The 121,896-nt window shown below is 43.6% G+C and overlaps 3 protein-coding genes across 5 annotated transcripts; 2 read left to right on the forward strand and 1 right to left on the reverse strand.

The window, feature by feature from the left end:
* Positions 1–19,104: 19,104 nt before the first annotated feature.
* On the forward strand, positions 19,105–51,504 carry dnajb12a (DnaJ heat shock protein family (Hsp40) member B12a). Of its 2 annotated transcripts, none has more exons than XM_060853997.1 (9): positions 19,105–19,296; positions 37,964–38,144; positions 40,887–41,032; positions 43,086–43,271; positions 44,797–44,873; positions 47,201–47,313; positions 49,406–49,578; positions 50,326–50,481; positions 51,076–51,504. In XM_060853997.1, exons 1-8 carry the CDS (start codon positions 19,164–19,166, stop codon positions 50,445–50,447), a joined length of 1,131 nt encoding a protein of 376 aa, XP_060709980.1. In that variant the 5' UTR covers positions 19,105–19,163; the 3' UTR covers positions 50,448–50,481; positions 51,076–51,504. The 2 variants fall into 2 exon arrangements, with proteins under 2 accessions (XP_060709980.1, XP_060709981.1); XM_060853998.1 differs by having other exon boundaries at positions 47,204–47,313.
* Positions 51,505–52,801: 1,297 nt separating this feature from the next.
* anapc16 (anaphase promoting complex subunit 16) lies at positions 52,802–61,776 on the reverse strand. Its single transcript, XM_060854238.1, has 3 exons — positions 61,641–61,776; positions 55,143–55,217; positions 52,802–53,135 (listed from the first exon to the last, which is right to left on the reverse strand). The coding sequence occupies exons 1-3, from the start codon at positions 61,765–61,767 to the stop codon at positions 53,020–53,022; spliced, it is 318 nt and encodes a 105-aa protein (XP_060710221.1). The 5' UTR covers positions 61,768–61,776; the 3' UTR covers positions 52,802–53,019.
* Positions 61,777–62,179: 403 nt separating this feature from the next.
* Positions 62,180–121,436, forward strand: ascc1 (activating signal cointegrator 1 complex subunit 1). 2 transcript variants are annotated; one of them, XM_060854229.1, is made up of 10 exons: positions 62,180–62,289; positions 64,489–64,610; positions 71,630–71,729; positions 78,972–79,069; positions 81,931–82,109; positions 86,738–86,874; positions 99,187–99,306; positions 104,064–104,188; positions 110,611–110,690; positions 120,513–121,436. In XM_060854229.1, exons 2-10 carry the CDS (start codon positions 64,499–64,501, stop codon positions 120,627–120,629), a joined length of 1,068 nt encoding a protein of 355 aa, XP_060710212.1. In that variant the 5' UTR covers positions 62,180–62,289; positions 64,489–64,498; the 3' UTR covers positions 120,630–121,436. The 2 variants fall into 2 exon arrangements, with proteins under 2 accessions (XP_060710212.1, XP_060710211.1); XM_060854228.1 differs by lacking the exon at positions 62,180–62,289 and adding an exon at positions 62,296–62,420.
* Positions 121,437–121,896: the final 460 nt, after the last annotated feature.

Consider the following 121,896-nt stretch of genomic DNA (forward strand, 5'->3'; position numbering starts at 1 on the left):
AGGTTATCAACCTGTTTGGCTTCATGAAACATGGCCATGTTCACTGAGGGTGACTTAAACCTGGAGCTCTGACCCAGGGGTACAGGTGCTCCTCACTGTGCCACAGCATTCTCACCCTTACCCACGACGTTAACCTATTGGTTTAAGAGGCGAGGCTGCCCATCAGCAGAACAATGAGCTGCACAGAATGGAAAGCGACTTTAAGAGACAGGGACAAACTGATGCCCAAAACTCAGCAGAGGAATTGGAGATGGAACATTTTTTAAAATTCTATCATGGATGCAGATGGCTAGAATTTATTGTCATCCTTTGAGGGGGTGGTGAGCTGCCTTCTTGAACTGCTGCAATCTACATGCACAATGCCCTTAGGGAGGAAATTCCAGGATTTTGACCTAATGACAGTGAAGGAACAGTGATATATTTCCAAGTCAGGACAGTGAGAAGCTTGGAGGGGAACTTGCAGGGGGGTGGTGTTCCCATGTATCTGCTGCCTATGTCCTTCAAAGTGTTATAGACTCCAGGTTTAAAAACTGCTCAGTCAGTTATCTCGGTGAGTGCATCTTGACAAATGCACAAATACAAGTGTATTTGATGTGTTAATGAGATGTTCTTGATAATGTGCAGAAATTCTCCTTTCAGTCAGAACTTGGTGCTACTGGCAGCTGCTTACTAATTAAGAACCAGATGCTAATTTCTCCTAGAGAGAACAGATTCCTGATATTGTTGAACTCATCAAGGGATAAATAGCATTTACATTTTTTAATGAGAGCCTTCATGCAAGCTGATGATCAAAGAATATTCATGGTGTCTGTGGTTACACATTCCCTTAGCACCAGCAGCATTCAAATGGCATATGTTCAAAACTGCCATGTGCCTGAACTAGATCCCCTCATACAGTTGTGAAGGAAGTCCGTTTGTCCCTTCTCTTTCATTCTCTTTGGAGATGCTGAGAATTCTACGTTTTGCAACCAACACTGAAAATCCAACACGTCAAAATGGCAAAAGTAAACAGCCTCTGAAGATTGATGGGTTGGTGTGGAGGGGGTGAGGGTGGCGTGGGGAGTGTGGGCCTGATGCGAGAACCTCTGTTGGGTTGGCTCTTGTGCCTGGCAGGAGAAGGGTGAGTGTGACTCCACAGCTGGGTCCAGTTGGACTGGGCTGAGGATCAAAACCCACCGCCAGTGAGAAAGATTATCTCAGGATACAAGGGGGCTCTTGATCAGCCAGGCCAGTGATTGGCAGATAAAGTAATTTAGATAAATGTGAGGTGCTGCATTTTGGTAAAACTAACAAGGGCTTAACTTAGACAGTTACTGGTACAGCTGAAAATGTGTGGCTGGAAAAGCGCAGCAGGTCAGGCAGCATCCAAAGAACAGGAAATTCAACGTTTCGGGCATAAGCCCTTCTTCAGGAATTTACTGTTACTGGTAGAGCCCTGGGGAATTTTGTCAAATAGAAAGATCGAGGAGTTTAGGAGCATCATTCCGTGAAAGTGGTGTCATGGAGAAAGGGTGGTGAAAAAGGCACACTTGCCTTCGTTGGTTAGATTATTGGGCACAGGAATTGGAATGTCATGTTGCTGCTGTACAGAATGTTGGTGAGACCTCTTTTGGAATACAGTGTACAGTTCTAGTGACCCTGCTATAGGAAGGATATTATTAAACTGGAAAGGGTACAGAAATGAGTTAAAAGGATGTTACCAGGACTGGACAGTTTGAGTTACAAGCGGCTGAATAGCCTGGTACCTTTTTCATCTGAAGCACAGGAAGTCGAGGGTTAACCTTACAGAGGTTCATAAAATCATCGGGGGGCACAGACAAGGTGAATAGCAAAGATCGTTTCCCTAGAGTGGGGGAGCTCAAAGCTAGAGAAAGATTTAAAAGGGAGAAAAAAACCCAAAAGAACTGTGGATGCTGTAAATCAGAAACAAAAACAGAAATTGATGGAAAAGCTCAACAGATCTGGCCGCGTCTGTGGAGAGAAATCAGAGTTAATCTTTCGGTGACCCTTCCTCAGAAGATTAAAAAGGGACCTGAGGGCCAACATTTACAGCCAAAGGGTGGTGTGTATTATGGAATTAACTGTCAAAGGAAGCAATAGTTAAAAGACACCTGGACAGGTACATGGATAGGAAAGGTTTAGACAGCTATGGGCTAAATGCAGGCAAATGGAACTGGTTTAGTTTGTGAAACCTGGTCTATATGGATGAAGGGTCTGTTTCTGTGCTGTGGTTCTATGACTCCTAACTTGATAATTGGGAGAAAGTGAGGACTGCAGGTGCTGGAGATCAGTTGAAGAGTGCGGGGCTTGAAAAGCACAGCAGGTCAGGCAGCATCCGAGGAGCAGGAGGGTCAACGTTTCAAGCATAAGTTCCTCATCAGGAATGAGGGGGTGGCCCAAAGGGGCTGAGAGATAAATGGGAGGGAGTGGGGCTGGGGGGGGGAGGTAGCTGGGAATGTGATAGGTAGATGAAAGTGGAGGTGAAGGTCAGAGGAGAGGGTGGAGTGGATAGATTGGAAAAACCAGGGACAGGTAGGACAGTTCAAGAGGGCAGTGTTGAGTTGGAGAGTTGGATCTGGGATAAGGTGGGAAGGTGGGGAGGAGGGGAGATGAGGCAACCACATACACTTTGTGGAACGTTTCAGAGACCATCTCTGGGACACACACTAAACAACCCCATTGCCCCGTGGCTGAACACTTTAATTCCCCTCCCACCCCACCAAAGACATGCAATTGCTGGGCCTCCTCCACTACTAAACCCTAACCACCCGATGCCTGGAGGAAGAAGGCCTCATCTTCCACCTTGGGACCCTGCAACCACATGGGATCTATGTGGATTTCACCAGTTTCCTCATTTCCCCTCCCCCCACCTTATGCCTGATCCAACTTTCCAACTGGGCACCACCCTCCTGACCTGTCCTACCTGTCCATCTTCCTTCCCACCTATCCACTCCCCCCTCCCCTGACCTTTGACCTTCATCTACCTATTGCACTCTCAGCTACCTTCCCCAGCTCACCCTCCCTGCCCCGCCTCCATTTATCTCTCAGCCTTCTTGGGCCCTTCATTTCTGATGAAGAGCTTATGCTTGAAACGTTGACTCTCCCGCTCCTCGGATGCTGCCTGACCGGCTGCGCTTTACCAGCACCACACTCTTTGTCTCTACAATGCCCGTTAGGGAAGGAAATCTGCTGTATCTACTCTAACTCCATACTAGACACACAGCAACATGATTGACTCTTAACTGCCCTCTTGCTAGCCTGGCCAGTGATGTGCAAATACCAAACAGTAAACTGAGGAAACAAAAAGCTCTACCTGTTTCTCTCCCACTGTCTTGCATGCAACAGATGCAGGCACGATGGGCTGAATGGCCTCTTTCTGTGATTCTGTAACCAATGAATGAAACGTTTTGAGAAGATTTGTAGCTCAGGTTGAGGTTCTGGATGGAGGTTTGCTCCCTGAGCTGGAAGGTTCATTTCCAGACGTTTCCAGGGTGACGAAACGTCTGGAAATTAACCTTCCAGCTCAGCGAGCAAACCTACATCCTGAAATGTTTAATGCTTTGCAGGGGTCCCAGAGCATGTCAGCAGGGGCTCCTTGACAGACCGTCTGTAAGAAGCTGAAAACCAGAACTGGTTTATGGGGTATCTAGTCCTGATACCACCCTCTCTTTATCCTGACTGCCTGACAATGTACAGAGTATCTTCTGTGTGTTCAGCTTCTTGCTTCACCACAGATTAAAACACACTGTCCGACCCGTCTGGCCCTACTCACAAGTGATTGAAACGATTCATTGTTTTAATCAAATCTCTAACTTGCTTGGTTGTGCCTGAATATATTACTGTAAGGAGTGTTGTGACTCAGAGAATAACTGCAGCTGAGATTCAATTAGATGAGAGAAGACTTCTTTCGAGTGGGAGTTGCTGCTAAACACATAGAGGCTTGCTTCCTGACTCAGATTGAATATATTGGAGAAGAACTGCCAAGGCATCGACTTTAAAAGATCAGCTCTGAAAGTGAAGAAACAGCTGACTTCATCGTACCGTGAATCAATGACCAGAATCCACTTGGAATTTGAACTCAAACATCAAACAGGACACAAGAGAGAAACCTACACAACAACTTCCACATTATTCCTGTTGGGAAGATCTCCGGCCACCAATCCTTGCTGGCATTAGTCGAGGCTGCTGATACCAATGTAGAGATAGATGCCTACACCAGATCTTAGGCAAAATAGAGACTCAATCTTGATCAACAGTACACAGGTTTGTTACGTTTTACTTAATAGCTATGACATTACATCTGGGATACACAACAGTCTCTCAAGAAAGATTAGACTCAAGTTAAGAGAAAGTTCACATTACAGCTGCTAAAAAATACAGTGTTGCCCATTTAAGAATGAGATAAGGAGAAATCTGTTCTTTCAAATGATTGAGTCTTTGGCATTCTCTTCCTCAAAGGATGATGGAAGTAAAATGTTTGATTTTTTATTTTTTTAACACGGAGGTGAAGTGGACCATAGTGTCTGCACCACCATCCAATGTGATCACAGCTTTCCTGCCTTTTCCCTACATCCTGCAGGAGGCTGATCAAGCAAAATACAAACACAATCCCATAACTGTGCCGTAAATGGAGGTCAAGCTGACAGCCAATAATGTGATGAAGGGAAGGTTAGCAAAGTGACAGCCTGAGAAAGAGGAAAGAGAGACTGGAGAAGAAATATTTCTGTAAAGTGCTAAAGCTCGTGAGAGATCACTAGCTTCTTTCTGTTATTGATGATGGGTGACATTTGGAGAATAACAGTGAGACATTGGAACCAAGATAGTATATTTAGACAACTCTTATACACCTTTTTGAAGAACTCTGATTTTAAATAACAAACCATGATATGTATCAAATTTTCAGCAGTGTTTTGTTTGTGATACAAATCTATTCCTTCCATCAATCATTCTGCAGAATAAAACTCTTTTATACTTACCATGGTATTATCATTGCTTACCTCCTTTTCATCATTAACTCATATTTATACAAAACCTCTAATGTAGATAAACATCACACCTCATTGCCCATAAAGACACAGAAAAGACAAAAGGAAAGGAACTGGTAAGAAATTGTAGCTGTGTTGGTCCTCTGCCCTTCAAAGCACAACTCTGATATTTGCGTTAATTTAGTGGAGATGGAGATTTGTGGGATCATATTATGTGTGAGGATAAGTACAGCAAAACACTGAATCTTGATTCTGGAAGTGGATCTGGGTGGGGTGATGCAGTGGTGCCTCATTTACTGGATTACAAGAGAAGATGTGACTACACAAGTAAATCCTTAGTCTGTTCTGGGTTTGAAGGCAGGTCTGACCCACAGAGCTGTGACCTCCACTAGAGGGTGGACAAGGAAGGTAGGTCCTGAATGCAGCACAGGTCGAACGGGGATCAAACTGTGTGCAATTGGCGCTGAGAGTTTTTTTATTTCAAAAATATACTTTATTCATAAAAAAGTATATTTATATGTACACATACTCACAAACTCAGTACAATAGCATATCAAGGAAACAAACAAACATTGGAGTTTGACTCCACCTCTTATTTGAACCAGACTATATTTACATGTATTTAAGGCACCAGGAGTGTCCAATAACTAAACAGACCCCTATTTAACTACAGCAGGAAGACCTCAAGCAATGGTCTTCCCCCCCCCCCCCCCCCCCCCCGTTCCTTGGCAGCAGCTGCTCCAAGCTTTAGTGCATCCCTCACCACGTAGTCCTGGACCTTGGAATTTGCCAGTCTGTGACACTCAGTCAGCGTCAACCCCTTGCCCTGGAAGGCTAACAAGTTCCGGGCAGACCAAAGAGCGTTTTTCACCGAGGTGATGGTCCTCCAGGCATGGCTGACCAGCTGTCCAACCAATGGAGACAACCAGCAGCCCACGTGATTGCGGCAACATACAATTTTACAAAGATGTTGCAGCCCAGAGCTCTGGAATGTGCTGATAGAAGTACCAACTTTCATTCTTGGCCGATGAGGTATCTCTCCCACTTTCACTGTCTGTTACTGGTGTACGGTGAACACATGTTGGTGCTCAACATGTTTGCCTGTGTGTATATATTAGTTGTTCATATGATTAAACGTGTATTCAAACCGTAACTCATGTAGGGGTGAAGAGAGAGATGGTTTGTTTTGATAGTATTGTCTCATTGTGAACATACCCCATGTTTGTCTCAACAGATTGAATAAAAAAATCAAACTGGGTTTATGCCAGATTTTGAATGGTTTCTGCAAAGCAACAAGAGTTCCAACAATTCGGATTCAGCATTGCTTCTAGATCCTTACCCAGGAACCCCGATCCTTCTTTCAAGATCCAACTCCGTGATGACAGATGAGTCAGTATTTATCCCTCAACTAACAGTACATATGAAAGCTTACCTGCCCATAATCACGTGGCTGTTTATGGGATCTTGCTGTATATAAATTGTCTGCTGCACCGCCTGGATTACGACAATGCCTGCATCAGTACTTCATCAGTTGGAAAATGTTTTGCAAATGCTGGATGGTCATGAAAGGTACTATATAAATGCAGGCTTTTTATTAATCATTTTGATATCGGGGCAGCACAGTGGTTCAGTGGTTAGCACTGCTCCCTCACAGCGCCAGGAACCTGGGTTCAATTCTAGCCTCGGGCAAATGTCTGTGTGGAGTTTGCACATTCTGCCAGAGTCTGGGTGGGTTTCCTCTGGGTGCTCCAGTTTCCAAAGATGTGCAGGTTCGGAGATTTGGCCATGCTAAGTTGCCCCATAGTGTTCCAGGATTCGTGGGTTAGGTGCATTAGTCAGGGGAATGGGTCTGGGTGGGTTACTCTTCACAGGGTCGGTGTGGATTGGTTGGGCAATATGACCTGTTTCCACACTGTAGGGATTCTGTGATAACTCACATCCCGGACAGGTTCCTTCTTCATACTTTATGTCAGTGCTCCCTCTGGTGTGATATTTCATGAATAACAACACTTGCAGCAAATATCTTTCTGAATTAGAATTCTCCCTTTGCTCAGTCTCAGTAACGTCCTGCTTCATTAACTACTGCAGAGTGAGAGCCGACATATTCCGCAGGAGGAGTGAGATTGTAAGGTACCACTGTGTTCATTACCATGGGAGTAAAAATTTAGTTCTTCCCATTGAGTTTGTGTTCACTCAAATCCACTTCCCTTTCCCAGTTTTGGGATATTTAATTGGAAAGCCAGCTCAATTGGTACCAGCACCTGCAGGGTTTGCAGTTGTAATCACTTACACCAACCAATAGTGAACTTACACAATAATTGGGCAGTGCACCCAGTTAACTTCAATTCATCCACATCCAGGTATTTTTAAACCCTTCACAAATGTGATACAGGTTTTCATCGAATCCCTACAATATGGGAGCAGGCCATTCAGCTCATTGACTTCACATCATACCCCCAAAAAAGCATCATACCCAGACCCACCCCCCTACCTTATCCCTGTAACCCTGCATTCCCATGGCTAACCCATACATCTCTGGACACTATATTAGCAATTTAGCATGGCCAATCCACCTAACCTGAACATCTTGGTAATGTGGGAGGTAACCAGAGCATCCAGTGGAAACCCGTGTAGACATGGGGAGAATGTGCAAACTCCACACAGACTGGCGTCCAAGGCTGGAATCGAACCGGGGTCCCTGGTACTATTACTGCTCACCAATCTGTAACTTCATTTGTCTGAACGCCTTTTTTGTCGACCGAATATCGTTTATTTGAAGATAGGAGTAGTGTGCACTTTACTCAGACAGTTTGATGCCACACCATGAATTTAGGTTTAAGACACACTGGTTGAAGAGAAGGCAAACTCAAGGATTATCTTCAATCTGAGACCTCAAAGTAATACCATTATTGTACATTAATACTAAATCCTGCTACACATGGTAACCATAGGCTATGATCTTTTAGTTACATCAGTAAGCTCTAAAGAATTTTCCATGTTTTTGTGTCTTCCAGAATGCTCTATCTCCACCCAGACTTTGTTATTTATGTACAATGCTGATAGCTTAAACCATTGCAGTTCATTTGCTGTATTTTGCCACATGATGCTGTTAGGGAGGCAGGTCCAACACAAGTACACCTTTCCTCCATGTTGCTACCCCTCAGTGCTACCTCCCAGTGTTCAACACGACAGTCCTGATTCATCAGCTGAGTGGGGGCAGGAGCCTTCCTCACTCATGTTTGACCTGATGCCATGAAACTTCACGGGCTCTGACGTTTCGCACCAACTGCCCACTGTTAAAAAGAAGGACTTTGTGGGTTCAATCGTTATTTCAGTGCCCAAGTTGATACTGGGTGATCCATCAGTTTTATTCCTGTTTTGTGAGCTGCTTCTCTCTTCCATTTCAGCGAGCAGTTAAGCGTCAACTGCATTGCTTTGTGTCTGGAGTCATATGTAGCAAAACCAGGTGAGATCCACAAGTTCAGCAGAGAGGTAACACCTATTCCAACAAGTCCTGAGGAGCCTATCCCAACAGTCACTGCATCAGAGGTCAGATCAGTTTTCTTTTGTGTGAATCCAAGGAAAGCGATGGGACCAGACGGAGTACCAGGCCGTGCACTCAGAGCATGTGCAGATCAACTGGCAGAGGTCTTCTCAGACATCTTCAACCTCTCCCTGCAGCAGGCCGCTGTCCCTGCCTGTTTCAAGGGGCCAACATCATCCCTGTGCTGAAGAAGGTTCATGCAGCATGTCTCAATGACTATCGACCAGTGGCTCTAACTTCGGTGATCATGAAGTGATTTGAAAGGCTGGTCATGGCATTAATCAACTCCAGCCTCCCCACTGCTCCTGACCCACTCCAATTTGCCTATCGGACCAACAGTTCAATGTCAGATGCCATATCACTTGCCCTTCACTCCTCCCTAGAATACCTTGATACCAAGAACAGCTACATAAGAATGCTACTCATTGACTACAGTTCAGCCTTCAACACTATTATCCCCTTGAGACTGATTACTAAACTTAGTGATCTTGGATTAAGCCACACTCTCTGCAAATGGAGCCTCAGTTTCTTAACCCACAAGCCACAATCAGTGAAGATTGGGGACAATATTTCATTCTCACTAGCACTCAACACTGGAGCCCCCCCACCCCGAGGTGCTCAGCCCCCTACTGTACTCACTGTATACCCATGACTGTGTCACCATATACCAGGCTAATGCCATTTATAAGTTCGCTGATGACACCACCATAGTTGGTCAAATCTCAGATGGCGACGAAACAGACAGCAGACAGGAGGTGGAAGACTTGGAAAAATGGTGCACTCAGAACAACCTAGCTCTCAATGCCGGCAAAACCGGTGAACTCATTATTGACTTTTGGCAGGATGTTATTCATGTCCCCCCTACACATTTACAGCACAGAGGTGCAATGAGTGGGGAGAGTGTCAAGCTCCTGGGAGTGGTCATCAACAACAAGCTTTCTTGGACTCTTCATGTGGATGCACTGGTTACAAAGGCCCAACAACGTCTCTTCTTCCTCAGGCAGCTGAGGAAATTTGGCATGACGGCGAAAACCCTTGTCAACTTTTATGGGTGCGCCATTGAGAGCATTCTGTCTGGATGTATTACTACCTGGTACAGCAACTGTACCATTCAAGATCGGAGACGGTTACAGAGAGTGGTGAACTCAGCCCGGACAATCACAAAGGCCAACCTCCCATCTATAGAATCCATCTACCAGGCCCCGCTGTCAAGGAAAGGTTGCCAGCATTCTCAAAGATCCATCCCACCCTGGCAATGTTTTTCTACAACCTCTACCATCGGGGAGAAGGTACAGAGGCCTGAACACATACACCAGCTGGTTTTGAGATAGTTTCTACCCTACTGTTGTTAGAATACTGAATGGACCCACAAACTTAACATTCGCTTGTACCTGTGTTTTTGTTTTTGCTGTTGTTTACCTATTATTTACTATCTATGCTATTTAATTCTGTGATCTGTCTGTATTGTTCGCAAGACAAAGCTTTTCACTGTGCCTTGGTACATGTGACAATAAATTCAATTCAATTCAATTCCCTTTCCTTAAGAGCATGAGTTTTTACATTTGAAAATGGGCTCACAGTCATTATTAGACATTTAATTCCAAAATTTTTTAAATTGAATTCAAATTCCACCGTGGTAAGATTCAAACCAGGTCCCCAGAGTATTACCTGGGTCTCTGAATTATTAGAGTAAAAAATGAGGTCTGCAGATGCTGGAGATCACAGCTGAAAATGTGTTGCTGGTCAAAGCACAGCAGGCCAGGCAGCATCTCAGGAATAGAGAATTCGACGTTTCGAGCATAAGCCCTTCGAAGGGCTTATGCTCGAAACGTCGAATTCTCTATTCCTGAGATGCTGCCTGGCCTGCTGTGCTTTGACCAGCAACACATTTTCATCTCTGAATTATTAATCCAGCGGCAATCCCACGGTGCCCTTGTTTGTTGTGAACAACTGCCGTAAGGATATGATCCTGCTGTTCTTTCAGATTTCCCAGCCAATAGTTAGCACCACCCAGGATAAAGCAGCCTGCTTGATTGGCACCACATCCAGAAACATCTACCCCGGCCGGCTCAGTAGGAGCAGTGCATACCGTCCACAGGATGCTCTGCAGAAATTCCCCAAAGATCCTCAGACTGCGCTTTCCAAACCACAACCACTTCCATGCAGAAGGACAAGGGCAGAAGATACGTGGGATCAACGCCCCTTGCAAGTTCCTCTCCAAGCCACTCACCTGACTTGGAAATATACCACCGTTCCTTCAGGGTCACTGGATCAAAATCCTGGAACCTCCCCCTCCCTAACGGCATTGTGGGTCAGCTTATAGCAGTGGTTTAAGGAAACTCACCCCCACCTTCCCAAGAGCAACTAGGGACAGGTAATAAATGCTGGTCCAGCCAGCATTACCCATGTCCCATGAGAGAATAAATATTTATATTAAAAAGACTTAAACCACAAAAAATTAAAAACAGATTGTCTGGTCAGGTATCTGTGGGACCTTGCTTTGCATAAATTGACTGCCCTGTGGGATCTGATACCACCAGAGTGACTCTACACTTCCTAAGGACAATGTTGGCTACAAAGAGCTCTTCACGTTGAGGAAGGTGCTGTGGAAATGCAAGTCTTTCCTTAGTCTGACGTTGTGACCCCTTCCACCCTGGAGTCCCAAGTTCAGTTTGTTATTTTCTTCCTTGGTGACAGTGCAGTTTTGCTCTCTTTATCCAAATGAGGTTACACTGGTCCTAGAGGGAGTGCAGTGAAGGGTTCACCAAAACACCGGGTTTGACGTTAGAGGAGATGTTGGGTCAGTTTTCACTGAAAGCGTCAAAGAGTGAGAAGGGATTTTATTGAAACAAATAAAATTCTGACAGGGCTGGATGCTTTTCCTGGCTGATGAGGTGTAGAACAAGGGGTGATGGATTCGGGATATGCGGTAAGCTATTTCAGACTGGGATCAGGAGACATTTCCTCACTCACAGGCTGGTGGACCTGTGGAATTCTCTACCACAAAGGCTGTGGTGGCAAAGTCACTGAACACATTTGAGAAAGAAATAAACTTCTGGACACTAAAGGCTCCAAAGGTATGGGGAGAAATGACATTGAGATCGTGTCTCGAATCGTGTTCGGGATCCTTGAGGGGGAGGGGAACAGCCGCACGTCATGGTCCATATAAGTACTAAAGACATCAGTAGGAAAAGGGATGGGGATTTAAGGCAGAAATTCATGGAGCTAGGGTGGAAGCTTTGAGCTAGAACAAACAGAGTTGTTATCTCTGGTTTGTTGCCCATGCCATGTGCTAGCGAGGCGAGGAACAGGGAGAGAGAGGAGTTGAATGTGTGGCTACAGGAACGGTGCAGGAGGAAGGCTTTCAGATACGTGGATAATTGGGGCTCATTCTGGGTTAGGTGGGATCTCTATAAACAGGATGGTCTACACCTGAACCAGAGGGGTACCGATATTCTAGGGAGGAAATTTGCTAATGCTCTTTGGAAGGGTTCAAACTAATTCAGCAGGGGGATGGGAATCTAAATTGTAGCTCCAGTGTCCAGAAGATTGAGAATAGTGAGCTCAGAAATGAGGTTTCAAGGTCAAAAGAGGGCACCGGCAAGCAGGAAGGTGGTTTGAAGTGTGTCTACTTTAACCCCAGGAGCATCCGCAATAAGGTGGGTGAACTTACAGCATGGGTTGGTACCTGGGATTTCAATGTTGTAGCCATTTCAGAGACGTGGACAGAGCAGGGACCGGAATGTCAGTTGCAGGTTCCGGGGTTTAGATGTTTCAGTAAGAATAGAAAAGATGGTAAACGAGGGGGAGATGTGGCATTGTTAGTCAAGGACAGTATTATGGTAGCAGAAAGGACGTTTGAGGACTCGTCTACTGAGGTAGTATGGGCTGAGGTTAGAAACAGAAAAGGATAGGTCACCCTGTTGGGAGTCGTCTATAGGCCTCCGAACAGTTCCAGAGATGGAGAGAAAATGATAGCATAGATAAGTCTGGATAGGAGCGAGAGTGACAGGATAGTTGTTTTGGGGACTTTAACTTTTCAAGTATTGACTGGAAATATTATATTTCGAATACTTTAGATGGGTCAATTTTTTGTCCAATGTGTGCAGGAGGGTTTCCTGACATAGTATGGAGACAGACCAACAAGGGGCGAGGACATATTAGATTTGGTACTGGGTAATGAACCAGGCCAGGTGTTAGATTTGGGGGTTGGTGAGCACTTTGGGGATAGTGACCACAATTGGGTTATGTTTACTTTAGCGATGGAAAGGGATAGGTGTATACTGCAGGGCAAGAGTTATTGCTGGACGCAAGGCAATTATGATGTGATTAAGCAAGATTTAGGATGCATAGGATGGGGAAGGAATCTACAGTGGACTGGCACAATTGAAATATGGAGTTTATTCAAGGAACAGCTACTGCGCGTACTTGATTAGTATTACCTATCAGACAAAGGAGGAAGTTGTCAAGCAAGGGGACTGTGGTTTACTAAAGAAATCGGATCTCTTGTCAAGAGAAAAAAGAAGGCTTATATTAGGATGAGATGTGAAGGCTCAGATAGGGCAATTGAGAATTACAAGTTAGTCAGGAAAGACCTTAAGAGAGAGTTAAGAAGTGCCAGGAGGGAACATGAGAAGTCATTGGCAGATAGGATCAAGGAAAAGCCTAAAGCTTTCTATTGGTATATCAGGATTAAAAAAATGACTAGAGTAAGATTAGGGCCAATCAATGACAGTAGTGGGAAGTTGTGCGTGGAGTCTGAGGAGATAGGGGAAGCACTAAATGAATATTTTTCATCAGTATTCACACTGGAAAAAGACAATGTTATTGAGGAGAATAGTGAGATACAGGCTGCTAGACTAGATGAGATTGAAGTCCACAAGGAGGAGGTGTTAGCAATTCTGGGAAGTGAGAAAATAGGTAAATTCCCTGGGCCTGATGGGATTTATCCTAGAATTCTCTGGGAAGCCAGGGAGGAGATTGCCAAGCCTTTGGCTTTGATCTGTATGTCATCATTGTCTACAGGGATAGTGCCAGAAGACTGGAGGATAGCAAATGTTGTCTCCTTGTTCAAGAAGAGGAGGAGAGACAACCCTGGTAATTATAGACCAGTGAGCCTTACTTCGGTTGTTGGAAAAGGTTATAAGAGATAAGATTTGTAATCATCTAGAAAAGAATAATTTGATTAGGGATAGCAGAGCTGGGCTGAGAGGAGGCAAATGAAATTTAATGTGGAAAAATGTGAGGTGATTCACTTTGGAAGGAGTAACAGGAATGTCGAGTATTGGGCTAATGCTAAGGTAGTGCAGGTGAGCAGAGAGATCTCGGCGTCCATGTACATAGATCCCTGAAAGTTGCCACCCAGGTTGATAGGCTGTTAACAAGGGATACGGTGTGTGAGCTTTTACTGGTAGAGGGATTGGGTTTCAGAGCCATGAGGTCATGCTGCAGCTGGACAAAACTCTGGTGCGGCCGCACATAGCGTATTGCATAGAGTTCTGGTCACTGCATTATAGGAAGGATGTGAAAGCTTTAGAGAGGGTTCAGAGGAGATTTACCAGGATGCTGCCTGGTATGGAGGGAAGGTATTATGAGGAAAGGCTGAGGGACATGAGGATGTTTTTGTTAGAGAGAAGATTGAGAGGTGACTTAATTAAGACATATAAGACAATCAGAGGGTTAAATAGGGTGGACAGTGAGAACCTTTTTCCTCGGATGGTGATGGCTAGCATGAGGGGACATAGCTTTAAATTGAGAGATGATAGAAGTAGGACAGATGTCAAAGGTAATTTCATTACTCAGTGAGTAGTAGGGGAGTGGAACACACTGCCTGCAACAGTAGTAAACTCGCTAACTTTAAGGGCATTTAAAAGGTCATTGGATAAATGTATGGATGACAATGGAATCATGTAGGTTAGATGAGCTTCAGATTGGTTCCACAGGTTGGCCTGTACTGTACTGTAATTGTTCTATAAAGGATCAGCCATGAGCATATTGAATGGTGGACCAGACTTGATGGACTGAATGGCCTATTTCTGCCCTGATTTCTATTAATTTTGCTTTAGATTAGATTACTTACAGTGTGGAAACAGGCCCTTCGGCCCAACAAGTCCACACCGACCTGCCGAAGCGCAACTCACCCAGACCCATTCCCCTACATTTATCCCTTCACCTAACCCTACGGGCAATTTCCCATGGCCAGTTCACCAAACCTGCACATTATTTTTGGACTGTGGGAGGAAACCCACGCAGACACGGGGAGAATGTGCAAACTCCACACGGTCAGTCACCTGAGGCGGGAATTGAACCCGGGTCTCTGGTGCTGTGAGGCAGCAGTGCTAACCACTGTGCCACAGTGCCGCCTGTGGCATGCCTGTTAAATCCTTCCTGGCACTGTCACTCAGATCTGATGACTGTTACAACAGAGAATATGATAACAGCTGAATGGTGTAAGTACATTTGGATTTGACCCACTTCCCTGCACAGCAAAATGTCTACAGTGCCCAAGGGCAAGATGAACAAAACTGTGGTAACACTGTAACATCAAATAGAAACATCTTTAATTCCCACTCTCTCATTACATTCTTGATCATCCCTGAGCGTTTGCCTGTCTCACTTACACAATTTGTGATATCTTTCCTTTTGCATTCCAACTATTCTCATCTCCACTAGCCACATTCTCAATCCGGAACACTCACCGATTCTGATGGGGTCCATCTTTTAACAGGCTCAAGTTCTCCTTCAATCTATAAGACCATAAAATACAGGAGCGGAATTAGGCCAGTCGGCCCATCGAGTCTGCTCTACTTTTGATTGTGGCTGATATGTTTCTCAGCCCCAGTCTCCTGCCTTCTTCTCATAACCCTCGATCCTCTTACCAGTCAAGAATCTATCTCTGTCTTAAAGACTCACAATGACTTGGGCTCCACAGCCTTCTGTGGAATTCATTTCGCAGATTCATCACCCTCCGGCTGAAGAAATTTCTCCTCATCTCAGCTCTAAAGGCTCTTCCCTTCACTCTAAGGCTGTGTCCTAGTCTCTCCTATTGGTGGAAACATCTTCTCCATGTCCACCCTATCCAGGCCTCTCAGTATTCTGTAAGTTTCAATCAGATCCTCCCCTCATCCTTCTAAACACCATTGAGTTCAGACCCAGGGTCCTCAATCACTCCTCATATGACAAGCCCTCCATTCCCAGGATCATTCTTATCAATGTCCTAAGGATCCCCTTCCAAAGCCTTCCATAGATACAGGGCCCCAAAATGCTCACAATATCTGTTGCATCTTCCTCTCTCTGTATTTATCTCTGCAATTTTGAATTTTTGTGGGTTTTATTTCCTTGTTGGGCTTTTATTCTGTTGTTCGTTGGTTGTGCTGGATGCACCTGAGAAAAATGAAACGTGGGATTTGAGTCCTAGACAGGCGCAATGTTGAGGGAGTGAGTGTTGAACTGTCAGAGATACTGCTCCACAAACCATGTGTTACACAACTCCTGTCTGTGTGGTCGTAAAGGCAAAACACTACAGCTGCTGGGAATCTTGGAGAATTTTGCATACTGTCTAAAAGCTCGAACATTTGTGATAACTTTGGGAACTACAGAAGCTTGATTTCCAGAATAGGTCCCCAGTGAGGTGTAATGAATCGTTACACTTCATACTAATCCAGTGTAAGTGAGTAGCTTTGAAAGTTGCTCCATAATTAAAATTTTACATTTTTGCTTCATATTTTGCTCTATGTTTTCCCAAGCATTTAATGGAAAGCATTGCATTGAATGCCAGCAAAACATTAAAACAAAATAAGGAGCAGATTAGCGGTGTAATTAATTAAGTTCTATGAAAAAAATTGAGGAGCTATGATTGCAAATTATGCCATTAATGCAGCCTTAATTAGTTCTGTATCATAATTAGACTGCCATTCTGCTACCTTGTAACCAAGTATACTCATCAAATGGTAATTATATGACAGAATCTTAGAATTGAATAATTGATACGGCTGAAAAAAATGGTTATTTGTCCCAATACTGTTTTTTTTAAATCAGTTGCAATTCTCTCCTACCCCTAATAGGGATATCCCTAAATGGGTGACACAGTGGCTAGCACTGCTGCCTCACAGCGCCAGAGGCCCGGGTTCAATTCCCGCCTCAAGCGACTGACTGTGTGGAGTTCTCCCCGTGTCTGCGTGGGTTTCCTCCGGGTGCTCCGGTTTCCTCCCACAGTCCAAAGATGTGCAGGTTAGGTGAATTGGCCATGGTAAATTGCCCGTAGTGTTAGGTGAAGGGGTATGGGTGGGTTGCACCTAGGTGGGTCAGTGTGGACTCGTTGGGCCGAAGGGCCTGTTTCCACACTGTAGGTAATCTAATTGAAAGCTGTGCAAATCTTTTTCCCCTTTGGTACAAACAGCTATAAAGTTTCAAGTATACGATTCATATTTATTCCTGCTGCCTTTGGTAGATTTACACATTAATGAGATTAGAATTAAAGAGTTAATAAGACACTGGGTTTGAAATTACACAGGCTACTATGGGAAATCAGGATGTCAGCAAATTTATCATTCCCATGGCTATTATTTAATTAGCAACAGATGTGCAACACTGTTCAATCAAATTACATCTTACCAAAGTGCCAACAAAACAACTGTACTAAGATGTTACCTTCTACATCTTCACAATAACCCTAAGCACATCATAGCCAAGGATATATTTCTAGAGGTGTGTTCAGTTTCTGTATCATGTGATAATTAATCTGCCAACAGCAAGGTCCCACAAATAACAATAAATTCCTTGTATCAATAATAGCTCAGTGGATAGCAATCTTCTAAGACAGAAATTTGCAGGTTCAAGCCATTCACTGGGACTTTGGTATGAAAAAAATCAAAGCTAATACTTCAGCTTGTTAATGATGGAGGTCTTCTGTTTCGGAGGGAGCAGTCCTTGCTATTAAACTGAAATTGTGTGGCTGTCTTTTCCGGAGAAGACAGAGATGAATTTTCCCCTCGGAGGGCTGTGCTAGTTTGGAAGTCTCTGCCTCAGAAGGAGGTTGAGGCTGTGACATTGAATGTTTTTAAAGCAGAGGTGCAGATTCAAATTATTCAGGAGAATCAAGACTTATTGGGAAGAGAATGTGGAAATCAAAACACAATCAGATCAGCCATGATTTTATTGAATGGCAGAGCAAGCTCAAGGGACGGAATAATCTACCTAAGTTTCTATTTTGTATGTTTGTTCAAGAGACATCCCTGGTGTACCAGATTGCATTTATCCCTCAGTCAACAACACAAACATAATTTCATCACTGAGTCTTGATGGGACTTTGATGTGCATAAATTGGGTTTCCTCCAATACAATAGTTAACTATACTTTGAAAATATTGGTTGTGAGGGGCTTTGAAACACATAGATATCACGACAAGCGACACAAATATGTATGTCTTTACTTTAGAGTCAAAGAGATGTATAGCACAGAAACAGATCCTTCAGTCCAACTCATCTATATAATAGAGAATCCCTACAGTGTGGAAGAAGGCCATTCAGCCCAATGAGTCCAACAGACATCCCATTCAGATTCATCCCCATACCATATTCCCATATCCCTTGGCTAACACACCTACACATCCCTGAACACTACAGGCAATTTAGTATGTCCAATCTACCTAACTTGCACACATTGGACAGTGGGAGGAAACCGGACCACCCAGCAGAAACCCACGCAGACACAGGGAGAAAGTGCAAACTTCACACAGTCACACAACGGTACAATCGAACACCGGTCCCTGGCACCGTGAGGCAACAGTGCTCAACACTGTGCCGCACCAGATATCCTAAATTAATCCAGTCCCATTTGGCACATAACCCTTAAAGCTTTCCTATTTATAAACCCATCCAGATGCCTGTAATTGTATCAGCCTCCAGCCTCTAGCAGCTCATTCCATGCACGCACCACCCTCTGTGAGAAAGTTGCACCTTCAGTCCCATTTTTCCCTCTCACCTTAAACCAATGCCCTTTACTTGTGAACTTCCCAACCTTGAGAAAAAGACCTATTTATCCTATCTGTGTCCCTCATGATTTTATAAACCTCTATAAGGTCATCCTCAGCCTCTGACACTCCAGTGAAAACAGCCCTAGTCTATTCAGCTTCTGTCTGCAGCTCAGATCACTCCACCCCAGTAGGGCTGCCAGAATTGAATGCAACATTTCTTGGAAGTTGCTATTCCTTCCTATAGAAAAATGGCCTCGTAAAGGCTTCACTGTCACAAATGAGCATGCTTCTTTACCTACAGTAAGATGGCGACACTACTGGGTTTGGACAGTGAGTTTGCGCTATCTCGTGGTAAATTGTCGTGATGTTTCTGTCGCAAGTAGACATGCGTCAACCTACAGTAAAATGGCGTCGCAAAGCGTCACAATCACAACTGAGTATGCGCCGCCTATACAACCGCCGAATCGTTTCGCAACGCGTTCGGTTGTTTTCGTCACAGATGATGACGTTCCCGAAACCGGACCGCCCACGGCACTCGGGTGTTTCCGTCACAGATTATGACGTACAGCGGCTCACCCGATCGCCCTCGGCTGTTTCCGACCTCCAATGTGACGACACCAAGAGAACACCGGCAGTGGCCGTTCAACCCCAAAGCCCCGAAATGGAAGGAAACAGAGATGAGGCGGAACGCTGTACGGAAATCGGTTTGAACGCGCTCAAACATGGCAACAGGGAAGAGGCGCTCAAGTTCTTACGGAAGGCTCAGAAGTTGTACCCGTCGGAGAAAGTGAAAAGTGAGTATGGCGGCGTTGCCGCTGTGTTGAGTTAAACTGCGGCCTGGCTGAAGGCTGGGGTGACGTACTACGCATGTGCGGGTCTCCGAAAGGGGCAATGGGAGTTGTAGTTCACTGAACCGTAGAGCGCCTTTCTGAGGCCACCTGTTGGAACTACAACCCCCGTGGTGCCAATCGGCTTGGCTCCCATAAGCTCACCTCCCAGCATAAGGCCATCTCCTCAGTGTAGACACTGGTAAAGGCTTGTGATGAATTTAGGCCGAAGAGGCAGAGGAATGAATGTACTTTGTAACCACGTAGAAACGAAGGAGCCCCTGACAAACTCCAGCTTTGACAAGTGTCACTGAATCGATCATCAATTTCAGATTGAAAGCCTACCTGTCACATTCAAAAATAAGCCTAAAATTTCCCTGTTTTGTTGGTCTGGCCTAATAATGGTCAATCTTCTCAGCTCTCTCAAGATTAATACGTTAGGTTTTAACATCGACATGGGGTACAGAGAATACACACGGGCCTTTCAGAGACTCCTCACAAGTAATAATTTCATGGGATTTTTACACAGCACTCTGTTATTAGTGTGTGTTTTGTCATTAATCACTTATACTAATTCCATTTTTCAGCACTTGACCTGTGGCCATGTATGCTGTGCTGTTTCACATATTCATCTCACACTTCTTAAATATCTTGATGATTCCTGCCTCTACTCTTTTAGGCAGTGAATTCCAAATACCAGTGCTGTGTGGTGAAACATTGTATTTCAAATCACTTGTAAACTTCCTGATCCTTATGTTAAAACTGATTATTGAAGCCTTTACTTAAAGGAAAGGTTTCTCCCTACCTGTGTCTCTGGATGTGATATGTTTGAACACCCTTATCAGGTTCCACTCTCAGTTAGATCTGCTTTCTCTGCTCTAAGGATATTTGCATGAGGTTCTGGATTACTAATGTTTTGACATTACCTCTTCATCATTGTGGCGTAACAAAATGAAATTCCAAAGTTTCTCTTGTCTGTATTACTAGCAGAAAGCGAGGACTGCAGAAGCTGGAGATCAGAGTCAAAACGTGTGGCACTGGAAAAGCACAGCTGGTGGTTTCAAGCATGAGCTGACCATTCCTGATGAAGAGCTTATGCTCAAAACGTCGACTCTCCTGCTCCTCGGATGCTGCCTGACCGGCTATGCTTTTCCAGCACCGCACTTTTCGACTCGTCTGGATTACCTCTTGCCCAATGTAGGGAAGATGTTTCCATTGGTAGGAAAGACCAGGACCTGAGGGCACAGCCTTAGAGTAATGGGAAGACATTTTATACCAGAGATAAGGAGAAACTTCTTCAGCCAGATTGGTGAATCTATGAAATTCATTGCTATAGAAGGCTATGGAGGCCAGGTCATTGAGTATATTTAAGGCGAAGATAGGTTCTTGAGTATCAAGGGTTACGGGGAGAAAGTGGGAGAATGGCATTGGGCAACATCAGCCATGATTGATGGGCTGAATGGCCTGATTTCTGCTCCTATGCCTTATGGTCTAAGGTAGGTTATTGCGGTAAGGATTAATTAGAATGGTCCCTTGACCCAACAAGTCCACACAAACCTTCCAAAGAGTAACCCACCCAGACCCATTCCCCTACCCCTGACTAATGTACCCTAATGCAATGGGCAATTTAGCATGGCCAATTCATCTTTGGATTGTGGGAGGAAAGCCATGCAGACACAGGAAGAATGTGCAAACTCCACATTCGCCCGAGGCAGAAATTGAACCTGACTCCCTGGCGCTGTGAGGCAGCAGTGCTAAGTACTGAGCCACTATGCTGCCCAGGTTGAAGGTATTGAATAGTGGAAGCTTAAATCTCACAGAATAGAGAGGTGAGGTATTTGAAATGTAAAGATTTTTTTTTCACAGGACTTGACTGAGGTAGATTATAGGAGCACTTTACTCCAAAACTCAGGTCACAGTCTCGGAATGAAGGGTCAGGCATTAATGATGCAGAAGAAAAAATTTCTTCACTCAACAATTTGTGAATCTTTGAAATTCTGTACCTCAGAGAACTATAGCTGTTCAGTCTTGCAGATATTCAAGACAAGAGTTTAAGATTTTTAAACATTAAGAGAATAAAAACAATACTGAGTTAGTGCGAGAACATAGTTTTTTTTGTTATTTGGTCATAGGATGTGGATGCTGGCAAGGACAGTAATAATCATGCTTGAGAAGGTGGTGGTGAGCTCCCTTTGGAACCATAGCAATGCTTAGGATGTAGGTACATACATCCTTGACTTGATTTTGACCGAACAACATTGAAGGGATGTTTATGTATTTCTAAATCAGAATGGTAAGTTAGTACCTTGGAGGGGAATCCTAGGTCATGGTGTTCCCATACGTCAGTTCCCTCCTCCTTTCCAGATGATGAATGTAACATGTTTGGAAAGTGCTGCCAAAGGGGCTTTTGCTGTGGTGTGTGTATTTTATAGATGGCACACATAGTTTCCATTGTGTCTATCTGGTAGAAGGAGAGAATATTTAAGGAGGTGGATGGTTTGGATGGTGTTGAACTCCTTCAAAGTTAAAAATCACAAAAGTCAGTCCTTTATTCATGTGAATCAAAACCATAGGTTCTTCTCTCATTAAATCAAAAGCCATGAAGGAGTTCATGATGTGAAGGGACTGGGGTGGACAAAGTTAAAACCACACAACACCAGGTTATAGTCCAACAGGTTTATTTGGAAGCAATAGCTTTTGGAGCGCTGCTCCTTCATCAGGTGGTTGTGGGACAGGATCCTGCTCCATTAGTTACCTGATGAAGGAGCAGCGCTTCGAAAGCTAGTGCTTCCAAATAAACCTTCTGGACTATAACCTGGTGTTGTGTGGTTTTAACTTTGTCCACCCCAGACTCTTCACATCATGAACTCCTTCATGGCTTTTGATTTAATGAGACAAGAACCTATGGTTTTGAAGGCAGTATATTCGCATGAATAAAGGGCTGACTAACTAATAGAAGATGGAGAGTTGGGATAAAGGGGGCAGTTTCAGAATAGCAGCCTGTAACAAGTAGAGTGCCACAGGGATGAGTGCTGGGGTCATAAATATTTACAATACATATTAATAACTTAGATAAAGGAAGTGAATGTACTAATGACAGGTTTACGGATGACACAAAAATAGGTGGGAAGGCAGGTGCTGCTGAGGGATGTAAATGGGTGAAGTTTAGATTAGATTAGATTACTTACAGTGTGGAAACAGGCCCTTCGGCCCAACAAGTCCACACCGACCCGCCGAAGCGCAACCCACCCATACCCCTACATTTACCCCTTACCTAACACTACGGGCAATTTAGCATGGCCAATTCACCTGACCTGCACATCTTTGGACTGTGGGAGGAAACCGGAGCACCCGGAGGAAACCCACGCAGACACGGGGAGAACGTGCAAACTCCACACAGTCAGTCGCCTGAGTCGGGAACAAACTTGGCAGTTTGGGAATAATGTGGGAAAAGTGCAAAGTTATGCACTTTGGAAAGAAGATTACAGGAACTGAATATTATTTAAGGCTGCAGAGGGTTGATCCAGTCATTGGCAGATTTCCTTATGATGAGAGGGTGGGTATGTTGGGCCAGTACTCACTGGAGTTCAGAAGAACGAGAGGCAACCTTATTGAAATAAAGAAGGTTATTAGTGGGCTTGACAGGATTAATGAAGAGAGGTTGTTCCCACTCTTAGGAGAGACTAGGACCAAAGAGTTTAATCTCAAAGTAAGGAGTTGTCCATTTAAGACTGAGAAGGAAAAGAATTTCTTAGACAGTAGTGAATTTACCCTCTGCTCATAGACTCTCTCCCAAGGGGAACAACTTCTGTACATCTACCTTAGCAAGCCCGCCAATGTAATTGATTAATTATCCCAGAGAGGCCCGATTCAGGGTGATATCTAACAACTAACAACACAGATCCAGAAACTATATTTGTGCGATTTGAGATTCCATGCTAGTGAAAAATAATCACCTACAAAGAAAGCCTTTGCGAATTGGAAAAATAGTGTGGCATGGTGGCTCAGTAGTTAGCACTGCTGCCTCACATTGCCAGGGACCCGGGTTCGATTCCAACACCAGGCGACTGTGTTGAGTTTGCATGTTCTCCTCGTGTCTGCGTGTGTTTCTTCCAGGTGCTCCGGTTTCCTCCCATAGTCCAAAGATGTGCAGGTTAGTTGGATTGGCCATGCTACAAATTGCCCCGTTGTGTCCGTGCATGTGCAGGCGAGGTGGTGGGGTGGGGGTGGGGGGTTAGCTGTGGTAAATGCATAATTACAGGATTGGAGTGGAGTGCTCTTAAGAAGGTTAGTACAGACTCAGTGGACTGAATGGCCTCTTTCTGCACTGTAAGGAGTTTAATTCTATGAAAACAAAATCCTCCTGGGGAAAAGAGATGTAAACATTTGCCAGTGTTATGAAATCTTGAAATAATAACGATGAAAGATTTGATAGAGGTGATTTCCTTGCTGGTGAGGAGACAGTTCACGCAATTGGGTAAAAAAAATCTCCTTGCATTTAATGGGATTGTTAGCAGCAGATGGACCATCATTTATCTATGCAGCGCATTTGTCTATGCAGCGTCATTCAGCTTCCTGACTCATGTCACTCAAGCTAGCTTTGAGAAACAGCTAGATTAGTCATCATCCGTGTATTATCATTTACAGTCCAAACTAAACTTTTAAAGCACAAAACTCTGAAAGGCTATTGCAGTTCCTTCTAGAGCTCAAGTTGTGGAGGACATATTTAGCAAGAGGCCACAAGGAATTTCCTTATTTGTAGTGCAATTAGCTGTGATAATGAGTTGCCGGGAAAATCAGGAGCTGTGAGTAGAGATTCAATAGGATTAATATCAAGAAACCACTCTTTTGTTGGGAGAATCCAAAATGTGGGGGTATGATAGTAAAACTAGAGCTAACTTGTTCAGATTGAAATCGACAGGTACTTTTTCATCTAAAGATGTGTGGAAATCTGAAAGTGCCTTTGCAAAATTCTATGGATGGCGTGGTTCTGTTGAAATTTTTGGGACTGAGTGCTGATTTGTGTTAGCTGAAATAATGAAGGAATTTGGAGGAAAGATAGATAAATGGAGTAGAGGCAAGTTTAGTTATCATCTAAGGTATTAGCAGAATAGGCATCAGAAGTTATCTTCCATTCTGGAGGATGTCATAAGATGGTAATCAAATGCCTTTTTAATTTGGTCTGATCTCATTGAAGGAAGTCCCATTGAGAGCTTCGGTCTTCCTGGAAAAGCAATACTAAGATAGTCTTTTACTGCATGGAGCTTCTCATTTGATATGCTGATCTGTCATTGAGGAAGTTGGTAATGTATCATGTGACTGAGCAGGGCTGTTAACATTTACAGTTCTTTGCTCATATTGATGTTTGAGCATCGTCTTTCATTTAATATCATTTTGAAAATAGGAGCAGCCTTTCCTTGTATCAGTGTCGATCAGTTGAAAGCAATCAGATAGGATATTATAGTCTTTAAGCTGTACTCCAGAAGTTAAATAATGAATTTAGGCTGAGTTGGAAGGGCTTCTTTGTGACATTTTAAAATCTGTATATCTAAATACTGCTGGAATCCTACATTCAGACAGTAATGTCTCCCATAAAGCTATTTCTTTCCAATATTCTATTATTATATCAGCAAAGTTTCTGGTTCAATTATGTGTTCCTATGTAGTTTTCAGCTACCTTCCACCAGTGCTTAACGTGGCCCCAGTCAGATTTACTAATGATTTGCTAAACCAGATAGTCTCAAATCTTTGCTCCATGGACTTGAGGAGCAGGCAGATTGACGAGGAAGATATGTAAAGGATTTCTTTGGGATTGGGGATGTAGAAGGTGGTTATGAAGGAGTGGCTAAACTAGATTGCTCTAACCATCCCTGACTCTCTTCCTTTCTTTCCCATCTCGTATCTCTAACTGCCTTTAAAAGCCTGATTAGGTGCTCTGATATTAAAAAAAATCCTTGAAATGCATCAACAATGACTGTATAATTTCACTGAACAGTGATTGCATTTATATAGCATTTTTAAAACAATAAAATATAGCAAGGTAATTTATAGAGGTGCAGGGAGATACCGTGCCTCATTGATAAAGTGTTCAGTAGAGGGGGCATTGGATGAACAAACAAAGACATGGCCAGAACTAGGTTTTGAGGAGACTTTTGAAAGCAAAGGGGGATATCCATTTTGATTTACTATGCCTTATTCTTGGGGGCATCATTGATCAGGCCAGCGTTTGTGGCCCTTCCCCAGTTACGTTTGAAAATCATTGGCTTTGAAAATCACTTCAAAGTGTAAGAAACAAACTCAACAAAATTATACGAGATTACCAAAGCTGGAAACAAGACAATTTATTTTACGATCTTGCAAGAAAGGACCCCAATTGCAGAAAGCAATTGAAGTCATGATTATTCAAACTACTACACAGTTATACTTTTGAGCTGCGTGAGGTCACCTCTCCCAACTCCTGCATTACCCAATCTCTCTTAGTATTTCACCTCTGCCCATCTATGCGCCACGCCCATTGCCCCCTTCCCCAGGTTGGCAACCTTCCTCTCTGTAAGTGCTGACACACATTATTTTGTCAACAGTACATCAAGATCTGGTTTAACATTTTGTATCAATTCTGCTGGTACATTCCATCCTCGGACATTTCATTAACTTGTATCATTTTGTATAGCCCAAGCATTTCGGTTATCTCAGCTTTTTGCTGAAAACATAATTTTTAAAAAGAACTTATTTACACACCAAAGTTAGTATTTAATTAACCACAATTATACACTGAAAAGTAGAGATACTCTTCCCTAAATACCTGCAGAGTTAATAGTTGTCTTGCTGTACCCCTTTTCTGTATGCTTTTTCTATGTCTGCAAAAACAACACTTTTCCCCATTTCTAACAACTCCCCCATTTCTTTTCTTTTACCATTTGTTGTTTTTGCAATTTTATTTTCTGCCTCTTTTCACTCTACGGTGCAGAAGTTCACAATCTTGCCATTTCTGTCCTTCTAAGTCTGTCTTTTTCAAACTCCAGGAGTAATCTGCTACTCTCTCTTTCCTGCGCTTGTATTGTTGTCCTCCCAAAGACATTACCAGCTTAGTCATTGTCCATTTTAACACATTGAATCCTATCAGTAAACCTATAATTATTAGTAATACATGTATGCCTAAATTAGCTAACCATTTTCCTCAACTGGTCAGTCTCCAGTCACCCCATCCCCATCTTTCATCTTTTCGGAGTTCATCTGCAATTTCTCTTATATTGCTTATCTTTTTCTTTACTATTTCTGCCTTATGTTTCACTATGGAAGAGGTGTCTGGGATGAAGGTGCAGTATTCCTTACCAATCAGTGCACAAGTTTCCCCTTTTTCGGCCAAGAGATAATCTAAAGCCATTCGATTCTGTAAAGCTGTTAGTCTTGTTGCTATCATTTCGGTGGTTATGGCTGATATCTGGGATTGAGTTTCTCCCATTGTGCTGGTGGTATCCACCAGTTTCTGTATTACCATCCCTGCCCTTGGAGTGCTGTAGTTTGGGAGTAGTGTCTACAGCAGACAGTCTTCTTCAGGGACCTCTCGGGTCTTACGTCTTATCCTCCCCCTCCTTTCTTTGATTGGGCTATTTGGAGGTGAGGGACTATATAAGCGAGGTAACAGCAACCACTCTATCCTTTCTTGTTTTAAGGCAATGCTTCATCAATGTCATTACATGCATTTATTTCCATACATTCGGTCACACGAATGTATTTTTCCCCGGGAATAAATGGATGGGCCTTCAGACCATATACCCAATCTGTCCCATTTAATACTTGGGGAGTGTTCGTGGCAGTGGCTTGGTTGGTATGGATGCAAGATGATTTTCCTCATTGGAAGGGTGCGGCATCATTCCGATTACAGAAATTGGTGGTATTCACTGCTCCTTTTGGTGGGGAAATTCTAAGGCTATCGATAACACACTGGGTTTTCAGGGCTGGCCTTGGGAACCATCCCTCAAAGTTATATTTGCTCCTTTCAGATTCCCACTTTGTATTATTTAAGCCCGAGTCAAATTGTTGTACATCGTATATTTCTCTTTTGGTGAGTGGTATTACCGAGGTGGGGATCCCAGATTCGCCATGGTGTGGGATCTCTGCACAGACCCAACAGTTGGCAAGTCCCTCTTGTTTGGCATAATTTTGGCATAGTGTAGTGAAGTGATTTTTCCCGCTTCCTTGAACAGTTAGTACTACTAACCTCATAATACTAAACCAGTACCCACCCATCTCTGAACCCTGCCTATCATCCTATCTTAATCTTTTAAGCGCCAGGGAGAGGTGAGTCCACGCAACCCTTACAATCAACACAATATATATCATCAAACACTAAAAGAGTCTTTTATCTTAGTTCATTCCCTCTTTCTCAGCTTAACTTTCAGAGGGTTGTCTGTACCACACTTCAGGCTCACTGCCTTTATTCCTGATGAAGGGCTTTTGCCCGAAGTGTCGATTTCGCTGCACTTTGGATGCTGCCTTAACTGCTGTGCTCTTCCAGCACCACTGATCCAGAATCTGGTTTCCAGCATCTGCAGTCATTGTTTTTACCTGTAGGATGGGCATGCTACTCTGCCAATGGGGCGTTCACAGGACCTTTGACGCGAGTGTGATGACTCCACCCTTTCTCAGCAGTCTGGATAGCTGTCTCAGTAGTCAGGAGGGTTAGGAATGGTCCCTCCCAGCTCGGGTGGAGTTTGGTATCTTTCCAGGTCTTGATCAGGACCCAATCACCCGATTGTCGAACTCAAGTGGAGGTATCTGGGTCAACAGACCCTTCTTCCTAAGGACAGACAAAGAAGAGCTGAGCGCCACAATACAGTCCTTTAAAAACTTATCATTGAACTCTACAGTTGGTAATTCCCCTCTTCCGCCCAAGAAAGGTAATCCAAACATCATCTTATAAGGAGAGAGACCTACATCATGTCTAGGAACAGTCCTAATGCGTAGCAATGCGATAAGTAAACACTTTGTCCATGGTAATCGAGTCTCTAGGACTAGCTTAGATAATTGCTTCTTTAAGATTTGATTCATTCGTTCCACCCACCCAGAGGAGGGTGGGTGCCAAAGGGGTGTGGAATTCTTGCCATTACTTCTTGTAGAATCTTGGAAGTAAAATGGCTACCTTGGTCTGAATCTATACTTTCCACTATTCCATATCGTGGGATGATGTGTTCAAGGAGGGTTTTCACTACTCCTTTTGAGGTGGCTAATGACATTGGGAAAGCTTCCAACCACACGGTTAAGTGGTCTACTAGGTACTTCTGTTTTCCCACTGGGGTAGTTCGGTGTAATCCACCTGTATACTTTGGAAAGGCCTCACTCCTGGGTTTCTTCCTCCTTTGAGCCCTTCCCTTATTATTTTATACATACTTAGAATCAGTGTAAATTGGCCCATCCTGATTCTCTAAGTGTTTTAAAGCTTGATTTAATGCGTACAATTCACAGGTCTGGGCTGACCATGTGTTAGGCAGCTGGTCTGCCTCCACTGTTTGGTTTTTGTTACCGTCCACTACTACATATCCATTGTGACTTTTTCCTTCCACTACTCTCGATGATGCATCAATAAACAATCTATCCCATCATGTAAAGGTAGATCTCTCAGGTCCTGTCTAATTTTGGTTTGATACACTATGATATCTGAACAGTCATGTTCTGGATTCTCGTTTGTCTAGGGGTTCTCCCTTCCATAAGAAGGTAGCTGGGTTTAGACAGGTGTCTGTTGCTAACATCAGGTCATCTTTTTTCCATCAGGATGGCCTCGTCAACCATCTCCCTGCCTTTTGGTTTAACACAGTTCTGACTTGATGGGAGGTACTCACTACTATAAGACTGCTCCATCTGCTGTCTTTGCATCTCAAATCCTTTAGTCCCTTTTCCTCCCCCACAGCAAACAACGGGACACCCCGAAGATTTGAAACCGTAGGTATCAGGGAGTATATATCACTGCTCCTTGTGGATTCAGGGTCGCTTCTTTAACTACCTCTTCGATCAGTCCATTTCCCCTTACTTCCAGGTCATTCACCTTCGGATGTCCATTTATATGAACTATCACTATTTCTCTCGGGAGTAACAGAGATTCCAGCACTTGTTTTATCAATTCCTCATGAGCTAGTTCTTTTCCTCTGCTATTTATCGGTCTTCTTTCTAGCCTAATTTTTTTTTGAAGATATGTGCACTCCAAACACATATTTGGAGTCTGTACATATCGTTCCTTTTTGTTTTATAAGATTCTGAGAGCTCTTTCTAGGGCATAGAGTTGACAAGTTTGGGCTGACCAGCCATTAGGCAGTCTCTCAGCCTTGATAATGCTTCCCTCTGTCCCATCTACTACAGCATATCCATTGTGCCTTTTACCCTCAATCATCTGGGAGGCCCCGTCGATAAATAAACGAGCTCTCACATGCAACGGTATGTCTCTTAAGTTCATTCGCACTTTAGTCGGATATTCAGTAATATCAAGGTAGTTGTGGATTGCCAGGGGCCACCCCCCCTCTCTCCGCCACAGCTGGATTCAAGCAACTATCTGTGACTAACACAAGGTCATCCTGTTCTATTAAGATTGTCTCATATTTCAAGATCCTCGAGTCTGTGAGCCATTGTCCTGCTTTCTGATATAAGAATTCTTTGCCTTTTACTCCAGAAACCTTGAGACTTTTGTTAGTTAATTTAACACTGCTAGGTCTAAAGCTTGGGGATGATCGTGCTGCTCCCATATCCACTAAAAACACTGTTTCCTCTCCTTCAGGTCCCACCTTTAAATTTATCAAGAATTCCTGGTGGGTCCCCGGGGGCAGGAACTCCTGACACCCCTATTCTTCATCAGGGTTCATAAACGGCACTGCCTTTACTCCCTTTTTCGGATCTGGACACTCTTAAAGTGACCTGTCTTTCCACAGCAATAACATCCCGCCTGTGGGGATTTCCACTTTGATCCTTGTTCCTGTCCACTAGACCCCTTAACATCTCCTCCCCGATCTCTTCTCCTCCCTTTATTTTCAACATACTGCCCGCCACCATTCCGATTTCCTTCTCCTTTTTTAGTTTTGTCCTTTTCTTTCTGCTTCTCATGTTACGTTGCCAGATCAATTGCTGAGCCGATTTATCCAACTAAACAGCTTTAGGGCCACCTCGTGGCCATTCCTCATCACCCAATGTTTTGTTTAGACCTTGATTTTTTTAAAAGAAATATTGCAATATCAAATCTCAAATATCAATTTATGCTTATCTAACTTCAAAGCCTGTTCCTAAATATACATTTAGGAATCTTACGTGTGTGTGTGTGTGTGTGTGTGTGTGTGTGTGTGTGTGTGTGTGTGTGTGTGTGTGTGTGTGTATGTATATATATATGGATATATATGTATGTATTATAAATTCGGTTATTCAGTGTTTAATATTTAAAATGTAAAATGCATACAGTTCCCAACTTTGAAATCCACTATAATTACCCGGTTTTAGTCCCTTGATCCAAAATTAGTTTTCTTAAGTAGTCCTGACCAGTCATTGCTCAATTACAATGCTATAGGTCGTTTAAAAAAAAAATTCTAATGCATGAATAATGGCCGAATCCAAGGTCACCGATTTTAACCATAGGATTTTCTTTTTTTTTGATTTATTACAATCTAATGTTGAACTGAGACTTCAACTGTCCTCCACAAATCACTTTTATGTAAGGATAGAAGAGATTAGTTAGAAACTAATAGTAAGGTAGTCATGACCTGTAAAAAGAGCAGGGGATAATATTTTATTTCATAACCTTGCAAAATCCTTAACCTTAAAAGAAATCATGTTAAAATTTCCATATTGGAAATCAGATTCAAAACAGTCCCAGATCTCAAGCTCCAGGGAACATTCAATCACCAACAAACAAATGTGCATTCAGACTGAATCACCAAGGGTTAAACTTTCTCTCTCTCTCTCTCTCACACACACACACACACACACACACACACACACACACACACACACACACACACACACACACACAGTGCCACTGTAATTCACAGACACTTTGAGCTTCCTGCAATGACTCCTCTAGAGTTGATGTGACCACATAACTCCTAACAAGAGTTATGTGGTCACATCAACGCACCCCGTCCCGCGGCAATACCAGACAGCAAAAACCATTGTCAATCTAGGTCGCCCGAAATTTACCTTTACCCGGGTCTTATGTACACAAGAGTAACCCGACCGAACCACCACGTCTTAGTGCCCTTCGCGCTGCGGCGAAACAGCAAGTAATGCTGCAAATCCCAGCCGCCCGAATGCGGGTCTTAAGTTCATAAGAGTTATCCGACCAACCCGCCGTGTCTCCATGCGCCTCGCTCGTGGCAACCCGTCGCATCTTATTTCATCTTGTCAGTGGCAAAGACCAACAACAAATGTCGCTGCAAATCTAGATCAGTCTTGTGTACATAAGTGTTACCTGACAAACCACCATGTCTTAGCGCAGCTAGAACCACAGCGAAACAGCAAGCGCTGCTGCAAATCTCAGCCACTCCCGAATGCGGGTCTTAAGTCCATAAGAGTTACCCGACCAATCTGCTGTGTCTTAGTGCGCCTTGCTCATGGCAAAGACTGACAGCAAAACAAAACCCGCTGCCTACACCAGTCGCCCGGATAATACTTATTTAAGACCTTTTTCTTACCCGGGTCTTGTGCATAAGAGTTACCTGGCCGAATACGCCGCATTGCATCTACACGTCTTGTTTCCAGGGTCTCTCAGTCCGGATCTCGCTCACCCGAGCAGCTGTGGCAATAGGGGAAAGTAGAGACCACCGAAATCAGCGGGGTACACCTTCTCCGATTTTTTCCAAAATTGCCGAGCGACCAGAGCTTGGGATCCCGGACGAGCCCCCAAATCTATAAGAAACAAACTCAATAAAATTATACAAGACTACCAAAGCTGGAAACAAGACAATTTATTTTACAATCTTGCAAGAAAGGACCCCAATTGCAGAAAGCAATTGAAGTCATGATTATTCAAACTACTACACAGTTATACTTTTGAGCTGCGTGAGGTCACCTCTCCCGACTCCTGCATTACCCAATCTCTCTTAGTATTTCACCTCTGCCCATCTATGCGCCACGCCCATAGCCCCCTTCCCCAGGTTGGCAACCTTCCTCTCTGTAAGTGCTGACACACACATTATTTTGTCGACAGTACATCAAGATCTGGCTTAATATTTTGTATCAGTTCTGCTGGTACATTCCATCCTCGGACATTTCATTAACTTGTATCATTTTGTATAGCCCAAGCATTTCGGTTTTCTCAGATTTTTGCTGAAAACATAATTTTTAAAAAGAACTTATTTGCTATAATAATTACACACCAAAGTTAGTATTTAATTAACCACAATTATAAACTGAAAAGTAGAGATACTCTTCCCTAAATACCTGCAGAGTTAATAGTTCTCTTGCTGTACCCCTTTTCTGTATGCTTTTTCTATGTCTGCAAAAACAACACTTTCCCCATTTCTAACAAAAGGGCTATTAAGAATCGCTTTCCTTGTTGTGAGTCTGGAATTAAGGCCAAACTCTGTCCGAATGCCAGATTTCCTTTCCTGAGGGGCATTAGTTAACCAGACTGTTTTCCATGGCAGTTGACTGTGATTGCTTGGTTGTCAACAGGCTAACTTTCAGATTTTTATTGAATTCAAATTTCGTCATCTTGCCATAATGGAATTCAAACAAAGTCCCGAGGACATTAGGCTGAGGTTCTGGATTACTAGCCCAGTGAGAGCCTTCTCCAGTGCTTAATGGGCAAGGGTCAAGTCCATTTGAGCATCAGTCCAGCAGCCTCATGATAATGGTACTGATCTGGTATCTCAGGTCTTGAGTTTCAATCTCACTGTTGCAAGTTGTGAAACAGATTTTTCAAAATCTTTGGCTGGTGTGAAAAAGTAATGAGAAAAGTATGGAAACCCAAACTAATTCACTGTTGTCTGGGAAGGGAAATTAATACCTACACTGGCCTGACCAACTTGAGTCCAGTTCCACGTATTGTTGAAAGAGTCTTCCACTTGTTTGTCGAAACCGAAGTCCCTGATTCCTTGGCAGTAGTTGAACAGAGTGGACCCCTCTCTCTTTGTCCTGGCCAACTCTCCTTCAGCCAACGGGACAAGTGAAGAGATTTATATAACATGACATGGTGCATTGTTGGCTTTGATACACTTGGGAAGGACCGAGGAGATAAAAGGTGCCAAATAAATACAGATCATTAATTATGCAAAAACTTTTTGTCCTGCTACAGCCAAGGTCGAAAGAGTAGAATTGAAGTAAGTTGTACAAACTATGCTTGCATTCACCTGAATTTCAAAACGATGATCTAATCGAGGAATTTAAAATAATGAAGGGATTGGGTTGAGTACATAGCCAACTGATATGACATCTGAGAAATTGAGAAAGCCCAGAATTTGGTCTTTTCAAAAATGTAAAGAGGTATTTTAAAGATGACTGAGTTTACAGAATAATTAAAGGTTTGGAAAAGCTGAGTGCAGCATATTGCTTCCAAGTAAATACAGTAATGAGGGAGTCAAGTGAGCACATGCTCAAACTAAGATAAATTTAGCACTAATTTCAGAAAATCTTTCATACAAAACATAATCAACACTTTGGCCTGTTTACTATAAAATTCTAACAGGACTAGACAGAGTGACTGCAGGAAGAATGTTCCCGATGACCAGGGATTCCAGAATAAGGGGTCACAATTGAAGGATTTGGGGTAGGCCATGAAGACTGAGATGAGGAGAAATTTCTTCACCCAGAGAGTGCTGAGTCTCTGAAATTCTCTGCCACCAAAGGTGGTTGACGCCAAAACATTGTATGTTTTCATCAAGGAGACAGATAAGGTTTTTAGGGCTAAAGTCATCAACGGTTATGGGGCAAAAGTGGGTACAGAGTTATATGATAAGTCGTAATCACATTGAATGGGGAAGCAGGCTGAAATCTTTTTCTGTGTTTCTCTATCTGTAGTAATGGTGAAAACAATGGAACAGCAAGAGGCCGTTCAGCCCCTTGAGCCAGTTCCACCATTTGGTTAGATCTGCAGTTCAACTTCACTCCTCACTCTACCCCTCTCTTTCATTCCCCAACCTAGATTTTCACTACCCTTCTGTGAGAAAGGGCTTTCTGACTTCAGACCCAAACAATCTAGCTCTAATTTTAAGGTAGCTTCCCTTTTTATTCGGGTTACTCTATCAGAGGCCACGGTTGGCTCTGTATGTACTCAACCGAAATCCCTTCATTATTTGAAATACCTTGATTAGATCATTGTTTTGAAATTCAGGTGAATACAAGCATAGTTTGTACAACTTACTTCAATTCTACTCTTTAGACCTTGACTGTAGCAGAACAAAAGGCTTTGGCATATTTCATGATCTATATTTATTTGGCACTTTTTATCTTCTCAGTCCTTCCCAAGTGCATCAAAGCCAACAAAGCACCATGTCATGTTATATTGTAGGAAAAATGACAGTCAATTTGCAGACAGCAAGCTCTCACAAACAGCAATGTAATAATGACCAGATCATCTGTCTTTGTGATGCTGATTAAGGGATAAATATTGCCTAGCGCACTGGAGAAATTTCCCTTGCACTTCTTCAATTAGTGGCACGGAATCTTTTGCATACACCTGAAAGGCCAGACATGACGTTAGTTTAACAACTCTTCCAAAAAATAGGCGACTGACAGTTTACCATTCCCTTAGTACTGCACCAGAATGTCTGTTGAGTGGGAATTGAACACACATCTTCTTGGCTCAGCATGCTATCAGTGCTGATGTCTTACCAGATGGATTCTGCATAAACACAACCATCCTTTCATTTTTGGTAAGTTTCGGGTTGTTTTGTTGTATAGACATTAAAATATATTTGGTTCTGTTTGCTTAACCCAAGTTCTAGACTAATAACAGGATTTGAAATTACTTAGAAGTAATCTGAAATAATGGCATTTACATGAGCTCATTGTAAGGCTGTGCTATTATGTAGGCTGTGCAATTTACAGAATCAGCACTGAGGCATACAAGAGGCCGAACATCTTTTGGAGGAGCAGGGAATAGGCATAAATATATTTAATTCAATGTTTATTTGCATAAAGGCTGCTTTTAGGATTGTTGACAGTTGTTCCTTCACTTTTGATTTTAATTGCAATCTGTGTCTATAAATCCCTGCACCCCTGAGCATCACTTCTATGTTTGTGCATTGGTGATATTCTTTCTGAAAGCAAGTCCAGTAGCGTGGTGGCTCAGTGATTGGCACTGCTGCCTCACAACACCCAGAATCTGGATTTGATTCCAGCCTTAGGTGACTGTTTGTTTGCATGTTCTCCCTGTGTCTCCAGCGTTTCCTCCGGGTGCTCCAGTTTCCTCCCAGGGTCAACAAAGATGTGGCACAGTGGATTAGCCATGCTAAATTGTCCATAGTGTTCAGGGGTGTGCAGGCTAAATGGATTACCCATGGTAAATGCAGGGATAGGACGGAGGAGGGGCTGGAAGCTTTGGAGGATTGGTGTAGACTTGATGGGCCGAATGTCCTCTCTGCACTGTAGGGATTTTATGATACAAGTCTTTCAAGGGGCAGATAGCTCAGTTTGTTTCCATCTTCGCAATTTCTATTTTCAGAGTGTCTTCTCTTAAGTGAGCTTCAACCAAGTCTAAAAAACCTCACTTGTACTTGATGATAGATGGGGAGGCTTATCTGCAGCCATCAAAATAATGGACATCAACCCAATATTCAGAATTGAGGGTCTCGCTTTATGCCTAGCTGAAGTGTCTGAAATGGGGCTCCCCTCCAACTTTCCTGAATTGCTTGATGAAAGACATTTCTCCTAAGCCAGTCAATCTTCTGTCCAGGTGTAAGTCTCCTGTTTGATGTCAATCCAATATTTAGAATACATATTTTAATCTCTACTTTCCAGACCATCTGAAGTGGGGCTGATCCTATTGCCTTCAGAGCTATCAATAAACCAGAGACTCGTTGCTTCAATGTATGACTTCATGAGCACATACTGTTCCTGGATAAAATATTCAGAAAAGCAACCTGCATTAGATCATATTAAGAGGAATTTATTTCTATCATTCAGTTAATATGCAAATAATGATCTGCTGTGACATGCATTCTGTAGCATTTCTCTCGGAGGAAAACTGAAAATAATTTTCTTAGATTCTAACTGAACTGGAGCAACACTTAACTAGAAAGGTTGAGAGTGAGTGCATACTGCAGCTTTCTCAATTTATTTTGGAATCAGTTTTACAGATATCACAGTGACCCAAATTTCTGATATATAACTGATTTGAATTTGGCAGAAGCTGAGAGCTTCCTGCACAAGGATACTGTGCCTGAGGCTCACTGAGTAGATGTATTATATCTTCTGTTTGTTAGCTCAGTTGGCTGGACAGCTGGTTTATGATGCAGTGTGATGTCAACAGCATGGGTTCAATTCTTGCACCTGCTGAGGTTACCATGAAGGTCCCAGCTTCTCAACCTCACACCTGGTGTGAGACATGGTGACCCTCAGGTTAACCTCCCCACCAATCAGCTTTGGTGACTTAACCTTTTATTTTCAATCTGTTGTACGGTCACAAATGAAACATCTCAGGCTCCCACTGCTTATATACAAGAGAGTCTCTCAAATTGCAGAATAATGATCTGAACATCAAGTTGATTTTCATGCATTCCAAAATATCCTCACCAGAAATATGGAAACAAATTCTGAATGTTGTGTTGAGGGATACCAGCTTTTGTGTTCAGGAATGAGAATGAGTGTTTAATAAACCAAGATGTTTTTTTAAACAGTAGGCCAAAACAAATAGGAGCAGAATTAGGCCATTCAGCCCATTAATTATGCTCAGCCATTCTCTCAAGCCCCTTCTCCCCATAATCTTTCATCCCCTTACTCATCAAAAACCCATTTATCTCTGCCTTAAATATACTCAATGACTTGGCTTCCGTAGCCTTCTGTGGCAGTGAGTTTCACAGTTTCACCATCCTCTGAAGAAATTCCTCCTCATCTCAGTTCGAAATATATTGTATTAGACAGCAAAAGGCTTTGATATTTACGAGTGTTTTATTGTAAACGTACAGATTAGCACCTTTCTCTGTCTGGAAGCCAGTTCCCCACTGGTGGAACAACACAGCTCTTTTTTTAAGTCTTACTTTATGAAACTAAACACCAATTCAGCAACTACCAGTCACCCAAACTGCGATCATTTCCGTCACGGACAATGTAGCAGTAACAGACATCAAAACAAAAAGGGCAGGAAACAATGGAGGGGAGCAAAACAAATTAAGTTGGTGGAGGAACATCGCAGTTTTTCTTTTACATGAACGTAGCTCATAAATGCTCTCAAACAAGGGTCAAACAGCTGTTCTGTTTGATCCATAAGAGGACCTTTTTTTTAATACTGATGTACAGTGGAGTTGCATAAATAATTGGGAAAAAATAGTTGGAGAGTCATAGGAGAATCTTTTTCTATTTCTGTTTTGAGCTAATGTGAGTAAATTATTGTATTCAGATTTAGTGAAACCCTCAACCAAAGGTCTGTCACAAGTCTCTCTGCAGGTGTAGTGTTTCTGGACCTTGCCTTCAGAGTAACACCTTTTTCTTTCTCTTCTTTCCAGACTTGATAGAATCCATGACGCAAAACGGCCATCCGTCTGGTAACTTCACCCCATCAGACACTACAGATACATCGGAGTGTCACCAAAGGAAAAGAACCACATGTTCCAGCTCTGGATCCAGGGAGGCAACAGGAGAGACGGCAAAAAATTACACTCCAGATCAGTTTGAGGCCGTGAAGAGGTAGAGATGCGAGAGTGACCAGGGGAGCAGGAAAAGATCACTGTGCCATATGTTCTTTTTCCGTAGGGTTGAGGGGAGATGAGCCTGGGATGCTTCATCAGAAATTCATGCTAGCTGTCTGCAATTCATGCTGTACTCTCAAAAGCTTTTTTGATTAGGATTGTTGCTGAAAATGTGTTGCTGGAAAAGCACAGCAGCTCAGGCAGCATCCAAGGAGCAGGAGAATCGACGTTTCAGGCATGAGCCCTTCTTCAGAAATCCAGCAACACATTTTCAGCTCTGATCTCCAGCATCTGCAGTCCTCACTTTCTCCTTAGGATTGTTGGGCAAGGTCAGAAGTCACATAACGCCAGATTATAGTCCAACAGGTTTATTTGAAATCACAAGCTTTCAGAGCCCCACTCCTCTGCCAGGTGAAGGAGCAGTCCTCCGAAATCTTGTTATTTCAAATAAACCTGTTGGACTGTAATCTGGTGTCATGTGACTTGTCCATCCCAATCCAATACTGCCACCTCCACATCTCAGGATTGTTGGGATCCCTCTCCCTGACTTAAAATGATCAGCTACTTCTTTTGAACGTTTCACCCATGCAGAAGAACTTGACGCTTATATCTAAAGTATACACATGTGGGATTCTGTTGCCACCAGTCATCAACAATGGGATAAAGTCCATTTGTTAAACATAATTATTTGACCAAATTTTGAGGCATTTCAGAACTTTGCCGCCTCTATTACAATGCCAATGGCAAGACTGATGGGAAACACAGGTAGACACAATTCCTATAGAGACAACAGACAAGTTGGACGATGATAAATGCAAGTGATTCCAAGGCAACACTGTCAATTCAGCTGCATTCTGATGATTGATCTAAACCATTCAGAATACTTGTGTAAAAGCTGGAGTGTGAAATCAGCTCACCAGTTGACGCAATGTGTCTCTGCCAACATTTTTTTAAAGCACTAACTAATTAATCCCATTGCCTTGCACTTTCCCTTTAACTCTGCAAACCCCTCCCCTCCCTCAAGTACAAAATTTTCTTTTGCAAGTTACTGTTGACTTGGTTTCGTTTTTTTTTGGATTAGTGGTGCTGGAAGAGCACAGCAGTTCAGGCAGCATCCAAGGAGCAGCAAAATCGACGTTTCGGGAAAAGTCCTTCATCAGGAATAAAGGCAGAGAGCCTGAAGCGTGGAGAGATAAGCTCGAGGAGGGTGGGGGTGGGAGAAAGTAGCATGGAGTACAATAGGCGAGTGGGGGAGGGGATGAAGGTGATAGGTCAGAGAGGAGGGTGGAATGGATAGGTGGAAAAGAAGATGGGCAGGTAGGACAGGTCATGGGGACAGTGCTGAGCTGGGAATTTGGAACTAGGGTGAGGTGGGGGAAGGGGAAATGAGGAAATTGTTGAAGTCCACATTGATGCCCTGGGGTTGAAGTGTTCCGAGGCGGAAGATGAGGCGTTCTTCCTCCAGGCGTTGGATGGTGAGGGAGCGGCAGTGAAGGAGGCCCAGGACCTCCATGTCCTCGGCAGAGTGGGAGGGGGAGTTGAAATGTTGGGCCACAGGGCAGTGTGGTTGATTGGTGCGGGTGTCCCGGAGATGTTCCCTGAAGCGCTCTGCAAGGAGGCGTCCAGTCTCCCCAATGTAGAGGAGACTGCATCGGGAGCAACGGATGCAATAAATGATATTAGTGGATGTGCTGGTAAAACTTTGGATGTGGAAGGCTCCTTTAGGGCCTTGGATGGAGGTGAGGGAGGAGGTGTGGGTGCAGGTTTTGCGGGTCCTGCGATGGCAGGGGAAGGTGCCAGGATGGGAGGGTGACTTGTAGGGGGGCGTGGACCTGACCAGGTAGTCACGGAGGGAACGGTCTTTGCGGAAGGCAGAAAGGGGTGGGGAGGGAAATATATCCCTGGTGGTGGGGTCTGTTAGGAGGTGGCGGAAATGTCAGCAGATGATTTGGTTTATGCGAAGGTTGGTAGGGTGGAAGGTGAGCACCAGGGGCGTTCTGTCCTTGTTACTGTTGGAGGGGTGGAGTCTGAGGGCGGAGGTGCGGGATGTGGGCGAGATGCGTTGGAGGGCATCTTTAACCTCGTGGGAAGGGAAATTGCGGTTTCTAAAGAAGGAGGCCATCTGGTGTGTTCTGTGGTGGAACTGGTCCTCCTGGGAGTTTCCATTGCCCTTTTAGGCAGAGTATTCCAGATCATCATAACTCACTCCCAAATCTCTGTTTTCTGTCCATCAATCCTTCAGCCACAGGAAACATTTTCTTTCTCTTTACTCTTTTAAATTTTTTCCAGGTGTTGAACACCTCCACAGAATGTCTCCTTGACCGTACCTACTCCAAGAAAAACGATCCTTTAATCATCCACGAGACCATTCTAATAAGTGCCCTCTGCACTCTTGTTATTGTTTTGATGTCCTTCCTAGAATGGTTTGCCCAGATCAGACACAGTTAAACATAACTTACTTTCCTTTTTCTCCTGTTTAGCTAAGAACCATTTTATGTTTAGTTTAAATGGCCTTCCCAACTTGCCCTGTCACTTCTAGGAACCTCTTAATGTTTATCCCTAGGCCTCTCGATGCTTGCTCTCCCTTTAAATTTGCACCACTTTGCTTATTTTGCATCTCCTCATTCTTTGTGCCAAAAGTGCACTATCTCCATCAGAACAGTTTAATTCCTCATGTTGATCTGCCTATGTTTATTCATGGGATACTGAAATATTGCTGTGTTTCCTGCTTGCTGTACAGAATAAAGAAGTGTAAGGATTACTACGAAATCCTAGGGTTAAGTAAAGATGCAACAGAAGAGGACCTGAAGAAAGCCTACAGAAAACTGGCTCTAAAGTTTCACCCTGACAAGAACCAGGCACCAGGAGCTACAGAGGCATTCAAAGGTGAGTCGACATCCAGCTGGTGTCAGACTTCCAGTGTAAGTCACTTTGGCAAAAGAATGGTTATAATTCCATTGGATGTCATCACTGAAAGGAAGAACGTATTGATGAAAGGAAACCAACCTTGGCAATAATTCCAAAGATCCCACAAACACCAATAAGATAATTGAACACTTTAAATCATATATTTTTTGATGTTTGCTGGAAGGAAATCAACCTGATCAAGACAGGATCTGCTCCTCGTCATGTTGTTGAATCCAGATGTTCATCAGGAAAAACAGGCAGATCCTTTTGCTTAATGTTTCCTGGAGTGAGACTCAAAACAACTATCTTCTGATTCAGATATGTGCATGTTATCAAACAAACTAATCCATAGCATTAGTCTTACAGGCCAATTAAAAGCCTGAAAGATAAGCCAAAAAAAAACAAAAACCTATGATTGTGATTTTGGACATCAATTCCAGAAGTTGCTCAAAGTGTTGAAAATTAGATTGACTGAGCAATGGCCTTTCCACGTACTTCCAGTTATTACAGGCTAAGTCAAAGTCCAAGGAAAAGAAGCCAGGAGACACAGAGCCTGAGAATACAGGACAGACAGTAGGGTTCTTCACCTCAAATTCACACAAGTATTCTAATTCATCCCCAATGTAAACTCTCCTTCTGACCTAAAACTAAAGCAAGATATTGAAGATGCTCATGACTAAAATAAAAAAGGAAGTCTTTGAAAACTTCCAACTGTTGGCAGCATCTGTGGCAGAGAACCAGCTGAAGTTCCCTGTCCAGTAACTGCTGTGCCAGAAGCTCCAAATTTCATTGCCAGCCAAGAACAAATCTGTCTGTAAAACAGCCAAAACAGGTTGAGTATTCAACCTGTAAACTTGTGCTAATCTCAGGTGGTAAGAGCAAGGACGTTTCCTGGGTCAGCCTTGTAATGAATTGAAAGTTGGAGTCTCCACCGTCACTATTCATAGCTCTGGTCCACAACGTGCATGTAAAAATACACGTTGGCACACTAACTTGGACACTTTGTGGGGGAGGATGCTGGTTAACTCCATTGGGGTTGGGTGGTCAGTGTAGAAGAGACTAGAGCCAATAGCATGGAGTTCAGTCAGGCTGAGGTGGACTTGGGACCTGCATCCTTTCTCTACTGGAAGACTCCTATGGAGCAAAGTCAAGAAGGTGCCTATTAAAGCTGGATGCTGTGCCAGAGTTTGGGGCTTCTTTCTACTTGTGTGAGCCCAGATGGGCTGAAAACCCCTTTATCAGTCATATCTGTTTTGTGCTGTTTCAAACATGGTGTGAAAAAGGTTTTGAAATTCTCAGATCATGTAAAATTGTTGGAGGAGGAGGTTACAAGAAGGGAGGGATTTGGGACTGTTCCATATTTCTTCTGTTGGTCTAAGTAAATCTTTTTGGCCTCATCAGAAATAAGAGCAGGAGAAAACCGTTTAGCTTCTTTAGCTTGCTTCACCAGGAAGCAAGATCACTGCTGATTCCTCCATTAAGTCCCATCTTCCCAATCCAGCCCTTGATTCCTTTAGTACACAAATCCCACCATTTGTGGACTTACATTGTGCAAGTCATCATTTACTTGATTCAAGTAAAGCCCAAACATGGCAGACTGTACATGAACTATATGAGTTGCATTCCACTCTAGGAAGTAATTTTTTAAAAATTCTTTTCTTTAAAACTGCGTATAAACTAAGATTGGACATAGAGTGCACAAAAAGGTGTACTGTACATTTTGCATGGAAAAGCAAATTTACAAATGTTAGGCCATCATTGGGACTTGACTATACTCAATGACTGAACATTTACTGCCCCCACCCCAGTAAGGAAAGAAAGAGCTAAAAAGATTCTTAAAATTCTGAAAAAGATGTTTTTGCTGCCAGGTTGAACCACAGTGCTTGGAAATTTGGGTTATATTATCATTTAATGGTTTGGGTTTGAATGCTAAATAGTTATTTCAGCCAACGAGAGGGAGCGGTCTTTAGTTTAGAGATCCTTTGTTTCCTCTGACCCTTTACAACTCTGATCCAATGCTCCTTTCCTCTAGCTATTGGGAATGCATACGCTGTGCTAAGCAATCCAGAGAAACGGAAGCAGTATGACTTATACGGTGATGAGAAACAGGCTGCTAACCGACACAGTCATGGTGCCTCTGACTACCATCGAGGATTTGAGGCAGACATCTCACCTGAAGACCTCTTCAACATGTTCTTCGGTGGCGGATTTCCCTCTGGTAAGTTTTTGTTGCAATTGAGGAAGTATCTGTTAACTGCAATATATACCTGTTAACTACAAAAGTGCCACGTAACTTAGAGCTAAAAGCTATTGCTAATATTGTTGGAATTTTGGTTTTAGTTCCTATTACAATATCCCTGAGGTCAATCTGTGCATCAAATATGTTATCCCGAAATAGAAATGAGTCACTATGTGTTAGACAAGTTTGATAGTCACGTTCATTGAGGAATTACTATTATTGATTAGTTATTTTCCTGTTAAAGTTATTCACAGAGATTGGTCTTTAAGCTAGGTATAAACTTTAACCAGCTGATAAAGTACATACTTCAGCCTTATTGTCTCCACATAGAAATTGACATTAAACCCTTTTGAAGCCAGGAGGCAGCATTTGGTCTATTGTGTTTATATTAGTATTGACTCCATGATGAAGCTGTATAAAGTCTGTCATCCTCGTATTCTCCTGTACCATTTAGAGTATTTACTGTGCAGAAGGAGGCTATTTTGCCCGTTGAGTTAATCCCACTTCTCTGTTTTATCCCCAATAACCTCTATTTCCTTCAAGAACCAATCCAATTTCCTTTTGAAATCATCAATGCCCTCCCTTCCACCAATCTCATCTGTGGGTTGTTACTGTTTGCTGGCTAAAAACGTTTGTCTCACATCCTTCCTGTCTTTCTCATCCAAACATCTTAAATAGGGTGTCTCCTCAGCTAGTAGGAACAATGTTCCCTTGCCTATCTTATCTTTAATATTTTAGTCAATTGATGACCTTTGCAAATATTATGCTGAACTTGCCAATATCTGGCTGTCATTGGTGGTTAATGGAAATTTCTGAGTCAAATTCAAATTGATGCTGGAAATATCATTTCAAATCAGGAAAACAGGTTTAAATCATTTGCTTCAAAGGATAAAAGATCCATACAATGGGTGGAAAAACGAAAGATGTATATTGGTCATTTTACTTATGGGTTCTCTCCTGGACACGTGAAGATTTGATAATACATTGTTGAAAATTATTTGAGAAAGATGGTCATTCAACTAACTGCCAAACTCCATTAAAATAGGCCAATGCAGAAATGTTCCCATGTTTAGTATCCAGATTTATGTTAAAGATGGAAAACAGCTACATTTCAGTATGTATAAGTTCAATAGCTATGTACTGCTGTCTCTAGAACTAGGGACGTTATGATAAAATGTTCACAAATAAATTGTAAAAGAAATACAGGAGCAGTGCTTACTAGCACAGATAACTAGAAATTATATATTTAAGAAGCCAGATAAGGGTTTGAAGGGGAAGGCACAGAAAGCAATGTTGAGGAGGTTAGATGCTCAATGTTAATATGAGGCTCAGCAGAAACACTCACACCTATGTGCTGAGCTGAATAGCCTGTTTCTGTACTGTCAAATCTATGTTTCATTTATAAAGATAATGACATAGCAATTCTAACCTAATTCATCAGTGTGTTGAATGTCCTCTTCATCCTATTATTTCTTCTCTTCCATGCATCCTCTCTCCTCCTCAGGCAATGTCCATGTATATAGTAATGGGAGAATGCGTTACACTTACCACAGACCTGAGCGACGGGACCAGCAGGGTGATGTAAGTATACAAATCTTGCAGCACTGAAGAAAGACATGCATCTTGGCTATGCCAACTATTTGAAGGAACTGTACGCTCAACCCCCATTCCCCATCCCCTCTCACAACATTCAAACTTGATCACATTTTTAATCCCATCTCTGTCTAAAAGCTGTCATGGATTTGGACTGCTTCAGGTCATGGAGAATTGTTCTGGATCTCTCCCATTAGAGTGAACAGCATCCTTGTATTCATCTACCCTACAAATCTTTCTAAAATTTCAAATACTTCAATTAAATCACCCCTCAACTTTGAAGAAAGCTTCTTTTACAGAGATAAGGTTTATCCAGTCTATATTAATGTAATAATTTAAACTCTAATAATAGTGGAATGAAATTGTTGGAATCATTTAAGATATAATTAAATGTTGCAAAGAAAAAGTGTGGAGTTTTCTAGGTGGTTTCTACATAAATGCAAGCATCCTTTAATTTGGGAAGCTGTGGGCTATTTTGTTTAAGGGAAATCATACATGTTTTAAGCTTTGCTGTGCTCTGATTGCTGTACCAAGTATCCAGACTAACTAGGGTTTAAGATTCCATAAGGCGGCTTCAGTTACTTTTTTTTCTGAAATAAAGTTAATTACTAGAGTTCTTAGTGTCTCTATGTGGGCTGTGCAACCTTTCAAATCAGCACTGAAATGTATAGGAAGCTGAGCATCTCTTACAGGAGTAGAAATGCATTTATTATTTTTTTCAAATTCTACTCGCTTAAACGTTAGATTTAGAATTATTTCGAAGTCAAAGAGTGTGGTGCTGGAAAAGCACAGCTGGGCAGGCAGTATCCGAGGATCAGAAGAATTGAAGTTTTGTGAATAAGCTCTTTATCTGGGGCTGAGAGATAAATTGGGGAGAGGAGTGGGGGTGGAGGGAAGTTAGCTGGGAATGCAATAGGTAGATGAAGTTGCGGGTGACAGTGTTACCCTCAGAGAGGAGGTTGGAATGGATAGGCGGGAAGGACACTTTAAGAGGGCGGTTTCCCTCTTTCTTTCCCAATTGTTTTCCAAGTGTTACTTTATTTGCAGTTTTAAATGTGATCTTTATATTAATGGATTCCTGAATATCAGTCCTATGTTTTCCTGTATCTTCCTCACGAAGTAACATTTAAACTCTGTATCATTCTTGTGAATCTGTGCTGATCCCCCCACCCACAGGCGAATGTATTCTTCCTGGATGTGGTTCCCAAAACCAGATGCACATGCTGCACTTGGAGACTGACCAAGACTCTCTAAATCCAGAGAACTTGAGTTCACAGGTCACCCTAATAATTTGAGAATTTGAATTCAATTTTAAAAGACCTCAGTAAAAGTGAATGTTATGCTTTAAAGGTCTCACAAAAATCTAACTGTTCATCCACGTCCATGTGAAAAATAAAATCTGTTATCTTTATCTGATCTAAATGTGACTCCAGTGCCACACCAATGTGGTTAAATCAACTGAGCAAGTCACTCCATCTTGTTAAATCTATCCATGGCAACCAGGAGTGTGTGATAAATATCTGTACGGCTTGTGAAGACTACATCGTAGAGTTCCATAGAATCATGAAAGTTTATGACATGAAATAAAGCTGTTTACCTGATCATATCTGCACCAGATGAAAAAAAAGCTATCCAGCTTTAATTCACTTTCCATCTCTTGATTCATAGCCCTGTGGATCATGGCACTTCGGAAATCCGTGTATTTGTTTAAATGCAATGTTGTGTTCTGTCTCTGCCATCTTTTCAGGAAGTCAATTCCAAACTTCCACCATCTTCTGGGTGAAATCATATTTTAACTCTGAAAGGATTTTCATGAATTAATTTGATAAAAGCAAGACACTGGGTTTCTTGAAGGAACTGGACAGGTTCTCAAAACCTCAAACCAGTGACCTCTCTGACATATAACAAAGCGTATAGGAGCATCATACCTACAGTCCTCATGCCATCCTGACTTGGAAAGGTACTGCTGCTCCTTCACTGATGTTGAGACAAATTCCTGAAATGTCCTCCCTAACAGCACAGTGTACCCCCCTTTTAATGCAGTGATTCACAAAGGAAGCTCATCACTACCTCTCAAAAGAATGAGCAATAAATGCTGGCCTAGCCAACAACATGCAGATCCTGTGAACAAATTTTATAAAAATATGTTGCCAATGACTGGTTCAGGATTATTAGAAATTAAGAAATATTTTTGTGTTTATGGACAAGACAAAGTCAGAAAATGTTGCTATGCTTATGTTTGTGTATTTATGACATTTGTACCAATTAAATATTACTGGTCTCTGTGTTATCTGATTAGCTTCCTGTTTCTTTAGCAGGGTGGATTGGCACTCTTTGTACAGTTGATGCCAATTCTGATTCTGATTCTCGTCTCTGTGATCAGTCAAATGATGGTGTCGAGCCCTCCATACAGTCTGAGCTACAGGCCGTAAGTAAAGCCATGCATTCACTGCTAGATAAAACCTGATCGTTTGTTCCGCTTCATGAGGATCTCAAGTCCCTTCTTTAGCTTAAACAACCTAACAAACATGAATGTTGGTTAAACTGGAAAGAAGATTGAAGTAATTTGATTTGACAGAATTTTTTTCAGGATGGTTTAGTCACTAAACATTAAACAGGTGGCAGTGTCTTCATGGACCCTTTATTGTACAGTCCTTGCAGGCACTGAGGGTTTTGAATGAGCATTGATTCTAGTTAGTTGTGTGAAGTGAAGAACATTTCGGGGCATCCCTTACCCTAAAGTTATTTTAGATGACTTACCTTTCTTCTCCTCCTGCAAAGTGTTTTCAATGAGTTTAGTAAATAATCTGCATTCATATGGCACCATTAACATAAAACAAAGTCTTAAGGTGCTTTATAGGCCAACAAAATACTTACTGATCCAGGAAGGGAGAAACCATCACTTATAAGTGAAAAGATGTGATTTTGATGGATGTTTTGACAGTGGAGTGACAGTGCTGTGGAGATATTTTGGGAACAAGCTAAGGTAGCTGCCAAATTAAGTTACAGACTCTAGAGAGATTTGCGAATGTGGCTTAAGACTGTAAGTGCAGTATTTGTGGATGGCAGGACCGAACAAGGTAGAAGCATCAAAAGTTCATGTCCGATATTGATCTCCCTGTTTTAGGAAGGATATCGTTAAGCTTGAGAGGGTAAGGAAGAGGTTTACCAGGATATTGGTGGGAATGGAGGGTTTGAGTTATAAGGAGAGGCTGGATAAGCTGAGACTTTTTCACTGGAGAGTGGGTGGTGACCTTAAACGGCATTATAAAATAATGAAAGATATAGATAAGGCGAGTGGCAGGTGTCTTTTCCCACAAATGTGGGATTTCAAGACGAAAGGGCTTATTTTTAGGGTGAGGGGGGAAAATATTTTAAAAAGGCATGGGGGCAATTTTTTTTTACATAATGGTTAGTGAGTGGAATGAATTTCTAGAGGAAGTGGTGGATGCGAGTGCAGTTACAACATTTAACAGACATTTAGATAAGGAGATGAATAAAATATGTTTGGAGGGGTCTGGGCCAAGTTCAGGCAAGTGGACTGGTTTAGTTTGGAAACACGGTCAGCGTGGACTGGTTGAATAGACTGGTCTGTTTCAATGCTGTAGGATTCTATGACTGTCTTGCTGTAATGCATGAAACATTGCAGCCAATGTGCATACAGTAATGTGTTAGTTCTTTGCTCATTCTTTTAGCCTGTCCAGGTCCTTCTGCAACACTCCCTGTCCCTCCACTTATATGTGACTAAAAGCTAATTGTATTCATTACTCGGTCATATTTGACGCATTAGCTGGACTGAGAGTTTTGTAAATCTCTGGAAGGAAGTAGCAACAGAGATAGTGGGTACATTGGGAGTTATCTTTGGTAAATCTATAGATTCTGGAAAGGTACCTGCTGACCAGAAGGTAGCAAATATAACCCCGTTGTTTAAGAAGGGAGGAAGCAGAAGATTGGAGAACGGCAGATGTGAGCGGCAATAACACCCATCACAGTCACTGGCGATAAGACATTTCCTGCCTCCTTGCAACTTTCAGCCATCAAATATTAATTTAACTATCTAATTTCATTATGAATTTTTAAAGTATCGGCAGGAGATTGTTCTAAAAACTCGTGTGTAACATGTGAGTTTGTGCTTGCAATTGACCACACAGATGTCACTTTTCACCAGTGAGAAGAAGGGACCATTAGGCCGGGCATTGGGTAGTGTTTTTATGTACCAGCCTTTATCTCAGGATAGTCATTACCTCAAGTATCTAAAGGTTATTTTTAAACAACAAACTGGAAGAGGTGGGGAAAAGATGTATTGACTTAATTTGCAGTGTAAAATAGAATACATGTGTGTTTTATATAACACTGATATGCAGTCCTCAGCCTGAAATATTAACCATTTCTCTCTCCACAGATGCTCCCTGACCAGCTGAGTTTCCATCATTTTATAGCAGATTTTTCAGCTATTGTGCTTTGTTAGAAACAATGCCAATAGTGAGTGTTTCCTAATCTGAGCTGCCATTTGTTTGCAGGTCTACCGGTCACATTCACAGACGGACGACAGAGGTACTGAAGGTGCATTATTTTGTGGCAGATAAATTTGCGACGGAGTATACAGGACACAACCTGAAGTTGGTGGAACAGAACGTGGAAGAAGATTTCATCGCAAACTTACGGAATAACTGCTGGAAGGAGAAACAACAGAGTGAGTGATGCATGGGGAGTGGAATAGTAATTTACATGGAATAAACTGGCCAAACCAGAGTTAAAACAATGTGGTCTATAAAATACAGGCCTGCTTCAACAAAATGAAAGCATTGTGTTCCCCTGTAATTCTTTTAATATCACATGCTTTCTTCATTCACTCTTGAGATGTGGCAACCAGCATTTACTTCCCCTCCCTGTTTTCCCTTGAAAGGATGGGCAGAGACCCAACTGCTTCAGCTGTTGCCAATCATGTAATAGAGGAACTGCCACTTTGAGAAGTGGGGAGTTCCAGACTTTCACTCAAAAGTGATGACGGAACTGTAGCTTGTGACTTGGACAGGAATTGCAGTTTGCTCCATACGTCAGTGAACGTAAGTGGAGATTATATCTTGCTGTCTCGTGATTCCAAGGGATCGTTTTATTTGAAGAGCACAGAACTATTTGACCAATCTTCAATCCTCCTTAACATCACCAGAAACAGATAAATTGTCATTTATTTCTTTAATATTTGTTGGTTGTAACAGAGTCTAAAGTGGCTGGTTTTCCTGTCTTAAGTCACTGTACATTAAAATGTTTTAGCATCACACCTTGAGATGTTGAGAAGCCAAGTGGCTTAAAAAAAAGTATTTTTCTGTTCGGCAAAAGTGACGTTGAGATGATTTTGTACTGCCAGTAATACAAAATCAATGTGTATTCTGATATAAATTTAGCCAACGTCATTAACATTTTTATTTTGTCTCTACAGAAGAGGGTTTGTTATATCGTGCCCGCTATTTTGGAGATGTGGATCTCTACCAGAGGGCCCAGAAAATGAGCACACCAAGCTGTACCAGGTTATCAGAAGTGCAGGCTTCCCTGCATGGTTAGAATGGAGTCTGCTACACCAATAACCAGAAACCAGGTACATCCTATAGATACCAACCGTCATTTGCCTTTGATACAGAAATTCATAAGCACCATTATGTGTCTCAGAATCAAGCTCTTTGTTTCTTTGGAGAAATATGCCACATAGCTAAATCAAGATAATTTAGGTATGGTTTGAAAAGGACTAAGGAGGCTAAAGTGGAGTTGATGTTGTGTTTTAGGAAATGTGACAGCCAATTTACACATCAAAGTCCAAACAATGTGATAATGATCAGATAATCTACACCGATAACAGATTACATTCTAAATATTAACCCAGACACCAGGGATAGTTTTCCTGCTCCTCTTCAAGCAGTGCCAGGAGATCTTTCATACCCGAGACAGCAGACATCTGAAAGTTTGCATCTGAGGTTGCAGCCCTCCCTCTACACATTATTGTATTGAAATGTCCACCTTGATTTCTATACTCAGGTTCTGGAGTACGATATGGGAAGATTAATAGAGAACTGCCTTCAACTGAGAGATTTTGGGGGATGAACTATTTTTTGTTTAATTCAATAGATAGAAATGTGGCCTGTTTTTGTCAACTTGTTATTCTTTGAAATTATTTGTTTCTTCACACATGGTATAGCGATGGGAGACAATGACTACTTCAAAATAAAACAAGACCCTTGAAATTGTCTTAAGACTGGATTTTGATTAGCCAGCAGCATTTCTGAAAATACTCACTAGCCTATGAGCAAACCCCCACCACTGGACTTTTTTGATGAACTGAAGCAAAGAGAGCCAACGTCTCCCGAGCAGCACCCTGCCGTGTAGACTGAACACTCAACTGGGGAGGAGACCGACATAGTGCAAAACAAGAGAGACATGACTACACATGAACCAAGTTTGTACATGTGCACTAGTCACTTCTAATGGAGCAAATCAACATATGTTGAATTAATGATTTGGAAATTATTTATAGTTGTATATACATTGTACTTTATCCAGGGGCTGAAATCAGTTGTAACTTATTTTGCTCTTCAATAGAAATAAATCTGTATTGTGAAAATACCAATTCCTCTGTTTAATTGTCCATTTCATTTAGAAACCATTTCTTGGAGCATTATATTGCCTGGCTAGGTATAATTTACAAAGGAAGAGCTGTCAACCATTCCAGGCTACAAGTCTTTTGCTTAAAGTCTAATAGATAATAGGCGTACACGGGTTCCCACAAACAGCAAGTGACCATGGCCTGATTTAGCAATTGGCTTAGACAGAGGGGCTTCTGTTTCGTGGATAGTGCCATGTGATCTTTTACTATGCACTTCAAAAAAAGACAGGACCATAGTTTAAGGTCTTATCAGAAAGACAGCTATTCTGACAATGCAGCTCTCCTTTTGTACTGCGGTTTCAAGAGTAAGATTTGAACTCATAACTTCTTGCTTAGAGGCAAGAGTACTATCCACTAAGCCAACTGGAATGGAATTGAAATGGCTGATGGATAAGCTTGTGAATTTGGTAATTAACAATGTAAAATGATTCCAACAATTTGTACCAAAGAACTACAAAAAGCAAAATAAAATCTATACAAAGGTTCAAGAAAAACAGGTACCCAATAAACCCAAACAAGCAGACAACGCAACCAAGAACTATAGCCACATTACCTCACATCAAAGACATACCAGAACGGACTTGCAGACCCCTTGGCATCATGGTAGCTCACAAACCTGGCAACACACTTAACCAGAATCCATTCGATACCACCAACAAAACTAACATAATTTACAAGATACCATGCAAGAACTGTAAAAAAAAAAATCAGACAAACAAGCAGAAAACGTATCACCAGGATACATGACCCACTCTCACTAGTTTCTATAGAGACAAAGAAGGACACCACACACATCCTAGGACAGATGAAACAAAGACACACCCGAGAATTCTTAGGCATGGCATGCTAACCAGAACTCCAATAAACACATTAATTAGATCCCATCTATCTTCCCTTGATTAAAGGAACCAAAAATGACATCACCCACGTTAAGAAACCAAGACCTATAGAGAGAGAGGCTGGACATAACCACCAGGACTTCACCAGAGACTGTCACTGATGATGTTACCTAGTCATGGTAATGAAAAATCCGAAAACAAATCTTCCAGTCAGTGAGCTAACATACATACTGATCAACCTGAGCTGCAAATCTTCTCAAAAATCATTGATCAGTACATTGCTAGAGAATTACCTCCTGCATGTAGCCTCCCAAACACACATTAATAATTTAGTTGAGCTATCAGTTTTCCACTCTTTAAACCACCAGATCATCTAGCAATCTAAATGCTTAATGTTTGAATTTAGCAGCCAGCCCAAAAAATTTATAAAAGTCGATTTATTAACAGTTCAGCTCATAGATCCGTACATCAGTTTAAAAAGTCTTAATAACAAAGCAGTACCCTGAACACAACCCCCATGTCTGTTATGTACATTTAAAACAGTATTTAAACATGCACATTTTTACACAGAAAAATAATTGTATTTAATCTCCCAGTTACAATCTGGCAAGTTAGTGGAATAAATCCAATCTCTCTCATCTCATCCAGAGGAAGGAGTGAAACCTAGTAGCTGTTCGATTGGTTTGTAGCGCCATTCGTCCGCCTCTAACTCCTCGACCAAACTGGCCAGTTTTTCCATTCGGGAACACTGTTGCTCTAAGTGAAGAGAGTGAATGAATGTAATTCTGATCGGCAGAAATACTTTGATTGCTAGTTCACTTTATTTTGTTTGGGTTCCCAAATAGATATCGTCTGAAAGGTCGGCTCAGCTTAACTTTAGTTTCAGGAGACCAGATGTGCTCCTCTGGCTAGTTTGTCTCAAGTGACAGTTTGGTGCTTGGAGACTTGGAATATTTATAACTTAAAAATTTCCAATTTCATCCTGCTATAGAAAGGATATTAATAAGCTACAAAGATTGCAGAATAGGTTTATTAGCATTCTACCTGGGCTGGAGGGAGAGTGTTATATAAAGTGTAGGAGACTATGGGGTAACCATACAGAGGTCTAGAAAATCATGTGAGGTATAGATAAGCCAACAGCTTTTTCCAGTGGTATGGGAGTCTCGAGGGCATAGTTTTAAGGTAAGAGGAGAGAAATAGATTAGATTACTTACAGTGTGGAAACAGGCCCTTCGGCCCAACAAGTCCACACCGACCTGCCGAAGCACAACCCACCCAGACCCATTCCCCTATTTTTACCCCTTTACCTAACACTACAGGCAATTTAGCATGGCCAGTTCACCTAACCTGCATATCTTTGGACTGTGGGAGGAAACTGGAACACCCGGAGGAAACCCACGCAGACACTGGGAGAATGTGCAAACTCCACACAGTCCGTCGCCTGAGTTGGGAATTGAACCCGGGTCTCAGGCGCTGTGAGACAGCAGTGCTAACCACTGTGCCGCCCACAAAATACAAAAGGTCCAGAGTGATAATTTTTCCTACAGTGGGTGGTCAGTGTCTGGAACAGACTGTCAGTGGTAGTCGTGGAAGCGAGTACAATTTCATTATCGAAGAGACATTTAGATAGGCACGTGGATGGGACAGGTATGGAGGAATATCGGTTAAACGCAGGCGAATGGGTCTAGCTTAATTGTGAAAACAGGATGACATGGAAAAGTCGGGCCTGTTTCCATGCTGTAGCCATCTATGGCTCTGAAAAAAACTTTGCACACAAGTTATGCTTTTCAATGGAATATGAACTACATGGTTGCAGTACATTAATTTCTTTGAAATCAAACAATTATGTCCAATATTATTATTGGAATGAGAAACTGGTTACTTACTCATTTGTCTCAATACTGGTTAAGGCAAAGCACACGCTGTGTTTGAAAATGACTTACTGGTGTCAAATTAATCAAACACACGAATCACTTGGTGGCATTTGACAGAATGGGTAAAGTAATACTGAAAGTTTGCATTTCCATCAGGAATAAAATTCCATTAACAAGACAGTCACTGTTTAAAAATAAATGATCGGCTATTTAAAAAAGGAGATAACAAAATTATATTAAATGGCATAGCAGGCTCAAAGGGCCGAATGGCCTACTCCTGCTCCTTGTCCAGATGTTCTAAAAGACAAAGGCATACCACAGATACTTTTTGCAGGATAAATCTGTATTTTCTTTTATTCTTTCAACTGCTAGGGAGACCATTCTGAATTGAGATTAGAGTAAATCCTCTGTATTTGTGAAATCACAAATTCACTTATCCGCGCCAAAAAATAAAATTCAACACCTGCAGGCAATACACGTTTCCGCAATTTTAACCTGTTTGTAAACGAACTCCACATTTGTGAATGTTGTTACTTGTGGAGGTTCTCAGGAATGGAACATTCTTGGATACAGAGGAATGACTGTAAATATCACTTCAGTTTTTACAAAAAGTTAATGGAATGTGGGCTTGACTGTCTGGGGCAGGATTCATTTCCCATCCCGAATTCCAACCACATTGTTACGGGTCGGAAGTCACACCTAGGCCAGGGGACTGGGTAAGGACAGATTTCCTTCCCTCATTAGTGAGCCAGATGGTTATTGCAACAAATTTCACCATCCCTTGACGGGATATGAACCTCCATTCCCAGAACATTAGCCTGAGGTTCTATATTATGAACCTATTGACTTTACAACCAAGCCATCACCTCATCATGGGACATGATTTTACCTCGTTTGACCTGTCTCAATGTGTGAGCCACCTGATAGCTGAAAACTGCTTCACACAAGAATCTCTCCGTCGCATCTGTAAACGAGAAAGAAGCTTTGAAATACAGTCCACTTCATTATTGACAAGTGCGTGCTAGCAAATTCTCCCAACAAAATATTAAATCTGTACAGATACATTTTTGTCTTTCCCCTGTCCTTTAATAAATGCAGTTTACAACAGTGAAGCTTTATGGATAATGCAATGTGTGCAAACCTTCAGCATGAGTCAGCAAAAGTTTGGACAAAGGATGAGATTTTAAAGAACGAGTTCACAGAAGACCAGTAGCGGGGTTCGGGGGATTATGCTTGTGGAAACGGGAGGCACAGCTTCTAATGGTGGATCAAAACTCATATGTTCACTTGGTTAAAATCAACTGAACACAAACCTTAAGAGGGTAGAAGGAGCTGGAGGACGTTATACACAGGGAGAAGTACGGACACAAGGGGTTTGATAGAGGGATTAGATTAGATTACTTACAATGTGGAAACAGGCCCTTCGGCCCAACAAGTCCACACCAACCCGCCGAAGCGCAACCCACCCATACCCCTACATATACCGCTTACCTAACACTACGGGCAATTTAGCATGGCCAATTCACCTGACCCGCACATCTTTGGAATGTGGGAGGAAACCGGAGCACCCGGAGGAAACCCACGCAGACACGGGGATCTGGAAGACAATGCATTACAGTCACCAAGGTGACGGATCAACAGGAATTCACAATCATAGAGACATACAGCATGTCCAACTTGTCCATGCTGATCAATGTCCTAAATTAATCCAGTTCCATTTGCCAGCATTTGGCCCATATCCCTCTGAACCCTTCGTCATTACATGTACCCGTCCAGACGCCCTTTAAAATGTTGTAATTGTACCAACCTTCATCATTTCTGGTTATTTTGAGCTATGAGCTGCAGAGCTGTGGATGAGCTTATGTTTACTGAAGGGGTGGAGTTTGCAGAAAAGTACACATGCAGTGGAGGTAGCTGTGAGAGTATACAATAGATTGGTGACATGAAGGAAGTGTACTACAATAAGAGGCCGAGTAAACTGGGTTTGTATTTTGTTTGAATATTCCAAAAATCAGAGGGGCGAATATATTTTGTCAAGTCCCTTCGACTGGAGGATAACATCTTGGGGTCACAGAATTCTGCTGTGGTCTGTGATATCCAGGATGATTATAGAGTCATAGAGATGTACAGCATGGAATAAGACACTTCGGTCCAAATAGTCTAGGCTGGCCCAGATATCCTAACCTAATCTTGTCCCATTTGCCAGCACTTGGCCCATATCCCTCTTAAACCCTCCCCATTCATTTACCAATCCAGATGCCTTTTAAATGTTGCAATTGTACCAGCCTCCACCACTTCCTCTGGCAGCTCATTCCATACACGCACTATCCTCTGAATAAAAAGGTTGCCCCTTAAGTCCCTTTTATATCTTTCCCCTCTCACCCTTAACCTATGCCTTCTAGTTTTGGACTCTGCCAACCAAAAGAAAAGACCTTGTCTATTTATCCTATCCAAGCCCCTCATGTTTTAGTAAAACTCTGAGGTCACCCCTCAGCCTCCGACACTCCAGAGAAAACAGCCCCAGCCTGTTCAGCCTCTCCCAAAGCTCAAATCCTAACCCTGGCAACATCCTTGTGAATCTTTTCTGAACTCTTTAAAGTTTCACTGCAACCTTGCAATAGGATGTAAAATGACCTCCCAACATGACCTTCCAACTCCTGTACTCCATACTCTGACCAATAAAGGAAAGCATACAAAACAGCTTCTTCACTATCCTATCTACCTGTGACTCCACTTTGAAAGAGCTATGAACCTGCACTGCAAGGTCTCTTTGTTCAGCAACACTCCCTGGGACCTTACCATTAAGTGTATAAGTCCTGCTAAGATTTGCTTTCCCAAAATGCAGCACCTCACATTTATCTGAATTAAACTCCATCTGCCACTTCTCAGCCCATTGGCCCATCTGATCAAGATCCCGTTGTAATCTGAGGTAACCTTCTTCGCTGTCCACTACATCTCCAATTTTGGTGTCATCTGCAAACTTACTAACTGTACCTCTTATGCTCACATCCAAATCATTTATATAAACGATGAAAAGTAGAGGACCCAGCACCGAAACTTGTGGCACTCCACTAGTCACAGGGATCCAATCTGGAAAAACAACCCTCCACCACCGCCCTTCGTCTTTTACCTTTGATCCAGTTCTGTATCCAAATGGCTAGTTCTCCCTGTAATTCATGATCTAACCTTGCTAACCAGTCTCCCATAGGAACCTTGTTGAATGTCTGACTGAAGTCCAAATCAATCACGTCCACCCCCTTTGCCCTCATCAATCCTCTATTACTTTTTCAAAAAAGTTCACGAGACATGATTTCCCACGCACAAAGCCAAGATGACGATCCCTAGTCCTTGACTTTCCAAATAGGTACATTCTGTCCCTCAGGATTCCCTCCAACAACTTGCCCACCATCGACATCAGGCTCACTGGTCTGCAGTTCCATGGCTTGTCCTTATCACCCTTAAATAATGGTACCATATTGGCCAACCTTCAGTCTTCTGACACCTCAACTATCGATGATACAAATATCTCAGCAAGAAGCCCAGCAATCACTTCTCTAGCTTCCCACAGAGTTCTAGGGTACATCTGATCAGGTCCTGGGGATTTATACACCTAAATGCGTTAAGACATACAGCACTCCCTTCTCTGTAAGATGAACATTTTTCAAGATGTCACCATCTTCCATGTCCTTCTCCATAGTGGAGAGAGGAGGTGGGGGGGGGGAAGAGAGGAGGGGGGGGGGGGGGGGGGGGGGGGGGGGGGGGGGGGGGGGGGGGGGGGGGGGGGGAGAGAGAGGAGGGGGGGGGGAGAGAGAGAGGGGGGGGGCGGAGAGAGAGAGGAGGGGGGCGGATAGAGAGAGAGAGAGAGAGAGGAGGGGGGGGAGAGAGAGAGAGAGAGAGAGAGAGGAGGGGGCGGAGAGAGAGAGAGAGGAGGGGGGGGAGAGAGAGGAGGGGGGGGAGAGAGAGAGGGGGTGGGGAGAGAGGGGGGGAGGAGGGGGGGGGAGAGAGAGGGGGGGAGAGAGGGGGGGAGAGAGGGGGGGAGAGAGGGGGGGAGAGAGGGGGGGAGAGAGGGGGAGAGAGGGGGGGAGAGAGGGGGGGAGAGAGGGGGGGAGAGAGGGGGGGAGAGAGGGGGGTAGAGGGAGAGAGAGGCGGGGGGGGGAGAGGGAGGGTGAGAGGTGGGGAGAGAGGGGGGGATAGAGGGGGGGAGAGAGGGGGGGGATAGAGAGAGAGGGGCGGGATAGAGGGAGAGAGAGAGTGGGGGAGAGAGGGAGAGAGAGAGGGGGGGAGAGGAGGGGGAGAGAGAGGGGAGGAGGGGGGGAGGGGGGGGGGAGAGGGGGAGAGGAGGGGGAGAGAGGGGGGGAGGGGGAGGGGAAGGAGGGGGAGAAGGGGAGGGGGAGAGAGGGGGGGGGGGGGGAGAGAGGGGGAGGGGGGGAGAGGGGGGGGGGGAGAGGGGGGGGGAGAGAGGGGGGGGGAGAGAGGGGGGGGGAGAGAGGGGGGGGAGAGAGGGGGGGGAGAGAGGGGGGGGGGGAGAGAGGGGGGGGAGAGAGGGGGGGGAGAGAGGGGGGGGGGAGAGAGGGGGGGGAGAGAGGGGGGGGAGAGAGGGGGGGGAGAGAGGGGGGGGAGAGAGGGGGGGGAGAGAGAGGGGGGGAGAGAGGGGGGGGAGAGAGGGGGGGGAGAGAGAGGGGGGGAGAGAGGAGGGGGGAGAGAGGGGGGGGAGAGAGGGGGGGGAGAGGAGGGGGGGAGAGAGGGGGGGAGAGAGAGGGGGGGGGGAGAGGGGGGGGAGAGAGGGGGGGGGAGAGAGGGGGGGGGGAGAGAGGGGGGGGGGAGAGGGGGGGGGAGAGAGAGGGGGGGAGAGAGGGGGGGGAGAGAGGGGGGGGGAGAGAGAGGGGGGGGGAGAGAGGGGGGGGGGAGAGAGGGGGGGGGAGAGAGGGGGGGGGGAGAGAGGGGGGGGGGAGAGAGGGGGGGGGAGAGAGGGGGGGGGAGAGAGGGGGGGGGAGAGAGGGGGGGGGAGAGAGAGGGGGGGGGGAGAGAGGGGGGGGGAGAGAGGGGGGGGAGAGAGGGGGGGGAGAGGGGGGGGGGGAGAGGGGGGGGAGAGAGGGGGGGGAGAGAGGGGGGGGAGAGAGGGGGGGGAGAGAGGGGGGGGAGAGAGAGGGGGGGGAGAAGGAGGAGGGGGGGGAGAGAGGGGGGGAGAGAGGGGGGAGAGAGAGGGGGGAGAGAGGGGGGGAGAGAGAGGGGGAGAGAGGGGGGAGAGAGAGGGGGGAGAGAGGGGGGGAGAGGGGGGGGGGGAGAGGGGGGGGGAGAGAGGGGGGGGGAGAGAGGGGGGGGGGGAGAGGGGGGGGGGAGAGGGAGGGGGGAGAGGGAGGGGGGGAGAGGGGGGGGGGGAGAGAGGGAGGGGGGGAGAGAGGGAGGGGGGGAGGGGGGGGGGGGGGAGGGGAGGGAGGGGGGGGAGGGAGGGGGGGAGGGGGGGGAGGGGGGGGGGAGAGAGGGGGGTGGGGGGGAGAGAGGGGGGTGGGGGGAGAGAGGGGGGTGGGTGGGGAGGGAGAGAGGGGGGTGGGGGGGGAGAGAGGGGGGTGGGGGGGGAGAGGGGGGGGTGGGGGGGGGGAGAGAGGGGGGTGGTGGGGGAGAGAGGGGGGTGGGGGGGAGAGAGGGGGGTGGGGGGGAGAGAGGGGAGTGGAGAGAGGGGAGTGGGGGGAGTGGAGAGAGGGGAGTGGGGGGGAGAGAGGGGGAGAGAGGGGGAGGAGAGGGGGAGAGGGAGAGAGGGGGGAGAGAGGGGAGAGAGAGGGGGGAGAGGGGAGAGGGAGAGAGGGGAGAGGGGAGAGGGGGAGAGGGGGTGGGGGAGGGGGAGAGGGGGAGAGAGGGGGGGAGAGGGAGGGAGAGGGGAGAGGGGAGAGGGGGGAGGGGAGAGGGGAGAGGGGGGGAGAGGGGGGAGAGGGGAGAGGGGGGGGGGGAGAGGGGAGAGGGGGGAGAGGGGAGAGGGGGGAGAGGGGAGAGGGGGGGAGAGGGGGGGGAGGGGAGAGAGGGGAGAGGGGGAGGGGGGGAGAGGGGGGAGAGGGGGGAGAGGGGAGAGGGGAGAGGGGGGGAGAGGGGAGAGAGGGGGAGGGGGGGAGAGGGGAGAGGGGGGGAGAGGGGGGGAGAGGGGGAGAGGGGGGGAGAGGGGAGAGGGGGAGGGGGGAGGGGAGAGGGGGGGAGGAGGGGGGAGGGGGGGAGGAGGGGGGGGGGGGGAGAGAGGGGGGGGGGGGGGGAGAGAGGGGGGTGGGGGGGAGAGGGGGAGTGGGGGGGAGAGAGGGGAGAGAGGGGGGAGAGAGGGGAGAGGGGGGGAGAGAGGGGAGAGGGGAGAGGGGGGAGAGGGGGAGGGGGGGAGAGGGGAGGAGAGGGGGAGAGGGGGGAGGGGGAGAGGGGGGGAGAGGGGAGAGGGGGGGGAGAGGGGAGAGGGGGGAGAGGGGAGAGGGGGGGAGAGGGGAGAGGGGGGGGAGAGGGGAGAGGGGGGGAGAGGGGAGAGGGGGGGGAGAGGGGAGAGGGGGGAGAGGGGGGAGAGGGGGGAGAGGGGGGGAGAGGGGGGAGAGGGAGAGGGGGGAGGGGGGGGAGAGGGGGGAGAGGGGGGAGAGGGGGGGAGAGGGGAGAGGGGGGGGGAGAGGGGAGAGGGGGGGAGAGGGGAGAGGGGGGGAGAGGGGAGAGGGGGGGAGAGGGAGAGGGGGGAGAGGGAGAGGGGGAGAGGGGGGAGAGCGAGAGGGGGAGTGGGGGAGAGTGAGGGGGGGAGAGAGAGGGGAGAGAGGAGAGGGGGAGAGGGGGGAGAGGGGGGAGGGGGGGGGAGAGGGGGGAGAGGGGGGGAGAGGGGGAGAGAGGGGAGAGGGGAGAGGGGGGGAGAGGGGAGAGGGGAGAGGGTGGGGAGAGGGGAGAGGGGGGGGGAGAGGGGAGAGGGGGGAGAGGGGAGAGGGGGGGAGAGGGGAGAGGGGGGGAGAGGGGAGAGGGGGGGAGAGGGGAGGGGGGGGAGAGGGGAGAGGGGGGGAGAGGGGAGAGGGGGGGAGAGGGAGAGAGGGGGGGAGAGGGGAGAGGGGGGGGAGAGGGGAGAGGGGGGGAGAGGGGGAGAGGGGGGGGGAGAGGGGAGAGGGGGGGGGAGAGGGGAGAGAGGGGGGGGAGAGGGGAGAGGGGGGGAGGGGGAGGGGGGGAGGGGAGGAGGGGGGGGAGGGGGGGAGGGGGGGGGGGAGGGGGAGGAGGGGGGCGGGGGGGGAGAGGGGGAGGAGGGGGGCGGGGGGGGGGAGGGGGGGGGAGAGGGGGAGAGAAGTCCAGGCCCCCCCCCGATCCTGCCTCAGCCTCAGCCCTTTCCAGAGTCACCTTCCCGGGAATGTGTCGGGGGAAGCCCGAGCCCCTCCCGGGGCCGGGGCGCCCTCACCTTCCAGCAGCTCTCCGGCCCCTTTGGGTGAAGTGAAGAGCACTTTCCGCGGAGGAGTCAGCTCCGAGACTCCCCCGAAACCTCCCGCCGCTGAGGACGAGGAGGACGATGCCGCTGAGGTGGCCATGACAGACACACTGCCGCAAACCGAAACGGCTTCGATTCCCCCAGCACAGTTTACGGCGGGAGGTCACACTTTACCGCACTTCACGACATCCGTTTGTTGGTTACGTATTGGGTGAACTCATTATTATTGGAGGGGGGGAGGTCATGTATTTTTTCACTATTTTTGAAAGGATACCCATTATTTTAAATTAAACATGTACCTAAATGATACAATAAAAATGAATGGTGCCAGTTGTGAAAACAAGGAGGGCAGCGCCAATTGTTATTTGTATATGTGTGTATTTGATAATAGAAGCAGTCCACCACGATTATCTGTGGTATTTAACACTTTGGGCCTTGAAAAAAGGCGGATCAAATCTACTCCATGTGTAGTTTAAATTAAAAGCCGGAGTGGTTTCTCCCTCCCTTTCCCAGAGGGTGGGGGAAACATTTGGAGATGGACACCGGAAGTGACTGGCCGAGCCACCGGAAATGACGGATTAACGTGTCGGACCGGGTTGACCAGCTTGTCGTTTCGCGCTCGGTGTGTATGATACCTTTTAGTTAAAGCATTAACCAACCTTCCTCCACCGGGGGAGGGGGGAATTAAAAAAGAAACAGCTTTATTTGATGTGGCAACCTCTAATAACAACAACAACAACAACAACAACTGGGGTTTGTATAGCGCCTCTGTTATACCAATAAGCCCTGATGAAGGGCTTTTGCCTGAAACGTCGGTTCTCCTGCTGCTCGGATGCTGCCTGACCTGCTGTGCTTTCCCACACGTTTTGACAGTGATCACCAGCATCTGCAGTCCTTTGTATAACGCCCCTGTCGAGTTGAGATGTCCCCAAAGCTCTTCACAGGAGTCTCATCCAGCAAAGTTAGATAGAGGCAGAAACAATGCTTATCTTTGGATACTGGGCTGTGTGTTAATAGGTCGTAGGTAAAAACAATGACTGCAGATGCTGGAAACCAGATTCTGGATCAATGGTGCTGGAAGAGCACAGCAGTTCAGGCAGCATCTAAAGTGCAGCGAAATCGACATTTCGGGCAAAAGCCCTTCATCAGGAATAAAGGCAGTGAGCCTGAAAGCGTGGAGAGATAAGCTAGAGGAGGGTGGCTTATCTCTCCACGCTTCACGCTCACTGCCTTTATTCCTGATGAAGGGCTTTTGCCTGAAACGTCGATTTCGCTGCACTTTGGATGCTGCCTGAACTGCTGTGCTCTTCCAGCACCACTGAGCAAGCCACTGTGGGATATATTTAACCAAATTCGGCTTTAACTCAAGTTTAGGAAGTTCAGGGCCAAAGCAGCATGAAGCTGTGGTGGAGTGATTCTATTGAGGGATGTTATAATGATGCGTAGATTTGCAAGAGCTGGTACCAAAACTGTTTCAGCGATTGTGGTGAATGGATCTTGGTTCAAGTTAGGTAGTGCAGCAGAGTTTTAAGTGACCTTGTGTTTTTGGAGGTGAGCCAGAAATGTTGATTGGGATAGTCAAGTCTAGAGTTAATTAAATCATGGGTGACCTTTGCAAAATGTTCTAATGCATGTATTTGACAGTTTTTACTCTGAATCACCTAGGGTTTCCTCCGAATGACGAGAGTCGAAAAGTGTGGGCATAAACCCTTCATATAAAAAGTGAAGTCTGCAGATGCTGGAGATCAGAGCTGAAAATGTGTTGCTGGATAAAGCACAGCAGGCCAGGCAGCATCCAAGGAACAGGAAATTCGACGTTTCGGGCCAGAGCCCTTTATCAGTTCCTGATGAAGGGCTCTGGCCCGAAACATCGAATTTCCTGTTATTTGGATGCTGCCTGACCTGCTGTGCTTTAACCAGCAACACATTTTCAGCATAAACCCTTCATATGCCTGAATTATAGACTCTCCTGTTCCTTGGAGGCTGCCTGACCTGCTGTGTTTTTTCCAGTGCCTCACTTTTTGATTCTGATCACCAGTCAGAGTCCTCACTTTCTCTGCATCCTCTAAAAAGTCCTCACTTTTTGAGGGTGGTACGGTGGCTCAGTGGTTAGCACTGCTGGCTCATAGCACCAGGGTCCCAGGTTCAATTCTAGTCTTTGGTGACTGTATGTGTGGAGTTTGCACATTATCCCTGTGTCTGCATGGATTTCCTCTGTGTGCTCCAGTTTCCTTCCACAGTCCAAAGATGTGCAGATCAGGTGAATTGGCCATGCTAAATCTCCCACAGGGTTAGGTGCATTAGTCAGAGGGAAATGGGTCTTCGGAGGGTTGGTGTTCACTTGTTGAGCCAAAGGGCCAGTTTCCACACTGTAGGGAATCGAATCTAATCTTCTCCGAATGATGAGAAAACAATTAGTGAGAACTCGAATATCAAATGAGGAGGTTAGAAGATAATTTTGCATTTTGCATCAAGACTTTAAGTTCCCTACCAACAACCATGTTGGAATCAGAATCCACAACAACTTTTTAACAGGGAAGTGGCTTACTACAAAAATCAAATTAGTATATCGAAGAAAGACAAGAAAATGTCTAATTGACCTTCTCTTTCAGAGAGCTAGCACAAGAGTAATGGGTTAAATAACTTTCATCAGTTCTGTAAAGTTCTTATCAATTGATTTTGTTGCTCATTACCGATGGTTGGCAGCACATTTGAGGGTTTCATAGCTTTTCATGAATCTACGATGCATTGAGCTTCATTTTATTGATCAACAAAGCTCATCTTGTGCTTTATCCATTGTTGGGTGACCTTTATGGTGAAGACTGGATGAAATGGAAGTTCTTCGGCCTACACTAATCAATATTGATGGACGGATTTACCGCAAAAATCATATCAAAGAGCAGGTGTACCAGAATGAGGAAGAGGACGACTTTACTTATCCCGGTATGTGTAACAACTCCATCTGTTAGCACTCTCTCAAAACAGAACTAGTATTTTTATTTCTAAAAAGTTAAACTAATATCAAGCCCTGCTATAGTCTTGTTTATATATTGATAATTAAGACAAATGATGCCTGGACATCACTTTATATTAAAGTTTATTTCCTACCTTCAATTGCAATGTTTTTTTTTTAAATAATGTTTGTTATTTTACGTAGGACTAATATTGTGAACTTAGCTACTTTGCTTGGCCAACTGTTTCTGCTCTTGATCGCCATCTGTGTAAAGAAATAATTCCTCAGGTTTCTATTAAACCTTAACCCTACCTGGCCCATACTCCGAATCTGAGGAGGTTTTGTGGTGCAGTGATAAAGTCCCTACGTCTGGCTATAAGCTGTAGTTCAAAGCCCATGCCAGGACACATTGACCAACAAAAGTTTGTAATATGGTCAAACAGGCTGATTATCAACATGTAAATCCTTCCAATATGCTCGATGGCATGCAGTAAAACATTGTTGATCGCCTGGTTGTTCATTCTGCAGAAGACAGTGGCATACACTGCAATACGTTGCACCATAAGCTTGGACCATCCAGAAGTCTGTGGCCCAACTCGAGGAAACAAAATGGGAGAAAAGACTAGCAAATTTCTAAACTTTCTGAGTGATGACTCATGTTGCGGTAATCTAGTGAGAAGGGAACAAAGACTTAGATCACGCTGTAAAACTTAAGTTGATTTTACCTCATCATTCTGTTGTTGCACTTAATAGATTTGTCGCAGTCTGAGACAAATCCAATCCCTCTCAGTATATTGAATGTGTCTTGTCCTTTTTTGAGAGAGCTTCTTCCAGGGTCAAGAATCCAATCTTATCTGAGTGTTTCAGAGCTTGTGAGGCAGTGTGATCTGAAGATTTAGTTTGATCTTGATTGGCAAATAATCTGGCACTGCTACTTCGTTGTTTTATTTTCTATTGCCTTACATTAGCTACATTGAGCAACTTGCATGGAAAAGTGCCATGATATGTTAGTTTCTACTGTAACATAGGGTGTGTGATTTATTTGTATTTTAATACAGTTTATTTCAAGTTTACATTTTAAAATTTGAATTATGGCACATAATTTTACGTGTTTTAAGGGATTGCTAGAAAGGCTCAGCACATCTGGCAGTATCTGTGGGGGGGAAATAAATTAATGTTTCGGGTTGAGTGACCTTTCCTCAGAGCTGAAAATGTGTTGCTGGTTAAAGCACAGCAGGTCAGGCAGCATCCAAGGAACAGGAAATTCGACGTTTCGGGCCAGAGCCCTTCATCAGGACCTTTCCTCAGAATTCCTCACTCGACCTGAATCTTTTATCTCTGATTTCTCTCCACCGATGCTGCCAGGCCTGCTGAGCTTTTCCAGCAATTTCTGTTTTTGTTTCTGATTTACAGCATCCACAGGTCTTTCAGTTCTTATTTTGATTTCTTTTAAAAATAGTTTTAAAAAGGTAGTTTTGGAAAGTATGGGAATTTGTTGTATTGGCAGAGTTTATGAGCAAACAAGATTGAGTATTGCATTATGCTTTCAGATAGAAGATTCTGGATTTTTTCGGACTAACGGGAAGCACTCATAATTTGGAAAAACAACTATTTAGATTTAATTTGGGGCATTTCTGCAGGGTTCTTAGCTGAAACTGAATGTGTAGCAAAATCCCTTTTGAGAAAGGGAGAAGATAGTTTAGAAATGTTGAAAATAAGTTACTTTGGTATCTGGAGTCTTATAAATGCTCCAGGCCAGAAATGTTGGTGAGAACCCTGAAAGAGTTATTTGAAGCTGAGAAGGTTTAATCTTAGTTATATGACAAATTAAAGAAGAAGCTACCAGATTCCTTCAACCAGGAATTGAAGCCACATTTAAATCAATTCCTATTTGGGATAGAGAAGAGCATTCTTTCTGGTGTAGGAGAACTGTTTTGGAATGCTTTTGGGATTAATGGGATATTATTTTTACTGAGTTTTGAATCTTTAAATGTGTGTTCTATGTAAATAGTTTTATTGATTTTGCTTTCTTTTGTTCTCTAAACTTCTGTTTTAGAGTCATAGAGATGTACAGCATGGAAACAGACCTCTCGGTCCAACCCGTCCATGCTGACCAGATACCCCAACCCAATCTAATCCCACCTGCCAGCACTCAGCCCATAGGTCTCCCAACCCGTCCTATTCATATACACATCCAAATGCCTCTTAAATGTTGCAATTGTAACAGCCTCCACCACTTCCTCTGGCAACTCATTCCATATACGTACCACCTTCTGTGTGAAAAAGTTGCCCTTAGGTCTCTTTTATATCTTTCCCCTCTCACCCTAAACCTATGCCCTCTAGTTCTGGACTCCCCAACCCCAGGGAAAAGACTTTGCCTATTTATCCTATCCATGCCCCTCATAATTTTGTAAACCTCTATAAGGTCGCCCCTCAGCCTCCGACGCTCCAGGAAAAACAGCCCCAGCCTGTTCAGCCTCTCCCTACAGCTCAAATCCTCCAACCCTGGCAACATCCTTGGAAATCTTTTCTGAACCCTTTCGCAACATCTTTCCGATAGGAAGGAGACCAGAATTGCACGCAACAGTGGCCTAACTAATGTCCTGTACAGCCACAACATGACCTGCCAATCCTGTACTCAATACTCTGACCAGTAAAGGAAAGCATACCAAATGCCTTTTCACTATCCTATCTACCTGCGAATCCACTTTCAAGGAGCTATGAACCTGCACTCCAAAGTCTCTTTGTTCAGTAACACTCCCTAGGACCTTACCATTAAGTATATAAGTCCTGCTAGGATTTGCTTTCCCAAAATGCAGCACCTCGCATTTATCTGAATTAAACTTCATCTGCCACTTTTCAGCCCATTGCCCATCTGGTCAAGATCCTGTTGTAATCTGAGGTAACCCTCTTCGCTGTCCAGTACAATTTTGTTATCATCTGCAAACTTACTAACTGTACCTCCTATGCTCGCATCCAAATCATTTATATAAATGACAAAAAAGTAGAGAACCCAGCACAGATCCTTGTGGCACTCCACTGGTCACAGGTCTCCAGTCTGAAAAACTACTCTTCACCACCACCCTCTGTCTTCTACCTTTGAGCCAGTTCTGTATCCAAATGGCTAGTTCTCCCTGTATTCCATGAGATCTAACTTTGCTAATCAGTCTCCCATGGGGAGCCTTGTCGAACGCCTTAATGAAGTCCATATAGATCACATTTACTGCTCTGTCCTCTTCAATCCTCTTTGTTACTTCTTCAAAAAACTCAATCAAGTTTGTGAGACACGATTTCCCACACACAAAGCCATGTTGACTATCCCTAATCAGTCCTTGCCTTTCCAAACACATGTACATCCTGTCCGTCAGGGTTCCCTCCAACAGCTTGCGCCAGGCTCACTGGTCTATAGTTCCCTGGCTTGTCCTTACTGTCTTTCTTAAATAATGGTACCACGTTAGCCAACCTCCAGTCTTCTGGCACCTCACCTGTGACTATCGATGATGCAAATATCTCAGCATCTAAACCTTTAACACTATGGCAGTCCCAGTCTATATTCAGAAAATTAAAATCCCCTACCATAACTACCCTATTATTCTTACAGATAGCTGAGATCTCCTTAGAAGTTTGTTTCTCAATTTCCCTCTGACTATTAGGGGTCTATAATACAATTCCAAGAAGGTGATCATCCCTTTCTTATTTCTCAGTTCCACCCAAATAACTTCCCTGGATGTAATTCTGGGAATATCCTCCCTCAGCATAGCTGTAATGCTATCCCTTATCAAAATGCCACTCCCCCTCCTCTCTTGCCTCCCTCGCTATCCTTCCTGTAGCATTTGTATCCTGGAATATTAGGCTGCCAGTCCTGTCCATCCCTGAGCCATGTTTCTGTAATTGCTATGATATCCCAGTCCCATGTTCCCAGCCATGCCTTAAATTCATCTGCCTTCCCTGTTAGGCCTCTTGCATCGAAATAAATGCAGTTTAAATGATTAGTCCTACCTTGTTCCTGCCTGCCCTGACTTCTGTTCTCAACTGTACCAGTCTCAGATTGATCTCTTGCCTCACTATCTCCCTGGACCCCCCCCCCCCCCTTACTAATTTAAATCCTCCCGAGCAGCTCTAGCAAATTTCCCTGCCAGTATATTACCTTCCCATTGTTTTTGTGTCATCTGCAAACTTCCTACTATATCCAAATCCAGGTCATTTATGTGCGCTGAGAAAAGCAAGAGTCCCGCTTCCACCCCTGGGTGAACTCCATTATAAACCTTCTTTCAGCCTGCAAAAAGATCTGTTAACCATTGCTGTCTGTTTGCTATCACTCAGCCAGTTGTGTGTCCACATGGCGATTTAATCCAGTCCCTATGTTTTGTGTACAAGTCTTTGTGTGGTACTATGTTAGAAGTCTTTTGGAAGTCCATGTACCCCACACAACAGTCTCTCTGCTGTGTCTTGAAAACCTTCAGCAAATCAGTCAGACCTGATTTTCCTTTCAAACTTTTCTCCGAAGCTTCTGAATTTTTTCATGTGAATATTTATTTTATCCTAAATAATTGTTTCGGGCAACTTCTCCACCATTGAAAGGCTGAGTCTCAGTATTAATATGATGATTTCTGTTTCTGTGATTCACAGCTACCTGTCATGCTTTCCCTTATTTACATTAGGAGTTTGCATATTTCGGTGTTGAGTGCCAATTGCAAATACTGTACTGGTGCACTCCTGGGGACTCCCTGTAAATAGCTGCATTTTCCTGCAAACGCCTAACAAATACTGACACGTCCCTTGGACTCCCTGTAAGTGCTGGCGTACTCCGGGGATGCTTTCAAATGGTGCACTCCTAAGGACCCAGTGTCCTCACCTTTGAAAGGCAATTAATTTTCAAATAATATTCATAGTACATGAGCATTGCTGACTAGGCCAGCGATTATTACACATTCCTAATTGTCCAGTTGACAGTTAAGAATCAGTCAGACCTTTAAAAAATTCATTCATAGTACACGGGCCAGCATTTGTTGTCCCTTGAGAAGGTGGGGGTGAGCTGCCTTCTTGACCCGCTGCAGTCCATGGGCTGTAGGTAGACCCACAATGCACTTAGGCAGGGAATTCCAGAAAGTCATCTGGAGTCACGTGTAGACCTGATGAGGATTAGATTAGATCCCCTACAGTGTGGAAACAGGCCCTTTGGCCCAACCAGTCCACACCAACTCTCCAAAGAGTAACCCACCCAGACCCATTTCCCTCTGACTAATGCACCTAACAATGTGGACAATTTAGCATGGCCAATTCACCTGACCTGCACATCATTGGATGGTCGGTTTCCTTCCCTAAGGACATGAGTGAACCAAATGGGATGTAACAACAATGAATAGTGGTTACATGGTCACCATTTGACTGGCTTTTAATTCCAGATTTAATTAAATTCAACTTCTATCGTCTGCCATGTCCTCAGATCATTAACCCTGAGTTCTGGATATATAGTCCCGTGTCATTACCAATTCAGCACTGTCTCGATTTAATATGCTGGAAAACCTGCAAGTACAAAAAACACTAAAGAATTCTTGAGCCAATTCCAATGACACTATGCCTTCCTACAGTCAAATAGAGTCCTGATGACCTCCTGGTGGCTGTGATCCTCTTGCAGAGCCCAGATTGAAACCTTTTTTATGCAGTGTCAGGAGCTGCGTGTGTGATGTTTTACACTTCCACAGAGCTGTTTGGACTGTTCTGTCATCTCCTGCATCACATCCATAAAACAGCAATCTCACTAATTTGGCCAGTCAGACTAGAGATGGCAGCTAAGCACAGACTCTCCACCTGCTGTGCGAACGCTGCCTCCTGCAGAGGCGTTCAGTAGTCCCCAGAATGACATTCAAAATTAGTTCATTGCACAATGTTACCTCAGGCTCTTCAGTGTAAAGGTTTGCACGGTGTTGGAGACTCAATTGCAGTAATTAAAACCTAAGATGAAAAAACAATTAAAGTTTCTTCTTTGCCAGTGACTTCAACAAGCTGAAAACTGGTGGAGCCAAGCAAAAAAAAATTTCCAATAATTCCTCACCAGGAAAATATAGACCTGGCTGTGATAGTAATAGGAAAATTATTTTCTTCTCTCATTACATTTCACAATCAAGCTCTTAAATGGAACAACAGTGTGATGAGGTAAACTCAATTCCATTTTTATGCATTTTACCTGCAGTGTTTTTTTTTAGATTACTTACAGTGTGGAAACAGGCCCTTCGGCCCAACAAGTCCACACCGACCTGCAACCCACCCATACCCCTACATTTACCCCTTTACCTAACACTACAGGCAATTTAGCATGGCCAATTCACCTGACCCGCACATCTTTGGATTGTGGGAGGAAACCAGAGCACCCGGAGGAAACCCACGCAGACACGGGGAGAATGTGCAAACTCCACACAGTCAGTCGCCTGAGTCGGGAATTGAACCCGGGTTTCAGGCGCTGTGAGGCAGCAGTGCTAACCACTGTGCCACCGTGCCGCCCATGTTCTGTACCACTTTTCAATTCTTGCCCGACTGCTGAATACAATTACAAGAAATTGGAGTGGGAGTAGGCCATTCAGTTCCTCCTGCCATACAGTAAGATTGTAGCCTCAAATCCACTTCCCAACTACTCCTGCTGACCATTTGACTCCCTTATTAGTCAAGAATCTATCTGCTACTGCCTTAAAAGTATTTAACAAACGTGCCTCCAGTGATCTCTGAGGAACATATGAAATAGAAGCCCCATTAGCTCACTCTGCAGTTCAACAAGATCAAGCTGATATGATTGCTCACATTCCTGATTACTGGTAAATTTTGCTTGAGGAGACCCCATAGTTTTTAGACTGCTCATGTTCCCTCAGACTGAAGTAAGCTCTAGAATTTCCTATTGTAGCAGAGATGGAATATCAATGTCTCACCGTTTCTTACATAATATTTATGTCAGTGCTTCAACATAGATGGGAGCTCTGAGATGTTGTAAGTGATTTTCCGGGTTTTTGTTTTGCAGGAGTTATAGACTGTATGGATGAGCCTTGTGATTCTGTACTTATAGAGCAGACAGATCGGGGCTATCGATGCTCCATGGCTGTGCCTAGTGCTCTATACAAGTGAGTTGACACTATTTGAGATTTGCAGGTGCGTTTGTTTGTTTGAGACACTGGCCCTTTTCCATTTGACCTGATCACAGAGGGACAGGAAAGATCCAGTATCCTCGCCAACAGCAACAGAGTCAAACAGCATCACCAAAAGCAGATTAATTAGTTGTTCATGTTCCATGCAAAATAGCTGGTGTATTTAGCTGCACAATGTGCCACTGACCTTCCAATAAATTCATTTTTATGTGGTCCTGCAAAAATCAGCCATGTTGCTTTAGTGGGATGTTGGAAAACAGTTCACTGGTCAGGACCTGTTTTCTCAATTTTCTATTTGTAGTGTTTTCAGGGAGGCGCAGAAGCTCTCCATGAAATAGAGTCATAGAGATGTACAGCATGAAAACAGACCCTTCGGTCCAACCCGTCCATGCAGACCAGATATCCCAACTCAATCTAGTCCCACCTGCCAGCACCTCACCCATATCCCTCCAAACCCTTCCTATTCATATACCCATCCAAATGCCTTTTAAATGTTGCAATTGTACCAGCCTCCACCACATCTTCTGGCAGCTCATTCCATACACGTACCACCCTCTGCGTGAAAAGGTTGCCCCATAGGTCTCTTTTATATCTTTCCCCTCTCGCCCTAAACCTATGCTCTCTAGTTCTGGACTCCCTGACCCTAGGGAAAAGACTTTGTCTATTTATCGTATCCATGCCCCTCATAATTTTGTAAACCTCTATAAGGTCACCCCTCAGCCTCCAACGCTCCAGGGAAAACAGCCCTAGCCTGTTCAGCCTCTCCCTGTAGCTCAGATGCAGGAGCATTGCCATTAAGGAATGGGCGGAGTTCATGACCAATACTTCAAGCTGACCATAAAGCTACATCACGCTTTGAGTCCAAAATCTATAATGACGAGACAGAGAAGTAAATAAAAGGAAGCGAGTCCCGCACTGTGGATTCCGCCAGCCTGTAAGAAGTCTTACCCTATTCCCCCAAAGAGCTGTCGGTCAAGGACTGGCCTCTTCAGTCACACGAAGACTCAGGGAGCCGGGATCTTATCCTCCTCAAAACTGAGGGACAGCTGACAATGACACTTTGATACTCATGGTGTGAGAAGGTGCTATGCGAATGCAAAATTTTCCTTGTTCTCTATCACACCTGGGGATTATGTAATACTGAAAGTCTATGCCCAAATATAAGCCAAATATTGTTTACTCTTCTCAGGAACTTGATTGGCCATTACTGGATTCTATTCTAAATTTGTGAATGTTGGTAATTAATTTTTAACTGAACTGGAAAAGATGTTGGTGCTAATCCTGTGTATGAGCAGTGAAACTGTTCTTGGCAGCAGATAGTAGTCAGTTTGGTTTTGTTTTTCTATGTTGCCACTAGGTGGCTGTGTATAATGCAACATTCAGCTCCTACCTTCACTTTATAAACCCTTTCAATGTAGCAAATCCTCCAAGATTTTTCATGGGCTGAATGGAACTTGGCAGGGTGGGTGGTGGTGATAGGATTGGAGCAGAAGAGGAGTTAGGAAGAAGGATGAAGTTATTGATTATAAAGCTATTGTGCTAGAAATCATATGTTTCACTGGTTCAGCCACTGGTGAAATATTGTGTACAATTCTGAGCACCACCCATCGGGCAAGGTGTAAAGATCTTTGGAAAGGGATCAGAGGAAATCTAGCTGGATATTATCAGGGATGAGAGGTTGCACTGCATTCTTTCGAATAGAGAGAGTTGGCGAGGTGACTTGTTTAAGGTTTTTGAGTTGAGCGGCTTCATGGCATAGGACATTGGCATCAGTTTTGTAACCGGGAGGATCTGTACCAATGGGACGGTCTCCACCTGAACCGATCTGGAACCAGTGTTCTAGCGAAAACGATAAATAGAGCGGTCACTAGGACTTTAAACTTGTGAGTTGGATGGAAGGGAAAAACGACGGAGTATGGAATCAGGTAGAAAGATAAGCAGCAGGTTAGCATGTGTGCAAGGTTTAAGTTCAAGGCAGACGAGGAATGAAGCAAAAAGGAAGGGAACTCAGGATATATTACTTGAGATGCTGGAAATCATGATAAGAAAATTAGCATTAAGGCACTTTACTGAATGCTCGTGGCATTTGGAATAAAGCAGATGAATCAACAGTACAAATGTGCTGATTATGATATGGTAGGCATCACAGAGATGTGATTACAGGGGTTTCAGGACTGACAGTTAAACATCCAAGGCTTTACAACTCATCGAAAAGACAGGGAGGTGGGCACTGGGGGCAGGGTGTCTTGTTAGTTAAGAATGAAATTAAATCTATGGCACTGAATGACATAGGGTCAGATGATGTGGAGTCTGTGTGGGTGGAGTTGCGGAACCACAAAGGCAAAAAAAAAATGGGAGTTATGTACAGACCTCCCCGCAGTGGTCAGGCCAGGGGCACAAGGTGTACCAGGAAATAGATAGGGCATGTCAAGAGGGCACGGTCACGGTGATCATGGGGGACTTCAATATGCATTTGGACTAAGGTGAATAATGTTGTAGGCGGATCCATTGAAAGGGAATTCATGGAATATTTACAGGATAGCATTTTGGAACAGAGCCCACAAGGGAGCAGACTTAGTGCTGTGTAATGAGCCAGACTTTATAAAAGATCTTAAAGTAAGGAAACACTTAAGTGATCATAATATGGTAGAGTTCAGTCTGCAGTTTGAAAGAGAGAAAGCAAATTCGGATGTAATGGTCTTGCAGTTAAATAAGATAATTACAGGGGCATGAGAGAGGAACTGACAAAAATTGACTGGAAGCAGGGCGTAGAGGCGAAGACAGTAGAGCAACAATGGCAGGAGTTACTGGGTGTAATTGAGGACACAGTGCAGAGGTTCATCCCAAGGAAAAGAAATATTATCTGGGAGATGGATTAGACAGTCATGGCTGACAAAGGAAGTCAGGAAATGTATCAAAGATAAAGAGAGAGCCTATAAAGTGGCCAAGCGCACTGGGATATCAGAAAATTGGAAAGACTACAAAAACAAACAGAGGATAACAGAGAGAAATAAGGAAGGAGAGGATCAAATATGAAAGTAGGCTAGCCCGTAATATTAGAAATGATAGTACAAGTTCTTTTCAATACATAAACAAGGGGCAAAAGTAGACATTGGGCCGCTCCAAATTGATGCAGGAAGGCTCGGAAGGCGATAAGGAAATAGCTGAAGAATTTACTAAGTACTTTGCATCAGTCTTCAGAGTGGAAGACAGGAATAATATCCCAACAATTAAGGATAATCGGGGGCAGAGTTGAGTATGTTAGCCATTACAAAAGAGAAAGTGCTAGAAAAGCTAAAAGGTCTAAAAATCGATAAATCTCCTTCCCTAATGGGCTACATCCTAGAGTTCCGAGGGAGGTGGCTGAGGAAATAGCGGAGGCACTGACTGTGATCTTTCAAAAATCACTGGAGTAAGGGAAATTCCCAGATGATTGGAAAATCGCTGTTGTAACCCTGTGGTTTAAGAAAGGATCAAGACAAAACGTGGAAAATTATAGGCCGATTAGCCTAACCTCAGCTGTTGGTAAAATTCTAGAATCCATCGTTAAGGATGAGATTTCTAAATTCTTGGAAGTGCAGAGTCAGGTCAGAACAAGTCAGCCTGGATTTAGTAAGGGGAGGTCATGCCTGACAAACCTGTTAGAATTCTTTGAAGAGATAACAAGTAGGTTAGACCAGGAAACCCAGTAGATGTTATCTATCTAGATTTCCAAAAGATCTTTGATAAGGTGCCTCACAGAAGGCTGCTGAGTAGGGTGAGGGCCCATGTGTTCGAGGTGAGCTACTGGCATGGATTGAGGATTGGCTGTCTGAGAGAAGGCCAAGAGTTGGGATTAAAGGTTCTTTTTTGGAAGGGTAGCCGGTGGCAAGTGGTGTCCCAAAGGATTCAGCTGTTCACTTTACATATCAATGATCTGGATGAAGAGACTGGGGGCATTCTGGTGAAGTTTGCCAATGATACGAAGTTAGGTGGACAAGCAGGTAGTACTGAGGAGGCGGTGAGGCTGCAGAAAGGTTTAGATAGTTTCGGAGAATCATCCAGGAAATGGCTGATGAAATTCAACGTGAGCAAATGTGAGGTCTTGCACTTTGGAAAAAAGAATGCAAGCATGGACTATTTCTAAACGGTGAGAAAATTCATAAAGCCAAAGTGCAAAGGGATCTGGGAGTGCTTGCCCAGGCTTCTCTAAAGGTTAGCTTGCAGGTTGAGTCCGTGATTAGAAGGCAAATGTGATATTGTCATTTATCTCTAGAGGGTTGGAATATAAAAGCAGCGACATGCTTCTGAGACTTTATAAAGCTCTGGTTAGGCCCCATTTGGAGTACTGTGTCCAATTTTGGGCACCACACCTCAGGAAGGACATACTGGCACTGGAGCGTGTCCAGCAGAGATTCACAGGGATGATCCCTGGAATGGTAGGCCTAACATACGATGAACGGCAGAGGATCCTGGTATTATATTCATTAGAGTTTAGAATGTTGAGTGGAGATCTAATAGAAACTTACAGATAATGCATGGCTTAGAAAGAGTGGACACTGGGAAGTTGTTTCCGTTAGGCGGGGAGACTAGGACCCGTGGGCACAGCCTTAAATTAAAGGGGGTCAATTTAGAACGGAAATGAGGAGACATTTCTTCAGCCTGAGAGTGGTGGGCCTGTGGAATTCATTGCCACGGAGTGCAGTGGAGGCTGGGATGTTAAATGTCTTCAAAATGGAAATTGATAAATTCTTGATCTTGCAAGGAATTAAGGGTTATGGGAAGAGTGTGGGTAAATGGAGGTGAAATGCCCGTCAGCCATGATTAAATGGCAGAGTGGACTCGATGGGCCGAATGGCGTTACTTCCACTCCTATGTCTTTATGGTTTATGTCAGGCAATAACCAAAATATGTAAATACAAAATAATTTAGTGCAAAATCTGGAGGAGTTTGAGAATTTGTTTTTCCACCCTGAGTTTTTGGGAGTTGGATCACTTTCCCCAGAAAAGGTAGTAGGAGCTTATTGCTTCAATAATTTTGTTTAAAAAAAGGATTGGGCAGTTACCTGAGGGTGAGGAAGTTTTCAATGTTACTCAGTTTTTAAAAAAAACTGGGAGATGGGTCTAAGCACATCTGCTCTTTCTAAGAGCTCACAGTTCCTTGAACAGTTAGTGTAAGCTGTGACTTTTAACTGATAAGACATGGAGATTTTCTGAGTGAACCAGTCACCCTGTGCCTCTTTAATGACAGACCAAATGGCTTTCTTTTGTACTGCAAGTTTCTGTGACTCCTGGGAGGGGACAGCGTGTATCATAGCAAGACAGAAGGGTACAGGGAGAAAATTCCAGCAGTACGAGGAATTAATGATTAACAACAGTCCTGTCAGGACTTGGGTGGGGGAGTGTTGGGTCCTATTTGGCAATTAATGACAGGAGATAGAAAATGGGGACTAATGTCTGGTTCAAGGGGATCTTGTTGTCAATAAACAGACATAAAGACAAAAAGCATTTTTTAAAGACCATTTAGTCCAACAAGCCCTTACACATGCTGAATGATCTATGGGTGTGTACCAGATACTGGAAGTTGATTCTTCCTAAGTTTATACTTAATGTTGAATTGTTTTTAATTTTAAAAAATGCAGTTTGGATTGGAGAAGTTATGTGTAGATGCCTCACTTTGCATGCACTGTATCAGTTCAAGAAGGAAATTCATCACACATTTGACAGTTAGGAATCGGACAATAAACTCTGGTCTAGCCAGTGATGCCCACATCTTGCAAAATAAATAATGAAATGACCAGGGTTGTGTTTGCATTTCATCAGTAGGTAACCAGGGGCAAGTTTGTGTCACTTCTCTCCAATAGAACTGATGAAGTTTTATTGATGGGGATAATTTCCCCTTCACTGAACTTATAATTCTTCTAAGGTTTTAAAGTGAGGTATTTTTGCCTGATAAAAATCCATTGTAAATGGTTCACATTGTAAAGATGGTATCTTTTCATTTTTCTGTCAGTATGATTGTGGATTAAAAAGGGAAAACATCTTCAAAAACCCAAAGATTGTTGAAGGATGACTGTAGTTTTCAAAAGGGAAGGACTAGGAGAAAGTGAGGACTGCAGATGCTGGAGATCAGAGTCGAGGGTGTGGTGCTGGAAAAGCACAGCAAGTCAGGCAGCATCCGAGGAGCAGGAGGGTCAATGTTTTGGGCATAAACCCTTCATCAGGAATGATGAAAGGCTTATGTCTGAAACGTCGATTCTCCTGCTCCTTGAATGCTGCCTGACCTGCTGTGCTTTTCCAGCACCACACTCACAACTGCACTTTCTAAAAGCAGATTACCTGACGTGTTGTAAGCAGTAGTGAAGTCTGGTTACAGGCAAGCCAGGGACTGTGTACAAATGGAGCTATGGCCAGCGGCAAGTAGCTGATTAGTCTGTGGACTCATAACTAGTTATCGATGACAAAGACCATCATGTGATTGGCTCCCAGGTAGCTGTTGGTGTGAAAGTTTAAGGAAGAAGCTATCAGACCTCTGGAAATAATTTGAATATTATCTCCAGCCTGAAGATAGCTGGCTTAATTCCCCTTATTACTTACTATAAGCTGTGGCTTTAATAGGTTTGAGGCCTTCGTAAGTGAGAACTAGTTATCTGTGCTACTGCAAACAAGTGAAAGGACCTGGAGAAGGAATATCAAGAAATAGCATTCTGATCAGCAAAAGGATTATCTTTCAAGAAATCTTGTGGACAGGGACCATTGAACTGCCTTCCCAGTCTTTCTCTCAGTTATAGCATGCGTGATTTTTTTTAGTCTGTCTGTATGTGTGCAGCAGGAAGTTTATAAAGGTTTTGACAAGTGGAGTTATGTCTTGACAGTTCATAATTATTAACTTGTAGCTAGAATCTATTTATTTGTAACAAGCAGCAATCTAGCTACAAATATCTGGACTGCATTTTCTGTCAACCTGATCTAAATGGACAAGTAAATTGTGGAGTTTTGCATACTGTTATAAAATCTTTAACTTTTGTGATGGCTCCAGGAATAACAGGACTTAATACCCCACTGAGATATGACAACACATTTCACCATTCAGGGGGTGACATATAGATATTTGACCTTTCTGGGGATTGATGCTTCAATATTAGATCTGGCAAAACGTTATGGAGGATTCATTCTTGCCAGAAGTCAGAGCAGAGTCATTTTTTTGTGATTTTAAATCATCATTTTACTTTTTCCACAGATACATAATTGGGAAGAAAGGGGAGACCAAACGGAGACTGGAGAATGAAACACGAACTTCCATAACCATTCCTAAACCTGGAATAGAGGGAGAGATTGGTGAGATTCAGTAGGAATTCAAAGGCAAAGTTTTATTAACATATGAAATTAAGCTGTAAGAGGGAAGCATACATCTTTTTAAGCACTGTTTATCAAGAATTCTGATCCAGCATGCAACAAGTATGGACAACATTCAGGCCTGGACTGATAAGTGACAAATACTGTTCATGTCACAAGCATCTCAGGAAATGGATGTGGGTTTGCTCGCTGAGCTGGAAGGTTCGTTTTCAGACATTTCGTCATCATACTAGGTAACATCATCAGTGAGGCTCCGGATAAAGCAATGGTGGCATGGCCTGCTTTCTATTTGTGTTTAGGTTTCCTTAGTTGGTTGATGTCATTTCCTGTGGTGATGTAATTTTCCTCGGCGGAAAACTAGCCATCAGGATACATGATCAACTATCCATAAAAAGACATGACCCTCTCTCACTAGTATCCTCCCATACGGATGAGGAAGGACACCACTTCAACTGGGACAACACATCCATCCTAGGACAAGCCCAACAGAGAGACACACGAGAATTCCTCGAAGCATGGCATTCCAATTGGGACTCTATCAACAAACACATTGACTTGGATCCCATTTACCACCCCCTGAGAAAAAGAACAGGAAATGACATCACCACTGGAAATGACATAACCAAGCCAAGGAAACCTAAACACATAAGTAGAAAGCAGGCCATGCCACCAGTGCTTCATCCAGAGGCTCACTGATGATGTTACCTAGTATGGTGACAAAATGTCTGAAAATGAACCTTCCAGCTCAGCAAGCAAACCTACATCCAGAACCTCAACCCAAGCTACAAATCTTCTCAAAACTCGCCATTTCAGTAAATGATCACCTTCCTTTCATTGCTATTCACAAATTCCTTACCGTTCACATCCTGGGTGGGTTTGTCACCATCGAGCAGAAGTTATTTGAGCCAACTCCATACATATTGGGGATACAGAGTAGATCAGAGGCTGGGAGTTCTACAGCAAGTGAAGAACCTCCTACCTAACACTGAAAATATGTATTAATAGCAGATATAGGCCATTCAACCCTTCAAATCTGCTCTGCCATTCAGTAAGAACATGGCTGACCTGTTTGTGTCATAGATTTCTCATTCCCATCTGTTCCTGATAACCTCTCACTTTGTTACCTCCTAAGGATCTATCTAACCTCACCTCAAAGATATTAAATGATCCCTCGACCAACTCCAGCACCATGGGCTGCCTTTGAGGTGGAGTGCTCCAAAGTGGCACAAACCACTGGAAGAAAGTTCTCCTCCCCTCCCCTTCCTAAAAGGGTATCTTTTCTGCATTCGCCCACAAGAATCTTTTCCACATCCACTGTGTCAAGACCGTTCAGGATCTTTTAAACTTCATTCGAACTATCCCTTGCTGTTCCGCACTTAGGCTCAGCTTGGTTGCGCACATCTAGTCTTGTAAGACAAACTACTCATTCTGTATATGAATCCAATAAACTTTCTCTGAGTCACTTCCAATGTATTTACATTCTTCTTTAACTGGCAACCAAAACTTTATCCTGAATTCAAAACCATGTTTCACCAATGCCCTGTAAAGTTGAAACATAGCATCCTTACTTTTATGTTCTTACCGTAATAAAATCTAGCATTTTCTCCCCAATCTGTTCATGGGATGTGGGTGTCACTGGCTAATCCGGCCTTTAGCACCCATCTGTAATTTCCCTGGCAGTTGAGCCATCCACATTTCTGTGGATCTAGAGTCGCATGTATTCCAGATGGCAAATTTTCTTCCCTAAAAAACATTAATGAACCAGATGTTTCATTCTAACAATCGACAGTGGTTATATGATCTCCATTTGACAAGCTTTTTTTAAATCCAGATTTTAATTGAATTCACATTTCACAAACAGCCATTTTTGAATATTAGTTTAAGATTCTGGATTGCTCGTCCAGTGACATTACCACGACCTCCCCATTCCCTTAAATTTGATACTTCTCTTAAGTTCTTTAGTTAATCATGAATTTTGGGTTCTCCTCTTGGAATTTTTCTTTAATGATAGTGTTGTATTTATCATGAAATATCCCCTTAAATGTTTGCTACTGCTGTTTTGATCTGTCTCCTAACTTAATGTCTGTTGTGAGATATGTGTGTTAGTATTACTGTGCAAGTAACACGATGTCTAAAACTTGTTCACCATCATAGTGTTAATCCATAGCCAAAGCTCCAAGCATTTAGCATAAGACGAAAACTTTATCCTTCAGTTGTGATGGTAAATCAAAGCCTTGTTGACTTGATCTGACGATTTGAGGCGATGGTGAAGATCCTGCGGCATTATTTAATTACTTTTGGTGCTGATCTCTGTTTGTCACTCAAACAGTGCCAAATAAAATCCACCTGGTCATTTGTTACATTGCCTCAGTAGCATTCACATTATAAACCTATAAGGAAAATCTCACTTTGGGCAAAGTTTAGCATTGTGAAGGAAAATGGCCAGCCCTCACTTATGCAGCCACTGCACTTGAGGTTATGATTGTATACACGCCGTAGAGCAGTGAACTTTGCGTCACAGCCGAGCAGAGAATACTCTGTGGTATGAGAAAAATAAACTTAAATCTAACGTATGAAACAGAAACAGAAATTGCTGGAGAAACTCCGACAAGTCTGGCATCATCTGCAGGAAACGTTAATGTTTCAAGTCCAGTGTCTGTTCTGAATCTGCATCAGTTTACAATGATGACGATTCACCAAACTAGAAACGTTAACTCTGCTTTCTGCCCACAGATGATGCCAGGTCTGCTGAGTTTGCCCAGCAATTTATGTTTTGTTGTTTCAGATCTCCACCTTCTACAGTTCTTTGTTTTATTTCAAGTCTGATGTTGTCTTGTTTCTAGTCATCGCTGGACAGCAGCGAGCGGGTGTTGCATCAGCACAGACCAGAATTGAAGTGATGTTGGAGAGCTTCCGCAGAAAGCAACCCTTCACTCATTTCCTGTCTTTTGCCATTAATCAACCCAACATTCAGGAACAGTTTTTGAAATTTAGAGAGCGTGTGTTGGATGAGTGCTCCCAGGTACGTTACCACAGCTGACAACAAGCATTAGCTCCGATACGTGGGGATAGGAAAGGATGTGGGCTTGAAGCTAAAGGATATCTTCAAGAGAAAGGGTGATCTTGGCAGGTTCCATTACTGATATTTTTGAATGGTGAAAGTACTTTAAAAAGAATTGACATTGATATCGATTTCGTGATTTCAGGGACTTGCAGCCAATAGTTACTTTTGAAGCAAAAATAAAATCTAATAAAATCTGAAATAAAGATAGATAGAAAATGCTACAAATACTTAGATCAACACCATCTGTGGAGAGAGAAAAACAGAGTTTATGTTTCACGCTTACGACCTGTAGGAGTTAATATTCCCTTCCCTAGTCTATCAGTATACATAATTGCTCTTTATTTATGCAAGGTACACTGAAAAATAGTTACACATCTCAAGCTTATCTGTACATTACTTCAACCATAAGTGGCCTAGTTTTCTTTTATTCATTCCCTGGATGTAGGCATCACTGCCTGAATCAGTATTTATTGCTCATCCCTAATTACCCACAGGGCAGTTAAGAATCAGCCACGTTGCTGTGGGATTTGGAGTCTCGGGGAAGCTGGACCAGGTAAGGACAGCAGTTTCATTCCCTAAAGGGCATTAGTGTACCAGTTTGGAGTTTTTCAAATAATCAACAATGTTTTCATGATCATCATTAGATTCTAATTCCAGATTGTTACTGAATTCAACTTTCACCATCTGCCATGATGGATTTGAACCTTGATAGAGTCTCCAAATTGTTACCTGGATCTCTGAATTAATAGTCAGGCAATAATACCACTAGGCCATCAGTTTACATAGTCTTGTCCAAGGATCAGACCAAAGTGAGTGGATTAACCTGCTCCAGTCTGGCCTCCAGTTGCTAATCCCTTGACTCTGAGCTAACTATCATTCTGGGGCACCCTTCCTTATTCCATACAAACTGGCCTGGATGGTGATACCCACATCCCTTGAATTATTTTTTTTTAAATTGGGGTCTCTTGCAGCTGTTATGTATTGTACAGATAAGCTTATGACGTATAACTATTTTTGCTATATCTTTGTAGTGTATCTTTTTCCTTTCCATATAAGCAGTATGTATAATCAAATTTCGGTCCAATCTTCAGCAGTCAATCAGTTTGACAACTGGCAAACGTCACAGATGTTGCCCTCTTCTTTAATTGGACGGTCTTCTCATGGTGCCACGGTGGCTCAGTGGTTGGCACTGCTGCTCCACTGCACCAGGGTCCTGGTGGGAGTTTGCACATTCTCCCTGTGTCTGCAGGAGTTTCATCCAGTTGCTTTGGCTTCCTCCCACAGTCCAAGATGTGGAGGTTAGGTGGATTGGCCATGCTGAATTGTGTTTTGTGACCAGGGATCCGCAGCCTAGATTCATCATGGTAAATGTGAGGTTATGGAGATCAGGTGGGATGCTGTTTGAAGGGTCAGCATTGGCTTGCTCGGCTCTGCATTGTAGAGATTCTTTGATTCAATTTGGCTATTTGCTTGTTTCCCTTGGAAAGAGGCTTGTTTCTCCATTTTAACAAACCTTGACCTTTGGCTAGCTTACTCACGGCTGCTGCAGTTTTTGATGTCTAATCAAGCATTTGATACTCCCACAGCATGATCCCATGGTCAACCACACCTTGTCTTACTGACAAATGGTACATCATATCTCATGCACTGCATTTGTCATAAATCAGAACATCAGGCAGACACACTATCACCCTGCTGAGTTACAACATATAATTCAAACACCCATATCTCTTCACAAAACATTAGAAACTCACAGGGTCATTTCTTAATGAGTTGGTCACCATCTGAGCAGTTGACCTTTCAATAGAGCAGTCTTTGTATTCTTTTTCTCTCTCATTTTGGTTAACCCAACAAACTCAGGGTTACCAAAAGAGAAAATGCTGGAAAATCTCAGCAGGTCTGGTAGCATCTGTAAGGAGAGAAAAGAGTTGACGTTTAAAGTCTAACTGACCCTTTATCAAACTCAGGGTTACTGTGCACGGACCTTTTCATCAGAACATTCCATTGTGTGCACTTTAGTTTTGACGTGTAGTTGTTGTTGGGCTGCTATATTTCCTTCACTGCAGTTTACACACAGGATGCTTCCCAAAACAGCAGTGTTGATTTGAGAGATCAATCTAATTTGGTCCTCTCTGAAAACTTGCTTTCAGTTTTAAAAAATTCTTATGATTCGATGGATAGTCAGCCATTCACCCAGAGCGTGAAACATACAACTTGGAATCAATTGCCCTCTCACCCAAGTAGTTTGTAAACTTGCATCATTAAATTCACACACACAGTGTACTCGTGTATTGGCCTTTAGGGATGAGGAAGATGGATAATTATATGTCACAGCTATTTTCCAGACCAGTTGTGATCTGCAGCAAAAGCCAATTAACAATAGGCTATTGCTTAATTATGTTAAAGAATATTGAGAAAGATATGCAAATGTGTTAAGTGTTCATCGAATATGGAAATTTAAACTGATCAAAGGTTTTATTTGATCAAAAGAGCAATGTTGTTAATTATGCCAAGGCACTGAACCAGTTTGATCCTTTGATTCCTTTGAAGGAATGTTACCTTTTATGAAATTGGCACTTCAAACTCAGCTACAGCTTGTAAAATTGATCCAGATCTTCCCTGAGGCCATTCCATTAATGTCATGCAAGCCAAAATGACAGGAGGCTTGGAGCTGATGTTGTGCGGACTGAACTGATCCCAATTAGGTAGCTCGAGGTACCATTTCCTATCAGTGTTCCCTATGTCTGTGTTGTAAATAGGCACATGAAGAAAACTCGGGTACTTTGGGGATATGAGCAACCTCTAAGGCAAGCTAGCAAGTGTGTATGAGAATCCCTGAAAGGTCTGGAGTGTTAGATGTGCACCCTTTGAGTTATTTGACATAGTTTCTGTTCAATTAATACACTTCTGCAGTATGATGTAGCTTTTAATCTGGTCAGCTCAAAACATCTTTCAGAAATCATGACAGTGATGCATCAGTGTTTCAAAGACGCCCTTTTGTAGAAACATTGAGAACATTGATGGAAACAGGTCATTGGGATCAGGTGACAAAATAATTGTAAAATATTCACAGGAGATGTAGCTTCAGAAATAACACTGCTTTGGGAATGAGCTGTGTTTTAATTTTGCACCCCTTATGCATGGTCAAACAGACTTACACTTGCACAGTTTTTTCTTTCTGTTAATGTCTCTGATCATCTGCTCCTCCCCCACCTCTCTCACTTTCGCCCCTCTTTATTGTCTTTACAGTAAGTAGTAACATATTAAGTGCAATCAAAGCAGGAAACAATATCACATTGTGGCCTTGGACAGCTAGACCCATGACTGTGGGCATGAAGACCAAATAAATATTCCCTGTTACTGATTCGATTAGATTCCCTACAGTGTGGAAACAGGCCCTTCGGCCCAACAAGTCTACACCGACCCTCTGAAGAGCAGCCCACACAGACCCATTTCCCTCTGGCTAATGTAGCTAACACTATGGGCAATTCACCTGACCTGCACGTCTTTAAACGGTGGGAAGAAACCGGAGCACCCGGAGGAAACCCCACGCAGACACTGGGAGAACGTGCAAACTCCATACAAGACTGGAATTGAACCTGGGATCCTGGTGCTGTGAGGCAGTAGTGCTAACCATTAAGCCGCCGTGCCGTTCATGGGAAAGCAACAGTGGCAAAATCTCCACTAGAAGAGTTGCTTCAGTATGTTCTGTTCAATTGGTGTTGCTGCCACAGAGGCCTTCCAGCCCATGCTTTCATTGCTTATATGGAACACTGGGTGGGCATGTAGAATGATTAAAGTGTTTCTGGAATTTTGTGATGCAATCATTTCCAGATAATTGACTATAACCTTTTATAGGTAACTCATTTCAGCAATTCAACACCACAAAACCCATTTACTATCAGTGTGAATACTGCTGTGGTGTAGGCAGATGATAGAATCCCGAGAGTGCAGAAGCAGGCCATTTGGCCCATTGAGTCGCACCAACCTTCCGAAGAGCATCCCAACCCAGACGCACCCCATACCCATAACCCTACATTTACCACAGCTAACCCACCTAACCTACACATTCCTGGGCACTGGGGTAATTTAACATGGCCAATCCACCTAACCTGGACATTTTTGGAGTGTGGGAGAATGTACAAACTCCACAAAGTGTTTTACAACCATTGAATTACTTGTGAAGAGTAGTCATTGTTGTACGTGGGAAAGGTGAGTCATTATAGCAAACATTTCAGACATAAATACAGACTAGCTTGACTCTTAGTCTTTGTAGAATCATGTGAAACCTTGAGTAGCTTTGTGCTTTGCAGTCATTCTTTGATAGTTAATAAAAACCGAAAGAACTGCAGATACTATACATCAGAAGTTCTGAGGAAGGGTCATTCGACATGAAACATCAACTCTGATTTCTCTCCACAGATGCTGCAAGACCTGCTGAGTTTTTCTGGCAATCTCTGGTGTTGGGTCTTTGATACTTATTGTTCTCCAAGCTGAGATCCTGAGCTCTTTCTCCTTGCTAGTTTATAGTGTTACCTGGATGGATAGAACAATATGAAGATTCAGTTGTCCCCCTTCTCTTCTAGGATCGTGGGATTGACAGCAGTATTTTCCAGAACCCAGCAAAGCTCCACCTGACGATCGGAACACTCATCCTACTTAATGAGCACGAGGTCACCAAAGCTGCTGAATTGCTGCAGAAATGCAAGGAAGACTTCATCAAGTGAGTAAAGCCCTGGTCAGTTTTCAGCAATCGGCTGTTCCACTCCTCAGCTTGCTGTCATATTCCAGCAGAGACATGCCACTAGGATTGGTTTGTAAGAGCAAGAGTTGTATAAGACTCTGGTGCGGCTGCATCTGGAGTATTGTGTGCAGTTTTGGTCGCCATCCTATAGGAAGGATGTAGAGGCACTGGAACGGGTGCAGAGGAGGTTTACCAGGATGTTGCCTGGTATGGTAGGAAGATCATATGAGGAAAGGCTGAGGCACTTGGGGCTTTCATTGGAGAAAAGAAGGTTTAGGGCTGACTTGATAGAGGTGTACAAGATGATTAGGGGTTTAGATAGGATTGACAATGAGAACCTTTTTCCACGTATGGAGTCAGCTATTACGAGGGGGCATAGCTTTAAATTAAGGGGAGGTAGGTATAGGGCAGATGTTAGGGGTAGATTCTTTACTCAGCGAGTCGTGAGTTCATGAAATGCCCTGCCAGTAGCAGTGGTGGACTCTCTCTCTTTATGGGCATTGGACAGGCATATGGAGGATAGTGGGGGGCTCATGTAGGTTAGGTGGGCTTGGGTCGGTGCAACATCGAGGGCCAAAGGGCCTGTACTGCGCTGTATTTTTCTATGTTCTATGTGGTACCTCGGACCAAGTCAGTGTTTACAGATGGTTTTGCAAATAGCTGTATTTGACTTCTGTTGTTGAAAAAAAGCCAACTATTTGCACGCCCTTTTCAAAAGCTTTATGATAGCGGCCAGAACTCCCCAAAGGTATTACCTGTGGATCACCATTACCGTGAATTGTTTCATCATCATCTGTCGTTTTCAACGGAAATTGTACACTTGTTACCATGTGGTTTATTCCGAGTGGTCAGAATGTGATTGCAACTGGAGATCCAAGTTAACCCAATCTAAATCTCTGAAGTCACTGGGCTGTCCTGTAGAATCTAGTGTCATCCAGTAGTGACTACAAATCAAAATACTTGTGATAGGCAGGCATTGAAAGGGTCCTGGTTTTAAATATTTGTGACTCCACAAGACTGTGTGTGGATTGCAGCGACATAGTATACAGTGAGAATGGTTTGAGAGCAAAATATGCTCCGCTTCTTCAGACACTCCAGCATGCACCTGGAGATTCGATCCCCGACAGTGTGGAACCTGGAGGTTCGATCCCCGACAGTGTGGAACCTGGAGGTTCAATCCCCGACAGTGTGGAACCTGGAGATTCGATCCCCGACAGTGTGGAAACAGGTCCTTCGGCCCAACAAGTCCACACTGCCCCTCTGTACAGTAACCCATTCAGACCCATTTCCCTACCCTATATTTACCCCTGACTAATGCACCCTAACCTTATGGGAAATTTAGGAGGAAATCCATACAGACATGGGGAGAATGTGTAAATTCCACACAGACAGTCACCCGAGGCTATAATTGAACCCGGGTCCCTGGCGTTGTGAGGCAGCAGTGCTAACCACTGAGCCACCATGCTGCCACCTGTGTGTAGAGACTGAGAACTCATTCACTTGGTCTGCTTGAAAAGCTTTACACAGCCTTCTAACTGTTCTCTCTCCTCCTCTGCTCCAAATGCCAAAACAATGAAGGTTTAAGCAAGTAATCCAAAGCAGAAGTGCAAGTTTCTGAACTTTGCTTCACTGCATCTCACCCCTTCAACAAATTAATTAAAGGATCTTCTCCATTGCCAGTCTAGCTTTAACATTCATCGACTCAAAATCCCTGTGCACGGAATGGCTATATTTCACAATGGTCTTCTGGAGTCCCTGATATTTAAAACCAGGGTCCCTTTGATGTCTGCCTGTCACAATTGATCTGATCTAGTTACCACTAGATGTCATTACACACTTGATGTTGCTCTGCACAACTGCACTGAAACTTCAGAGATTCCCTTTCTCTTTCTGACTGTGGTGACTAAGGCGTCCAGTAAGGCGTAAATGTGCAATTTCCCTTGAAAATGACAATAATATTAAAACATTCTGTGTAATCCATCATTAATACCATTGGGAAGTTCTGGCTGCCATCACAGACATAAAGCAGGCAGCATGAGAATAGTTGCCTTGTATCAACTGTTCTCTGACTCTTCTATTTGTACCTGAAAATATCTCAGGTACTCAATATAAACATCCTTTGGATCAAGGAATGGGCAACACTGGATATCAATAATACGTTTTTTGTGAGGAACCCTATCTGGCCCGCTGCTAAACAGGTTTAGGACAAGCCAGGGCCTCTGCCCAACCAACCTCCACTTCTGGGACCTCAGTACAAATTCCTCATGTACTTCTGGCTAGACACAAACAATGCAGCACATTACTGAGGAGTTTCCCCTCTCCTGGTTGATCACCTCGATTTCAGCAAGTGTGCAGGTTATTGCTTGACTTTGCGATTTGCATTCAATAAATAACATCAAAAAATAAAGTGAGGAGACGTTTCCATTAATGGGACATGGTCACAGAATGAGAGGATCCACAATTAAAATCGAGATGTGGTAGAGTTTCATCTTCCAGAAAGTAGTGTGTCTGGAAGTCTCTACCCAAGAGAGTTGTGGAGTTTACGTTACTGAAAGTGTCTAAAGAGAGAGTTTTGAATTACCAGGGAGTCGAGGGCTGTGTTGAGTTAGCATGAAAGAGGAGTTGAGACCTGAGACAGATCAGACAAGATCTTGTTGAGTGGCAGACCAGGTCTAAAGGGCCGAACAGCCTACTCTTGTTTCTAATGTAAGTATCAAGATATTCGTGGGGACCTTGGCACATCAGTGTATTGGCACACACTGGTGCAATGCTTACAACAACTGCACTCTCTCAGATTGATTCTCCTTTAAAGTAGAATGGTTACATCAGGCCTGATTTAAGCCAAGAACAATTTGGGGCTTTGTTTTAGAAAGAAAGGCTGATTATTCAACAAAGACGATTTGTGCATACAGTATGATGAGCTGCTAGCTGGTCACACTCGTGATACATCTTACAGCAATGTTTTCAAGAATCTCGGTCAACATCCCTCCATTATCCTCCATGCTGGAGAACTTCCAGATGCCTTGACACGAAGGTAACACAGGAGAAAATATTAGTGAAACTTAGGAGAAATGGTTTCTGTAAAAAATACATATTTTGACTGTTTTAGTTAATTAGGAGAAAGTGAGGACTGCAGGTGCTAGAGATCAGAGCTTAAAAATGTGTTGCTGGAAAAGCGCAGCAGGCTAGGCGGCATCAAAGGAGCAGGAGAATCGACGTTTCGGGCATAAGCCTGAAGAAGGGCTCATGCCCGAAACGTCGATTCTCTGTTCCTTTGATGCTGCATGGCCTGCTGTGCTTTTCCAGCAACACGTTTTTAAGCTCTGTTTTAGTTAATTGCTGACATAATGGAATGGAACAGAAATAGGGAGATCAGACAGCATCTAAAAACTGAAAAATTAAACCTGTCTTTTCTCTGCACTGCTAATGGGTCTGAGCATATTTGTTTATATTTTCAATTTAGAACTTCACTGATTGTTTTAAAAGTGTCCTACCCCAAGCACCTTTCAACTTAAAATCAAAATTTAAATGCCTGTTTGAAGGCCTCTCTTCTCCCTCTGTAACCTCTAAACACTACTGTATTCCAAACTTTGTTGTATTTTTCTTATTATTTGTTCATGGGATGAGCAAGGTCAGTATTTATTTCCTTTCCCAAATTGCCAGTTGCCAGTAAGAGTCACATGTTGGCCAGACCTGGTAAGGAAGGCAGTTTCCTTCCCTAAAGGACGTTAGTGAACCAGAAAGGCTTTTCCTGACAACTAGATACATGGTCATCATTAGACACACAACTCCAGATTTTTTTTTAAGTTGAATTTAAATTCCACCATCTGTCATGGCAGGATTTGAACCAGGGTCCCCAGAACACTACCTGGGTGTCTCGATTAATGGTCCAGTGATAATGCCACTAGGCCATCACCAACCCCTGACCTCTGATTCTGACCTCATGCGCAAAACCCTCTCCTGCTTTCATCCCAGCCTCAGTGGTCATATCCTCCACCATTAGCACGCATGGTCTGAATTCTACCGCGAAGATCCTCTGCTCCTCCACCATCTCCTTCTCCTTGACAACCCTGCATTAAACGAGGCTTCTGAACCAATTACTGTCCTGTCCCCTTTAACCTCTGTCAACCCGACAACTCTCCGAGGCCTCTGTAATCCTTCACTTCTGACCCTGCACATCCCCACGTTCACCTTTGGCAGCTGTATCTTCGGCTGCTTCAATCCTAAACTCTGGAATTCCCCCCCTCAACCTCTCCACCTGTCTTTCTCCTCCTTTAGACACTCCTTAACAGTGACTACACACTAGGATACATGAACATCAACTAGCCACAAAAAGACATGATCCACTCTTATTAGTATCCTCGCATACAGATGAGGAAGGACACCACTTCGACTGGGACAATCCAGACAGAGACACGCATGAGAATTCCTAGTAGCATGGCATTCCAACTGGAACGCTATCAACAAGTACATTGACTAGGATCCCATTTACCACTCCCTGAGAAAAAGAACAGGAAATGACATCACCACAGGAAATGACATCGCCAACCCAAGGAAACCTAAACACAAACAGAAAGCGGGTCATGCCACCAGTGCTTTCGGAGGCTCACTGATGATGTTACCTAGTATGGTGACGAAACGTCTGAAAATGAACCTTCCAGCTCAGTGAGCAATCCTACATCCAGAACAATCCTTAACAGCTACCTCTTTGACCAAGTTGCTAGTATCTCCCTTTGTGACTTGGTTTCTAATTTTGTGCCTCAATTTTTCTGTGTTTTGCCATATGAAGGTCTGCTGTAAACCTGTCTGACTCTATGATGGTGCTGTATAGGACATGTTGAGACAGTGGGTGGAGGCAGTACAGGAAGCAGACCCTACAGCCAGGCCTGATGCTTCAAGGTGAGAGGACGTGAAGGGACTTGCACGACGGAAAGTTCTGTGACTTACGATGAGACAGTGATTAAAATCTGTCTTTGCAGCTTGCAGGCAGAGGGTAGTGGAAGAACCAGCCCTCTTGTTTTGCTGTTGGCAGCAAAGCGATAGTTTCATGTGCAGAAAGCTTCTCGCGAGGCTGGAGAAACATCAGTCTTGCTGAGGACGATGTGAATAGAAGCAGTGGTAGAGGGTGCAGTGAGGCGCTGAGCCTTGGGTTCTACATCAAGTTGTGGTGTTGGCAGATCATTGGTAAATCCTTCTTTATTCAGGATGGCAATGGTTGAGTCCTTTTGTATTTTGCTTGAGGAGGGTAGAAAGAATCGAGCTCTAGCACATCCAGATGAAGATGTGTAAACGTTTCCAAATCTTAGTTTATTTAGTTGTTGAAGTGTCATGATAGAACATGTCTTGCATCTATCCTGGTGTTGCTGTTGCACATTCGCTACTCTCTATTGTGCTAACAGTAATGAAACAACAAAGCCTGCTGAGAGTCATCAGAGGGCGTGAATATAAATGAATGCCGATGTGTTCAACCTCCTGCTTGAGTAAACAGTTTTAAATAGTCTCTTTCCAAGGCCAGTGAAAGATTGGAACAGTATCCCTCAGGAGATTATGACGCATTCATAGATTGATGTTTGTTAGGCATGCATCATGTGGTTTACATGATGAGCACTAACGAGAAGTGAAGTAATTAATGTTAATTGTGCAGTAGGTTAAGTACAATTCAACTGCTTCTCCTCTGTTTGCCACCATGGAATTAAGGAAATGCTTCACAATATTTAAGGCAATTTTTAAAAAATCTGATTAAACCTAACCTGCAAACTTCTTCAAAACCAAAAGAACTGCAAATGCTCTAAAACAGAAACAAAAACAAGTTGCTGGAAAAGCTCAGCAGGCTTGGTAACATCTGTGAAGAGAAATCAGAGTCAACATTTCAGGACGATCACCAAAACATTAACTCCGATTTCTCTTCACAGATGCTACCAGACCTGTTGAGCTTTTCCAGTAACTTCTTTTTTTGTTTCTGCAAACTTTTTCTATCGTTCCTTTAATGTTTTCATATAGAGTCATAGAGATGTACAGCACGGAAACAGACCCTTCGGTCCAACCTGTCCATGCCGACCAGATATCCCAACCTAATCTAGTGCCACCTGCCAGCACCCGGCCTATATCCCTCCAAACCCTTCCTATTCATACACCCATCCAGATGCCTCTTAAATGTTGCAATTGTACCAGCCTCCACCACTTCCTCTGGCAGCTCACGTACCACCCTATATTATAACTTTTTTGCTTCATGCTGCTGTTATTATTTCTAATTGATGTTTCTGTTTAATCAGTAGCACTTTCACGTGTAGAACTGAAGGTTATGGCTTCAACCCTACTCACGATTTGGAGTACCTAATCCAAGCTAACACTTGAGTGCAGTGTTTCAGATGCAGTTTTAAACATGCTCAGCAGGAAAAGAATCCACTGAAGCAAAGTAGTCTCCAACAGTGCCTCGTTAATGGACAGTGAAGGCAGCAGAAGAGTAATGGAGGGGTGCGCAGTGACTGCAGTAACGCAAGATGTCCTTGATAATTGGAGGGTTTCAAGCAAGGGTGAAGTTGGAAGTAATGATCTGGCCCAGAATTTTAGAAGGATCTTCTCTCCAACTGAGAAAATCTGTAGTAAAGCAAAAACCTGTGTATTGGCAAACAGAGGATTCAGATATGCTCAGTAGGACCATTAGCTTATCCCCAGTAATGCTTAAGGCAGCAGGTTTAGAACAAGTTCCTTCCAAACTCTGTAATGTCTGCAATCCAAATTGTACCGTACAACTATTTATGAATTTCTTCCTTCTCAGGGTTACAACTTTTACGTTCTTTTGCAGCAACTTTTATTTTTGCATGACTTTTGCTTGTTTTTGTAAATGGTAATGTAGCTGACTAATGCAATCCATTCTCTGAGCCGCAGCAATTGCAGGCATTTCCCACCATTTTCTGCATCAAAATATCTATCGGAAAGTGCTGCGACAGCCTTCAAATCCTGTTTCTCCTGCTGTGCTGTTGCTGTCCCAGTTAGTGGCATTGAATGAGCAACTATTAATCGTAAGCTGAAGTTCCAATGCAGATTTATTCAAGACAAAAATAAAGACTGGTATTTATACAGTGCCTACGGGGAGACTGTTGCATAGACGGTGGTAAAATCACTGCTCTAATAATCTAAGAGGCTTGGATTAACACTATAAGGGGACTCACGTGCAAATCCCACCATGGCAGCAAATGGAATTTAAATTAGTCAAACAAGAATCTCAGTAAAGATAACTGCAAAATGGCCAATTATTGTAATAATCCCGTCTGGTTTGCTAACTCCTTCAGGGAAACAATTCCACTGTCCCATCCTGGTCTGGCCTATATGTGACTCCAAACCCACAGCATTACGGCTGACTCTTAACTGCCCCCTGAAATGGTCTAGACAGCCACTCGAGCGATGGGGTGTAGGCAATAAATGCAAGCCTTCTCAGTGATTTCCACACCTTGTAATTTTTTTTTTAAAAAGCCAAAGTAGTACACTAACTGAATCCTGGGCAATTGGACTCGATTTAATTGGAGCTGCTTCTGCTCGATCTTGGTAACTTGAACAGTTTGTTTTGCCAAAATTACAGCAATATTGCAAGAGAAACTCGAAAGAATCTGCTTATATTTCTACCTCTTTACCATGTCTAAGACTCAGTTAAATACTCTGAATAATGGTACGGGATGTAGATTGTGGGATTTATGTATACTTTAATATCCTTTATTCTGGATACTTTACTCTGAAGTTTCAATGTGGCATATGGATGTCTGTATGCCTGAAATGGTTTAGTGACTTGTTCGTTTTTTTGTAGCCATGGTGATTTTTTTGTTATGAGAGGGAGTTCCTGGTGTGTAGCAGGATTTCCATTGCAGGAGTAAATGAGCATACAAGGTAACAGTTGTGTTTTCGGTTTTCAGTTGAGAAGATCAGAATTTTTTTTCTTTTTGATTAGAGACCACACCCACTGCTTTAAAAAAATCTTTTTTGATTGAGCTTAGCGGTTTGCAGAAATCTTGGCTTAGGTTGGATATGGAGAAAGTGAGGACTGCAGATGCTGGAAATCATAGTCAAGAGTATGGTGCTGGAAACGGTGCGGCACGGTGTGGAAATGGGGCAGCACGGTGGCACAGTGGTTAGCACTGCTGCCTCACAGCGCCAGAGACCTGGGTTCAATTCCCGACTCAGGCGACTGTCTATGTGGAGTTTGCACATTCTCTCCGTGTCTGCGTGGGTTTCCTCCGGGTGCTCCGGTTTCCTCCCACAGTCCAAAGATGTGCAGGTCAGAGGAATTGGCCATGCTAAATTGTCCATAGTGTTAGGTAAAGGGGTAAATGTACGCTTCGGCGGTTTGGTGTGGACTTGTTGGGCCGAAGGGCCTGTTTCCACACTGTAAGTAATCTAATCTAATCTAATCTAATCCAAAAGCGCAGCATCAGAGGAGCAGGAGAATCAACGTTTCGAGCATAAGCCCGTCATCATTCGAAACGTCAATTCTCCTGCTCCTCGGATGCTACCTGACCTGCTGTGCTTTTCCAGCATCACGCACTCGACTCTGAAACTGGATATGTCAAACAATTGCTCCTGACAAAAGGAGATGGTTCAGAACTGTTAAGAAATAGCTTGCCTTATTGTAAGAAGTTTTGTTTGAAGTTCCCAGACCAGACGTGTTTGGCTGAAGCTGTGATGGGGTTGTTTGAAGCTAAGAACTAGAGGGTCAGTCGTGGGAAGAGTTGAGGAAGAGGCTGTCAGATTCTTAAGACAGAAAATTGAACCTATAGTCAAATTAAGCCCAGTAAACCCATGTAAAAGAGAAGGAGATTCTCCCTGGTGTGAGTACAGTAAAGAGATGCTGTTGAGATTATTGGGATGTATTTTCTAAAGTGTTTCCAAATCTTTAAATTGGTGTTATATGTAAATTGTTAAATTGATTCTATTTTATTTTCATTTCTTCTGCATAACGATTATTATCTTCATTTGTATATTTGTGTCTCAGTGAAAGACCATCTCATTAAAACTGAAACAAAAAAAAAGTTTCATCAAGCCAGGTTTCAGTCTGGAATCTGACTTGTCCAGGAATAACATCAGCTGGGATCACAATGTTTTTCCTAAGTTACTTGTGGCTTCTGCCACTGAACAGGCATTCATCTGACCCTTTGTGAGTGAACTCTATCATTAGTTTTGTCCTGCGATTTTGTTTGCAGTCAGAATAATGGAAATGTTTTAGAACATAGAACAATACAGGCTCTTTGGCCCTCGATGACCTTTTATCCTACTCCAGGATCAAACTAGCCTACAAACCCATGATTGTACTATCTTCCATGTGCCTATGCAAGAGTCGCTTAAATGTCCTTAATGTATCTGACTCTACTACCAACGCTGGTAGCACATTCCACGCACCATCACGCTCTTTGTAAAGAACCTATCTCTAACATCTTTCCTAAACCTTTCTAAAATTATGACCCCTTGTGATAGCCATTTCCACCCTGGTAAAAAGTCTCTGTCTCTCCACTCTATCTATGCCTCTTATCATCTTGTACACCTCTATCAAGTCACATCTTATCTTCGGTCGCTCCAATGAGAAAAGACCTAGCTCCCTCAACCTTGTTTCACAAGACATGCCCTCCAGTCCAGGCAGCATCCTGGTAAATCTCATTTGCATCACCTGAAAAGCTTCCACATCCTTCTTATAATGGTGCATCCAGAACTAAACATAATATTCCAGGTATGGTCTAACCAGGGCTCTATAGAGCTGCAGCATAACCTTGTGGCTCTTAAAATCAATCCCCCTGCAAACGAAAGCCGAAACACCATACACCTTTTTGACAACTCTATCTACTTGGGTGGCAATTTTGAGGGATCTATGGACATCGCCCCAAGATCCCTCTGTTCCTCCACACTGCCAAGTATCCTGCCTTTAACCCTGTAATCTACATTCAAATTCAGCCTTCCAAAATGAATCATCTCCTACTTTTCCGTCTGCCACTTAACAGCCTAGTTCTGCATCCTACCAACGCCCCATTGCAGCCTACAATAGCCCTCCACGCTATGCATCACTCTACCAACCTTTGTGTCATTGGCAAACTTACTAACCCACCCTTGCACTTCCTCATCCAAGTCATTTATAAAAATCACCAAGAGCAGCGGTCCCAGAACAGATCCCAACGGAATACCATTGGTCATGAGCTCCAGGCTGAATACTTTCCATCTAACACCACCCTCTGCCTTCTATGGCCCGGCCAATTCTGTATCCAGACAGACAGGTTTCCCTCTATCCCACGCCTCCTTAATTTATGAATGAGCCTACTATGGAGAACCTTATCAAACGTCTTGCTAAAATCTACCTTCATCGATGTGTTCTGTCACATCCTCAAAAGAGTTCATTAAGGTTTGTAGGAATCTCCTGCCCCTCCCAAAGCCATTCTGACTGTCTCTAATCAAGCTATGGTTTTCCAAGTAATCATAAATCCTGTCTTGCAAAATCTCCTCCAATAATTTGCCCACCACAGAAGTAAGACTGACTAGTCTGTAGTTCCCAGCATTATCACGCTGGTGGAGGAGAAGGAACCATTGCTGCACAGGGGAGCTTCAGAGAGGAAGTAACAGATGGCTGGCAATGGAATGATGAACCCATGTGAGCAGGCAGTCCCGATCGCATCCTCAACCTGACTGGGCTTGATGAAGTCATCGTACACCCCTGGCTCATGCCCATAGCTCATGCCAGCTGCTGTTTGTTTCAAGTGAGGAAGAGATCTAGAAATTCAGGAGGTAGAAACACGAATGAGAATGGAGAATAATCTGTGATTGAGTTCTTCATGCAAGGAATGTAGAAGCAGCATCTTTAAACAAGAGACGAACTGCATTTCAATAGCACCTTTCTTAACTTCAGGATTCTCAAAGTACCTTATGCAAACGACTTACTTTTTGAAGAGTAACCACAGTTGTAATCCTCCAAATTGTTTATTATGCAGATTTCAGTCTATCCACAAGACCTTCCTTGCAATTTGGTTTTGAAGTGGACCAGAGGTAAGCTTGGAGTAAAAAGTCAGGTCTGCAGATGCTGGAGATCACAGCTGAAAATGTGTTGCTGGTTAAAGCACAGCAGGTTAGGCAGCATCCAAAGAACAGGAAATTTGACGTTTCGGGCCAGAGCCCTTCATCAGGAATGAGGAGAGTGTGCCAGGTAGGCTAAGATAAAAGGTAGGGAGGTGCCTACCTGGCACACTCTCCTCATTCCTGATGAAGGGCTCTGGCCCGAAACGTCGAATTTCCTGTTCCTTGGATGCTGCCTAACCTGCTGTGCTTTAACCAGCAACACATTTTCAACAGAGGTAAACTTGATCAGTTATGTCGGCAGATAGGATGTTGTGAAAGTGGACTGTGATGGGAGAAAATTGGGTGATTTGAGCTCCTTTTGACAGTCGCGATGTTATTGGGTTATGGCTTTGTGTGTTTTGCTATGTCTGAGTGTTAAACCCTTTGCAGTAGTTTGCAGAGTTATGTTTATACAGTGAGGTGATACAAAGAACCTGACTTGAATCTGACGTTCAATAATGTGAACTGCATAAAGTAATTTTGAAAAGTGCATCCACAAGATCTTAAGTGGCACATTACATCAAGGTGGTTTATATTCTATGTACATATTACATCTATATACATAAAAGAGAAGCTTTGTAAACAGTCTGCTTTCACTCTGTGTCATGCATGATTCTCCACTTGTGTGTAGTAATTTGATTGATCCACCAGCTAAGTGATTTTGGATCTTTTTATTATGAGTTCAGTAGCTGTAGTTGCTGTTGTGATTTTATGCAGCATTTCACTCTATCAGGATCAAAGATTATAGCTACATAAAGGGGAAATGGAGCTATTTTAAGATTGAATGAGGGCAGGAAGAATCCCTTAGGTTCTTGTTGAAATCTAGTCCTCAAACTGTTGCAGTGGGGATTCTGGATTAGTGGTGCTGGAAGAGCACAGCAGTTCAGGCAGCATCCGAGGAGCAGGAAAATCAACGTTTAGGGCAAAAGCCACAATGGGGAGCCATCTTGGTGATTTCTGTCTAATATTTACACACAGTAACTGAGAAAATTGGGTGAAGTGTGTGATCTGCAAGAATATATAACTGTTATTCGAGGAATTAAACAGTTCATGGCTCACCTCTGTAGTTTTATCTTCTATTTCTGATGCCCTTGTGTTACAACTCGCTCATTTAAATTGTAGACCCCAGTCTTTGAATATTGCTGTGGTTGTACTTGTGTTGAGTGCTCGCTCATCCTGTGACTGACTTGCTCTATGCTTCTGTTCCAGCAACCTTACTGGTGGAAAGCCACTCCTGGTGAGAATGGAAGGGATCGAATACATGAATGATGATCCAAGTATGGTAGATGTACTTTATGGAAAGATTCAAATGAAGAATGGAACAGACGTGTAAGTGAGGAAGACCTTGACAAATCGGTCATACCCTGTGTGGTTTCTAGTTCTACTAGATCATGAATGCAAAAATAAATATACCCTCCCCTCTCCTTTTTAACAATCACGTGGCTCTTAATGGGCTCAGAGACGTTAGTAATGTTCAGGGGAGCCAGGTTCAAATCCCACCATAGCAGATGATGGAATTTGAATTCAATTTTAAAAATCTGGAATTAGGAATCTAATGATGACCACAAATCCATTTTTGACTGTTGTCCTTCACTAATGTCCTTCAGGGAAGGAAATTGTCTGGTCTTACCTGCTCTGGCCTGCATGTGACTCCAGGCTTAGCAATGGGTCCGGGGAAATAGGGATGGACAATAAATGCTGGCCAAACCAGTGACACTGTCATCCTATGAAATATTTCTTTTAAAGATTCCTACCCAACCATCTCTGCAGTGATCAGGGTCTCAAAAAACCAGGTTAACTGGCTATTCATATTGTAGCTATTTGGGAAACTTTGTCATTTGGCTATACACCAAATACATACTCTGAAAATGTGTTGCTGGAAAAGCGCAGCAGGTCAGGCAGCATCCAAGGAACAGGAGATTCGACGTTTCGGTCATAAGCCCTTCTTCATGAATGCTTATGCCTGAAACGTCGATTCTCCTGTTCCTTGGATGCTGCCTGATCTGCTGCACTTTTCCAGCAACACATTTTCAGCTCTGATCTCCAGCATCTGCAGACCTCACTTTCTCCATCAAATACATATGACCTGGACTGCGCTGACAGAAAGGGTAGGAGGAGCTTTTGAGGTTTGGTGCGATTGTTGGGTGCCACCAGATTTCCTCCAGTTTCCACTGACCAAAATGTAATGACCAGAGCTGAGGACTACTTTCCACCTGTGACTTACTGATGGCTGGGGGCTAGATCATTCAATTTGATTTGATTTATTATCGCCTCATGTACTTGGGAACCGTGAAACGTTTTGTTTTGTGTGCAGTACAGGCAGATCATACCATACAAAGTGCATCAAGGGTAATAGAACAGAGAGAGGAATTCCAATGTTACGGCTGCAGGGAAGGTGCACAAAGAGAGAGTCAACATTAAATTTAAAACTTGAGAGATCCATTCAGAAGTCTAACAACAGCATGGAAGAAGCTGTTCTTGAGTCTATTTGTAAGTGTATTCAAACTTTTATATCTCCTGTCAGACAGAAGAGAGTGGAAGACAGAATAACTGGGATTGGGAAGGGTCTTTGTGTTAGTTGCTTTCCTGAGAAAACAGGAAATATAGATTTAATCGTTGGATGGAAGGCTGATTTGTGTGATGGGCTGGGCTGTGTTCACGAATCTTCAGTTTCTTGTGGTACTCTCTGACCTCAGACTCAAAGGGCATTCAATCTCTTCCAACCGTTCAGTGCTCTGACACTGTGTCACTGACCAGTGTACAAATCTGTTTCAGCAGGTGCCCTCCAGTGTCAGGATGCTGGGTCAGGTGATATTAAAGGCATCCTGTTTATAGTTGCTTATTTACATGGAAAATGGAAGTCATTCTCACCTACGCAGGGGACCTGCTCGACAGGTTTACTGATTGGAATCTCTCTCTACTCTAGGGATTTCATATTGTGACACTGTAACCCAGGTGGCACTGTAACCCAGTACTTGATCGTATCACTACTAGCCCATCCTTACAAGTTGGATGATAGAAGAGATAAAGCAAGATAAAATACTGTGAATGCTGGAGAAACCCAACAGATCTGGCAGCATCTATGAACGGATGCTCTCTGACCTCAAAAAAAAGGTGGCACAGTGACTCAATGGTTATCATTGCTGCCTCACGGTGCCAGGGACCCAGGTTCGATTCCAGCCTCGAGCAACTGTCTGTGTGGAGTTTGCACATTCTCCCCGTATCTGTATGGGTTTCCTGCGGATGCTCCGGTTTCCTCCCACAAAGATGTGCAGGTCAGGTGAATTAGCCACGCTAAATTGCCCATGGTGTTCAGGCGTGTGTGGGTTAGGTGTATTAGTCAGGGTAAATGTACAGTAATGGGGTAGGGGAATGGATCTGGGTGAGTTATGCTTTGGAGGGTCGTTGTGGACTTGTTGGGCCGAAGGGTCTGTTTCCACACTGTACGGATTCAATGAGAAACAGAGTAAATATTTTGCTTTTAGTATGACTGTTGAAGAAGAACTTTTTTTTTTCTCCACAGGCTTGGCCAGATGTGCTGAGTTTCTCCAACCCTTTCTGTTTTTAAGCCAGAAGAGATTGTTGGATTAGGGTTTGGGAGATGTAGTAGTTCCCTTCCTGGGACAATGTAACAATACTTTGTACTTTCTTTCAACCACCCAAAGGGTCAAGTGACTGACATCCCTTGTATGCTGTGTATTCCTAGGTGTGGCAAAGGAAAGTACGTGCAATCCACAAGTGGCTTTATAAACTGTTTTAGTCATGTCCTTTTGAATGCCCCCTGAGGTTGGAATTGTTTGGAATAATTTGTATTTGTCAAGTCCAGTTTGTGTTTGCGTTTTGTTTTATTCATTTGTGGAATGCATGCTTCACTGATAGCACTCTCATGTGTTTCCCATTCCTAACTGTCCTGGAAGATAATAATGATCTGAGATGACTTCTTCAACCTCTGCGGGCTTTATGGCGTGTGTCTATCCACAAACTGGGAGTTATTGAGATGGGAGTTTCAGGACATTTTGCAGTAACAGTGAAGAAACATTCCAAAGGAGAGTCATGTTGGGCTCAAAACATTTAACTCTGTTTCTTTCTCCACAGATGTAGCCAGATGAGTTTCTCCAGCATTTTCTGTTTTTAAAGTGAAGTTCTCCCTTGTGTCAAAAAATCATGGGTTCATGTCCCACTCCTAAGCAAATAATACAGGATGATGTTTTGAACTGGTATTGACGGAGATAGAAAAGTCAAGACTTGATCCCAAGGACGTAGTACAGCCAACAGCTTGAGAATCAACTTGTAAATTATTCCAGCACACTCCATTAACGGCTCTTATCACTGGAGAGATTCCTGGTCAGCTGCATGTAGAAAGAAACATTGCATCTCCATCATCACTCTCCGCAGCTCCAGAGCTGTCACATTTGTGGGCCTCTCTGACCTATCACCTTCATCCCCACCCCCCATCCACCTGTTGTACTCTTTGCTACCTTCTCCCCAGCCCCACCCCCCTCCCTCTCATTTATCTCTCCACCCCGGAGGCTCCCTGCCTTCATTCCTAATGAAAGGCGTTTTGCCCGAAACGTTGATTTTCCTGCTCCTCGGATGCTGCCTGACCTGCTGTGCTTTTCCAGCCCCACTCTAATCTAGACTCTGATTTCCAGCATCTGCAGTCCTCACTATTTCCACATTTGTGTGGTGTTTAGGGACCTGAGTACTCAGGGTTATGAATGAATAAAATCGGTGAAGATGGGCAAGAGTGCATTACATAGTGGCCTTTTCCCATTGAACCTCTGCAGTAGCTGATCCAAGCTGTAATAAGTCCCTTTTTCAATCGCTCTTTTTGCAGATGGATTTTTGCAGAGTGGCTGGCCTGAGCCATTTTATACCCATTGGAAAAAAAGCACTCCGGATTCATTGATGGGTTACTGATGGTTTTTGAAAACGAAATAAACAGGGGAAACTGGAAGGAGATGGTCACTATCTTAGAATGCAAACTGAACTGGCTACAAACAAATTGAGGGGATTGTAGATACACCAGGTTTAAGTATTTGAAAGAAAGATACCTGGGGAACTGATGATGTTTGGGGATTACGGAGAGGAGGGTAACATGTTGTGGATCAAGCAGTTAGCCATGTTACATTCATCACAATTACAAGGAATTGTGACTCAGCAGACACTTCCCATTCCTCTGCCTCAACAAATGGTGGTTAATTAGAGAGATTTCTGTGCTTGCTCATGATGGAAAGCTCTCAGATCTGGGATGAGCGGGACACCGGTTAGATCCTTATGTTCCTATTCTCTTCCCAGACCCCTGTGGAGCAGGAAGGTAAGCCCACTTAGAGACACAAGCTGACAAACAAATCTGGTTTTCCCCTTCCGATCTTTTTTATTGTATTCACTGCACCCAATGTGGCCTACTATACATTGGAGAAACCAAACGCAGACTGGGTGACTGCTTTGCAAAACACCTTTAATCTGTGCACTTCCTATAAGCGGTCATTTTAACATAGCGTTCTGCTCACATGTCCACATGTCTGTGAATCACACTTGCTCCAGTGAATCACAGTACAAACTTTGTAGGTACTGATTGGACGCTGCCTGAACTGCTGTGCTCTTCCAGCACCACTGATCCAGTACAAACTTTACAGCCTACTGGACTTAATATTGAGTTAAACAATTTGTGAACCACCTCCTGTGTCTTCCCTTTCTTTTAGCTTTACCTGTTACATTCTCTGTCACCATGTCCCCTCTTGCCCCACCCCCACCCTGTGAACTGTCTGTTCTTTCCAGCCTGACAGTTAGACATTGTTTTATTATTCTGACATTCCAATCACTTAATCAGAACTATCAACATCTTTCTTCCCCCAGCCCTCTACTCTACCCATCCGCCACCTCCAACTATAGCATAAATGCTACCCCCTCCACACTTCACTTCATCTCTGACAAAGAGTCGTCTAGACTCAACGTTAGCTTGCTCTCTCTCGATGGATGCTGTCTGACCCACTGGGATCTCCAGCATTTCTCATTTTCAGTAAAAATCTGGTTTTGGTGCCCGCTCCTCATGTTTCTGTGACCAGTTATTCCTTTGTGAATAGATTGCAGCTGATTGCAGATGGACTGTTGGAGCGATTCGTTGCTTCTGGACTGATGGAGAAGGAATGGGACAGGGTAAAGCTTCATGCTACTTTGATGAACACTCTTTTCAGAAGGGACCCAACAGGTACGTGTTAAATGCTCAACCCATTTCACTTGCCTTACGCTATGCAGCATCACTGTGTGTGTGATCTGTGCTATGTGTGGCCAATTAAGGTAGATTCGCCATCATCCTAGTGGATCATAGGGCTACTCTCTTAATAGAGAGAGAGACAGACAGACAGACAGACGCACAACTGATGGTGGTTTAAACTGAGGGTGAGGAGAGTGATTGAGAAAGAGAGTCCTTTATGGTAACCATAGACAGTGTGGGAGCTAAACCCATGTTGTTGGCATCACTCTGCATCGTAACCCAGCTGTCCAGCCAACTGAGCTAACTGACTACTTGTCTATTCACCCGATGTATCTTAACGTGCAGTGACCAACGGGCTTGGTACACCATGATAATTGTAGACCCCCCTATTGGTCGGCGGGAAAATGAGAAACAAATTTGTAAGGAGATCTCAGTTATCTGTAAGGATAATAGCGTGGTTATGGTAGGGGATTTTAACTGTCCAAACATAGACTGGGACTGCCATTGTGTTAAGGATTTAGATGGAGAGGAATTTAAGTGTGTCTGCCAGAATTTTCTGAGTCAGTATGTGGATGTACCTCCTAGGGAAGGTGCAAAACTTGACCTACACTTGGGGAATAAGGCAGGGCAGGTGACTGAGGTGTCAGTGGAGGAGCACTTTGGGGCCAGCAACCATCATTTTATTAGTTTTAAAATAGTGATAGAAAAGGATAGACTAGATCTAAAAGTTAAAGTTCTAAATTGGAGGAAGGCTAATTTTGACGGTAGTAGGCAAGAACTTTCAAAAGTTGATTGGGTGCAGATGGTCACAGGTAAAGGGACGGCTGGAAAATGGGATGCCTTCAGAAAAGAGATAATGAGAGTTCAGAGACAGTATATTCCTGTTAGGGTGAAAGGAAAGTCTGATAGGTGTAGGGAATGCTGGTTGACGAGAGAAATTGAGGACTTGATTAAGAAAAAGAAGGAAGCATATCTCCGGTATAGACAGGAGAGATTGAGTGAATCCTGAGAAGAATATGAAGGCAGGAGGAGTATACTTAAGAGGGAAATCAGGAGGGCAAAAAAGGGGACATGAGATAGCTTTGGAAAATAGGGTTAATGAGAATCCAAAGGGTTTTTACAAATAAATTAAGGACAAAAGTGTAACTAGGGAGCAAATAGGCCCCCTCAAAGATCAGCAAGGCAGCCTTTATGTGGAGCCGCAGGAGATGAGGGAGATACAAACGAGTATTTAGCATCAGTGTTTACTGTGGAGAAGAATATGGTAGAATGTAGGGAAATAGATGGTGACATATTGAAAAATATCCATATTACAGAGGAGGAAGTGCTGGATGCCTTGAAATGCATAAAGGTGGATAAATCCTCAGGTCCTGATCAGGTGTACCCTAGAACTCTGTGAGAAGCTAGGGAAGTGATTGTGGGGCCTCTTGCTGAGATATTTGTATCATCGATAGTCACAGGTGAGGTGTCAGAAGACTGGAGGTTGGCTAATGTGGTACATTATTTAAGAAAGACAGTAAGGACAAGGCAGGGAATTATTGACCGGTGAGCCTGACGTAAGTTTTGGAGGGAATCCTGAGGGACAGGATTTACATGTATTTGGAAAAGCGAGGACTGATTTAGGGATAGTCAACATGGCTTTGTGTGTGGAAAATCATGTCTCACAAACTTGATTGAGTTTTTGAAAAAGGAGCAAAGAGGATTGATGAGGACAGAGCAGTGGGTGTGATCTATATGGACTTCTGTAAGGTGTTCGCCAAGGTTCCACATGGGTGACTGGTTATCAAGGTTATGTCTCGTGGAATACAGAGCGAACTAGCTATTTGGATACAGAACTAGCTCAAAGGTAGACTACCACAGAAATTGGTGCAGGATCCACTACTTTTTGTCATTTATATAAATGATTTGGATATGAACCTAGGAGGTATAGTTAGCAAGTTTGCAGATGACACCAAAATTGGAGGTCACCTTAGATTACAACAGGATGTTGATCAGATGGGCTAATGGGCTGAGGAGGGGCAGATAGAGTTTAATTTAGATAAATCCGAGATGCTGCATTTTGTGAAAGCGAAGCTTAGCAGGACTTAATGGTAGAGTCCAAGGGAGTGTTGCTGAAGAAAGAGACCTTGGAGTGCAGGTTCATAGCTCCTTGAAAGTAGATTCGCAGGTAGATAGGATAATGACGAAGGCGTTTAGTATGCTTGCTTTTCTTGGTCAGAGCATTGAGTATAGGAGTTAGGAGGTCACGTTGCGGCTGTACAGGACATTGGTTAGGCCACTTTTGAAATATTGTGTGCAATTCTGGTCTCCTTCCTATCGGTAGGATGTAGTGAAACTTAAAAGGGTTCAGAAATGATTTACAAAGATTTGAATTATAGGGAGAGGCTGAACAGGTTGGGGCTGTTTTCCCTGGAGCGTCGAAGGCTGAGGGGTGACCTTATAGAGGTTTATAAAATCATGAGGGGCATGGATAGGGTAAATAGACAAAGTCTTTTCCCTGGGATGGGGGGGTGGGGTCTAGAACTAGAGGGCATAGGTTTAGGGTGAAAGGGGAAAGATTTAAAAGGAACCTGAAGGGACAACTTTTTCACGCAGAGGGTGGTACGTCTATGGAATGAGCTGCCAGAGGAAGTGGTGGAGGCTGGTACAATTACAGCATTTAAAAGGCACCTGGATGGATATATGAATAGAAAGGAATTAGAGGGATAAGGGTCCAGTGCTGGCAAGTGGGATATCTGGCTGGCATGGACGAGTTGGACCGAGAGGTCTGTTTACATGCTCTACATCTCTATGACCCTACGACTACTTCACTGGGCAGAGAATTCCATAGATTCACAACCCTCTGGGTGAAGAAGTTCCTTCTCAACTCAGTCTTAGGTCTGCTCCCTCTAATTTTGCCCTCTTGTCCTGGTTTCACCTTCTAGTGAAAACATTCTCTTAATATTTATCTTATTTATTCTCTTAATTTTATATGTTTCTATAATGTTATGAAGATATGGGTGAACTGTACCTTTTTAAGAGAGTTGAAAGGTAGCAGTGGCCACACCAAGTGTTCTCAGGAAGACGCAATGTAATGTGCTCCAGTTACTGGAGTAGCTAGTTACCCGAAAACAACAAAAAATTGATTCGAATTAGGCCAATCAGTTTAAACTATTCCCTGAAAATAAAAACTATTTTCAATCAAGTTTGAATTTAGTATATTGAAATTCTTAAAAACCAATGATACAATTGATGCTGTAGGGTATAAGACTGGAGAAAATTGAATGGTTGAGAGGAGAACTGCCAAGCTCCAGCATGTAAAAGACTGCCTGAAAAATAGCTCACTTAAAAGTACCTTATTCAATCAGTAACCTGTGAAGCAGAATCCCTCCGAAGAAGAAAAGAAGGCACAGGAAGATCCAAATAGAAGAACCGAAAGCTGCCTGGTTTTGTGCTAAGAAGTCTTGTTTTGTTAATCTTAATTGGGAGTTTTATTGGACTAGTATTATAGAATAAAAAATGAGGTCTGCAGATGCTGGAGATCACAGCTGCAAATGTGTTGCTGGTCAAAGCACAGCAGGTTAGGCAGCATCTCAGGAATAGAGAATTCGACGTTTCGAGCATAAGCAGATAGGTTAGAGTAAGGAATTGTAAATAGTTGTTAGTTAATTATTCTGTTATACTTTCATAACTAAAGTTGTTAATATTTACTCAATAGTTCTTGGCCACACAAATTTTTACAGATTATTGTACAGGATAAATCTTTTCTGTGTTGCTGGTTTTAAATTAAGCAGGAGGGTTTGCCCCATGTCTTAACAATTAGATCCTCCTCATTCTTTTAAATGCCAATTAATATAATCCCAGTCTACTCAGCCTCTCCTCATAAGCCAACCCCCTCAACTCTGGAATCAACCTAGTGAACCTCCTCTGTTACCCCCTCCAGTGCCAGGACATCCTTTTTCAAGTAAGGAGACCAAACCTGCATGCAGTACTCCAGGTGTGGCCTCACCAGCACCCAATACAGCTGCAATATAACCTCCCTGCTTTTAAACGGAATCCCTTTGGGACACAGTTTCATTTGCCTTCCTAATTTCCTGTTGTAGCTGCAAACCAACCTTTTGTAATTCATGCATAAGGACACCTAGCTCCCTCTGCACAGCAGCATGCTGCAACTTCTTACCACTCAAGTAATAGCCCTTTTTACTGTTACGCCTACCAAAATGGATGACTTCACGTTTGATTAGATTACTTACAGTGTGGAAACAGGCCCTTCGGCCCAACAAATCCACACCGACCCGCCGAAGCGCAACTCACCCATACCCCTACATATACCCCTTACCTAATACTATGGGCAATTTAGCATGGCCAATTCACCTGACCCGCACATCTTTGGACTGTGGGAGGAAACTGGAGCACCCGGAGGAAACCCACGCAGACACGGGGAGAACGTGCAAACTCCACACAGTCAGTCGCCTGAGACGGGAATTGAACCCAGGTCCCTGGCGCTGTGAGGCAACAGTGCTAACCACTGTGCCACTGTGCCGCCATTTATTAACATCTGCCAGACCTTTGCCCACTCACTTCAAGTAACCCATTCAGCTCATCAGGTTTGTGCCAAGTTTTTGAAAATTAGTATCAATTAATCCCACTCCACCTCGTTCTCCTAACCTTAACATTTTTTTTCTCATTTTCCTATCATATGCTAATTACCGGTTAGTTCTAAAATGTTGTTTCACCTCCATAATGCTTTGTGTAGCGATGTCTTGATAGGTGTACAAAGACTTTGAGGGGTGTTTAGGATTTCATTAGAAGTGTTAGACAAAGGGAACCATCTCATTATTGCCACGGATTGTTCCACAAGCTTGTGCAACTCCCCTGTTGTCTTTGTGCACATAGCTGATGCTGAGATTGGCTGAAGTTCCACTGTTTATTTCTGGACTCACCTCAGCCCTTGGTCAGACGCATAGATTAGTTCAAGTAGTATGTGTAATGAAGAGGTATATTTCTGGTTTGATGTGGTTCACCTCAAAGTGTGACTCATCAGTGGCTCCTCCAGTGTGATGTAAATAAGGTGCGTAATCGTACTCTGGTTTGCTGGGAGAGGAAGTCTGGGCTGGGGGTGTTTAGAATTCTGCAGGATACTGTTTTCAGTATTGAACTACCTATTTGTTTTAAACCTCCAAGAAACTGATGCAATGTTATCCTTTTTTAATCTGGTTTGACACTTGTTTTTAGCTGGGCTTTTGTTAAGATTAATGCACTCTCCCTGAGGGTGCTCGGGATGGTTTCAGAGTGATGATCAGCCTACATTGATGTAACTCACAGGTGAAAAATAGTCATTATGGTGAAGCAGCTGGACGCTGAACAGTCCCTTCAGGGACAGACACGCTCATGCCCACACATCTCACAAGGGCTAACCATGTCCATAGGAGGTGGTGGGGGAGAGGGATATCAATGCCAGTATGTGTTCCAGTGCAGAGAACTATCCAACACTCAGGACTTCACGTTTGGAGCATCTGCTGCAGAGACTCAATGGGAAAAGGCCACAATCTGATGCCCTCTTGTCACTGTTTACTGAGGGCCCAGAACTAGAATCTCAAACCCTTCGGCCTGGATATTTGGTAGCTTGCCAACACCTTCTCCAGGAAAATTAGGAACGGGCAATGAAAGCTGGCCTGTGGCCAAACACCCAAATTCCCTTGAATGAATTATTGAAATAAACTGTACATTGTGAATTGAATTGAAGTTATCATTGCAGTGCCTCACTACCATGACAGGGTGCCATGTACTGTGATCCATGAGACATAAGTGCAGAAGTAGGTCATTTAGCCCATTGGGTCTGTTCAGTTTGAAGGGATTTGAACTGCATTGCACTTCTTGTAATCTGAAATTTGAATTGTGATGTATCTTTATGGATGAAAATGTATAAAGCATAGTTTTGGTGTGGAAACCGATAGCTAGCCTGGCTAGGCCAGCATTTATTGCCCATTGCTAATTGCCCAGAGGGCAGTTAAGAATAGACTACTTTGCTGTGGGACTGGAGTCACATGTAGGCCAGACCACGTTAGAATGATAGCTTCCTTCCCTAAAGGACATTGGGTTTTTCTGACAGTTAACAATGGTTTAATGGTTACTTAATGCCTGAATTTTGTTTATTGAATTCAAATTCCACTACTTCCCATGGTGGGATTCGAGCCTGGGTCCTCAGAACATTACCTGGGTTTCTCGATTTAACTGTCCAGTGATAATCCCATCAGGCCTTCATCTCCCAATCAACTCTTCCAAAACTGATTCCAAGCCATCGGAGTTTTGCAGAGAGTACTAATACATGCGAGTCAGTGATGTTTCAGAGGTACATCCATAAACTTTGTATTTGTGATTGCAGTCTAATGACTAGCCTGATCCCCGAATGAGAAACATTTTTGTCTCTTTTTCAGTGGAAGGTCGAACCAGTGGTGCTCTGGGGAAGCAGAACATGCGTGAAAGGGAGTCCTTTGGTGCAAGAAACGTGTTGAAGGTTGGTTACTTCGAAGCAAACATCGATTAGGAAAATAAATATAACTATACACCATTAACTGCAACTTGAAAAATATTCTGAGCAACTACCAGTTGGCCAGGTGACTTGATGCTCTGACATTGTGGTGAGCTAAACAGATAGGTCCCAGATAAAATGCCTCGGTCTCTCTTCATAACTGAGACTGTCTAATGATATTGAAAGCAGCCTTCCCCAAATTTAGCCACTTCTGCATTATCCTTGTCCCTTTCCAGAGCATGTTGAAACTTAGATCACTATTCCCAAAATGCTTGCCCACTGAAACCTGAACCACTTGACCAGCTTCATTCCCTAGGATTAGGTTTCTCACTGCCCCATCTCTAGGAGGACTGTCTACATACTGGCACTAAAAGTTCGACTGAATGTGCTTTAAAACTTCCAACCCCTTTAACCCTCTCACACTAAGGTCATCCCAATTAATATTACAATATTCCCCTACTGCAATAACCCTGTTTCTCTTGCACCTTTCCGTGATTTGTCTACATACCTACTCCTCCATCTCCCTCTGACTGTTGGGAGGCCTACCGTATGGGTAATCTCACCCTTTTTTTAATATCTAAACTCTACCTAAATGCCTCATCTGAAGACCCTTCTAGGACTCATTTCCTCATTACTGCACTGATGGTTTCCTTTGTCAATAATGTGAGGCCCCACCTCTCTCACGTCTTTCCCCCTCACCACCTCCATTGTTCCTGAAACTTCTAAAATAGATATAGTTTAGCTTTCTAGACCTCCCATGTTCCTAATCCTGCCCATGTCTTCTCTGCCTTCTGTACTGTCTTAGCATTCATTCTATATCTGCTTAGTCCTTGCTCCTGACTTTAGATCAGTGTTGTGCCCCCCACCCCAACCAAATATCCCACTCCTGACACATCTCCATTTGGGCGGCATGGTGGCACAGTGGTTAGCACTGCTGCCTCACAGTGCCGGAGACCTGGGTTCAATTCCCACCTCAGGTGACTGACTGTGCGGAGTTTGCACGTACTCCCCGTGTCTGCGTGGGTTTCCTCCGGGTGCTCCGGTTTCCTCCCACAGTCCAAAGATGTGCGGGTTAGGTGAATTAGCCATGCTAAATTGCCTGTAGTGTTAGGTAAGCGGTAAATATAGGGGTGTGGGTGGGTTGCGCTTCGGCGGGTCGGTGTGGACTTGTTGGGCCGAAGGGCCTGTTTCCACACTGTGAGTAATCTAATCTAAATCAGTTTAAAATCCTCCCCAACTGCATGAGCAAACCTCCCTATAAGTATATTGGACCCATTCCAGTGTAGGCACAACTCGTCCAGTTTGTGCAGATCCCACTTGCCTCCAAAGCTGTGCCAATGATTCAAATAATCTAAAGCCCTCTCTCCCCTCCTACAGCAACCCGTTGGCAACACAGTCATCTGACCAACCTTTTGTTCCTTATTCTCAGTGACACTGGAAGTAATCCGGAGATTACATCCTTAGTAGTCTTCCTCTTTAATCTACTAGCTAATTCTCTAAATTCCTGCTGTGGTACCTCATTTAGTTTCTTTCACCCAAGTCACTGGTACTGGTGTGTCCAACGATTGCTGGCTGTTCACCCTTGCCCTTCGGAAATGATGAGCTTCATGATGGGCATACAACAAACTAAAGCCCATGGGTGGGGCAGCTTCAGATGATGCATTTTTACTGGCGGCTGAAGAAACGAGGCAGATTGGTCGCAGATGCTGCCTATGAAGTGGTTACCACATGTGGTGGGTTGTTTTTGGCATTGGTGCCTGTTGACAAACTGCCGTAATCATCACGATGATGATGATGATGCATACTAACCCAGACACACTGGCCATTTCCCTTTAGTAATCACAGAATTCCTATAGACGGAAGCAAGCTATTCGACTCATCCAGTCCGCACCAACCCTCAGAGAGCATCCCACCCAGTCCCAACCCTATCTCCGGAAACCTACGTTACCCATGGCTATCCCACCTAGTCTACATTATGGGCGGTTTGGTGTGGCCAGTCCACCTAACTTGCACATCTCTGGATTGTGTGGAGGAAACCTGAGCACCTGCAGGAAACCCACGCAGACATGGGAAGAATGTGCAAACTCCACACAGACAGTCGCCCGAAGCTGCACTTGGACCTGTGTCCCTGGCACTGAGGCAGCAGTGCTAACCACTGAGTCACCATGCTGCTCATTATTGGCTAATAATTCATATCTGTGAAAATGGTTGTTTAGGACTTTCAAAGCTCTGCTTGCCAGCATGACATGAGTGTTCACCTGATCATTTGTCTCTGGCTACCTCATCATATAAAAAATCATTGTGTGTATGTATGTACATCATCCATCTGCAAATGTACCTGAGCCAGTGTAGTGACCCCTCTTGATGAGGGGGCTAGCATCTTCGGGAGATTTCGTTTTGAGAGAGCAGTGGAGTTAAAAGTTATCTTTAAAAGCCTGACCTTAACAGCGATGTGTAATCGACTATTCTGTGCACTCGGCTGTGCAATTCTATTTGAGAGTCTTGGTGAGTGTAAGAGATGTAGAAATTACTCTAAGTAATAATGTGGAGAGCAGCTGCAAGATCAGGTAATGAGCACTGAAATATGACAAACTCTCCTGGGGGATATCCATGTTATCTACCCCTTGCGTATATCTATTGGATTTGCAGGAAAGCTGTTACACTTTTGCCTTAATACTTTAGTAAATGAGGCATTTTCCATGCCGAAGAGGTTTTGAGAGTGAGTTATCTGTGAATGTAAGGCTTCAGATGTTTTCACAGTGTTCAAGGTTATTTAATGATGACCTGTTTATCACTAAATTGAATAAAATTTCTCTTCATTTTATTACTATCTATAATGTTAATTATTGTTCATCTGTGTGCACTTTTGTTTGCACAACCTGATTTCTAATTGTTTTCACAGATTTTCTGCCCATATTTTTCTGCAAAATCTGTCTTCATTCTCAGTTGCTTTCCCAGTCTCGCATTTTTTTTCAGTTCACTGCAGTATCTTATGACATCTGCTAATCCGTGGAAAGTCAACTGTGATGATTTTCATCTCTTACTCTCCAAATCCACTGTGCCAAGCAAGTTGATACCACAAACCATTTGCTCCGATCAACCTAACTGAGGCGATATGAGAATCAGCAAATGTTTGTGCTGTGACAGTATTTCAGAGCAAGAATCACACTATGATTTGTGATTGTTAATTAGATACTTCACCATTGTTGACAATTGCAAGCACTGGAGAGGGTCAACAGAATACCTCACTTCCTAACTTGTCAAAATCAGGAAGCTGATCCTTTCACTGATAAATATATCCCAGAAACAATTTGTGATCTAGTACTTTTTTTCCAGTGGGCTGAACTGCTTTATTTATTCTGCAAGTGTTTTTGTACCAGCTGCAAATTGACATTCACTTCCAGTCTCTGTCTTGGTTACTCACGTCGTTCGTTCCCTCAAAGCACAGTGAGCAAACAGCAACCTTTTGCGAACTAATCTTGAATTGTTCACTGGTATTTTTAGATTTGCACTGGACCTTGTCCTTCACAGTATTTTGACCAAAAGGCGTTTCTGCTCCCTACTGCACTGCACAATTTTGTCCTTGCCAGGGAAAGTCACCGAACAACGTGTCAGCACTACTCTGCGTAACACTCTTGATAAGTTCACCATCTGTGAGAGATTTACCATGCATCAGAATGCAGCGTGACATTTTTGGAGCTTGTTGCTAACAGATAACGTGATTTGGTTTGCTCACTGAATCCAGTGGAACAGCAATGGCTTTACACAGCTCCTGTGCTAAATATACTTTCCCTATCTGTACCCTACACTCACAGCCTTTGAATTGTCACCAGAGAAGTATTCCAAGTTATAGAATCAATGTGCAGCCACAAAAGTTGTTTCTTGCATTCAGTCATTCTGAATCTTTCTCACCCCACCGCTGTATTGAGCATTGTTGAATTTAGCTTTCTTACTTTGTTGAGTTAGTAGTTTTTTTCTCTCTCTGCAGTGATGATTCAGTGAGTACAATATTGTTTAAATTTTGCATCTCTGGTGTTCTGAGACTCTGCAGTAAGTCACTCCTGATAACCTGTTTTCAACAAGCTGCAAGATTGACACCATCTAAAACAAAGCAGCATACTTAACTGACATCATATCCATTTCCTTCACCGTTCAACACTGTGACTGCAATCTGTGTCAATTTACAAGACGCACTACAAGAACTCACCAAGGTGCCTTCAACATCACCTTCCAAACCACAGACTGTACCACCTAGACGGGGATGGATGGAAACACCACTATCTGCAAAATCTCCTTGAAGTCACACTTTATCTTAACTTGCAAATACCTTGCTGTTCCTTCACTGTCCCTAATTCACCATGCTGGATCCCTTTCCCCAACAGCACAGTGGGTTACCTACACCAGCTGGACCGCAGCTGTTCAAAATGTCAGCTTACCACCATCTTATCAACAGCGGTGAGCGATTGGTAACAAATACAGGTCCTGTACACAGTCCCCGTGTCCTATGAAAGCTTCTTTATTTTTAAAAACTGCCCTCTCTCATCCACTGATCTATAAAGCCATCAAGTTGAATTCCCTGTAAGCATATATGGGGAGCAATTTGCATCTTACTGATGTGATTTAAGATGCTACTTGTCTGTTTTATTTTGCTCCATACTTGTTTGGATATGGCTATATGATTGAGATTTGAGGCAGCCAGTTTGCAAGCATGGCAGTTTGAAATGTGACAAATGCTCATAAGTCACCAGATTCTATAAATCGATAAACAGATTTTATTTTGTATGACATGGATTCACTACCATGGCATTAGAACAGCAGGAGAGCAATTCTTTTGCATTCAATGAGGAAAGTGCGTATTCCATCAAAGCAATTGCAGGCAGTAAAAAAAACAAGTGTACCTATTTGAGCTCTGTGAGGAAGGCCTGATGATGAGGCTCCCTCTGGTGTGATATTTGCTGTCCCCTATGGGTGGCCCAACATTGACGACAACAGACCTGGAACGATCAGCTTTGAATTTTCTCAGGCGTCTCAGCCCTTGGCAGGAAGTGCTATTGAGTTTAAACAATTCTGTGTTGAAATAGCAGCTGAGTCAAGGAGTTCATTTCTTTCAGCTGCTGCCGTGGGTGAATCTTATTAACCTGCATTTTCTATTTTAAAAATATATCCTCTGTCAATCTCATTAAACCAGTGGGGAAGGAAAGTACCGAATTAAATTGAGCCGTTTGTATTCCTTGTGCAGACAAGTGTCATCAGAAATGGGCAGTGTAAATATAGAGCAAGATTTCACAACAGCAGAAGCTCATTGAATCCAGTGAGTTCTTCCCTTTGGCCGCTATGTCCCTAATTCTCCAAAATCTCATTCGTTTATCTCATGAGATTCCATATCCTTCCTTTAATAATTAATACTGAAGCCCTTGAGGTGAACAAGTTCCACCTGCCCATGAGCAATCCTGTCTTAAAAAGTGCAAATGTTGGAAAGACTCAGCACATCTGTCTATGCCTGTGGTGAGAGAAAAACTAAGTTAATGTTTCAAGTCAACTATGACTTAAGAACAAAACCCTAAACTCTAATTTTAACTTGTGTGCTTTGGAGTTGGAGTTCCTCAACACCATGAGCGAATTAGTCTTGATTGCATTTTCTGTTTACTGGAGATACCATCAATCATTTGGACTAGACAGACTTGCCACGTTAGCCAGGACTGTACTCAGTCATGTAATTAATTTAGTGAGGTGTCTTGACCTGGTCGATAGTGTGGTGCTGGAAAAGCACAGCAGCTCAGGCAGCATCGGGAGCAGGAGAATCCTGATGAAAGGTCTTTGCCCGAAACGTCGATTCTCCTGCACCTTGGATGCTGCCTGACCTGCTGTGCTTTTCCAGCACCACATTCTCGACTCATATCTCCAGCATCTGCAGTCCCCAATTTCTCCCTGCCTTGACCTGGTGACAGAATAGTATTATTTTGTTAATGTTCAAAAATTACAAAAGTCCAACCTTGACTGAACTTGGATGACCAACCTGAAAGTAAAGATGAGTAATAAATGTTGAATGATCTCAGGATTTAAAAAAAATAAGTTTTGTGACTGATGGACGGCCAGTTTAGTTAGAAGCAGCTGCCCAGTAGAGTCTTAGCGATGTATAGCATGGAAACAGAGCCTTCAGTCCAACTCATCCATGCCAACCAAACATCCTAAAAAAAATCTAGTCCCATTTGGCAGCAATTGACCCATATCTGTCTAAACCCTTCCTATTCGGGTACCCATCAGATGCCTTTTACATGTTGCAATTGTACCAGCCTCCACCACTTCCTCTGGCAGCTCATTCCAAACACACCATCCTCTATATGAAGAGGTTGCCTCTTTGGTCCCTTTTAAATCTTTCCCCCCTCACCTTAAACCTATGCCCTCTAGTTTTGCCCCACCCCAGGGAGAATAACCTTGGCTATTCACCCTGTCCGTGCCCCTCATGATTTTATAAACCTCTAATGTCAACCTCTTTTGATTTCTGAGAATTCATTGCAAATCTTGTCTAACTGCTTTCAGTATAACTAGCAGCTTTTGTACTATAGGCTGTCACAACTCACCCACATTGTAAGATGTTCAGTTTTTCTATGATACCGCTACCAAGCCATGATTTCTGACTATTGAAATGCTTGTTATAACATTTTAGGCAGGTTGGTGTAATGTGAGAGATTCTGCCCGAAAGAATTTGTGTTCTGCTGAAAATGAACCAGCTAATCTGATTTAATCCCATTTTATTAATCTCCGGGTCTTAAAATGGTTTTACCAAAACATTGTGCCCAAAATAAGAAGGAAGTTGTATCTAAAAGAAATTTGTTTCACGTGTTGCTCTAATGGAGTAACTTTAAGTCTTTAAGTTGATGGAGAAAAACTAAAATAATTTGTTAAAATATAATTGAGTAAATTTTTTTAAACCAAGCTCATTGCACATATGAACACATGTATTAGAAGCAGAAGTAAACGACTTGCCCCTTTAGCCTGTTCTTGCACTCAGTAATAGTAAAGTCTCCATAATCCTACCACCACATAGGGCTGCTCTCTCATTTAGCACAGTGGTTCAGTGGTTAACACTGTTGCCTCACAGCACCAGAGACCCAGGTTCGATTCCACCTTGGGCAGCTATATGTGTGGAGTTTGTGTATTCTCCCCATGGGTTTCCTGTGGGTGCTCTGGCTTCCTCCCACAGCCCAAAGATGTGCGGGTTAGGTACATTGGCTGTGCTGAAATTGTCTATAGCGTCCAGGGAACAGCAGGCCAAATGGGTTAGCCATGGGAGTTGCAGGGATATGTTGGTCTAGATGGGATGTGGTTTGGAGGGTTGGTGTGGACTTAATGGGCCGAAGGACCTGCTTCTGCACTGTAGGGATTCTGTGATTCTGGAGAGAGACAACTGATGGTAGTTTTACCTGAGTGTTACTGCACATCAGGCAGGGGGAGAGGATGAGAAAGAGAATCCTTTATGGTAACCTCAGCCAGTGTGAGAGATGAAACCATATTGGCATCATACTCCATCACAGACTAGCATCTAGCTAACTCTCTGCTAGATCAGGGGAATAGATAGAGTAGACAGTCAGAGACTTTTTCCCCAGGTACAACAGAGTGTTACAAGGGGACATAAATTTAAGGTGAAGGGTGGAAGGTATGGGGGTGATGTCAGGGGTAGGTTCTTTACCCAGAGAGTGGTGGGGGCATGGAATGCACTGCCTGTGGGAGTGGCAGAGTCAGAATCATTGGTGACCTTTAAGCGGCAATTGGATCGGTACATGGATAGGTGCTTAAGCGAGGACAAATGTTCGGCACAACATCGTGGGCCGAAGGGCCTGTTCTGTGCTGTATTATTCTATGTTCTATGTTCTATTCAGGAAGACTAGCCCAATCTGATTGGGACCTCAACTTCACATTACCACCCACTGCCTTCCTTGTTAGTCAAAACTCTGTCTATCTTTATCTTAAAATATTCAAGAACTCCATCTCCACCACTCTATGAAAGCAGTTCCAAAGATCCTCCACCTCTGAAAGATGAAATTCCACTCCATCTCTATCTTAAATGGAAGCCCCTGCTCTTTCAACTAGAACTAGCCTCTCCCAGGGGAGACATTCTCTCAACATCCACCTTGTCAATTCACCACAGAATATTATTGGTTGCAACAAAATCACCTCTTATTTTGCCAAACTCTAATGGAAAAGGGTCCAACCCGCTCTTATTTAAGGAAACCAGAACCGCACCGTGCGCATAGTATTTCTTGTTCCATGTATTGTGTTAAGTTCCAATTTCTTTAGAACCTAGAACATAGAAAAATACAGCGCAGTACAGGCCCTTCGGCCCTCGATATTGCGCCGACCGAAGCTACCTAACCTACACTAGCCCAATAACCTCCATATGCTTGTCCAATGCCCGCTTAAATGACCACAAAGAGGGAGAGTCCACCACTGCTACTGGCAGGGCATTCCATGAACTCACAACCCACTGAGTAAAGAATCTACCCCTAACATCTGTTCTATACCTACCACCCCTTAATTTAAAGCTGTGTCCCCTAGTAACAGCTGACTCCATTAGCGGGAAAAGGTTCTCACTGTCAACCCTATCTAAACCCCTAATCATCTTGTACACCTCTATCAAATCTCCCCTAAACCTTCTTTTCTCCAATGAGAAAAGCCCCAAGTGCCTCAGCCTTTCCTACTTCCTGAAGACTAATGCACCAACTTAAAATAGCATGAGCAATGCATAATGACAAGCCATTCAGGCTGTCTGTCATGTAAAGCGGTTTCAGTTTAATAGGAGAAGGATCAAACTTTTGAATTACAGTAGTTCAAGTATAACTGAATGAGGATTTTGGTTGTTGCACAGTGTAATTGTTAAAGTCATGGCTTTTATTGTATGGTAAAGGATCTTCTGGGTATATTGATGTATTCTTGGAGACCCTCTGACCTCTCTTCCAAAAGAAGCAGCAGCCCAAGAGAAAACTGCTGTCTTTGTGAAAATCGATGTTATTAGCAAAACGCAAGAGGAACAATTCAACAGAAACAAGCAACATCCAACATTCTGCGGACACTGCTGTTTGTCAGGCATCAGACAGAGAAATCGGAGCAGGAAATGAACCTCCAAGGATTATCCTGTGGAGGTCTGTTTGAATGTCTGTGGGTGAAAGCTATATTCCCAGTATCTAACCTCGATGACTTCCTATTTGTTCAGCATTGTAAGGATTTATAGAAAATAAGAATACATAGCATCTTTCACTACATCAATAACCCAAAATAGTTTGCAGCCAATTCTCAAATCAGTTGCTATTGTAATGCAGCAGCCAATTTGCATGCAAAGTCTTTCCAAAATATCAGAGTTTTATGTAATTTTTTTTATTAGTTCATAGAATACCACTGGCTAAGCCAGAATTTATTAGCCATCCCCAATGACCAGTCAATCTGTTTTTAGTGATGTTAATTGAGGAATAAAAAGTGGCAAGGCAAACTCTGAATAACTCTCCTATGGAAAGTTTTATGTCTGTCTAAGATTGCAGACAGGGCCTTAGTTTAATGCCTCATCTGAAAGAACGGCATCTCCGGTATTGCAGCACTCCCTCAGTATTGCAGCACTCCCTCAGTATTGCATTTGAATGTCAAGCTAACCCGTTGAATGTTGATCCTGTAACTTGGGTAGTTGTACATGATTCTTGTTTGGAGTGGGGCAATTTTTCTTTTTCCACACTGCATTACACCAAACAGATTATTTATACAGCGGCAAATGACTCCCTTTTGTAGTACCAGATAGTAATTATTTATTTTCTGTTGCAGAAGTTTGAAAATTACCATTTTGGTGACGTGGAGTTGAATGCTGTGCACATCTCCCAGAGGTTCTCCACCGATAGTTCGGGATTCTATGCTTCTTCTGGTGCCATTGACTTCTCATAAGGAATTGGAAGTGTTGGATGACAGGTCTCCAGCATAATGTCCCCCCGCCAGATGAGTTTTGCTACACAACTTGAACAGACAGTGAGACAAACTCACTGGCTCAGTCACTGTTGGCCCATCTCGTTCTCATCAGGGTTACTTTTTCTGGAGTTAAGGTGTAACCTCACAAGAACCTGCTACTGGAACCGTGGTGCCTGGAGATGAAGACCTGTTTTCACATCGTAAGCCCCTTGCATTTTTTAAAAAGTCATCCCAGACTTTCACAGTAAAATATTTGCAGGATAAGTTCCTGCTGAATGCTTATTGGTTCAGGGTGACGTGTCCATGTTAAAAATGGTCCATTTTCCAGTTTGCTCAAATCAACTTGCAGTTCAAGTATAATGTGGTCAAAAGTAAAGGCTCATTTAGAGTACTGCACCTCAAGAGAATACCTTCATGCTGCATCAGTTTGACATTTTATTTTCCATACCCTGCCTTAGTCATTCTATGCTCCCTGAGTCAGGTTGTCTTTTCATTTTCAATTTGGACTATATTTTGTGGATGCCCCTTTGGGGCCAGCAGCCCAGGGAAGGTGTTTTTAAGGTCATTGTCCGTCCACACTGCTCTCAGAACCAAAATGCAGAAACCAGAGTGGTGTTCCTGTTTAACCTGATCCCCTGATTGCTATAAGCGTCTGTCTGTCTATCTGTGGAATGGTTGGAGCAGGTACTTTGTCGCATTATGTTGTGATAAGGTAATAGTGGAGCTTGGCAGATGTGGATATCGTGTAGCAAATAAATCATTGCAGACAAGCAAAGCCTAACCTAATTCCCTGCAGAATTTAGTGTCTTTTGGGATTTTGTCTTTTCTTGTCCTACAGCAGGCGTAATTGTGAAAATCCAGGGCAAGGTGCAAGGTAACCATTTGGAAATATGAACCGAACCGTACACTGCAGGTTCCCTGGAGGGAAAAGGAAAGAATAAAATGGTGCATATTATTGACCATGTGCAGGTCACTGCAACTAGCTATGCACACATACCACTCTCTCTCGCACACACTCTCTCATTCACACTCACTCACACACTCGTTCTCTCACTCTCTCACATAATCTCACTCTCACACATTCACATCCTGTGACTAAAGCCTTTAAAGAGTTCCCTTTGCCTAATTCCCACAATAAAATCTGGAATTATAAACAACTGTGTGGACACGTAAATGTACACTGCAGTTTTGTGTGTCACATGTTAAGTATCGCATTAAAAATTCCAAATTCTCACTGCAGGCACTA

The sequence above is a fragment of the Hemiscyllium ocellatum genome, chromosome 43, assembly GCF_020745735.1.
Source record: "Hemiscyllium ocellatum isolate sHemOce1 chromosome 43, sHemOce1.pat.X.cur, whole genome shotgun sequence".
NCBI lineage: Eukaryota > Metazoa > Chordata > Chondrichthyes > Orectolobiformes > Hemiscylliidae > Hemiscyllium > Hemiscyllium ocellatum.

Excerpts from the sequence above, each read along its gene's own strand:
- dnajb12a (XM_060853997.1), top strand. The coding sequence starts at position 19,164 with ATGGAAGGAAACAGAGATGAGGCGGAACGCTGTACGGAAATCGGTTTG. Across the intron at positions 19,297-37,963 it reads CCCGTCGGAGAAAGTGAAAA|ACTTGATAGAATCCATGACG; the intron begins GTGAGTATGGCG and ends TCTTCTTTCCAG. Across the intron at positions 47,314-49,405 it reads TACAGTCTGAGCTACAGGCC|GTCTACCGGTCACATTCACA; the intron begins GTAAGTAAAGCC and ends ATTTGTTTGCAG.
- ascc1 (XM_060854229.1), top strand. The coding sequence starts at position 64,499 with ATGGAAGTTCTTCGGCCTACACTAATCAATATTGATGGACGGATTTAC. Across the intron at positions 79,070-81,930 it reads TGGAATAGAGGGAGAGATTG|TCATCGCTGGACAGCAGCGA; the intron begins GTGAGATTCAGT and ends TCTTGTTTCTAG. Across the intron at positions 82,110-86,737 it reads TGTTGGATGAGTGCTCCCAG|GATCGTGGGATTGACAGCAG; the intron begins GTACGTTACCAC and ends CTTCTCTTCTAG.
- anapc16 (XM_060854238.1), bottom strand. The coding sequence starts at position 61,767 with ATGGCCACCTCAGCGGCATCGTCCTCCTCGTCCTCAGCGGCGGGAGGT. Across the intron at positions 55,218-61,640 it reads GGCCGGAGAGCTGCTGGAAG|ATGCGACGGAGAGATTCTTG; the intron begins GTGAGGGCGCCC and ends TCTCGTTTACAG. Across the intron at positions 53,136-55,142 it reads ATTGAGACAGGTCAAACGAG|AGCAACAGTGTTCCCGAATG; the intron begins GTAAAATCATGT and ends CTCTTCACTTAG.